The following is a 144,179-nucleotide window of genomic DNA, read 5'->3' as shown; positions in this document are numbered from 1 at the left end:
GCAAAAGAATGAAACTGGACCACTTTCCTACACCATATACAAAAATAAACTCAAAATGCATTAAAGACCTAAATGTGAGAACCTGAAACCATAAAACTCCTAGAAGAAAATATGGGCAGTAAGCCCTTTGACATTACCCTTAGCAATATTTTTCTACATATGTATCCTGGGCAAGGGAAACAAAGCAAAAATAAACTATTGGGACTAAACCAAAATAAAAAGGTTTTCCATAGTGAAGGAAAGCATCAATAAATGAAAAGGCTATCTACTGAACAGGAGAAGATATTTGCAAATGATATGTCTGATAAGGAGTTAATTTCTAAAATATATTAAAAACTTATATGACTCAACATCAGAAAACCTCAAACAATCCAATGAAACAATGGGTAGAGGACCTGAATAGACACTTTTCCAAGAAGGCGTACAGATGGCCCACAGACAAATGAAAAGATGCTCAACATCACTAATCATCAAGGAGATGCAAAACAAAACTGCAAGGAGATGTCACCTAACACCTGTCAGAATAGCTAGAATACAAGACAAGAAAAAAAAAAATAAATGTTGGCAAGAATGTGGAGAAAAAGGAATCCTTGTGCACTGTTGGTGAGAATCTAAGCTGGTGTGTCTACTGTAAAAAATGGTATGGAGGTTCCTCAAAAAATTAAAAATAGAATTAACATACGATCCAGTAATTTCATTGCTGGGTATTTACCCAGAGAACACAAAAGCACTAATTTGAAAAGGTATCTGCACCCCTGTGTTTATTGTGACATCATTTCCAAAAGCCAAGATATGGAAGCAACTCAAGCATCCATCATAGATAAATGGAAAAAGAGGTGGTATATACATAAAATGTAATACTACTTGGCCATAAAAAAGATCTTGCCATTTGCAACAACATGGATGGATCTAGAGCATATTATTCTTAGTGAAATAAGTCAGAGAAAGACAAATACCATATTATTTCACTTATATACGGAATCTAAAAAACAACAGAAGCCAACTCATAAATACAGAGAACAAAATAATGGCTCCCAGAAAGGAGAGGGTAAGGGGATGGGCAAAATGGGTGAAATGGGAGCAGGAAGTACAGGTTTCCACTTATGGAATGACCAAGTCACGGGTTGAAGGGTGCCGCACAGGGCATATAGTCAACGGTATTGTAATAGCATTGTATGGTGACAGATGGTGCTACCCCTGTGGAAAACATAGCATAATGCATACATTTGCTGAAATCAGTATGTTGTACACCTGAAGCTAATGTAATGTATATCAACTATACTTCAATTTAAAAAAATCTAAAATAATTTCTTATTCAAGAAATTCAGGCCCAACTAGCCTTTTTATCAGTTTGATACAATGCCTCATTTGATACAATTTTCTCAAATAAAGACGTACTTTGTAGCATCCTTGAAACAACTTTGAAAGAGCTAGAGAAGCTTAGACATTCACCTCTATTTTTTAAATAAAAACACGCTTATTGCATACTTACTAGAAAAAGACTAAGAAAAGATAATTCTGCTGCTAAAAACTGATAGTATATGGACCACCTGGCTGGCTCAGTCAGTGGAGCATACAACTCTTGATCTCAGGGCTGTGAGTTCAAACCCCACATTCTGTGTAGAGATTACTTAAAAATAAATTTTTTTTAAAAAAAGATTTATTTATTTATTTGACAGAGAGAGCGTGAGCAGGGTGAGAGTCAGAGGGAGAAACAGACTCCCTGCTGAGCAGGGAGCCTGATGCAGGGCTCAATCCTGGGACTCTGGGACTCTGGGATCATGACCTGAGCTGAAGCCAGATGCTTAACTGACTGAGACACCCAGCCACCCCAAAAATAAAATCTTTTAAAAAATTGATAGTATATCATTGAGGGATAATAATAACGGCCATTATTATTGAGCTATTGCAACCTCTTGCCTGGAACTCTTCACATTTCATTTAATCCCCACAATGTAACTAGGAGTTTGGTACTGTCATCATTACATTTTACATATTAGAAAATAAAGGCAGGGAGATTTTAAGTAATTAATGCAATTATTTAATAGCATAGCTGGGATTTGAACCCGGATATTTTATTTCAAAGCCTGTGCTTTTAATTACTATGTTTTGATAACCGGAACTTTTCAACTTTTTAAAAAAATCTTTCAAACAGAAAAAAATCTAATTGAAAACAGTAAACATTGGTAAAAGACACCTGTAAAAAAGAGCTAAAGAATCTGTCAACGTTTTCAGTTAATTCTAGTCCTTGGGTCCAGTAGACTTACATCCTAGAAAGCTCCAAATTCCTAAATGAATAAATTTACCAGAGAGATTGCTCAACATCATTGAAATTCTCTATGGTGAAGAACATGAAAGGTGCTGTAACGTAGCTCTGATTTCTTTTCCTACTTTGAAAATCAGGAGGTGGTACATTTCCCAAACGGGAAACCATTAACTTTGGGGTTAATTCAGGCAAAACGTTAATGCAGATATACTTAAAAAGACTGATTATATACACATAGAAAAACCATTATTACTCAGGCCAAACATGACTTTTCTAAGTTCTGGTAGATTCCATTTATTTCTTTGATATTCTCATGATACACTTTATACTTTCTGTATACCTGTATTCTCACGGTACTCCTTGTACGACATCTGCTCAAATGTCATTTTATTGGTGAGATTTCCTTGACTATTTACATATCAAATTAGCAACCTCTCCCCACTTCATATTTTTCTTATCCTTTTTTCTATTGCATGAATCACCAACTAAAACATTTTTTTTTCTTTGTAAACAATAAACTGGTCTCCATGGGAGCAGCGCACCTGTGTGCTTTGTACACTTTCACATACCATGCGCTACACACTATCTGGTGTTAAATGCATGCATGCATGAATATCTGGCCTTTCAATTTATCATGACACCCAGTCTCATAACCACTCCTTTTTCTCATTTTGATTTCACTTCCTTATCCACCTAGATGCATGGTAGACAATTTCACTACTGGTTCCACCAATACTGAAAAATCATTGCCAATAACATTGCCTCTCATGTTCCTGGGCCCTTTTGCTTCACCTACTCTGTAAAAATCTAACACTGGGTCAGTTGAAGCACCAACTTCCTCTGTCCCTACACCAGAAATGTGGAGACACTGGAGATGCAGAGAACTGCTGGAGAAAAATCACACAACTTTTCATATTGGTAGCATAGAAGACCATCTAACACTTAAGCTGGGCTTTCAATGTGGCCAAGACCCCTCTCTCTACATGTTGCTTGTCAGTTCTTTTTCCTGGTTCCCTCAGAATCTGGCTGATATTTCCCTAATATTAAGTCTACACCCCAACCACCTTCCCACAGTCTCTCAGTTTGTGTCATTTCTTTCTTCAGAGAAGACCTCTTAACTTGTTGTCTCCCTGAGTCCCCATCATAAGCTTCCTACATCTATCCTTACCTTCTTCCCATGAATCTCACTTATAAGGAGTTTCTCTTCTCATTTGAATTCTAATTCGTTAACATGCAGTGTAATATTAGTTTCAGGTGTACAATATAGTGATTCAATACTTCCATACATCACCCAGTGTTCATCATGACAAGTGCCCTCCTTAATCTCCATCACCTATTTCCCCCATCACCCCCCACCATCAGTTTGTTCTCTATAGTTAAGAGTCTTTCTTGCTTTGTTTTTCCCCCCCCCTTTGCTTATTTGTTTCTTAAATTCCATGTGTGTGAAATCATATGGCATTTGTTTTTCTCTGACTTATTTCACTTAGCATAATACTCTCTACCTCCATTCACATCATTGCAAATGGAAGAGTTTCTCCTCTTAATTCAGCAAAATCCTCTAGTTGGCCTCTGGATCCCATCCCCTTCTCCTGATTTAGTGTCTTGACACTATCGGTCCCCACTTTTCTGTATCTTTAACGACTTCCTCCTCTGACTCCCTCCCCACGGTAAATAACTATATTCAGGTCCCTTCACCTTACCTTATAAACAACACTATCAGCCCAAATGCCCAAACAACTAACCTCTCTGTCTTTTCACAGCCAAGCTTCTTGAATCCCTAGCCTACACTTGCTAATGCCACTTCTTCCTCATCAATGTTCTTGTGCTGGATGTCCTTAGACTCCATTTTAAGCATTATAATAGCTACCATTTATTCACTGTTTACTAGGTGGCAGGTGCTCTGCTATACATTCTAATACGTTTTATCTCACTTTAGTTTCATAACCATCTTATGAAGGAGGTAATTGCAATTCCCATTGTACAGATGGGAAAACAGACTTACAATGGTTATGTAACTCACCCAAATGGGTTAGTAATGGTCCTAGGATTTAAATTCAGAGTTAAATGCTAATTGTTCCACTATTACCCACTGCATAAGAATATACACACGTAGAGAAACACTGTTCTACAACATTTGTAAGTTTATTATGGTTTTTCAATTTTATTTCAAAATACTTTCTTATAGTAACTACTTTTTATCTTTTCAAAGTAGATATGTATAAATTTATGAAATCAATGTATCTATTTCAGTCTTGAGCTCCTTCATACCCCACTGATGTAACTGCCTTTTCTAGTCACCTGAAGGCCACTTCACTCTTTCTTTTTCAGTATTTCTTCATTGCACCTGGATTGCTGTTTTTGGAGTTTCCTTTACTGGCCTTTTCTTTCTTCATTTCAGATATTCTGTTATTTATCTGGCAAATCTGGCAGGATGGTTACTCTTTTATTTTCTCATAAGTGAAAAGCATTTGTTCTAAGAAATAGGGAATTTTGAAGGCTTTTATTTACTTTTAAAAGGATACTGAAAATTTCAATCTGAGTACTCTTTGCAGTAGAGTGCAATAAATCTAACAAAGATGTTTGAAAGTTAAAAAAAAAGACTATTTCTAAGTCAAGATGGTGGTTTAAACACCAGTGATGGATTGAAAAACCTCTGCCTCTATCTAAAACATAGAACCCAAAAATAAAAAGGCAAGGAAAACTCAGAGGATCAGAAATGAAGAAGGGAATCAGGTTGGTAAGTAGGAGTTGAAGTCAAGAAATCTCAAAAGAAACAATTATGGGGGGTGGTGGTGAAAGAATCCACGGAATGCAGAAAAGGAAATAAAAGCAAGCATGGAAAAATTGTTGTAAATATAAAATACATAATTGAATGCCATAAATAAGTCCAAATATGTCAGCAGTCACACATAATAAATACATTGAAAATGGAGCTACTGAGATTACATTTTCAATGATGCAGCTATATGCTGCTTCAAGAGACATATCTAAGCCAAAATGACATGGAGAGTTTGAATATAAAATGATGAAAAATTCATAACCCACTAAGATGATATAAAATCATGCATTTGCATGTACCTAACAATACACCATGAAATACAAAAAGCAAAAGTTGGTAGAATTAAAAGGAACCAGCATATTTAAAATCATGGGGGAAACTACTAATATACTTCTCTCAAATTCTGACATGAGAAAATAGCAAATAAAAAGATTTGAAAAATATAATTCACAGGCTGATTTCATGGATAGATAGATTTCCCTGCATCTGAAAATTAGAATATACATGTTCTAGGTATTAGATTTCTCATTATAGTTTCAAATGGATCATATATTACACCACAAAGTCTCAACAAATTCCAAAGACCCAATATTATTGTGCAGAAGTTAATAGAGCAGGCCTGTGACTGCCTTCTAGAGGCCTGTCTGGAAGTTTGGCCTTGGCCAGTATCTAGAAAATTGGATTTGGGGAGGATTCCCACACCATTACCTGATAAGACTGGCTCATTGAACCTAAAACTACACAAACAATATGGTTTTCCGTGGAACACCTGATTTCCTCCTGGGAACGTGGAATTTTAGTGCATCCTAGGCATAAGATGTCTACTAACCAACCTCCAATAAAAAACCTGGGCACGCAGTCTCTAAGGAGCTTCCCCATGTTGTCACAACTCACTGCTGAAGGAATTAATCACATCCTCTGTGACTCCACTGAAGATGACACTTGGAAGCTTCTGCCTGACTTCTTCTGGACTTTGCCCCATGTACCTTTTCCTTTTGCTGATTTCCCTTTGTATCTGTTTACTGTAAGAACTCTCAGCCATGAATAGGACTATATGCTGAGTCTTATGAGTCCTCTGGAGTATCACTGAATCTGGGACACAGTTGGTGGCAGAAGTGGGATTCACTAAAATGACTGGCTCACTGAAATATGGCAAAAGCATTGTCTGGGAAAAGGAAGGATGAAGGAATATGGGCATGACACATCTTTGGTGCTTGGGTGGTTATGGAGTAACCAGCAGCGTGAAACAGCAGCTCAGCTGCTGTTGTGAGAGGGAAAAGTCACCTATGGAATTAAAAACAAATAGATTCAACCATACATAAACCAGCTTGCTGGTTCCCCTGGCTGATTTTGGCCACACTGGCTAAAGTGAGAGAAAAGCGCAACGCAGATGATGCCCTTGGCTTCCCCCGCCCTCCTCTAAGTAAAAAGAGAAAGGGCCCAAACATTCCTAAAGGTGAGCTTGAAGGGAGTCAAAAATGTTAAAAGCTTGCATTGTTCTTTCCTCCATGTTGGAAGAAAAATGGTTAAATCAGCACCCAGGGGGAAGCAAAGCTTTAGATAAACCAGAGGGGAAAAAATAAAAGGGGAGAAACACTTTAAGCCAATACTGAGCAATCATCTAGACTGGTGCTTCTCAAACTTAGATGATGTATAGGTCATCTGAGGATCTTATTAAAGCATGGATTCTAATTTAGTAGGTCTAAGGTGGGTATGTAGATTTTTCTAGTCCCTGGACTACAATTTGATTCGAGATCACAATCTCTGAACAAATACAAAAATCAATAATAAAAACATAGCTAAAACTCCTAAACACTAGGGAATTAAAAATTAATAATTTTTAAATAATCCGGATGTTTAAAAACCACTTCTGTATTATCTCTGCATTTAAAAACCAGAAGATTTTTAGGAGAATTAATAGAATCAGGAATTATTCAAAACTAAAAAACAACAAAAGCAGTACTTATAAAACAAGTGGAAGTCAGCTAAAGCAGTATTAACAGGAAAATACACAGATTTTAAATGCATAGATCATACAGTTAAAAAGTCTAAAAAATTTTTTAGGGTTTTATTCATTAATTTGAGAGAGCATGAGGGGGGGAGGGGCAAAGGGAGAGGAAGAAGCAGGCTCCCTGCTGAGCAGGGATCCCAACTCAGGGCTCCATCCCCGGACCCCAAGATCATGATCTGAGCCAAAGGCAAATGCCTAGCCAAATGAGCTACCCAGGTGCCCCCCAAAATTAAAATTTAACCAGGTTTTCAACTCAAGAAAATAGTAAAAGAATATACTAAAATCAAGTCAGAAAAGTGAAATAAATATTAAAGCAGAAATGAAACAGAAAACAAAATAGACATGATTGATAACATTAAACACCAGGTTTTCCTCAAAACACTAAGATAAATCTCTTATAAAACTGATTTTTAAGGGTGCCTGGGTGCCTGGCTCAGTTGGTTAAGTGTCTGCCCTCAGCTCAGGTCATGATCTCAGCGTCTTGGGATCAAGCCCCCCATCAGGCTCCCTGCTCAGTGTGGAGACTGCATCTTCTTCTCCTTCTGCCTGCAGCTCCCCTTGCTTATACGACCTCTCTCTCTCTGGCAAATAAATAAAATCTTTAAAACAAAACAACCAAACCACAACAACAACAAAAAACTGATTTTTAGAAAAGGAGAGGAGGGATAAATAGAAATAAAACAGGGCTCAAAATTAGTGTATAGTAGAAATTCAAAAACACTGTAAGAATAACTTTAATAAGCCAATCACTTTAAAAACTTAAATGAAAATTGGGGTGCCTGGGTGGATCAGCCAGTGGACCATCTTACTCTTGATTTTGGCTCAGGTCATGATCTCAGGGTTATGAGATCAAGCCCCAGGTTGGGCTTCTTGCTCAGTGGGGAGTCTGCTGGAGATTCTCTCTCCTTCTCCTTCTGTCCCTCCACCCCACCCCTGTGCTCTCGCTCACTAAAATAAACCTTAAAAAAATTAAATGAAAATATCAATTTAAAAAATTGACTCAAAAAGGGAAAACCTGAATAAAACTTTGCATTAAAAATATTTACAGTCTTCCTCACCACCTCCTCCCAAAAGAACAAGATGACATTGTTACCAAATCTATAAGAAAGAAATAATTCCTGTCTTTTATAAATTCTTTTAGATAATGGCAAAAAAGAGAAAAATTTACAGCTCACTTACTAACACTAATATAATAGATGCCCAAATTGCAAAAATATAATAAAAGATAGCTTTATAACAATGTCATTTAGGAATATAGATGTTAAAACTTAATTTGCAAAGTGAACCCAGCAGTAGAGAAAATACATATCAACACCAAGTTCCACTTACCTCAGAAATGCAATAATACTCTTATATCAGAAATCTATATTAATGTAATGTATCATATTTACAGATTTAGAGAGACATACCTTGTAATCATCTTAAATGCAGGAAAAAGGTCACCAAAATTTAGTATTTATTCATAGTTTAAACAGCCAAAACTAGGAAGCTTTTTTTTTTTCTTTTTTGAGAAAGAGAAGGCACATGTGAGTGTGATGCAGGGGGCAGAGGGAGAGCGAGAGAATCTTAAGCAGACACCACGCCCAGCACAGAGCCTGACACAGGGGCTCAATCTCACAAACCTGAGATCATGACCTGAGCAGAAATCAAGAGTTGGACACTTAACTCACTGAGCCACCCAGGTGCCCTGGAAACCTCTTTAAGCTGATGAAGGGAATCTACCAAAATACCTACCAGGGGTAAGTATCCTCCATTTTTTGAAAGTTTGCATTATGCCACTTCACTTTTATGAAAAACCCATGTCAGCACCTGTTTTTGCTAAGTGCAAGCAATCTGAAAAGGAATTTCACTTTTATGAAAAAAAAGGAAAAAAGCAAAAATACTGTCCAGCATTTATTTTGCAGTGAGTACTTATGGAGGCAGCACACACTCCGAGCAGTGAGAGTGAAACTGCCAAGCTCCTTCCCTGGGAACTACACTCAGCATCTCAGCATCAAGCCACCATAGCTTTGAACTGTGTCTGTGAGCATCTGTGGTTTTTCTTGATTTATTTTGTGCATCTATTAGCAAGATGTGTCCTAAGATACCAGAAAAGGCTAAGATGGGTTATTTTTTCAGGTCTGGGAATGCTCTAAAAATTTTCCATATAAATTAATGGCAATTGCTTCTTTACTTCACACCATTCCTGCTTACAAAAGTTTTCACAGGAATGCTCTACTTTCAGATAGCAGGAAACCTGCACATGATATTAATGTTGAAATGTTGAAAGCACTCCCCTTAAAGCCAGGAACTAAATAAAATGTCCATTATTCACTGTTCCTATTTAACACTGTACTATAGGGCTTAGCCAGTGCAGTAAGAAAAAGAAACAAAATGTATAGGGATAAAAACAGAAGAAACAAACTTTTCTTGCTTGCAGATTAGAAATATCCAAGTAAATCTACAGGCTAACACCTAAAATTAATGAGAGTTGAGGTAGATGGCTAGAAACAAAGCCAACATAAAAAAAAATCAATAGCTAAATGGAGGATGCAAGGTGAGATCTTTAGCATAATTGCTACAGGAATATCAAAATAATATTTGACTTGGAAGCCAATGGTGAGGGCGGGGAAGGAAGGAATTATATTGTAAAATTTCAATCAAACCAAAATAAAATGTCAGTAAGGATACAGAAGATTTGAATAAAACAATTAACAAATAACTGAACAGATACAGAGCACTGTTCACAACAATACCTAATACACTTTCAAGTGCACAGAAAAGATTTGATGAAATTGACCAAATTGTGGACCATAAGGCAAGTATAAACAAGTTTTTTTTTTTTTAAGATTTTATGTATTTATTTGACAGAGAAACAGCCAGTGAGAGAGGGAACACAAGCAGGGGGAGTGGGAGAGGAAGAAGCAGGCTCATAGCAGAGGAGCCTGATGTGGGGCTCGATCCCATAACGCCGGGATCACGCCCTGAGCCGAAGGCAGACGCTCAACCGCTGTGCCACCCAGGCGCCCCTATAATTCTATATCTAATAAACTGAACCACAATTTAAAAACTTCCTCACAAAGAAAATGAGGCCAAATTCCCCCACTGAGGCCAATGTCACTCACTAGAGAATTCCACATTAAAGGAAAAACATGTCAGCTTATATAAGCTCATTGAGAGAATTTTTAAAGAGAGGAAACACAACCCAATTCTGGTTTATGAAGCCAAAATTTGAAAAGAATATTATGAGAAAAGAAAGTTATACCCAATCATACTTATGACATGGATATAAAAATTCTTAAGGTTAAATTTTAGTTAATTAAAATTAGATATCAAGCAATTTATGAAAAATAGAGCACAACAAAATTGTGTCTATTCGAGAAATATAAGGATAATCCACCAATGCAATCATATTAATAGAATAAAGGTAAAAATTATATCATTTTAAGAACTCAACCTTTTGATAAAATTTAACATCACTGATGATAAAAACTGGTAAATTAAAGGAATTTCCTAATCTGATAGAGAGCATCTAAAACACACACGGGTGACTGGGTGGTTCAGTCAGCTGAGTGTCCGACTCTTTCTGCTCAAGTCTTGATCTCAGGGTAGTGATTCTGAGCCCTGCATCAGGCTCTGCAGAGTCTGCTTGTCCCTATCCTTCCCCCTCTTGCCCCACCCCCACTTGTGTGCATGCTCTTTCTCAAACAAATTGAATAAATAAAACACAGACACACACGCACACACACCCTAAATTGGTGGAGACTTGAAAGCTTTTCTTTTTAGAGCAGGAACAGGACAAGGATGACTGCTATCACCATTTCTAATTCAACACTGGACCAAAGGTTTGAGTCAGTGCTAGACAAAAATTAAATTACAGAGGAAACAATACGATTATTTTCACATGATGTAAGCATGTACCATAAACTCCAAAAGAATTTACAGATAAATTAGAATAAGAAAGTTTGGTGAGGTTGTTAATTGCAAGATTAATAAAATGAATTGCATGCCAGAGAAACAATAAACAATTAGAAAATAAAAATTTTAAAGGGATATCATTTATCATAGTCTCAAAAATATCTTGTAATAAATCTAACCAAAAATATATAAGCTTCCTTTTTTTTTTTTTAAAGTAATCCGTTATATGCCCCAACATGGGGCTTGACAAGAACCCTACAAAATAGTGATTCAAAAGGGACACATGCACTCTAATGTCGATAGCAGCAATGTCACAATAGCCAAAATATGGAAAGAGCCCAGATGTCCATCAACAGATGAATGGATAAAGAAGATGTGGTATATATACACAATGGAATATTACTCAGCCATCAAAAAGAATTAAATCTTGCCATTGCAACAATGTGGATGGAACTAGAGGGTATCATGCTAAGTGAAATAAGTCAATCAGAGAAAGACAAATACCATATGATTTCACTCATATGTGGAATTTAAGAAACAAAGCAGATAAACATATGGAAAGGAAAAAAGAGAGAGGGAAGCAAACCATAAGAGACTCTTAAGAACAGAAAACAAACTGAGGGTTGATGGAGGGAGGTGGGTGGGGGATGGGCTAAATGGGTGTTGGGTATTAAGGAGGGCACTTGTTATGATGAACACTGGGAGTTATATGTAGGTGATGAGTCACAAAATTCTACTCCTAAAGGTAGTATTACAATCTATGTTAACTAACTAAAATTTAAATAAAAATTTGAAAAAAACAACCCAAACAATTGTGAAAAAGAACAAGACAAGAGGGCTCCTTTGACTGGAAATCAGGACTTATTAGAAAACTATGGTAAGTAAGATAGTTGTGTGACAGGCACACAGATAGATGAAAGATCAATGAACAGAACAGAAAGTTCAGAAACTGAACCATGCCCCTCAGGAGTAAGAAAGAAAACTCTTTCCAATCAGTGTGCTGAAACAATTAGATAACCATAGGGAAAGAAATGAAACTTGACCCTTGTCTCACAACACACACAAAAATCAATTCCAAATGGAATAAACTATCTAAAAGATATCATGGGAGAATGTTTTCTTAAACTCAGGGAAAGATTTCTTAATCAGGATACCAAAACACTAACCTTATAAAGAGAAAGAATGATACACACTATATTAGAACTAAATGTCTGTTAGCCAAAAGATACTCATAAAACACAGAAAAGGCAAAATACAGAGCAGAAAATGTTTCTTGCAATACCTATAACAAATACTAGAGTTGAAATCCTACATAATAAAGAACAAATAAAGAACTCCTACAACTCAACTGGGGAAAAAAAACCTAAAATTCAGGAGAAAAATGGGTCAGGAGAAAAATGGGCAAGGAAATTAAAGAGTTACTTCATAACAAAGGCTATCCAAGTGGCTAATAAACCTGTGAAAACTTTCCTGATGTTGTTAGAAATGCAAATTAAATCCATAATGAGATTCAACTACACACCTACACCCACCCAGTGGCTAAAAATAAAAAGACTAAGAATTCTAATTGTTGGTGAAGATAGGGAACACACACCATGCCAGTGGAGTGTAAATTAGTACAACTGTTTTGGACATCATCTATTCAAGTTTGAGATTCAATACCCGAAACACGAACATTATATTCCAAGGTACATATGCAACAGAAATGTGGGCACACGTGCAACAAGGAACATGTATTTATAATAGCAGCATTATCTGTCATAGTAAAAACTAGAAACAATCCAAACGTAATATTAAAAACTAGCTTCTGTTTGCAGCAGCAGGTCTAGGAATGAATTTAACAAAGATATGCAAGACCATAATGAAACATTGTGTGTCAACTATACTAAAAAATATATGCAAGACCATCATGAAGGAAAGTATAAATTCTTATTGAAAAACAACCAAACACTTCCAAGAAAGATGGCAGAGTAGGATGATCCTAGGTTCAATTTGTCCCACAGATTCACATCAGTGCAAACAGACCAGGAAATGACCTGAAGACTGGCAGAGCAGACCCTCCACAGATAAATGTAGAGAAGAGGCACATTGAAGAGGGTGGGAAGGGAAGAGATGCAGTTGGGAGGCAAACTGACCCTCAGGATTGTCTGAAGGAGGGAGGGACACCACTAGTGTGGAGACCCAACAGAGGAGCAGACCCCACAGCAGGCACCTCAAGGCATGGGGGATCTACACTGGGAAGACGAATCCCTGTAACATTTGGCTTTCAAAACCAGAGGAGCCTAACTTCACTTGTTCTTACAGTTATTGGGCTTAACACCTTGAACTGTAAAAATCAGCTGACCAGGCTCAGGGAAATCCTGAGGATGATAGGAAACGGAGTTCCTGCCCTTAAAGAGACAGCACAACAGCCCTGCTGAGATACAGCATAGAAGCAGAAATCTGAAAAACATTTGGGGTATATGGGGGGAAGATTTGTTTACCAATCTTAGAGCCTGTGCTGGAGGGTCAGGGATCTTCAGGAGACTTTTCCAAGAACAAAAGAGCTGGCAGGTACTATTTCACTCCCCAGCCCCCCAGTCTAGATATACAACGTCTGGGGGGAACCAGTGTAACACACACACTCTCCATTTTGCTTACTAACAGTGCACTTCCTCACCTCCCCCCCCCACACCAAGCTCTTCTGAAGACCCACCCCTCCAGCCTGCCTTAGAAGGAGGTTTTGGGAGGCTATAGGTCCCCTCTAGCAGAGTGCTGGCATGGACCTTGCTGGCACCACATGCCCCACCCTGCATTCTTCTGCAGACCCACCTCCTCCAACATGCCCTTGTTGGATGTCCATCCAAAGTGGTGTCACAGAGGTGCCTGGGTGGCTCAGTCAGTTAAGTGTCTGCCTTTGGCTCAGGTCATGATCCCAAGACCCTGGGATCGAGTCCTGCATTGGGCATCGGGTTCTCTGCTCAGCAGGGTGTCTGCTTCTCCCTCTCCCCCTCCCCTTGCTCATGCTTGAGCGTGCTCTCTCTCTCTCTCTGAAATAAATAAAATCTTAAAAAAAAAAAAACTAAACAAATTAAAAGCAAAGTGGTGCCATAGCCATGGCAGTAGGCAAGCAGCCCTGACAGGGGCCAGCACCACTCCAAAGTGACTCCTGCCCCAGAGAGAGGGAACATAAACCCCATACACCAGCAGTGGGCTGGGGGAAGACATGGGGTCTGACTTTTAGTACTGCCCACCAATAAAAGCTTCTCAGGGGAAAACCCAGGGAAAGTGCCTGAAGTTTGGTGCTACTGCATCTCTGGTATATACCTGGTCTGACTAAACTCAAGTCCAAGGAGGCTCCAGACAGGCCCACTGGCAACACGGGGACTAAAACCTGCCCACAACAGGCAAAGATGACTTGCAGATGACTGAACTGAAGGAAAAAGCGGCTGAGACACAACCACAGGGCACACACAACACGCACAGGAGACACCCTGGAAGCACCAGGTTGTGGTGAATGGGGGACATTGCACCTCAGGGCGCTACAGGACCTCTTCTTCATAAGGCCAGTACTTTCAAGAGCAAGAGACATAGCTGACTTTCCTAACACACAGAAACAGACAAGAAGAAGAGACAAGAATATGTCCCAAATGAAAGAACAGGACCAAATCACAGCAAGAGCTACATGAAACAGTGATAAGTAACATCCCAATAGAAAATTTAAAGTAATGGTCATGAAGATGCTCACTGGACTTGAGAAAAGGGTGTAGGAACTCAGTGAGACCCTCGACAAAGATATAGGAAACATAAAAAAGAACCAATCAGAGATGAAGACCTAAATAACTGAAATTAAATTACTCAGTCCTGGAGGACTAAGTAACAGAAAGCAATCAAGCTGAATAAAATAAAGAAAAGGACTAGTTAAAAAATGAGAATATATTGAGGGAACTCAGCAATGCCATCAAGCACAATAACATTCACATTATAGGGATCCCAAAAGGAGGAGCAAGAAAAGGAGGGAGAAAATGTATTTGGCAAAATAATAGCTGAAAAATTCCCAGATTCTGGAAAGGACACAGAAATCCAGGTCCAGGAGGCAGAGAGGACCCCCCAAAAATCAATCCAAGGATATCCATACCAAGATATACAGTAACTAAGATGGCAAAAATAGTGATAAAGAGAATTTTAAAAACAGCAAGAGAAAAGGAAACAGTTACATACAAGGGAACCTCTGCCAAAATATCAGTTTTTCACCAGAAACGTTGCAGGACAGAAGAGAGTGGCATGATATATTTAAAGTACTGGAAGGAAAAAAACCTGCAGCCAAAACTACTCTATCCAGCAAGGCTATCATTCAGACTAGAAGGAAAGATGAAGAGTTTTCCAGACAAATAAAAGATAAAAGAATTCATGACGAGTAAACCAGCCCTACAAGAAATGCTAAAGGGTATTCTTTGAGTGGAAAGGAAAGACCATAAGTAGGAGTTAGAAAAGTAGGAAGCACAAAAGCAGTAAAATAAGCATGTCTATAAAAATCATTCAAAGGATTCACAAAATAAAAGAATGTAGAGTATGATACACTGTACCTAAAACATGGGAGGGGAGAGGAATAAAAATTTAGTGCTTTTAGAATGACAAACTTAAGTGACCATAAACTTAATACAGACTGCTATACACATAAAATGTTATATATGAACCTAATGGTAACCACAAATCAAAAACCAATAACAGATATGCAAAAAATAAAGAGAGGGGTGAATGCAGGAGGAAAAAAGTTGGCGGAGGAGTAGGGGACCCCTTTCTCAGCTGGTCCCCTGAGTCGAGCTGGATATCTATCAGACCATCCTGAACATCCACAGAATCAGCCTGAGACGCAGGAAGATACATCTGGATCTCTACAAACGAACATCTCCAGCGCTGAATACTGAGGTATGAAGCGGGGAGCCGTGAATCTGCGCACAGATATCGGAAGATAAACAGAAGGGGGAGGGAGCCGCTGTGCTCGGGCGCCAGAAACAGTAGCCACTTGCACAGGGGAGTGTGGACTCGTGGACCGGCACCTGCAGGAGAGCAGACTGAGACTGTGAGCCCGCGAACACGCACGCGACCAGACTGAAAACCAGAGCTCTGGAGCCCTCACTGGAACCAGACTGAGACTGGGAGCTCGGGAGCACATGTGTGACCAGACTGAAAACCGAGGCCCTGGAGCGCGCGCCAACCACACTGAAACAGGGAGCTCGGGAGCACACGTGGGAACTGGGGGCGGCTGGCGGTGTTAAAAGCACAAAGGACAGAGACGCGTGGGGCCCGGGAGTGAGGGCTGGGAGAGTGGCTGTGGGGTGCACAACACGGGACGCTGCGGGGTTTTTAGCTGCACCGACAGAAACAGAGTTAAAGTGGCCAAGAAAGCTCAGTGGAGAGCAGACTGTGATCTCTCTGTTCTGAGACAGAGGCTACAATACGGCCACTGCTGCTCTGACTCTCAGAAGAGTCACAGAACACCGCCAGGGAAAGCCGCCAGAGAACAAAAGCCCAGAAATACCAGCTCACATTGTGCCCGTCCCCATTCCCCCTCGCAGGGGACAGGGCGACTCTACCCAAACAGGGTTGCCTGAGTATCAGCACAGCAGGCCCCTCCCCTAGAAGGCAGCCTGAAAAATCAAGAAGCCCACATCCCTAAAGTCCCTATAAAACAAGTGCACACTGCCTGGGTCCTGGTCAATAATTTGGGCTCTGTACATCCCCACAACCACACCTCATCAGAATGACAAGGAGGAGGAACCCCCAAAAAAGGAAAGAAAGAGAGACTATGGCCTCTGCCACAGAACTAATGGATATGGATATAACCAAATCGTCAGAAATGGATTTCATAGTAACAATGGTCAAGGTGATGTGTAGGCTTGAAAAAAAAAATTAACGAAAATGTTAACGAGAATGTAGAATCTCTAAGGGCGGAAATGAGAGCGAGTCTGATGGAAATTAAGAATGCTATGAATCAAATGCAGTCTAAACTGGATGCTCTGATGGCCAGGGTAAGTGAGGCAGAAGAACAAATTAGTGAGTTGGAGGATGAGATGATAGAAAAGAAGGAAAAAGGGGGAACAAGGCTTAAGAAACTCCACTTTCAAGAAATAAGATTACTGACTCAATGAAACGTTCCAATGTCAGAATCATCAGCATCCCCGAGGGGGTGGAGAAAGAGAGAGGTCTAGAAGAGATATTTGAACAAATTGTAGCTGAGAACTTACCTAATCTGACGAAGGAAACAAGCATTCGTGTCCAAGAGGCAGAGCGGACCTCTGCCAGGATCGATGAGAACAGACCAACACCACATCACATCATAGCGCAATCCGCAAATCTTAGATCCAAGGAAACAATCTTGAAAGCGGCCAGGGGGAAGAGAATCCTCACGTACAGAGGGAGGGACATCAGAATAACGTCAGACCTGTCTACAGAGACCTGGCAAGCCAGAAAAAGCTGGCAAGACATATTCAGAGCACTAAGTGAGAAGAACATGCAGCCAAGGATTCTTCATCCAGCAAGGCTGTCATTCAGAATGGATGGAGAGACAAGAACCTTCCAAGACTGGCAGAAACTGAAAGAATATGTGACCACCAAGCCAGCCGTACAAGAAATATCAAGGAGGGTTCTATAAAAGTAAAAAGACCCCAACAGTGATACAGAACAGAAATTTACAATCTATAGAAACAAAGACTTCACAGGCAGCATGACATCCTTAAAATCATCTCTCAATAATCACTCTCAATGTGAATGGCCTAAATACTCCCATAAAACATTACAGGGTTGCAGACTGGATAAAAAGACATGAGCCATCCATATGCTGTCTACAAGACACTCATTTTGAACCTAAAGATACATCCAGACTGAAAGTGAAGGGATGGAAAACCATTTTTTATGCCAACGGACCTCAAAAGAAAGCTGGGGTAGCAATTCTCATATCAGACAGATTAGATTTTAAGCTAAAGACTATAGTTACAGATACAGAAGGACACTATACTGTTCTTAAAGGGTGTATCCAACAAGTGGATATGACAATTATAAGTATCTATGCCCCTAACAGGGGAGCAGCTAGATACACAGGCCAACTCTTAACCAGAATAAAGAGACATATAGATAATAACACATTAATAGTAGGGGACCTCAACACTCCACTCTCAGCAACAGACAGACCATCTAAGCAGAAAATCAACAAAGAAACAAGAGCTTTGAATGACATACTGGACCAGATGGACCTCATAGATATATACAGAACACTACACCCCAGAACAACAGAATGCTCATTCTTTTCGAATGCATATGGAACTTCCTCCAGAAGAGACCACATACTGGGTCACAAAATAGGTCTCAACTGATACCAAAAGACTGAGATTATTCCCTGCATATTCTCAGACCACAATGCTTTGAAACTGGAACTCAATCACAAGGAAAAATTTGGAAGAAACTCAAACAGTAGGAAACAGAACCATCGTGCTTAAGAATGATTGGGTAAACCAGGGAATTAAAGAAGAGCTTAAGCAATTTATGGAAACCAATGAGAATGAAAACACATCGGTCCAAAACCTATGGGACACTGCAAAGGTAGTCGTAAGGGGAAAATACATAGCCATCCAAGCCTCACTCAAAGGAATAGAAAAATCTAAAATGCAGTCTTTATATTCTCACCTTAAGAAGCTGGAGATGGAACAGAAGAACAGGCCTAACCCACACACGAGAAGGGTGTTGATCAAGATTGGAGCAGAAATCGATGAATTAGAAACCAGGAGCACAGTAGAGCAGAGAAACAAAACTAGAAGATTGTTCTTTGAAAAACTAAATAAGATCGATAAGCCACTGGCCAGACTTATTCAAAAGAATAAAGGACCCAAATTAATAAAATTATGAATGAAAGGGGAGAGATCATGACCAACACCAAGAAAATAGAACCAATCATTAGAAACTATTATCAACAACTATATGCCAATCAATTAAACAACCTGGAAGAAATGGATGCCTTCCTGGAAACCTATGAACTACCAAGACTGAAACAGGAAGAAATTGATTATCTAAAGAGACCGATTAATCATGAAGAGATTGAATTAGTGATCAAAAACCTCCCCCAAAACAAGAGTCCAGGGCCTGATGGATTTCCTGGGGAATTCTACCAACCATTCAAAGAAGAAATAATACCTATTCTCCTGAAGCTGTTTCAAAAAAATAGAAACAGAAGGAAAATTACCAAATTCATTCTATGAGGCCAGTATTATCTTGATCCCCAAACCAGGCAAAGACCCCATCCAAAAGGAGAATTACAGACTGATATCCCTGTGAATATGGATGCCAAAATTCTCAACAGGATCCTAGCTAATAGGATCCAACAGTACATTAAAAGGATTATCCATCATGACCAAGTTGGATTCATCCCTCAGATGCAAGGTGGTTCAACATTTGCAAATCGATCAGTGTGATAGATTACATTAATAGGAGAAGAGACAAGAACCATATAATCCTCTCAACTGATGCAGAAAAAGCATTTGACAAAATACAGCATCCTTTCCTGATTAAAACCCTTCAGAGTGTAGGGAGAGAGGGTACATTCCTCAATTTCATAAAAACCACCTATGAAAAGTCTACAGCAAATATCATATTCAATGGGGAAGAGCTGAGAACCTTTCGCTTAAGATCAGGAACATGACAAGGATGCCCACTCTCACCATTATTGTTCAACATAGTACTAGAAGTCCTAGCAACAGCAATCAGACAAAACAAAAAAGAATAAAAGGTATTCAAATCGGCAAAGAAGTCAAACTCTCTCTCTTCGCAGATGACATCATACTTTATATGGAAAACCCAAAAGACTAGAACCCATACAACAATTCAGTAATGTGGCAGGATACAAAATCAATGCTCAGAAATCTGTTGCATTTCTATACACGAACAATGAGACTGAAGAAAGAGAAATTAGGGAATCGATTCCATTTACAATAGCACCAAAAACCATAAGATATCAGAATAAATTTAACCAGAGAGGTAAAGGATCTACACTCTAGAAACTACAGAACACTGATGAAAGACATTGAAGAAGACACAAAGAGATGGAAAAACATTCCATGCTCATGGATCGGAAGAATAAACATAGTTAAAATGTCTATGCTACCCAGAGCAATCTACACTTTCAATGCTGTCCCGATCAAAATACCAATGACATTTTTCGAAGAACTGGAACAAATAGTCCTTAAATTTGTATGGAACCAGAAAAGGCCCCGAATCTCCAAGGAACTCTTGAAAAGGAGAAACAAAGCTGGGGGCATCACAATGCCGGATTTTGAGCTGTACTACAAAGCTGTGATCACAAAGACAGCATGGTACTGGCACAAAAACAGACATATAGACCAATGGAACAGAATAGAGAACCCAGAAATGGACCCTCGGCTCTTTGGGCAACTAATATTTGATAAAGCAGGAAAAAACATCCGGTGGGAGAAAGACAGTCTCTTCAATAAATGGTGCTGGGAAAATTGGACAGCTACATGCAAAAGAATGAAACTTGACCACTCTCTCACACCACACACAAAAATAAACTCCAAATGGATGAAAGACCTCGGTGTGAGACAGGAATCCATCAAAATCCTAGAGGAGAACATAGGTAGCAACCTCTATGACATTGGCCAAAGCAACCTTTTTCATGATACATCCCCAAAGGCAAGAGAAACAAAAGATAAAATGAATTTATGGGACTTCATCAAGATAAAAAGCTTCTGCACAGCCAAGGAAACAGTCAGAAAAACTAAGAGGCAGCCCACGGAATGGGAGAATATATTTGCAAATGACACTACAGATAAAAGACTGGTATCCAAGATCTACAAAGAACTTCTCAAACTCAATACACGAGAAACAAATTAAAAAATGGGAAGATATGAACAGACACTTTTCCAACGAAGACATACAAATGGCTAACAGACACATGAAAAAATGTTCAAAATCATTAGCCATCAAGGAAATTCAAATCAAAACCACACTGAGATACCACCTTACGCCAGTTAGAATGGCAAAAATAGACAAGGCAAGAAACAACAATTGTTGGAGAGGATGTGGAGAAAGGGGATCCCTCCTACATTGTTGGTGGGGATGCAAGTTGGTACAGCCACTCTGGAAAAGAGTGTGGAGGTCCCTTAAAAAGTTAAAAATTGAGCTACCCTATGATCCAGCCATTGCACTACTGGGTGTTTACCCCAAAGATACAGACGTAGTAAAGAGAAGGGCCATATGCACCGCAATGTTCATAGCAGCAATGTCCACAATAGCTAAATTGTGGAAGAAGCCGAGATGCCCTTCAACAGATGACTGGATTAAGAAGCTGTGGTCCATATATACAATGGAATATTACTCAGCTATCAGAAAGAACGAGTTCTCAACATTTGCTGCAACATGGACGGCACTGGAGGAAATAATGCTAAATGAAATAAGTCAAGCAGAGAAAGACAGCTATCATATGATTTCTCTCATCTATGGAACATAAGAACTAGGAAGATCAGTAGGAGAAGAAAGGGATAAAGAAAGGGGGGTAATCAGAAGGGGGAATGAAACATGAGAGACTATGGACTATGAGAAACAAACTGAGGGCCTCAGAGGGGAGGGGGGTGGGGCAATGGGATAGACCGGTGATGGGTAGTAAGGAGGGCACGTATTGCATGGGGCACTGGGTGTTATACGCAACTAATGAATCATCGAGCCTTACATCGGAAACTGGGGATGTACTGTATGGTGACTAACATAATATAATAAAAAATCATTAAAAAAACAAAATTCAGTAATGTGGCAGGATACAAAATCAATGCTCAGAAATCTGTTGCATTTCTATACATGAACAATGAGACTGAAGAAAGAGAAATTAGGGAATCGATTCCATTTACAATAGCACCAAAAACCATAAGATATCAAAATAAATTTAACCAGAGAGGTAAAGGATCTACACTCTAGAAACTACAGAACACTGATGAAAGACATTGAAGAAGACACAAAGAGATGGAAAAACATTCCATGCTCATGGATCGGAAGAATAAACATAGTTAAAAATGTCTATGCTACCCAGAGCAATCTACGCTTTCAATGCTGTCCCGGTCAAAATACCAATGACATTTTTCAAAGAGCTGTAACAAACAATCCTAAAATTTGTATGGAACCAGAAAAGACCCCAAATCGCTAAGGAAATGTTGAAAAAGAAAAACAAAGCTGGAGGTATCACATTGCCTGAGTTCAAGCTATACTACAAAGCTGTGATCACCAAGACAGCATGGTACTGGCACAAAAACAGAGACATAGACCAGTGGAACAGAAAAGACACTTCAGAAATGGATCTTCGACTTTATGGTCAACTAATCTTTGACAAAGCAGGAAAAAACATCCAGTGGAAAAAAGACAGTCTCTTCAATAAATGGTGCTGGGAAAATTGGGCAGTACAGAAGAATGAAACTTGATCACTCTCTCACACCATACGTAAAGATAAACTCCAAATGGATGAAAGACCTCGATGTGAGACAGGAATCCATCAATATCATCGAGGAAAACATAGGCTGTAACCTCTTCAACATCGGCCACAGCAACTTCTTTCATGACACATCTCCAAAGGCAAGAGAAACAAAAGAAAAAATGAACTTGTGGGACTTCATCAAGATAAAAAGTCTGCACAGCAAAGGAAACAGTCATCAAAACAAAGAGGCAGACCATGGAATGGGAGAAGATATTTGCAAATGACACTACAGATAAAAGGCTGGTATCCAAGATCTATAAAGAACTTCTCAAACTCAATACACAAGAAACAAATAATCAAATCAAAATATGGGCAGAAGATATGAACAGACACTTTTCCAATGAAGACACACAAATGGCTGACAGACACATGAAAAAGTGTTCAAAATCATTAGCCATCAGGGAAATTCAAATCAAAACCACCTTGAGATACCAGCTTACACCAGTTAGAATGGCAAAAACGGACAAGGCAACAAACAACAAATGTTGGAGAGGGTGTGGAGAAAGGGGATCCCTCTTACACTGTTGGTGGGAATGCAAGTTGGTACAGCCACTTTGGAAAACAGTGTGAAGTTTCCTCAAAAAGTTAAAAATAGAGTTACCCTATGATGCAGCCATTGCACTACTGGGTATTTATCCCAAAGATACAGATGTAGTGAAGAGAAGGGCCATATGCACCCCAATGTTCATAGCAGCATTGTCCACAATAGCTAAATTTTGGAAGGAGCCGAGATGCCCTTCAACAGATGACTGGATTAAGAAGTTGTGGTCCATATATACAATGGAATATTACTCAGCTGTCAAAAAGAATGATTACCCAACATTTGCACCAACATGGACGGGACTGGAGGAGATTATGCTAAGTGAAATAAGTCAAGGAGAGAAAGACAATTATCATATGGTTTCACTCATTTGTGGAACATAATGAATAGCAGGGAGATCAGTAAGAGAAGGAAGGGAATAATGAAAGGGAGGGGGTAAACAGAAGGGGGAATGAACCACGAGAGACTATGGACTCTGGGAAATAAACTGAGGGCTTCAGAGGGGAGAGGGGTGGGGGATTGGGATAGGCCGGTGATGGGTATTAAGGAGGGCACATATTGCATGGAGCACTGGGTATTATACGCAAACAATGAATCATGGAACACTACATCAAAAACTAAGGATGTACTGTATGGTGATTAACATGATAAAAAATTTAAAAAATAAATAAAAAAAATAATAAAGAGAAAGGAATCCAAAGATATCACTAAAGAAAGCAAAGTAACCATGAGGGAAGAAAGTAAGAGAAGGGAAAAGAGAAGAAGTACAAAAACAACCAAAACAAACAAACAAACCTAAGTAACAAAATGGCAATAAATACACACCTATCAATAATTACTTTCAATTTAAGTGGATTAAATGCTCTAATCAAAAGACATAGGGTGACACAATGGATAAAAAAGCAAGGCCCATCTATATACCACTTACAAGAGACTCATGTCAGTCCTAAAAACATATGTACGATGAAAGTGAAGGGGCAAGGAGGTGTCCAAGATGGTGGAGGAATACAAGACTTTAGTCTGGTCTCAGGAATTCGGCTAGATAGCTATCAAATCATTCTGAACACCTGCGAAGTCAACAAGAGATCTAAGAAAAGAATAACTGCCACACTACAAATAGAAAAGCAACCACTTTCTGCAAGGTAGGAGGTGTGGAGAAGTGAATCGGAGGCGATATATGGAAAGATAAACCGTGCGTTGGGGGGGAGCCTCTGTGAGCCAGCTGCTGGAACGTGATATAGGGGTGGGGTGCAGAATCAGAACTTTTAGAAGTCTGCTCTGGTAAGGGACACCCTGGCCTGAAAGGGACTCAGGTGGCTAAGTGGGTGCAGAATCCTAGGTAGAACAGGCTCCTCAGGGTCACAGGAAGACCAGGGGTGCCTGAGTGCGGCAGAGCTCCCAGGCATCAGAGGGGGAAGCCAGCTGCAATCAGCAAGCCCAGGAGTGGGCTCTCAGCTCAGTGCTACCATGAACTGTGAACCTCAGCACAGTCCGGGGACTGCTCTCCTAGCAGGGGCCCAACAAGTGGCAGAACTGGTGAAGTCCTCCTTCCTTCCCTGGGAGGAGTGGCACAGGTATGAGCCACAGGAGTCTGCAGGGTTTGGAGACTCGAAACAGGGTCCGATGACTGAGATAGAAATGCTCGGTCACAGACAGGGTGAACATGGAATGCAGAGACAGAGACTGGGGAGATAGGAGTGACTGACTGCCTTTCCCTGAGGGCACACTGAGGAGTGGGGCCCTGAGCTCTCGGCTCCTGGCTGGAGATTAGGAGGACACCATTTTCATTCTCATTCTCTAAAGCTGTGCAGAGAGCCTTCGGGGAGCAAAAGTCATATACAGCAAATCAAAGCAGATTACTTAGCCTGGCCTCCTGGCAAGGGCGGTGCAATCCCGCCTGGGGCAAAGACACTTGAGAATCAGAGCAACAGGCCCCTCCCCTAGAAGATCAGCAAGAACAGCCAGCCAAGACCAAGTTTACCTATCAACGAGAACTGCAAAACTCCAGCACTAGGGGAATACAGCACAGAGAATTCATGGTGTTTTCCTCGTGATTCTTTAGTCTTTCAATTTTAATTTTTAAAATTCGTTTTCTCTTTCCCTTTTCAACCAATTTCTTATTCTATCAACTCTTTTTAAAAATCTTTTTTAATTTTCATTTTTTATAGTTACATTCTATCCCTTCATTGTATTTAATTTTATTTTTTTATATATATGTTTTTCTTTCTTCATAATTTTGGGATGCAGTTTCTTCTAACAGACCAAAACACATCCAAAATCTAGTGTATGGCTCTGTTCTATTCACCTGTCTGATCATATTCTCTTTTCTTCTTCTTTTTTGTTAAAGTCTTTTTTAATTTTCATCTTTACAGTCACATTCTATCCTTTCAATGTATTTAATTTTACTTTGGGATATATATACACAAGTTTTTCTTTTCTTTTTTTCTTTTTTTTTTTTTTTTACAATTTTGAGATGTAGTTTCTTTTAACAAACCGACCAAAATACACTCAGGATATAGTGTATTGCTCTGTCCTGTTAACCTGTCCATTTACATCCCTTCCTTTTTTGTTGTTGTTTTATCTCTTTTGTTTTTTCTTGTCTTTTCATTTTCATTTTCACAGTTACATTCTATCCTTTCATTGTATCTAATTTCATTTTTGTACATATATAAATTTTTCTTTCTTTACAATTTTGGGATCTAGCTTTCTAACAGACCAAAATACACACAAGGTCAAGTGTATTGCTCTATTCTGTTCACCTGTCTGATTATATTCTTTCTCTTTCCTCCCCCTCTCCTCCAGTTTCAGGTCTCTTCTGATCTGTTTAGTGTAAATTTCTCTGGGGTCATTGTTGCCATTTTAGTATTTTGTTCTCTCGTTCATCTGCTCTTCTCTGGACAGGATGACAGGATGGAAAAACTCACCTCAAAAAAAAGAGAACAAGAGGCAGTACCAACTGCCAGGGACCTAATCAATACAGACATAAGTAAGATGTCAGAACTAGAGTTCAGAATAATGATTATAAAGATACTAGCTGGGCTTAAAAAAAGCATAGAAGACACTAGAGAATCCCCTTCTGGAGAAATAAAAACTAAAATCTAACCAAATTGAAATAAAAAAGGCTATTAATGAGATGCAATAAAAAATGGAAGCTCTAACTGCTAGGATAAATGAGGCAGAAGAGAGAATTAATGATATAGAAGACAAAATGATGGAGAGTAAAGAAGCTGAGAAAAAGAGATAAACGACCACTGGATCACAAGGGGAGAATTCAAAACATAAGTGATACCACAAAGTGAAACAATATTAGGATAATAGTGATCCCAGATGAAGAGAAAAGAGAGAGAGGAGCAGAAGGTATACTGGAGCAAATTATAGCAGAAAACTTCCCTAAACTGGGGAAAGAAACAGGCATCCAAGTCCATGAGGCACAGACAAACCCCCTCAAAATCAATAAAAATAGGTCAACACCCCAACATATAACAGTGAAACTTGCAAATCCCAGAGACAAAGAGAAAATCCTGAAAGCAACTTAAGACAAGAGAGCTGTAAACTACAAGGGCAGAAACTAATGTTTCCAGCAGAAGACCTATCCACAGAGACCTGACAGGCCAGAAAGGACTGTCTGATATATTCAGGGTGCTAAGTGAGAAAAATATGAAGCCAAGAATACTTCATCCAGCTAGGATGTCATTCAAAATAGAAGGAGTGATAAAAAGCTTCCAGGACAAACAGAAACTAAAAGAATTTGTGATCATCACACCAGCCCTACAAGCAATATTAAAAGGGATCCTTTAACAAGGAGAGAGCCCAAAAGTAACACAGACCAGAAAGAAAAAGAGAAAATATAAAGTAACAGTCACTTTACTGGTAATAGAATGGCACTAAATTCATATCTTTCAACAGTCATTCTGAATGTAAATGGGCTAAATGCCCCAATCAAAAGACATAGGGTATCAGATTGGATTAAAAAAGCAAGACCCATCCATATGTTGTCTGCAAGAGACTCATTTTAGACCTCAAGACATCTCCAGATGAGGGGGTGGAAAAGCATTTATCATGCTAATGGACATCAAAAGAAAGCTGGGGTGGCAATCTTTATATCAGACAAATTAGATTTTAAACCAAAGACTATAATAAGAGATGAAGAGGGACACTATATCATAATTAAAGGGTCTATACAACAAGAAGATCTAACAATAATCAATAAAAAATTTAAAGAAACACATTCATAATAATACAATAATACTAGGGGACTTTAACACCCCACTCACTACAATGGACAGATCATCTAAGCAGAAGATCAAAAAGGAAACAAGGGCTTTGAAAGACACACTGGACCAGATGGACTTCACAGATATATTCAGAGCATTCCATCCTAAAGTAACAGAATACACATTCTTCTTGAGTGCACATGGAACATTCTCCAGAATAGATCACATACTGGGTCACAAATCAGGTCTCAACCAGTACCAAACATTGGGATCATTCCCTGCTTATTTTTGGACCACAGTGCTTTGAAACTGGAACTCAATCACAAGAGGAAATTTGGAAAGAACTCAAATACATGGAAGCTAAAGAGCATTCCACTAAAGAATGAATGGGTCAACCAGAAAATTAAAGAAGAATTTAAGAAATTCATGGAAACAAATTAAAATGAAAACGCAACTGTTCAAAACCTTTGGGAAGCAGCAAAGGCAGTCCTAAGAGGGAAGTACATAGCAATACAAGCCTTTCTCAAGAAACAAGAAAGGTCTCAAATACACAACCTAACTTTACACCTAAAGAAGCTGAAGAAAGAATAGCAAATACAGCCTAAGCCCAATGGGAGAGGGAAATAATAAAGGTTAGAGTAGAAATCAATGAAATAGAAACCAAAGGAACGCTACAACAGATCAACAAAACTAGGAGCTAGTTCTTTGCGAGAATTAGTAAGATTGCTAAACCCCTGACCAGACTTATCAAAAAGAAAAGAGAAAGAACCCAAATAAATAAAATCACGAATGAAAGAGGAGCAATTACAATCAACACTGAAGAAATACAAATAACTTTAAGAACATATTATGAGCAACTATATGCCAACAAATTAGGCAATCTGGAAGAAATGGATGCATCCCTAGAGATGCACAAACTACCAAAACTGAACCAGGAAGAAACAGAAAAGCTGAACAGACCCATAACCAGCAAGGAAATTGAATTAGTAATCAAAAATCTCCCAACAAACAAGAGCCCAGGGCCAGATGGCTCCCCAGGGGAATTCTACAAAATAAAGAAGAATTGATACCTATTCTTCTGAAGCTGTTTCAAAAAACAGAAATTGAAGGAAAACTTCCAAACTCTTTCTATGAGGCCAGCATTACTGCCTTGATCCCAAAACCAGACCAAGAGCCCACCAAAAAGGAGAATTATAGACCAATATCCTTGATGAACATGGATGCAAAAATTCTCACCAAAATACCAGCTAATAGGACCCAACAGGACATTAAAAGGATTATTCACCACAACCAAGTGGGATTTATTCCCGGGTTGCAAGGGTGGTTCAACATCTGCAAATCAATCAGTGTGATACACTACATTGATAAAAGAGAGGACAAGTACCTTATGATCCTCTCAATAGATGCAGAAAAAGCATCTGACAAAGTATAGCATCCTTTCTTGATTAAAACTCTTCACAGTTTAGGGATAGAGGGAAAATACCTCAATATAATAAGACATCTACAAAAAGCCCACAGTGAATGTCATTCTCCATGTGGAAAAACTGAGAGCTTTACCCCTAAGATCAGGAACACGGCAGGGATGTCCACTATCACCACTGCTGTTCAACATAGTACTAGAAGTCCTAGCCTCAGCAATCAGACAACAAAAAGAAATAAAAGGCATCTGAATTGGTGAAGAAGTCAAACTCTCACTCTTTGCAGATGACATGCTACTCTATGTGGAAAACCCAAAGACTCTATCCCAAAATTGCTAGAACTCATACAAGAATTCAGCAATGTGGTAGGATATAAAATCAACGCACAGAAATCAGTTGCATTTCTATAGACCAATGAGATAGAAGAAAGAGAAATTGAGGAGTTGATCCCATTTACAATGACCCCCCAAACCATCAGATACCTAGGAATAAAGCTCACCAAAGAGGCAAGGGATCTGTACTCAGAAAATTATAGAACACTCATGAAAGAAATTGAGGAAGACAGAAAGAAATGGAAAAACATTCCATACTAATGGATTGGAAGAAAAAATATTGTTAAAATGTCTATGCTACCTAGAGCAATCTACACATTCAACACAATCCCTATCAAAATACGATCAAGTTTTTTCACAGAGCTGGAACAAATAATCCTAAAATGTGTATGGAACCAGAAAAGAACCTGAATAGCCAAAGGAATGTTGAAAAAGAAAATCAAACCATCACAATTCCAGATTTCAAGATCTATTACAAAGCTGTAGTCATCAAGACAGTATGGTACTGACACAAAACAGACACATAGATCAATGGAACAAAATAGAGACCCCAGAAATGGACCCTCAACTCTATGGTTAACTAATCTTTGAGAAAGCAGGAAGGAACATCCAATGGAAAGAAGACAGTCTCTTTGACAAATGGTGTTGGGAAAATTGGACAGCCACAAGCAGGAGAATGAAACTGGATCATTTCCTTACACCATACACAAAAATAGACTCAAAATGGATGAAAGACCTAAATGTGAGACAGGAATCAATCAAAATCCTAGAGAACACAGGCAGCAGCCTCTTCGACCTCAGCCACAGCAACTTCTTGCCAGACACATTTCCAAAGGCAAGGGAAACAAAGGCAAAAATGAATTATTGGGACTTCATCAATTTAAAAAGCTTTTGCACAGCAAAGGATACAGTCAACAAAACCAAGAAAACCAACAGAATGGGAGAAGATACTTGCAAATGACGTATCAGATAACGGGCTGGTAACCAAAATCTATAAAGAACTTATCAAACTCAACAAATCCAATCAAGAAATGAGTAGAAGACATGAACAGACACTTCTCCAAAGACAACAAATGGTCAACCAACACATGAAAAAATGCTCAACATCCCTCTGTATCAGGGAAATACAAATCAAGATCAGAATGAGATACCACCTCACACCAGTCAGAATGGCTAAAATGAACAAGTCAGGAAATGACAGATGTTGGCAAGGATGTGGAGAAAGAGGAACACTCTTACACTGGTGGTGGGAATGCACTGGTACAACCACTCTGGGAAACAGTATTGAGGTTCCTCAAAAAGTTGAAAATAGAGCTACCCTACAACCCAGCAATTGCACTACTGGGTATTTACCCCAAAGACACAAATGTAGTGACCTGAAGGAGCACCTGCACCCCAATGTTTATAGCAGCAATGTCCATAATAGCCAAACTATGAATGGATAAAGAAGATGTGGCATACACACACACACACACACACACACACACACACACACACACTGGAATATTATGCAACCATCAAAAAATGAAATCTTGCCATTTGCAAGGACATGGCTGGAACTAGAGGGTATTATGCTGAGTGAAATAAGTCAATCAGAGAAAGACAATTATTACATGATCTCTCTCATATGTGGAATTTAAGAAATAAAACTGGGGATCATAGGAGAAGAGAGGAAAAAATAAAACAAGACTAAACCAGAGAGGGAGACAAACCATAAGAGACTCTAAATCATAGGAAACAAGCTGAAGATTGCTGGAGGGGAGGGGGGTGGGGGGATGGGGTAACTGGGTGATGGGTATTAAGGAGGGCACATGATGTAATGAGCACTGGGTATTATATAAGACTGATGAATCACTGACCTCTACCTCTGAAACTAATAATATATTATATGCTAATTAATTGAATTTAAATAAAAAAATGGAAAAAATATAGAAGTCACTAAAATTTTTCTGCATGAATATGAAAAAATATTATGGAAAGAAGATTCAGGTGGATAAGTGATTAAAAAACACACACAACTACAATATGTGAAGAACTTACTAAGTATATTACTATGCACTTTATGTACAATTATAAAATTTATTCCTCAAAACAAAAAAGAAAAAAGAAAGTGAAGGGTTGGAAAAACACTTATCATGCAAATGGAAGTGAAAAGAAAGCTGGGGTAGCAATACTGATAATGGACAAAATAGACTTTAAAACAAAAACTGTTATGAGACAAAGAAGAGCACTACATAATCATAAAAGCAAAAATCCAACACGAAGATAGAACAATTGTAAATATTCATGCATCCAACATGGGAGCACCCAAATACATAAAGCAGCTAATAACAAACAAAGAAAGTAATCAACAGTAATATAATAATAGTAGGGGACTTTACCACCCCACTTACACTGATGGACAGATCATCCAAACAGATAATCAGCAAGGGAAGAATGGCTTTGGACACATTGGACCAGATGGATCTAACAGATATATTTAGAACATTTTATGCTAAAACAGTGAAATACACATTCTTTTCAAGTGCACATGGAACATTCTCTGGATAGATCACACGTTAGGCCACAAAACAAGTCTCAATAAGTTTTAAAAGACTGAAGTCATAGCATTCATCTTTTCTGACCATATTATGAAACTAGAAATCAACTACAAGAAGAAATCTGGAAAGAGCATGGGAGTTACATTTAACATGCTACTAAACAATGAATAGGTCAACCAAAAATCAAAGAGAAAATCAAGGAATACATGGGGACAAACAAAAATGAAAACACACTGGTCCAACATCTTTGGGATATGGCAAAATCTGTACTAAGAGGCAAGTATATAGCAATAGAGGCCTACTTAAGAAGCGAGAAAAATCTCAAATGCACCACCTAACCGTACATGGTTAGGACCTAGAAATGGACCTAGAAAAAGAAGAACAGATCCCAAACCAGTAAAAGGAAGGATATAATAAATATTAGAGCAGAAATTAACAAAATAGAAAGTGAAAAGTAGAACAGACCAATGAAACCAAGAGCTGGTTCTTTGAAAAAAAATCAACAAAATTGATAAACCTTTAGCCAGACTCATCAAAAACAAAAAACAAAAAGAGAGAGAGGACTCAAACAAAATCACAAATGAAAGAGGAGAAATAACAACCAACACTACAAAAAGGCAAAGGATTATAAGAGGACACTATGAAAAATTGTATGTGAACAAACTGGACAACTTAGATAAAATTAATAAATTCTTAGAAACACATAAGTTCCGAAATCTGAATCAGGAAGAAAGAGAATATGTGAACAGAGTGATTACCAGCAATGATATTGAATCAGTAATAAAAAACCCCAACAAACTAAAGTCCAGGACCAGATGGCTTCACCAGCAAATTCTACCAAATATTGAAAGAAGAGTATATGCCTATTCTTCTCCAACTGTTCCAAAAATAACAAGAGGAAGGAAATTTATTCTATGAAACCAATATTTTTTATAATAATTCTTTATTATATTATGTTAGTCACCATACAGTACATCCCTAGTGTTTGATGTAAAGTTCCATGATTCATTACTTGCGTATAACACCCAGTGCATCATGCAACCAATATTATCCTGATACCAAAACCAGATAAACGCACTACAAAAAGAATCACAGGCCAATATCTCAATGAACATAGTTGCAAAAATCCTGAACAAAATATTAGGAAACCAGGGGCGCCTGGGTGGCACAGCGGTTAAGCGTCTGCCTTCGGCTCAGGGCGTGATCCCGGCGTTATGGGATCGAGCCCCACATCAGGCTCCTCTGCTATGAGCCTGCTTCTTCCTCTCCCACTCCCCCTGCTTGTGTTCCCTCTCTCACTGGCTGTCTCTATCTCTGTCGAATAAATAAATAAAATCTTAAAAAAAAAATATTAGGAAACCAAATCCAACAATACATTAAAGAAATCATTCACCATGAGCAAGTGAGATTTATACTTGGCATGCAAGTGTGGATCAATATTCACAAATCAGTTAATGTGATACCTGACATCAATAAAAGATAAAAATCGTATCATTTCAACAGATGGAAAAAAAAGCATTTGCCAAGTTACAACAACCATACATGATAAAAACTCTCAACAAAGTAGGTTTAGAGGGTACGTCTCAATATAATAAAGGCCATATATGAAAAACTCAGAGATAACATCATACTCAATGGTGAAAAACTAAGAGATTTCCCCCTAAGAGCAGGAACAAGACAAGGATGTCTACTTATCCCTCTTACTCAACATAGTACTGGAAGTCCTGTCCACAGTAGACAAGAAATAAAAGGCATCCAAATTGGTAAGGAAGAAGTAAAAGTCTATTTTCAGATGATTTTATATATATATATACACACACACACACATACATATATATACATACACATATACATACATATACATATACACATATACATATATATACACATATACATATATATACACATACATATATATACACATACATATATATACACATACATATATATACATATACATATATATACATATATATACATATACATACATATACATATATATACATATACATATATATACATATACATATATATATATATATCCCTAAACACTCCACCAAAAAACTACTAGAACTGGTAAATTCAATAAGGTTGCAGGATACAATATCAATATACAGAAATCCATTGCATTTCTATACACTAATAATGAAGTAGAAGAGAAATTAAGAAAACAGTCCCATTTACAATTGTACTAAAAATCATACAATACCTTGCAATAAATTTAACCAAGGAGATGAAAAATCTGTACTATGAAAACTATAAAACACTGATGAAAGAAACTGAAGATGACACAAATGGAAAGATATTCCATACTCATGGATTAGAAGAACAACTATTGTTAAAATATCTGTATTACCCAAAGATTTAATGTAATCCCTGTCAACATATGAACACCATTTTTCATACAACTAGAAAAATCAGTGCTAAAATTTGTGTGGAACCATGGAAGACCTCCAAATAGCCCAGCCTAAGCAATCTTGAGAAAGAACAACAAGACTAGAGGGTTGCAATTCCAGATCCACACTTATAGGGTCAATTAATCTAGGATGAAGGAAACAAGATTATGTAGTAGTGTAGCATAAAGAACTCAGAAACAGTCCCAAACTTCTCTTAAAACTTGGTACATGACTGAGAAGAGATTATAAATCAATGGGGAAAAAATGAGCATGTGATAGATGGTGTTAGGACAATTGCATATCCATATGGAAAAAAACCCCTCCCTCCTCAAATCCCAATTAAAAACCTAAATGTAAAAAGTAAAGCTTTAATATTTTATATTAAAATACCCCAGCATGTAGGCAAAAAGCACAAACCACACACACATGGAAAGACTGATAAATTTCACTCCATTCAAAACTATAAATACTTCTATATGACAAAATAGATCAAGTTAAAAGACAACACGTAGGAGACAGTTGTAATACAAACTACTAACAGACACAACAGCATCCATTTTTTATGGCTGAGTAATATTCCATCATGTGTGTATATATACACACACCCCACATCTCCTTCATCCATTCATCTATTGGTGGACATTTGGGTTGCTTCTATAACTTGGCTATTTTAAATAACACTGCAATAAACATAGGCGTGCATAGATCACAGATTAGTGTTTTCTTTTTGACTGGGATAGACCGGTGATGGGTATTAAGGAGGGCACGTATTGCATGGTGCACTGGGTGTTATACGCAAATAATGAATCATGGAACATTACATCAAAAACTAAGGATGTACTATATGGTGACTAACATAACATAATAAAAACACAAATTAGTGTTTTCATTTTAACATTCTTAACATTTTTAACATTCTTTTTTTTTTTTTTAACAGAGAACTCATTTTTGGTTTGTTAGTCAAAAACCTGATAAAGATAACATTGAACACAGAAAGTATTTTTTTAATAATATTTTTTATTATATGTTAGTCACCATACAGTACATCCCTGGTTTCTGATGTAAAGTTCCATGATTCATTAGTTGCGTATAACCCCCAGTGCACCATGCAATACGTGCCCTCCTTACTACCCATCACCAGCCTATCCCATTCCCCCACCCCCCTCCCCTCTGAAGCCCTCAGTTTGTTTCTTAACATCCTTTAGCATTTCTTTTAACATTGCATGTCAACTATACTAAAAAATCAACATCCAGTTTATTTAAAGTAGTCCCGTAAATCAACAATAAAATATTTTGACTGTCATGATGCTACTGGTAATGTGCAGGCACCAACCAGCAAGTGGAGAGCAAAACCAATATGAATGAAAACTTGAAAAAAGAGGCTACTCTGGGGCACACCAGCTGAATACCAGCCTGCCAAACGACCCTAAGGGAAAGTCAATGCAAGACATGGGGACACAGGATAATTGAAGTCCTTCCTCAGAAAAAATTTAAAAATGAAATTTGAAATGAAGGTTAACCTTCAAGCAGGGAATTAGCTTTAATTACAAGAAAACTGAAGTTAATTGCTTGGATTATAATATTTTAGGTTGAGCCCTGTGAAATGACCATATTTGTAAATAAAAGATAGTCCAAAACTGGCAATTCCTATGGTCCCACTTTTTTTTTTAATTTTTTTATTACATTACGTTAGTCACCATACAGTACATCCCTGGTTTCTGATGCAAGATTCAATGATTCGTTCGTTGAGTATAACACCCAGTGCACCATGCAATACATGCCCTCCTTACTACCCATCACCGGTCTATCCCATTCCCCCACTTCTATAGGCTTCATTTATGCATGGTATTGCAAATTGCACATCCAGAATATTTCAACCTATAGGGCTAAAGGCAGAACCTACCTACTAATTCATGGGCTTAAAACTAGTTTTCAGGTAAGACTAAAACTTGATTCTACTCAATTATATAAAGCAGTTTTAAAGTATTGTGTTTTCCTGGAATGCAATAAAAAACTGTTTTATAGCCCACCAAAAATGTAATTCTTGGTCAAAAATGGTGAAATATGCTTAGATGATTATTAAAAGCCTAAAGCTGAATGAGAGAAAATCTAACTCAATTTAAATTTTTTTCATTTTACCTCACAAAAATCAACTTCTTTGTATCTCTACACTACAAAAATTCCACTATAATTATTGGGTTTTGCAATAGCATCACTGTTGGCTCCTTAACTTTAAAAGGTTCTCACAAAGTTTAACAATAGTCTTAAATAGAAGTCCTCTGACAGTTTCTAAAATTAAATATTTTTATTTTCATAGATATTTTGGCAAATCAAAAATGAAGAAACTCAAGTAGTCAATAAACAAGAAAAAAATATGCTCAACCTTCCTTAGTTTTGTTATTCCTATTTACTTTCCTTTTTTTTAGTCTTTACCTTCCACCCTCCCTCCTTCCTCTTTCCTTTCCTTCCTTCAGGCTTGAAGTTAACATCCAAAAAAATTTATTTATTTGAGAGAGAGAGAGAGCGCAAGCGAGTGAGCGCGTGCAGGGTGGGGGGCAGGGGAAGAGACAAACTTAAGCCGACTGTGCGCTGAGCGCAGAGCCTGGAGAGGAACTTGATCTCACGACCCTGAGATCACCCCCTGAGCTGAAACCAGGAGTCAGATGGTTAACCACTGCGCCACCTAGGCGCACCCACCCCACTCACATTTTAACAACTATTAATACTAACAGCAGTATGTATCTTGTTCTTGCACTTTAATGTATTAATATTTATTTAGAAAAAGAAATTAAATAGGTTTACCTTTGCCTCCCTTGCAGTGTATCGCTACGATGTTTTCGTCATCTTGAGCCATCCACTTATCTACTTCCTTGGTGAATGCCACCATCTCACTGATTTCAAATGTAAAATTTTTAGTTGAATTAGACTGGGATAGGCTGGTGATGGGTAGTAAGGAGGGCACGTATTGCATGGTGCACTGGGTGTTATATGCAAATAATGAATCATGGAACTTTACATCAAAAACTAAGGATGTACTGTATGGAGACTAACATAACATAATAAATAATTATTATAAAAAAATTTTTAGTTGAATTAAAATTCATCCTAAAACTCAAGCCCAGTATATTTAGCTTTCTTTTGACAGCCACCTTGGCATAAAACTTACCTTAGAGTGGGGACATTGTGATCATCAATCATGATCCGCTGGACTCTGCAATGGAAGTACTTAGGATCATAAGCTCCTTCACCTAAAATGAATGATACATAGGTCATATATCTATGCCTAATAAACACAGTAAATGACAGAGTTATGAAGAAGTTATACTTTATTATAAATTCCTTATCCACCTTTAAAAGGAGCTTTCTGAGTGGCTCTTGCTGTTTTAATAGCATTAAGGGTCTGAAAAACAGAGATAGTAGTGGTTTGTCCATCTTGAGTAACCTAAACCCAACTTCTTTGGGTTTAACAGGCCTTACTTTTAATTTTCTAGCAGTCTACTCATCATATTATCATAGGGCAGACAAACACCGCAGAGCAGAAGTAAATGTGGCCAACCAGAAGGCTTGCCCCCTGAAAATGTCTGCTTAATATACAGGAAGAGGAAAAGACGAGACAGAGTAGTAAGTGGGGATATAATCTCTTATCTATAGGGTTTTGCTGTTTGAGCATATTTTCTCTTGTTTATTGACTACTTGGATTTTTTTCATTTGGGTTTTGCTCTCCTCACACCCCACTCCTAGTGAATTAGAAAATGTATTTGTTGAATTGTCTGTCTTCAAAACATAAGCCGGCAGGAAAAACAGAAGTATTTTCCTAAACCTAATACCACTAGAGAAGATTCTATCCAAAATGGCTCTGCCTCAACTTAAGCCTCCTCCCTCCCTCACAGGGCATTTATACTATGGAGATTTTTTTTTCCTACAAAATAGAACCAGTGCAAGATGGAGATTTTTAAACTCGCTTCCCATCACCCACCAAATACTTATGATTAAATGAAATGGAAGGACTGAATCATCTTCTTATATGCAGTGATCTGTTTTCTACCAGTAGTAACAAACTATCTGGCCATGTACATACTGCATAGATTGTAGACTTGATAGTGGTCTTGATGTTTGGTATCTAGGAACCGCACAACTTCCTAGAAAAAATAGACACATATCTTACATAAATCCACAGGGCACCAATATAAGCCATTCCTTAGGAGTAAGCCAAAATGGTCCTTACCTTTTATTTACTTGTCCCTCACTCGGCACCTTTTAGGGGAGATTTAGGGAAGAGAAGAGTATGTACATTCCAAGTCCTATCGCATCCACTGATGGTTTTCAAATAGCCCACAATGTTGTGCTTGGCTACTCTGATTAACCTCTACTATAAATACACATTGTTACCAGAGACAGGTAACTAGCCTAAAGTAAATTTGTGAAAATTATGATTTCACAATATATGATTCTTATCTAGATTTTCTGAATAGACAGATTTTTGTTTATATTTTTAAATTTTTTAAAAAAGATTTATTTACTTTAGAAAACGAGAGAGAGCCAGAGTAGGGGGAAGGGGAGAGGGAGAGAGATTCTTTGGCAGACTCCCTGCTGAGCATGGAGCCTGATGCAGGGCTCCATCTCACAACCCTGAGATCATGACCTGAGCCAAAATCAAGAATCAGAGGCTCAACCAACGGAGCCACCCAGGCACCCCAATAAATAGTTTTTTAAGATAATAATCTGGATATTACAGTCTACCTATGCACTATTTAAATGAATAAATAGTGCAAAAATGTGTAGTATGATTGTGTGTCTATATATGCATGATAGAAAAAGATAAGCACATGATATTACATTTTAAGTGGCAATATGGAGACTCTTTTCGATCATCTTTGCATTTTTAAAATGAATACATATGTGTGTATGTGCATATACATATATATACACACATATGCATATATGCATAACTTTTCAAAGAAAGTGATCTAAAATAGTTACTATCACCATACTAATACAACATTTCCAACAAATGTATCCATTTGAGACACACACACACACACACGTGCATGTGTCTCTGTACAACAAAATGACTGTAAAAAAGCTAAAAAATTGATGAGTATAGTACCCTGAGCAGTGTTTACTACCTTCATATTGAGAAAAAGAAAAGATATCCAAATAATCGATTGGTTAAATTGTCAGGAGGAAACAGTAAGTCAAAAAGATAAACACTCTGAGTCTGCATAATGCTGGAATGGGAGGATAAATAGACTCACATACATCAAGATTTCATGAGCTCCTTTACACTAAAATAAAATCCAGATGGATTGAGGAATCAGATATAAAAAACCCACAAATACCTCTAAGAAGTTAGTGAACATTAATCAATTCTTTGGATAAAGAAAAAGTGTTGAATCAATGGAAGATCAACAGATTTAGGTTTGACTTCATAAATATCTGAAATTTCCATTTAAAAAATGCCACAGTACAACGAATAACAGGAGAGAATAATCAGTAAAATTGAGTGAATGGGGACTATGGCTAGTATTATCTATAAACTAGTTATAATAGTATAAACTAGTAACTCATAACAATTTAAATAGTACTCCCTCAACCTATAGATAAATGGGCCTCACCAACACAGAAGTCTAAGCGACAATAAAATACCATTTTCACCCATGAAATTAGCCCTTTCCTTTTCAAACGAGAAAATCCAACACTCTCCAAGATAGCATGAAAATAAAACTTTTGATTTATTGTTAACATAGTCCCTTGGATTTGACAATATATACTGAGAACCCTAAAAATACTCATACTCCATAACCAGGTAATTTTATTCCTAGGAATCTATCCAGAAAAGGCTTTATGCTTTTGAGCCTTTGTGCCTCTGATGCTGCATTATTAATATTGATGACACCTAAATATCCAAAATTCAAGGTTGATTATAACACTAATGAAATATCACACAACCATTAGAATACTGTCCTGCCCTTCATTCTCTCAATAAGTAAACATTTCACAGTGGTTAATATATGTGCAGCCTTCTTTAGTATACCCACACTTAAGGATAGTCAGTATTTGCTTTTTTATGAAAAAAATATATCTGGATGTTTAAGTTCCAGGGATTTAAAAAATCACCTATTTCTCTATATGTCTAGAAAAATGATTTCAAGGATTTGAATTTTCTCCAAGAGTCCATCCTTGACTCAATACAAAGGTAACTTACTTCTGTGCTTTCTGATCTAAATAGCCTACCTGAAGACTACAAACACCTCTTAAACTAGCTGAATACAGACAAAAAGCATCTAAAAGAAAGTTCGGCTCTGCCAAGAAACTACATTTTTGGGGACCAGATGGACAGTTTTTGTCCACAATCAGAATAAAGAATATGCAATTGTACGAAGGTCAAAAACCAAAAGAAGACTAAGAAGATTTTTAGGACTGTAGGTAATGTAGAAATCCTTTTCCCCAATAGCCTTAAATTTACAATTCCTGAAACTCTTTCTTGGAATGTGAAAGTTAAAAATGCTGTCCGCTCTTTGAAAGCCTTTTCGCAACAACCTCCAACTTCGTCCTAAATATGTCAACCCCTTCTGTGTGTTCACAAAATATTAACTAAACAGAATAGTTTACACCAGAAGCAATTGTCCATCTTAGCACATTCCTTGATTTGGAGATGAACTTACATTCTCTTTGCTTGCATGTGGTGGCAGCACTGGCCACACTTGCTGACACTTCCACCATGGTGCTTGCTTCTTCATTCCCACAAATGTCCCATCTTCCTACTTCGAGGCAACACTTGACATTTATATTAGCAAATTTACCGCATATGAAATCCTACTGTTTGCTCTACACATTACTATCCATTGTTGTTCAAAATCTAATCCTGCAAACTTATTTCCTCTTAAGAGTGATGGGGAACCACATGACCACTTAGCATTCTCTCAGGAATTAATCATGCCCATGTATCTTGCACACCTCAGCCAAATGTAATTTAAATTAGTTTGTAGATGGCTTTCATCTTAAAAACAACAAAGGCATACTCTGTGCAGGATATGTTGTTATCATTGAAAATGCAAGCACCAACACAGCTCCATTGCCTAATTCTCAGTCTGCCCAGGTAGCTGAACTAATAGCTCAGACATGAGCCTACACTCTGGCAAAAGATGAAGGTAAATATTTATATGGATAGTAGATATGATTTTGGGGGTGGTTTATGATTCATGAATTTTATGAAAACTGATGATTTATCACTTCTTCTATATGTTTATTAAAAATGGTAAAAAGATCATGGCTTAGTAGAACTTTGTCAATATCCCAAGGAGATAAGTGTTAAGAACTGAAACAAAACAGAGTCCACAGTCTCTGGTGACTAATATATCAACATATTAAAAAAAAAAAAAGAACTGAAACAAAACAAAACACCTTAATGGTCTAGAGAACACTCTAGAAGCCAAGAGTAGTATCTTTGCTTTGGCTTGCATGCTAAATGAAGTTTGTGGCTTTTTAACACCCTAGCCAATATTAAGTGTTGCTAAATTTATATTTATCACCACCAAATCTACAAAGAAAAATGATTCAACTTAGACAAGTTGTATTTAACTCACATTTCTCAGCTCAACCTACTGAAAAGTAATATTGGCAAAGGATGCTCTATTCCTAGAGATGGATTCTGGCAATTTGATGATGGCTGTCCTGAAGTGCCATCATCCATCCAGTGGACCCTGGCCAAATTACTCCATGACTATTCCTATTATGGAATGAATAAAATAGTTTCCACATTAAATAGAGGCGTGGAAAATTTTTCAAAATTGGTCAAGGGAGAAGTAGAGTCATGTCTTATAATTAACATAACCTAGATAAGATATGGTTCACTCTTTCCTCAAGACCTTTTTGAACACTTACAAATTGATTTTGACTGCCCATCTCAAGATGATGAATATGTACTCGTAATTTTTTTACATGTATAGAAAAGTTTCCCTGCTTTAGAATAAGGTAGAATGATTTCATGAATGATCCAAATACTTTATCTTTCCCTATTGGGTTCTATCACATGAACTGATTTGGTCAACGGAATGACATAAAGCAGGCAATTGCAAAAACCCTTATAAGATTCCACTCTAGCTCTTGCCTTTTGCCGTCACATAAGAACACACCCAGGCTAGCCTAATAGAGGATGAAAACACGTGGAGCAGATAGGACTTACCCCAGATACCCCAGCTAAGGTCATTATAGAGCAGCTGATAAGGAAAACTGAGATTCCATTCCACAGTGGTGATGTAGGAAGACCCTGAACTCACCTCCTCCATGGCCACACCAAATCTACAAATATTAATAGAATAGTTCCTCCTGAAGAACTGAGGGATGACTGAACAGCTTCTGCATAACAAAAGATAAAGAAACTACATAGAGAACAGCAAGAGAGAGGCAGACACAGGAATGAAGGGAACCCCCACCTCTGACATGGTGAACTACAACGGGGAGGGATAGTACTGAGGGTCTAGGAAGAGATTCGTCTGCCTTGGGGCAAGAAAATAAGCCATGGTTTAAAAGGGCAACTATGATATAAAAAAAAAATCTAGCCCTAGAACTCCACCAAATGGTGGGGAAGCTCCTAGAAAGCTCTCCAGATTGGACAGGCTCTTGAGTGTCACAGTTTCTGCTCCCCCTCCACCTAGATAGTGTGACTAGGAGCAGGGTCTAGGCACCCAAGCTGGTATAGTGCCCCAGTGAGCCCTGGGCCCCTAGTCCACATGAGTCCCAACCATCCCACCAAAGTGGCCCCAATATGCCACACACTGGGACACTCCTGGTAGGCACCCACTACACCTCCAGCCATTGTATCAAAGTCACATTCATGCAAAGCACCCTGAAACACGGCAGGCCCACACCACATTGGCTTCAGATGGCTTGCTAGGGCACCTACAGCAGAGAGTGCACTGGGACCTCCTGGTTCACACCTGCTTTGGCTCCAGCTAACTTGCCAAGGCACCCTTTGCAGTAAGCACCTTGGGACACCCTGGCCTACACCCACCTCAGCTTCAGTACTTCTGCCAGGGCACCCACTGTATGAACCTGAGGCACCCTCACTGGCACCCGCTTCAACAGCTGTCCTGCTGGGGTGCCACTTGTGTGGAGTGCACCAGGACCTCCCAAACTTGTGCTCCACTGCAGCTCCAGCCACCCTACCAGGGCACTATCTGGATGGAGAGCCATGGGACACACTGGCTTTCACCCACTTCAGCTATTCTGTAGGAGCTTCTCAGTGTGCAGAGCCCTGGGACCCTCTGCTTACCCCCACTTTAGCTTTAGCTGTCCTACCAGAGTAATATCTATGTGGACAGCCCCAGGAATGACCTGACCCAGATGCACTTCAGCTGTGGCCATCCCACCAGGGCGGTCCCTGCATGGAGCCCCCAAGGACCCACAGATCCCACAAGCCACAATTCTAGCCAGCCCCTCAAAGTTACCAGGCACAAACAGTGTACACAGGCGATGATCATACACAAGACCATTCCCTCAAGTTTAGGATAAGTAGCTGTTCTAATTCATAGTAACAAATACAGAAAATCAAGCAAACTGGGGACACAGAGGAATATGCTTCAAAGAACAAGACAAAACCTCAGAAAAAGACTAAATGAAACAGAGAAGCAATATACCTGGTAAAGAGTTTAAAGTTATGATCATAAAGATGCTCATTGGACTAGAGATAAAAGTGGAAGACCTCAGGAATAACTTCAACAAAGAGATGGAAAAGAAAAAACAAAACAAATCAGAGTTGAAGAATGTAATAACTGAAATGAAAAATTAACTAGATGGCACCAACAGGTTAGCAAATGCAGAACCGATCAGTGATCTAGAAGACAGAGAAATGGAAAGCACCCAAGCTGAACAGCAAGAAGAAAAAAGGATTTTTAAAAACAAGTTTGGTTAAGGAATCTCTTGGACAACATTAAGCAAGTGAACATTTGCATTAAGGAGAAGAGAAAGGAGTAGAAAACATATTTGAAGAAATAGCTGAAAATTTCCCTAAGCTGGGGAGGGAAGTAACATCCAGGTTCAGGAAGCACAGACACTTCCAAGCAAGATGAACCCAAGGAGGGCCACACCATTACACAGAATAATTAAAGTGTCAAATGTTAAAGAGAATTTTAAAGGCAGCCAGAGAGAAGCAAAAAGTTACAGACAAGGGAAACCCCATAAGGCTATTAGCTGATTTTTCAGCAGAAACTTTCCAGCCCAGAAGAGAGTGGCAAGATATATTCAAAGTGCTGAAAGCATGAGAGACTATGGACTCTGAGAAACAAACTGAGGGCTTCAGAGGGGAGGGGGTGGGGGAATGGGATAGGCTGGTGATGGGTAGTAAGGAGGGCACGTATTGCATGGTGCACTGGGTGTTATATGCAACTAATGAATCATCGAACTTTACATTAAAAAAATTAAATTAAAAAAAATAAAAATAAATGACAAAAAAAGTGCTGAAAGGAAAAAACCTGCAACTCTACCCAGCAAGGTTTTTATTTAGAATTGAAGGAGAGATAGAGTTTCCTAGGCAACAAAAGCTAAAGGAGTTCATCACCACTAAACCAGCCTTACAAGAAATGTTAAAGGGACTTCTTAAAGTGGAAGAGAAAAGGCCTTAATTAGAAGAAAATTATAAACATACATAAAACATGGAGGAAGATTAAAAAAGTTCTTTTAGAATGTGTTCGAATTTAAATGACCATCAACTTAATATAGACTGATGTATACTTAAAATGTCATATATAAACCTCACGGTAAACACAAACCCAAAACTTATAATAGATACACAGAAGAGAAAGAAAGCCAAGCATAAGACTACAGAAAGTTATAATCACAAGGAAAAAGAACAAGGGAAGAAATAATGAAGAACCACAAAAACAACCAGAAAACAATTATACATAGTGAAAACAATAACTTAAATGTAAGTACTCTAAATGCTCCAATCAAAAGGCATAGGGTGGCCGAATTGATAAAAAAACAAAACCCATCTATATGTTGCCCGCAAGACACTCACTTCAGATATAAGGATACACTTAGACTGAAAGTGAATGGATGGAAAAGATATTTCATGCAAAAGGAAGTGGGGGGAAAAAAAAACCCAAGGTAACAATATTTATATCACACAAAGTAGACCTTAAAGACTTATAAGAGAAAGAGAAGGGCATTGCATAATGATAAAGGAATCAATTGAACAAGATGATGTAACAATTGTAAATATCTATGCACCCAACAATGGAGCACCTAAACACTCAAAGCATATATTAATAGCCATAAAGGAAGAAAGAGTAATACAATAACAATAGGGGACTTTAACACTTACATTAACAGATAGATCATACTGGCAGATGCAGAAAAAGATGTGACAAAATTCAACATCCATTCATGATAAAACTCTCCAAAAATCGGTTTAGAAAGAACATACCTCAACAAGGTCATATATGACAAACTCACAGCTAACCTCATATTCAATGGTAAAAAACTCATAACTTTCCCTCTAAGATCAGAAACAAGACAAGGATGTTCACTCTCATCACTTTTATTCAACATATTACTGGAAGCTCTAACTCCAGCAATCAGACAAGAAAAAAAAAAAGGCATCCAACTTGGTAAGGAAGAAGTTACTGTCACTATTTGCAGATTATGTGATTCTATACAGAGAAAACCCTAAAACCCCAATCAAAAAACTATTAGAATATACAAATTCAGTTAAGTTTCAGGATGCAAAAATATACAGAAATCAACTGTTTTTTGTAAACTAATAATGAAGTAGCAGAAAGAGAAAACAATTCTATTTATAATTTCATCAAAAAGAATAAAATACCTAGAAATAAACTTACAGGAGGTGAAAGATCTGTGCTCTGCAACCTATAAAATGCTGATGAAAGAAATTAAAGACAAACCAGATTACAAGACACACTACAAAGCTGTAGTCATCAAAATAGTATGGTACTGGCACAAAAATAGACACATAGAACAGATTAGAGAGCCCAGAAATAAACTCATAGGGAAAAATTAATCTAGGACAAAGGAGGCAAGACTATACCCTGGGGAAAAGACAGTCTCTTTAGTACTGAGAAAACTAGACAGCTACATGCAAAAGAATGAAATGACCAGTTTCTTACACCATACACAAAAATAAACACACTGGATTAAAGACTTAAATGTGAGACCTGAAACTATAAAACTTCTTGAAGAAAACATAGGCGGTAAGCTGTGTGACATCAGCAATAGCAACATCTTTCTAGATATGTGTCCTCAGGCAAGGGAAACAAAAGTAAATATAAATTATTGGGACTACTCCAAAATAAGAAGTTTTTGTATGGTGAAGGAAACCACCAACAAAACCAAAAAGCCACCTTGTGAATGGAAGAAGATATTTGCAAATGGTATATCTGATAAGGGGTTAATACTCAAAATATATAAAGAACTTATACAACTCAAAACCAAAAAAAATGATTCAACTAAAAATGGGCAAAAACCTCAATAGACATATTTTTCAAAGGAGACTTACAGATGGCTGACACATGAAAAGATGAAAAAGAAATGCTGATCAAAACCACAATGAGCTATCATTTCATACCTGTCAGAATGGCTAAAATCAAAGGCAAGAAATAAGTGTTGGTGAGGATGTGGAGAAAAAGAAACCCTTGTGCCCTGGTGGTAGGAATGTAAATTGGTGCAGCCACTGTGGAAAACACTAGAGAGGTCCCTCAAAAAAATTAAAAATAGAATTACCATATGATCCAGTAACTTCACTACTGGGTTACCTAAAGAAAATGGAAATATTCATTCACAAAGGTATCTGTACCTCTATGTTTATTGCAGCATTATTTACAATAGCCAAGATATGGAAACAACCCAAGTGTCCATCAGCAGATGAATGGCTAAAGAAGGGGTGGTATACACACACACACACACACACACACACACACACACAAAGAATGGTATTGAGCCATAAAAAAGAATGAGATCCTGCCATTTGCAACAACATGGATGAACCTAAAGGGTATTATGCTTAGTGAAGTAAGTCAGACCGAGAAAGACAAATACCATATGATTTTACTCATGCTTTGAATCTAAAAAACAAAATGAACAAAAAGCAGAGCCAGACCCATAAATACACAGAACTGATCTTTACCAAAGGAGAGAGTGATGCAGGGACAGACAAAATACATGAAGGGGAACGGGAGACACAGGCTTCCATTTATGGATTGAGTTAGTCACAGGGATAAAAGGTACAGCATAGGGAATATAGTCAATGGTATTATACTAGTGTTTTATGGTGACAGAAGGTAACTACATTAGTGTTGATCATAGTATGACATATAGATCTGTCAAATCACTATGTTGTATATCTGAAACTAAAGTAACATTGTGTGTGTCAACTACACTTCAGTAAAAAAAGGAACAATGAAGGTTAATATCTCCCATCAACATATACAAGAAGTTGTAAATAAAATATTAGCAAATAGAAAGTACTAATATATAAATAACACATTAAGACCAAAGGGCATTTATTTCAGGGATAAAAAAGTTTGGCTTCACATTTGAAAATAACAGAAAAACCTTTGATTATCTTCATACATGCAGAAAAAGTATCTGATAAATTCACCAACTCGTGATTCAACTCCTACTAAACTAGAAATAAAAGTTTCTTAATCTGGTAAAGAAAAGCTACAAAAAGCTTCTAGAAAACATCATTCTAATAGTGGAATTTCTAATTCTTTCCATCTAAGTTTGGGAACAAGCAGAGTGTCCATTCTTACTACTATTCAACTTTACAGTGGAGATCCTAGACAATTAAGAAAAAAAATAAAAAGCATACAAAGTTAAGAAAGTAGTAACTTTACATGATTATATACATAAAAAGCCCAAGGAATATACAACTTAATAAAATGAATGCATGAATTTTTTGTGATCATTTATTCATTCCAGTGTTTTATTTTTTTTAAATTCCAGTGTCATTAATGTAGTGTTATTTTCAGGTGTACAAAATAGTGATTCAACATTTCCATATATTAATCAGTGCTCATCAAGATAAGAGTACTCTTAATCTTCACCTATTTCACCCCTCGCCCCCCACTTACCTCCCCTCTGGTAGCAACTTGTGTATTCTCTGTAATTAAGAGTCTGGTTTTTTTACTTTTTTTCCTTTGTTCATTTGTTTTGTTCCTTAAATTCTACATGAGTAAAATCATATGGTAATGGTCTTTCTCTGACTGGCTTATTTTGCTTCACATTATACTCTCTAGATCCATTCATGTTGCAAATGTCAAGATTTCATTTTTTATGGTTGAATAATATTCCTTTGAATATATATATGACATCTTTTTTATCCATCTACTGATGGATGCTTGAATTGCTTCCATAGTTTGGCCATTGTAAATAGTCCTGCTAATAAACATAAAGGGTGAATATATCATTTTGAATTAGTGTCTTTGTTTTCTTTGGGTAAATACCCAGTAGTGTGATTCCTGGATCACAGAATATGTCTATTGTTTAATTTTGGGGGGAACTACCACACTGTTTTCCACAGTGGTTGCACTGAGTTTGCATTCCCACTAGCAGTGCGCAAGTGTTCCTTTTTGCTACATCCTCACCAACACCTGTTGTATCTTGTGTTATTGATTTTAGCCATTCCGACAGGTGTGAGGTGATACCTTATTGTTTTTGATTTGCATCTCCCTAATAAGTGATGTTGAGCATCTCCTCGTGTGTCTGTTGAATGTATGAATTTATGAAGTGTATTGGATATATATTCAAAAATCAATTATATTCCCATATATCAGCAGCCAATAGGAAAATAAAAATTTAAAATACCATTAAAATAATATCAAAGATACTTCTGGGGAAGATGGCAGATTAGGAGGACCTTAAGCTCATCTCCTTGTACAGATAAAATAAGCAATGCATCAGCGTAAATAACCCAAAAAAATGACATGGAGACTGGCAGAACAAACTCCACAATTAAATGTACAGAAGAGGCCACATCAAAGAGGGTAGTAAGGACAGAAACATGGTCTGGAGCTACAGAGACCTTTACAACTGTCTGCAGGAGGGAGGGGTGCTGCAGGCATGGAGAGGAGACAGAAACAAACCCTCACATCAGGGAGCCCATATAAGGAAGATGAATCCCGATAACACTTGGCTTTGAAAACCAGAGGGGCCGAATTTTGAGTTCTTACAACCAGTGAGACTTAAAACCTGGAATTTCAAAAATCAGCAGGTTCAGCTTTAGGAGAATCAACAGGATGAGAGGAATCTGGGTCCCTGCCCTGAAAGAGATAGCAAAAGACACAGTCCTGCTGAGATACAGCATAGGAGCAGCAGTTGTAAAATGTCCGGGGTATATGGTAGAAAACTCTATTTGTTTATTCATCTCAGAGCATGTCCCAGCAGGACAGAGATTGCTGGGAGACTCCTCCAGGAACAAAGGAGCTGACAGTTGTCATTTCCCGGCCCCCTCCCCCCATCATAAACAAATGGCCACCTGCACGACCAACACACCTCTGATACTTACTACCTAACTTGCTAACACCACTGTCCCCTCAGAACCCCAGGCACACTGTGGATCTGTCCCTCCAATAAGTTCTTTGTCAGAGTCCATCCAGATTGGTGCCACAAGCCTGGCAGTATTCAAACAACAGGGGCCAGCATCACTCCAAAGTAACTCCTACCCTGGGGAGAGGGAAAGAAAACCATAGACAAGAGTCAAACAGCAGACATAGCAGTTGGCTGGAGGCAGAGAGCTGGTCTGATTGCTGACCTGGCCCTCCAATGAAAGTATTTCAGGAAACAGACAACGAAAGCACCCTACAGTTTGGTGTCACTGCATCTCTGGCAAACGCCTGGTCTGACTTAACTCAAGCCCAAGGTAGCCCCAGACTGGTAACCAATACCACAGAGAACACACACTGTCCACAACAGGCAAAGAGAGCCACTGCAGATGACTGGACTGAAGGAAAAAAGTGGCCAAGACACATCAGTGGGGAGCATACAACACACATAGGAGACACCCCTGAAGTACCAAGTTCTGGTGAACAGGGGACACTAAACTGCAGGGCCCTAAAGAACCTCTTCTTCATAAGACCATTATTTTCAAGAGCAGGACACATAGCTGACTTTCTTAACATACAGAAACAGAGTAGGACAAAATGAGGAGACAGAGGAATATGTCCCAAATGAAAGAACAGGACAAAAATCACAGCAAAAAACCTAAGCAAAATGGAGAAAAGTAATATGCCCAATACAGAATTTAAAGTAATGGTCATAAAGATACTCAGTAAACTCGAGAAAAGAGTGGAGGACATCAGTGAGACTCTTAAAGAGGTAAAATAAAACCATCAGAGATGAAGAACACAATAAATGGAATTAAAAATACACTAGATGGAAAAAATAGTAGGCTAGAGGAAGGAGAAGAAGAAATCAGTGACCTGGAGAACATAGTAATGTAAAGTAATCAAGCTGAGCAGGTAAGAGAAAAAAAATTATGCAAAATGCGAATAAACTTAGGGAACTCAGTGATTCCATCAAGCTTAACAACATTCACATTACAGGGATCCCAGAAGGAGAAGAGAGGGGAAAGGGGGTAGAAAACTTATTTGAAGAAATTATAGCTGAAAACTTCTCAAATCTGCGGAGGAAACAGAAATCCAGATCCAGGAGGCACAGAGATTCCCCCAACAAAATCAACCCAAGGAGGTCCACACCAAGACACATAGTAATTAAAATGGCAAAAAGCAGTGAATAAGAGAGAATTTTAAAAGTAGCAAGAGAAAAGAAAACAGTTATATATAAGGGAAACCCCATTACGTTATGAGTTGACTTTTTAGCAGAAACTTTGCAGATCACAAGAGAATAGCATGATATATTCAAAGTGCTGGAAGGAAAAAAATCTGCAGCCAAGAATACTCTATCCAGCAAGGCTACCCAGCAAGGAGAGAGAGAGTTTCCAAGACAAACAAAAGTTAAAGAAATTCATGACCACTGAATGAACCCTACAGAAAAATGCAAAAGGGGACTCTTGTAGAAGGAAAGACCATAAGCAAGAGTAAGAAAAGTAGGAAGCACAAAAGCAGCTACAGTAAGTACATCTATAAAAATCAGTGGGGATACTCAGAAAATAAAAGGAAGTAAATTATGACACCATATACCTAAAATGTGGGAAGGAGTAAAGAATGCATTCAAACTTAAGTGACCACCAACTCAATATGGTCTGTTATATGCAGATGTTATATATAAACCTAATGGTAACCACAAATCAAAAACTGGCAATAGATATGCAAAGAATAAAGAGAAAGGAATCCAAATATATCACTAAAGAAAGCCAACTAATTGTGAGAGAAGAGAGCATGGGAAGAAAGGAACAGAGAACTACAAAAACAACCATGAAACAAGTAACAAAATAACAAATACATATCCATTGATAATTACTTTGAATGTAAATGGACTAAATGCTCCAATCAAAAGATATAAGGTGATGGAATGGAAAAAAAAAAAAAAAACCCAAGACCCATCCAGATGCTGCCTACAAGAGACTCTGCAAACCTAAAGATACATGCACATTGAAAGTGAAGGGATGGAGAATGCTTGCAAATGGATGTGAAAAGAAAGCTGGGGTAGCAATACTTATGTCAAACAAAATCGAGTTTAAAACAAAGGATGTAACAAGAGACAAAGAAGGACACTGTAGTCATAAATGGAACAATCCAACAAGAAGATATAACAAATGTAAATATTTATGCACCCAACATGGGAGCACCCAAGTACATAAAGCTGCTAATAACAAACACAAGGGAAGTAACTGATAGTAATACAATAGTAGTAGGGGACATTAAGGCCTCACTTACATCAATGGACAGGTCATCCAAACAGAAAATCATCAAGGAAACAATGGTTTTGAATAACACATGGGACCATATGAAATTAACAGATACATTCAGAACCTGAATTCCATCCTGAAACATCAAAATACACATTCTTTTCAAGTGCACATGGAACATTCTCCAGAACAGAGAGCAAATTAGGCCACAAAACAAGTCTCAATAAATTCACAAAGATCCAAGTCATACCATGCGTCTTTTCTGACAACAGTATGAAAGTAGAAATCAACAAGAAATCTTGAAAGATCACAAATACATGGAGGTTAAATAACATGCTACTAAACAATGAAATGGGTCAATCAAGAAATCAAAGAGGAAATCAAAAGATACATGGAGTCAAATGAAACACAATAGTCCAAAACCTTTGGGATGCTGCAAAAGCTATTCAAAGAGGGAAGGTTATAGCAATACAGGCCCACCTCAAGTAGCAAATTCTCAAATATACTACCTTTATACCTAACGGAGCTAGAAAAAGGAGATCAAACAAATAAAGGAAATAAAGATCATACTCAATGGTGAAAGACTGGGAGACTGTAACTATGAAGGAAGAGACTCCTGAGGAACATAATCAGATGGATGAACCGCATCTGTCTCAAGCTGAGAAAAATTTACATTCTGAAGACAGTGAAAATACAGGCCTTGGAAGAAGCAATTCTAATTGCCGGGAAACAAAAGAATGAGTAGAATCCAGTACCAGTAGAACTGGGGACATTCTGAGAATCATCTAAAGAAAAAGATGACAATGCTACAGAAGTTTGAGATGCAATATTTACATCCAGTTCTACTTTTACACTGCATGAGATTTTAATGTAATAAAGTGGACAAAATTAGTTCTACAAGATAAGCAGACTGTAAAATCAAGTACTTTATGGGATAAATCCTAAAAGAGTTGTTCATACAGAACTATGAATTATCAGCTGTTCTGGGTCTTGCTTTGTACTGATTTTTTTGGGGGGGCGGTTGGGGGCCCTGGTTAAATTAGTTTGTGTATAGTTTTTTTTAAATTTAGAATTAGAGTTTTTATTTTATTTTTAAAAAAGATTTTACTTATTTGAGAGAGGGAGGGGGAGAGAGAGAGAGAGCGAGCATGCACATGCATGAGTGGTGGGAGGGACAGAGGGAGAAGGAGAGAATCCCCAAGCCGATTCCTCAATGAGCCCAGAGTTTGACCCAGGGCTGAATCCCAGGACCCTGAGATCATGACCTGAGCCAAAACCAAGAGTCAGACACAACCGAGTCACCTAGGCGCCCCTAGAATTAGTTTTTAAATGAAAGTAACAATTACAATTTTTAAACCTTTGGAGAGTATCACATTTGGTTTATAGATATGCAAGAAAGCTTTTTGTCTTGTCTTTTGTTGACAGCTCTGGCAGTTTTCATATTTTGGTCAAAGCTTCAACATTTTACCATACGAATTATATGGTTTTGTGTTAGTTCCATATTACTTATAAATATATATTACCTATATTTATCTCTTACAAACAGGAAAATATAAAATTTGCCCCCTTAGAATAATATATGTCTACATGTAATATAGTATATACCATATAATATATATAATATAGCATGAAATACAATACATATTATATAAAATATATAACACATGTTATCTGATTCTATAGACACCATTATATGTAAAATACAACTCATATATAATTATGTATAAATTATAGAATTCATAATTTATATATAATTACATGATGTATAAACTAAAAATATACACTTACATAAACTATATACTATATATTAAACAAATTTGATTATAGGTACATATTAATATATACATGTATATTTATATGTTATATATATATAACCATATATATATTTATATATATGTATATATATGCATATATATTTATATGTTATATATAACCATATATATATATAACAAAAATATACATGTATTATTCTAAGGGGAAAAGGTCATATTTTTCTGTTTCTATAAAAGATGAATTTATATTGTATACGTCTATAAGTGAAATGTATATTTACATATAATATACAACATACTAAATGTATTACATATATAAATTATGGAGTTATAGTCAATTATATATCCTGTATTGTGTAGAATAATATATATGTAAATACATATATTATTTATAAGGGGAAAATGTTATATTTTTGTGTTTCTAAGAAATGAGTATATACATAAATATATATGCAATATGTATTTATAAATAGAAAATATACTATATATAATTTATATGTAATTATAATTGTTTATTATATAAAATTATATACTATGCAATATATATAATATATATTTAAACATGTACTATTCTAGGGGAAATATTCTAATTTAGTAATATCAATTATTATATAATATTTATAACTTATATGTAATATAAATTATAGTATATATATTATATATAATATATATTGTATATAATTGTATACGTATTATTCCAAGGGGGGAAATGTTTAATTTTTCTGTTTGTATGAGAGATGAATACAGTGGATACTTTTTTTCAATTGGTAATGATTGAGTTCATCTCTCTCAAGGCAGTTTCTTTCTGAGTATGTATATTCCTTGACTTATGATGGGGTTAGGTCCCAACAAACCCATTTTAGGTTGAAAATAATAAAAGTCAAAAATGCATTTAATACACCTAACTACCCAACATCATAGTTTAGCCTAACCTGCCTTAATTGTGCTCAAAACTTACATTAGCCTACAGTTGGACAAAATCATCAAATATGAAGCCTATTTTGTAATAAAGTGCTGAACGTCTCATGTAATGTATTGAATAGTGTACTGAATGGGAAGAACAAGAGTGGCTGTACAGACACACAGTGGTCGTCAGGGTATCAACTGTTTGCCCTCACGATCACGTGGTTGACTGGAAGCTGCCACTGATGAGAATATCACACCACCGATCACTAGCCTAGGAAAAGATCAAAATTCAAACTTCAAAATATGAGGTCTACTGAATGCTTATCACTTTCACACTGTTGTAAAGTTGAGCATTTTTTTAATTTTTATTTTTTATTTAAATTCAAGTTAGTTAACATGTAGTGTATGATCGGTTTCAAGAGAATCTAGTGATTCATCGCTTATATATAACACCCGGTGCTTATCCTAACAAGTGCCCTCTTTAATGCCCATCATCCATTTAGCCCATCCCCCACCCCACATACCCTCCAGTTTGTTCTTTTAACTATAGAGTCGCTTATGGTTTACCTCTGTTTTTATTTTTCCTTTCCTTCCATGTTTATCTTCTTTATCCATTCATCAGTCAATGGGCAATAGCCAAATCATGGAAAGAGCCCAAAAGCCAAAACTTTTAAATTGGAGACTGTAATTCAAAATCTGGTCCTGAAATCTTGGAAACTAACCTTAAATACCAGGTTAAGCACAGTCCAAGAGATCTGTTCAAACTAAAATTCTTGTACTTTTGTGGTGCTTGAGAAAAAGCCTTCATGATTTATGAGAAAATGTGTTTTACCTGGGAAATTATGTTCGAACATTAGCTTACTATTTTGTAGAATGAATACTTATTAAGTGGACATGAGACCATCTCAGAAGAACCAGGCAGGTTTACCAGTTGTCTTCTTGCTTTTCTGAATATTTATGAATATTACACATTTTTAATATATTCTCGAGTATGCAGTGGTCACCAGAATGAAATATACCATTGTACTGGAAGAATTAATATATCACTTTAGTGATATACTTGAACTAAATGACTTAAAGTTTAGGGGTGCACAGAAACCACAATAATTGGTGCAACATTTTGAAGTGCATTAAATATTTTTTAACGTGATTCTTCAACAGCCAGTGTTCTTTTTTTAGTTATCAACACAAAGCATAATGACTACTCAAAATGCACTATCTTAAATTCACATATTTAAAAGTCATGCAAGTTGTACAAGTTCCCTGTCAAAATGACTGGCTGCCAAAGTTATACCTGTTTCTTCAGCTGTATCTTTTGATTTTTTAAAAATTTATGTGAAGTAGATGTTATAGAATGTAACACCTTTGCTGTCTTTGCGAAGTGGTGCACAATTTATGATTCCTGTACGTAAACTGAATGCTTGGGATTTTTTTTTTAAATAAAGATTTTATTTACTTGAGAGAGAGAGAGTGCGCGCGTGCAAGCATGAGCAGGGGTAGAAGCAGACTCCCCACTGAACAGGGAGCCCAACACAGGGCTCGATCCCAGGACACTGAGATCATGACTTGAACTGATGGCAGCTGCTTAAACAACTGAACCACCCAGGTGCCCCTAAATGCTTGGGCTTTTAATACAGGATTTTAGATAGCAGTAATATTAAAGTCATAACAAATAAGTATAAGTAATATGTAAATGTTGTAAGAACTATACAATATTGGATGAATCTCAGATTTGGGGCATAAAACGCCAGTCAAAAAAGATGTATTATATGATTTCACTTATGTGAAATTCAAGAAAAAGTAAAACTAATCTGTGGTAAAACAGATATTAGAATAATAATTACATCCAGTGTATTGGGATATTGACTGAAAAAGAGCAAGAAATGTTCTATATATTGACAGGGGTGTTGGTTACATGCATATATACCTATATATAATTTCATCAAGATCCACTTAAGATTAGTGCAATTTATAGTATTTGTTATGCCTCAACAAAAGTATAATTATATATGAATATTTATATGTAGACTTATATATAGACATATACATAATCATACTGATATAATATAAATTGCACTAATACACAACCACACATATATGCAACTTTTTTCCTCTCCATTTGTTATTATTACTACTATTATTATTATGTTAGTCACCATACAGTACATCATTAGCTTTTGATGTAGTGTTCCATGATTCATTGTTTGAGTATAACACCCAGTGCTCCATGATATGCCAACTTCTTAAACAATGGTTTTTAACTGGAATTTCATATTAAATATTATTTTGTGTTTGAATTATTAATTCTGGTAAAAAAAAATCTAGATTTAGCCAGCTGGATTAGTTTAGATGATCCGAGTTTTGCTGGCAACATCCAAAGCATCATAGTCAGGAGCCAGTGAAACATAGGCCTTCTTCTATCAGGCCTGATTAGGGTGTTGACCTTGGCCACATCAATGTCATAGAGCTTCTTCACAGCCTGTTTGATCGGATACTTGTTGGCTTTGACATCCACAGTGAACACAAGTGTGTTATTGTTTTCTATTTTCTTCATGGCTGACTCAATAATCAGGGGGAATTGATGGATGATGGCATAGTGGTCAAGATTGTTTCTCCTGGGGGCGTTCTTTTGAGGACATCCGGGCTGCCTTCAGAGATACAGTGTCTTGGGCCGTCGAAATCTAGGTGACCTGTGGATTTTTTTTTTTTTTTTTTTTTTTGGTGACTGGATGCCTTTCAGCATCACTTTCTTGGTCTTCAAAGCCTTTGCCTTGGCTTCAGCTTTGGGAGGGGCAGGAGCCTCCTTCTTTGTCTTTGTTGTCATCTTCATGAAAGGGTGAAATAATTTAATCAACAGAATCTAAAGCAGTATGCCTCCACTATAACTTAGGACCTCAACTTAGTAACATATTTTATTTAAAGAATTCCCATCCTTCTCTCCTATGATAAGACTACAAAAATGGCCACGATTTGTTGCAATTCCTGCCATCAAGAGATGCAGTTTGTTCTACTCCTTGAATCTGGACTGAATTGTAATTTGCTTTGTACCAAGAATAAGGTAGAAGCCACATTATACTAGTTTTGAACCTGGGCCGTTAGGGGCTCTGTATTCTTTTGCTTGCTGTTTGTGGGATCTTTGGCACTGCCACCATGTGAACAAGCCTGAACTAGTCTGTTGGAGCATGAGACATCACATGGAGCCATCCAGCCATGCCATTTATTTTTTTAAATTTTTTTAAAAAGATTTTATTTAGAGCACGTCCATGTGAGTGAGCAGGAGGAGGGGCAAAGGAAGAGGGAGAAAAACCTCAAGCAGACTTTGTACTGAGTGTGTGGAGCCCAACAAAGGACTCAATCTCATGACGCTGAGATCACGACCTGAACCAAAACCAAAAGTTGGATGCTCAACCAACTGAGCCACCCAGGCACCCCTCCAGCCATACCACTTTAAACTAGCTGTCACTCAGATGCCAAGTAGCTGCCTACAGATGTATGCATTAGTCCAGCTCTGATTAGTCAGATCTGTCCCTGATCAGCAGAACCACCCAACTAAGCCCAACCCAAATTCATAAACCACATTATCATGAACTAATAAGTAAATGGTTGGTACTATAAGTCACTAAGTTTTTCAGTGATTCGTTACACAGCAAAAACTAATTGCTATCAATCCATTATAATTCTTTACCTGAGAGAACAAATTTTTGGAACACTGCCATCTCTGGGCCAATAAAACTTATGACTCCACAGTCTATGTTTACTGAGAATTATGAGCATTTGTTAAATACCCTTACCTTAATGGGATTCCTATAGAAAGACTCCTTTCCTGAAGATGGGAATGACATGGCAATAATACGCTCTGGAAGTCAAAATAGTCACTATTATGAATGTCATTATAAATGTGAAACAGTATACAAAAACATATATAATCAGACTCCTTTTTCATAGAAAAGAACTTTCTGGATTGAGAATGACAGGGAAAAAAAAGTTACCTCTCAGGATAATCAAGATAACCTATTCAATTATCCAATATAATGACCATCAAACTCACATAGTGCTCTTAAGACTCAAAGGGTTCCAGCCATTTGGGACAGATTTGTGTTGACCAGTGGTGAGAATTTAATTCCTATTTAAACACCAAAGAAAAATGAGAGATGTGGGTTCCAGCAATGGTGGAAACTCTCAGGGTGCCTTCCCGTGCTCCTGACTCAGAAAATTGAGACCCCTTATTCTCTAGGGTTTTAGGAAGAGAACAGTTCTGAAATTCTTGCAACCCAGAAAAACTACTAGACCTCAAATTCCAAACCAAACAAAGGGAGCCAACTGGAAATCCATTCAATTTCCTGTACAGTAACCAAGCAGCCCTTATTTGAGAGGACAATGCAGATTGTCCATTGTCAGGCATAAACCACGAATATGTTGTGCTACCACAGTGGCTCATGTCTTTATGGATAAAGAATGTTTTGAAAGAACATGGCTCAGAGAAAGCAAGAACAAAATGAACATAATTACTCACACACCAGAAAGATTTGAAGTTAATGTGAGTAAATCAACAGTTAAACTTTACAAACCAGTAACATAAGTGAGGTCTAAGTCAAATCCATCCTTCTTGTATCGCCGTTTGTTTCCCGAAACCTGAGAGTTTAAAACAATCATTAATTTGTAAGACGAAGAATTGACATAAAAATAAAGAATATTATATAGATATCTATAACTCTTGTCAGTATTTCCTGAAACAAACATTTTCTGAATCATAAACATATTTTGCCTGCTTACCATCCTTCTGGCCAGCTTCTCAAGGTGTCTCTTCTGGTGAGCCAGATGAAAAACTCTTATCAGAATGATAAGTCGTAGAGGTCGAAATAAAATTGTCAATCTAACAGTAAAAAGATTCATTTTTGCTTTAGAAATAGGATTTTGTCAATACGGACCAAGCCTAGAGCTGTAGTTCTTAACCAAGGGTGATTTTGCACACACACAACCCCCCACCAAGCCTCTTACCCACCCACCTATGGGATGCTTGGCAATGTCTGGGGATATTTTTGGTTGTCACACTGTGTACGAGGGCGTGCTACTTGTACCTAGTGGGTAGAAGCCAGGAATGCTACTAAACACCAATGCACAGGACAGCCCTTATAACAAAGAACTACCTGGTCCAAAGTACCAATAGTGCTGAGACTGAGAAACTCTGGTAGAGAGAAATAGTTATATGATAGAATTTGTGGGCTGAACTTTTGTGATCTAAGATAAGCATTTTTCAATCATTTTTCCCATCAAAAGTTTCTCCCACCAAAACGGTTCTTGTTCACCTTTGTTTTTCCCATTAGTAACAGAGGTTCACTACAGCTGCTAACACGTATGGGGCAGGCAGCAGAGTTTAATACTTTCCAAGTGTGCTAGCTGGTGTCTCTCCTACCATCAGAAAAAAAAAACAACATCGTGGCTTAGAACTGATGGTTTGATTATGTGCTTCTCTAACTTGAGTGTGCATATGATTCATTAGGTCTGGAGTGGGACCTGAGGTGTTTTTCCTCTTGCATTTCTAGCAAGTTCTTAGGTGATACTGAGGTTGCTAGTCAGAGAACCATACTAGATCCTGTTATTTTAAAACAACTAAAAAGCCTATCATACAACATCAAATTTTGTTGGGACCTGAACTGAAGTCCTAAGCTGTACAGAAAGGAGCAAGCTGTTGGACTAATGAGTGAGCCACCCAACGTCTATATTCCAATATACATCTGTTCCTTTTCTTCATTGCCAGAGTAGCAAGAGGAAGAGTGGGGTGGGGGATTATCAGTCTTTCATACACATTTTAGTTTCCTGATACCTAAATGGTTCTAACTTTGTCTCAGCTTTCCTCATTGCAGCTGTTCTGCAAAATTCCACTTCCATGGTGCTACCTATGTCACCTTGTTTTCTGTTCCATTTGCTCTTTCTTAGAGAATCATCATTAGAGTCACCCAAATTTTGCATATGCTCAAACCAATACTCTCTTGATTACAGGAAAAACCCAGGAATTTCATGTGTAAGGAACTTATGTTTGAACCTCAGTGGGAATTCAGTGGGAATTTATTTTTTTAATTTAAATTCAATTAGCCAACATATAGCACAATACTAGCTTTTGATGTAATGTTCAATGACTCATTAGTTGCGTATAACACCCAGTATCACATCACGTGCCCTCCTTAATGCGCATCAGGAGCATCACAATGCCTGACTTCAAGCTATACTACAAAGTTGTGATCATCAAGACAGCATGGTACTGGCACAAAAACAGACACAGAGATCAATGAAACAGACTAGAGAGCCCAGAAATGGACCCTCAGCTCTATGGTCAACTAATCTTTGACAAAGCAGGAAAGAATATTCAATGGGGGGAAAAACAGTCTCTTCAATAAATGGTGCTGGGAAAATTGGACAGCCACATGCAGAATGAAACGGGGCCATTTCCTTACACTATACACAAAGACAAACTCAAAATGGATGAAAGACCTAAATGTGAGATAGGAATCCATCAAAATCCTAGAGGAGAACAAATATTCAGCTAAAGGTACTTAATCTGTACACCTTTCACTCTTCCCAAAATACAAGTATGTAGTTTAGTTTCCAAGTATGTGGAAATTTGTCTAAATATTTCATTTTTGGCTATTTATTTGGCTCAGAATCAGCACATTCAGACTTAGATTATATAAAAGGAAAACTACAGAAAAGGCCCCCCAAAAAAACAAATGAAAAAAATTAAAACTTTAAGAGAAATAAACACATATTTCTTACCTGGGGATAGTTTGAAGAGACTTAAAGTCATAAAACATATAAATCATATCAACCAGTAGAGTCACTACAATAATGACAGCATCTAAGTAGTTAAGTAAATCAGAAAAATACTGTTGTATCCTGTAGTACAAGACAAAAAAATATTAGTGAATGCTCTCCCAAAGAAGAAATAGGGATATTTTAAGAGCGCAAATTGTTTGACTCATCCCATTAAGAATTCTACTTTAATGGATTCTTTAAAATGCATACTAGACTAGACTAAGGGGGAAAACATCCAAACTGTATCTTATTTTATACATACAAATAACAAAAGCATCAATATGGCAACTTAAGTATGGTAAGAGATATAACCAAACCACTGAACAAGAGGCAAGCAATGGCTTCATGTATTGGGTGAGAAAGGTGGGCTGTCTGGCAGTACTACTGAGCAATAGAAGTTAAGTGTGTCACAGCCTTAGAGTAACTGGGCTGTGAGGAGTGTACAAGAGGAGCACAAGGCCCAGTAATCTGGCTTGCAAACTCTGGCTTTGAGCCTACAGTAGAATCCCAATAGGCTGGAATTTCCCCTGTGAAAGCTGAACTTCCATCCACTTTGCCTTCCTCCCCAACACTGGCTCCTTCAGCCAGGAGCACTGGTGCCCCAAGGCACCTTTCTTCCAATTCTGGGGTAGCCCCTCTCAGGCTCTCAGGAACCTGGGGGGTAAAAACTGTCCTTGGTTCTGAAGTATGAGGATAGAAGTTCAGCAGGAGAGGAGAAAAGTAGCCTTCTGAAATGCTCTGGATGAAACGAGGCTGGGGAATTAGTCCCTGACTCCCACTGCTGACGTCTTTCAGGGCTTGGCTCACTTCATCCACATTTTCATAAAGCCAGCAAACAGAGAAAAATCAGCCGCTGCCTCACCACCAAGCTTCATCGATGGGATGAGCATGCCTCAGATCTCCTACGTACTTTCACATGAATTTTTATTTTAACTGAGGTAGAGGGTTGTTCATGATCTATTATGTAGTATTAATAAACTGTCAGCTTTTATTTAGATTCAACTCTTGGTGAAATTTATATTTATAGCTCACACACGTTCCTCTTAATAATGTGCATGCAGACATAATAGCTGCCTGGCCCCACTGTGCAAACCCTTGAAGCTTTACCTGTTGAAGGATCTATAATACATTGCTGGAAACTAGAGTGCCAGTTGCAACAATAATATTAAAGCCCAATCTACTAGAAATTGGAATTTGGATTGTTTCCTTGTTGACCATGCCTCGAGGAGAATTTTTTGATAAAGAGGGATGCATTTGTTGGGTTGACTTGGTAATTATTTTGGGATGTTTCTCATGGCAGTACAAAATAGCTTTACATGTTTTTAAAAAATTAATCAAACTTACCCTTCTACATATACTCGAAGAAGAACATCCACGAAAAAAAATAAAGCAATAGCTAAAGAAATTGAACGATATTCCAAAGGAATATACATTGAGCTCTCAGTGACAAGTAGGTCTGTAATGATGAGGGACATATCTACAAAGATCAGCGAAATTCCAAATATTCTACAATAACAAAAATAGAATAAAGATAAAGTGGCTTTCACTCCTAAAGTTAGACTACATTTAGGCCAATGATATGATACCCAAATGTCACTTAGGATTAAATTGTCCACTGGTAGGGAATACTGTGTTGCCTTAGAATCTTAAAACAATCACTAAGTTTTCACCCAATGGAAGCAGTTGTTAGAGAATTAAAATTCCCATGCCACCATTTCATGTTATCATGCCCTTTTATTAAAGACACATCAGATTAATACTCCAAGATAGCACAGGCAACCTGAATTAAAATTACATGTTTCCACTTGTAAACTCTTCTTAAATCTGAGAATTTTTTAAAGGGCTTCTACCAATTTCTCATAATAAATAAAACCTTATTCACATTGCTAACTTTTACAAAGTTAGCAATAAAAACCAAGTGAGAGCATGACTAACATAAGCCCTTCAAAGACTACTTTGACCAATAAGATGTTTTATCAGTGAGATTATATATTAATAGATGTTTCTAGCACAGTGCTGGGCACATGAGAAGGAATTAAATTCCATAAATATATACATTGTTGAACTTCAATGTACCTCCTGATCCTTTCTCTTATATATTCTAAACATGTTCTTCATAAACTGATTACACTACTTGTGTAATCTATGAAGATAAATTCATTAGTCTTCAAAATATTTTCTTATACTGGCAATGCAAATTAAAATATAAATTTATTTTACATTTCAAGTATTTTTGTATTATATGGTAGCTAACTGAACATAATAAAAATAAATTGAAATTTAAATTTTAAATAAATTTAAAAGGAAACAAGTATTTTGTGTGACTGTATCATAGCATGAAATCTTACTGTCATGTAGAGAAGAAGCCAAAGTAGAATGCTTCCAGAATTAAGGAGTACTTCTAGACAAATTAAGTGTTTAATAAAAACACTTACAGAATTTTAAAAAGCATGCTTCATTAATTTTACTTTTACAGGTAGAAAAAACATACTAATATGTTACTATCAGGCTTAGATACCATTTCTTTGCAATTCTTAACGTTCAGCTTAAACTAAAATTTCAAAACAAATTATGTTACATTAAATGGGGCACAAGGGCTATTTAGCAACATACTGACAGTGGAAATGTGCCCCTCCCCCTGCTGAGGTCCTTTATCGTTAAAAAATATTAAACGTTATGTGTAATTATCTCCTCTTCTAGGGTCTTACTTACATACCTGAACGTGAGTGATGATGCAAGTGAGTATACAATTCTCTTAATCGTGCTGCAGCAAAAATAAATAAAAATTAAATTCCAGAGTTTTCAAGTTTATCAGGTTTCTTCTAATATAGAATATGAATTTAGCTAATAAGGACTTTATAAATATAGTTTGAAAGAAAATTCTTCAGCAGTTGCACCACAAAATGCTTTTTACCAAGATTTTCACTGTCCTGCTTCATGCTTTTTTTTTTTTTTAACTTTCATATGTGGAATAAATGCAAATAAAACTCTAAACTATGTTTAGTAATATTTCCATTGCCTGTAAAGCCCCAGTCCCAAATTTATGGTATTATTAAGTTGGGATCATCAACTAAAGCAGGATAACACGGAGACAGAAAGGCATGGTAGACGAGATCAATGTTCCATCTCTCCCATTAATAAGCTGTGGTATCTTGTGTAAGTCATCAAACCTTGGCCAGACCTGTTTCCATAGCAGTAAAATAAAGTCCTTCAGGGATGGGTAGAGAGTAAATGATACTCTTGTCTTACAATATTCATCTCTTGAAAAAAAAAAAAAAAAGACATCCAGGAACACAACACTTAATTGTTAATGAGAGTCACATTGGGGTTGCAAGTGCACTTTGGAGATACAGAATTTTAGTAAGATACATTTCAAAGGAGAAACACCCTAGAGACTGGGCTCCTTCCATTAATAGGGGAAGGAGGAGCCTGTTTGATGGAGCCTCCAGCTATGCCTCCTTTTACTCTATGCCTGGAGTCAAGGTAGCTACTGGGGAGCAAATTATTGCCCTGCTGAAGCCTACAACATAGGTCCCAAATTCCACCCCAAGTGGCATTAATGCCAAAGCAGTGCCCAAGGATGGACTGGACAATGGAGTACACAGATGAATAGAACTGGGCCCTGCCAAAATCGGCTACTAATGAATGCTATTAGGCTAAACTGAGTCATAAGTACTCCCCACTCCCTGCAAATTCTCCCTCCCCCACCTGCAGTCACCATCTCTGCCCAAGCTTTAGGAAGCAGAGGCTAATGTGGACACATGACTAATTGGCCAAAAGAGGGGAATTGCCCTGAGGCTGCCATTTTCTTAAAACATGCCCTTCTGATCCCACACAGACTGGATTTCTGGGTAACAAAGAAATGTTATAATAAATCTGAATTTACTTGACAAAGTGACCATACAGAACCCATGCCTGACAGAATCACAAGACACAAAGGGGAGGCTTTAACTCCCCTATCTTTTTCAGTGTCTCCCAAAACTACTCCAAGTAAATATACAGTTGAGATTTCTAAAAAAAGTTTTGTGTTAAGAGTTCAGCTTCAAACAACATGTGTGGAGTTTGCAGGGAAAGAACGGTGACTCAGTAATTCCATATCCAGCAGAAGCATTGCTGACATTTGAAAGGAACAAACACCCTCCAACATGCCATGACTCAAAGCATAGCAGCCATGTGGCTCTCCTAAAAACAATTACTCAAAGAAGTACCAACCAAGCAATGAGTCAAAATGAAGAACTCAGGAATAAGGAAGATACCTTATAGAGACAAGGTGTTAAGAAATCATAAATATTCAGAACTAAGTCTAAATAATCATTGTTAATGTAGCATGTGGCAATGTGAACAAATGATTCCAAAACCAAGGATAAATAACATGAAATTCTCCATAATAGTATGACTTTCATATTGTAGGTTTTCAGGGGACTTCTGGGAAGATGGTGGAGTAGGAGGTTCCTAAGCTCACCCTGGGCACACCAAGGTAACAGCCGCATCAGCGTAACTAACCCAGAAAATGACCCAAAGACTGGCAGAAGAGACCTTCCACAGTTCATGGTGGAGAGGAGGCCACATTGCAAAGGGTAGGCCGGGTGGAGGTGCAGTGGGGAACAAAACTCCTGCTGAGACTAACCGCAAACAAGAAGACCCCACAAGCATGGAAAAGGGATAGGAGCAGACTCCACAGCAGGTACCCCAGCCATGGGGGACCTGCAATGCGAAGATGAGCCCCATAACATTTGGCTTTGAAAGCCAGTGGGGCTTAACTTTGTGAGTTTGTACAACCAGTAGGGCTTAACTCAGGGTACTTTAAAAATCAGACAGGCTTAGTTCTGGAGAAGCCAGAGGGCAATAGGGAACTGAGTCCTTGCCCTTAAAGGGCCAGAATAACAAACAATCCCACTGAGATAAGCATAGAAGCAGCAGTTTGAAAAGTATCTGAGGTGTAGTGAAGATTTATTTATTAATCTCAGAGTATATGCTGGAGAGCAGTGATCTTTAGAAGACTTCTCCAAGGGGCGCCTGGGTGGCACAGCGGTTAAGCATCTGCCTTCGGCTCAGGGCGTGATCCCGGCGTTATGGGATCGAGCCCCACATCAGGCTCCTCCACTATGAGCCTGCTTCTTCCTCTCCCACTCCCCCTGCTTGTGTTCTCTCTCTCGCTGGCTGTCTCTGTCTCTGTCAAATAAATAAATAAAATCTTAAAAAAAAAAAAAAGACTTCTCCAAAAACAAAAGAGCTGGTGGGACCATTTGCCCCCACCCCAGCCTAGTTAGCCTGGGAACCAGTGAGAACACTTTACACCTCCCTTGCTAACACCGTGTGCCCTGCCCCCATGTTCTCCTGTGGATCTGTCACATCCAACATGCCCCACTCAGAGGGGCTTTCTTCAAAGTGACACCTGCCCTGAGGAGAGGGGAAGATAACTACACATACAAGTTCTACTGCAGTCCCAGTAGCTGAACCTTAAAACTGGCAGTGCAGACTGCCCTATCAATGCATGTGCCACCTGAGCAGACAGACAGGGGGCAGGCATCTGATCTGATTGTCAGCCCCATCCACCAATAAAAACCTCCCAGGGGGCAGCACAGGGAGAGAGACCAACAGTTTCGGGTCACTGCAGTTCTGGCAGATGAATTGGGGGCAGGTATCTAGTTAGTCTGCAGGACCCATCCACCAACCAAAGCCTCTCAGGGTACAACACAGGGAGATGCCCTGAGATCGGTGTGACTGCAACCCCAGCAGATGAGTTAAGGGCAGGCACCTTGTCTGACTGCTGATACCACCCAACTGCAAGTCTACAGCGGCCCCAGACTGGCCCCTCAGTAGCAGAGGGACCAAAACCTGCCTATGACAGGCAAAGTAGATTGCTGCAGCCAACTGGATTGAAGGACAATGAGGCTCAGCAGTAGAGTACGTGGAATCCAAATACTGTTTCCAGTAAACAGGCACCACAGATCCTCTTCTTCATAAGGTCATTACTTTCAAAGTCAGGAGACATAATGACTTTCCTAATACATAGAAACAAACACGAGAGTTACTTAAAGTGAGGAAACAGAGAAATTTGTCTTAAATGAAAGGACAGGACAAAACCAGAGCAAAAGAGCTAAAATGAGACAGAGATAAGCAATATGCCTGACGAAAAACTCAAAATAATGTTCATAAAGATACTTACTGGATTTAAAAAAGAGTGGAGGACCTCAGTGAGACCTTCAATAAAGAGCTATAAAATGTAAAAAAGAACCAATCAAAAGGTGAAGAACTCAATAATTGAAATTAAAAATATGCTAGAGGGAATAAATAGTAGATTAGAGAAGACAGAAGAATCAATCAGCAAGCTGGAACATAGAGTAACAGAAAGCAACCAAGCTGAACAACAACACAAAAGAATAAAAATGTGAATAAGTTAGGGACTCAGCAAAATTATCAAGTATGATAACTTTCACATTATAGAGATCCCAAAAGGAGAAGAGAAAGAAAGGGGGACAGAGAATTTGAAAAAAATAGCAGCTGAAAACTTCCCAAATCTGGGGATGGAAACAGACATCCAGATCCAAGAGGCACCAAGAGCCCCCAATAAAATCAATACACAGAGGTCCACACCAAGACGCATAACAATTACAATGGCAAAAGGTAGTGATAAAGAGATTTTTTTAAAGCAGCAAGTGAAAATAAAGCAGTTACATTAAAGGGAAACCCCATAAGGTTACCAGCTGATTTTTTCAGCAGAAACTCTGCAGGCCAGAAAAAAGTGGTATAATATTTTCAAAGCGCTGAAAGGAAAAAACCTGCACTCAAGAACACTCTACTCAGCAAGGTGTAATTCAGAGTAGAAGAGATGAATATTTTCCAAAACCAAAGTGAAAGGAGTTCATTGCTACTAAACCAGTTTTACAAGAAACATTAAAGGAAATTCCTTCTGTGGAAAGAAAAGGCCATTATCAAGAATAAGAAAATTACGAAAGGAAAACATTTCACATGTAAATACAAACAGAGTAAGTAGTAAATTACTTATAAAGCCAGTATGGAGGTTAAAGCAAAAAGCAGTAAAATCAATTGTATCTATACAAATCAGTTAAGGGAGTCACAAAATAAAAGGATGTGAAGTATGACATCATATACATAAAATGTGAGGGGGTATATAAAAATATAGTGCTTTTAGAAAGAGTTCAAACTTAAGCAACTATCAATTTAATAGAGACTCCTATATGTATAAGATGTTATACATGAACCTAATGATAACCACAAATCAAAAATCTGTAATTATTCAAAAAATAATGGAATGGAATGGAATCCAAACATATCACTAAATGAACCATCGAACCACAAGGGAAGAGAGCAAGAGAAGAACTACAAAAACAACTATAAAACAAGTAACATAGGGGTGCCTGGGTGGCTCAGTCAGTTAAGCATCTGCCTTTGACTTGGGTCATGATCTCAGGATCCTGGGACCGAGCCCTGTGTCCAGCTCCCTGCTCAGCAGTGAGTCTGCTTCTCCCTCTCCCCTACCCATGCTCATGCACTCTCTTGCTACCTTTCGCGCTCTCTCTGAAATAAATAAAATCTTTAAAAAAACACAAGTAACAAAATGGGAGTAAGCACATAGCTATTAATAATTACTTAGAATGTAAATGGACTAACTGCTCCAATAAAGACACAGGGTGACTGAATGGATAAGAACAAGACCTATCTATAAATGCTGCCTACAAGAGACTCATTTCAGATCTAAAGACATGTAGACTGAAAGTGAGGGGATGGAAAAACATTTACCATGCAAATGGAAGCAAAAGGCTGAGATAGCAATACTTATATCAGGAAAACAGACTTTAAACAAAGACTGTTAACAAGAGACAGAGACATAAACATAAAGGGAACAAACCAACAAGAAGGTATAATTGTATGCACCCAAATATCACCAATTAGGTGCTCAACTTGGGAGCACACACATCCATAAAGCAACTATTAACAGACATAAAGGAAGACATTGAGAGTAATAACATAATAGTAGGGGGAATTTAACACCCCACTTACATCAATGGATAGATCATCCAGACAGAAAATTAACAAGGAAACAGTAGTTTTTGAATGACACATTGGACCAGATGGACTGAACACATATATTCAGAACATTCCATCCTAGAACAGCAGCATATTCTTTTTGAGTGCACATGGAACATTCTCCAGAATAGATCACGTTAGGCCAGAAATCAAGTCTCAACAGGTTCAAAAGGATTGAAATCATATCATGCATATTTTCCAACCACAATGGTACGAAACTGGAAATCAATCGCAAGAAAAAATCTAGAAAGAACACAAATAACTAAACGTGCTACAAACAATGAGTCAACCAAGAAATCAAAGAGGAATAAAAAAATACATGGAGACAAATGAAAATGAAAACAATGGTCCAAAATCTTTGGGATGCAGCAAAATCTGTTCTAAGAGGAAAGATTATATTAATACAGGCCTACCTCAATTAGCAAGAAATATCTCAGGTAAACAACATAACCTTACACCTAAAGAAACTGGTAAAAGGACAAAGCCCAAGGGCAGTAGAAGGAAGGAAATAATAAAGGTTAGAGCAGAAATAAGTGAAATGGAGATTTAAAAACAATAGAACAGACCAATGAAACCAGGAGCTGGTTCTTTGAAAGGCTCAATAAAATTGATAAACCTTTAGCCAAACTCAAAGAAAAAGAGCCAGAGTGAGAGCAAGAGAGAACGTGAGAGTGAGTGCACACAAATTCAGAAATGAAGGAGGGGAGAAAACAACCAACAGCACAAAAATACAAAGGATTATGAAAGAATATCATGAAAAATTATATGCAAAAAAATTGGACAACTTAGAAGAAATGGATAAATCCTAGAAGCACAGAACCTCCCAAAAGTGAATCAGGAAGACACAGAAAATTTGAACAGACCCATTTCTAACATGAAATTAAGTAATTAAAAATACTCCTGAAAAACAAAAGTCCAGGACCAGATGGATTCACAGGTGAATTCTATTAAACCTTTAAAGAAGAGTTAATACCTATTCTTCTCAAATTATTCCAAAAATAGAAGACGAAATAAAGCTTCCAAATTCATTCTATGAGGCCAGCATTACCCTGATACCAAAACCAGATAGACACTACAAAAAAAAAGAATACAGGTCAATATCACTGGTGAACATAGATGCAAAAATCCTCAACAAAAGGCTAACAAACCATAGGCAATGATACATTAAAAAAAAACTTTTCACTAGGGATGCAAAAGTGGTTCAATATTTGCAATTCAATCAGTGTGATACAGCACATCAACCAGAGAAAGGATAAAATATATATGATGATTCAATTGATGCAGAAAAGGCACTTGACAAAGTACAGCATCCATTCATGATAAAAAAAAAAAAAACCAAACACCTTGGGTTAGAGGGAACATACTTCAATATAATAGAAGCCATATATGACAAACCCACAACTAATATCATACTCAATGGTGAAAGACTGGGAGACTTTCCCCTAAGGTCAGGAACAAGATCTCTAGTCTCACCACTTTTATTCAACATAGTACTGGAAGTCCTAGCCACAGCAATAAGACAAGAAAATACACAAAAGTCATCTAAATTGGTAAGGAGAAAGTTAGAGTCTCTATTTGCAGATGATCTAATACTACATGTAGAAAACCCTAAAGACTACACCAAAAAAACTCCTAGAACTGATAAATGAAGTCAGTAAAGTCCCAGAAACTAAATTAACATACAGAAATCTGTTACACTTCTAAACACTAATAAAGTAGCAGGAAAATTAAGAAAACAATTCCATTTACAACTTCATATAAAGGAATAAAATACCTAGGAATAAACTTAACCAAGGAGATTGAAGAAATGTACCCGGAAAACAATAAAATACTGATGAAAGATGTTGGAGATGACACAAACAAATGGAAAGATATTCCATGCTTGTGGATTGGGAAGACAAATATTGTTAAAATAGCCATACTATCCACAGCAATCTATACACTTAATGCAATCCCTATCAAAATATCAAAAGCATTTTTCATAGAACGAAAACAAGGAATCCTAAACATTTGTACAGAACCACAAGAGAACTCAAATAGCCTAAGCGGTCTTGACAAAGAATAGCAAATCTGGAAGTATTACAATCCCAGATTTCAAGATCTACTACAAAGTTATTGTAATCACAACAGTATAGTACTGGCACAAAAACAGACACACAGACAAATGGAACAGAATAGAGAGCCCAGAAATAAACCCAGGCTTTTGTGGTCAATTAATCTATAGCAAAGGAGGCCAGAATATACAATGGGGAAAGGATTGTCTTTTTAACAAATGGTGTTGGGAAAACTGGACAGCTACATGCAAAGGAGTGAAACTTTCTTACACCATATACACAAATAAACTCACAATAGATTAAAGACGTAAATGTAAGACCTCAACCATAAAATTTGTAGAAGAAAACATAGGCAGTAATTTCTTTGCCATCAACCATAGCAAAATTTTTCTAGATATATTTCCTAAGGTGAAGGAAACAAAAGCAAAATTAAATGATTGGGACATCAGAATAAAAAAGCTTTTGCACAATGAAGGAAACAATCAACCAAATGAAAAGACAACCTACTGAATGTGAGAGGATATTTGCAAATGACATATCTGATAAAGGATTATCCAAAATATGTAAAGAACTTATACAGCTCAACACTAAAACCCCCAAATAATCCAATTTAAAAATGAGCAGATGAACAGACATTCCTCCAAAAGAGACATACAGATGGCCAACAGACACGTGAAAAGATCCTCAACATCAGTCATTATTAGGGAAATGCAAATCAAAACTACAATGAGATATCTCCTCACATCTGTCAGAATTGCTAAAATCAACAACATAAGAAATGACAGGTGTTGGTGAGGATGGGGAGAAAAAGGAACCCTGAAGCACTATAGGTGACAAGACCAACTGGTGCAATCACTGTGGAAAACAGATGGAAGTTCTTCAAAAAATTAAAAGTAGAATTACCATAGGAACTAGTAATTCCACAACTGGATGTTTACCCCAAAACAGGAAAACATGAATTCTAAGGATATATGCACCCCTACATTTATTACAGCATTATTTGCAATAGCCAAATTATGAAAGCAGCCCAGGTGTCCACTGATAAACGAATGGCTAAAGAAGAGGTGGTACACACACACACACACACACACACACACACACACACACACACTGGAATATTATTCAGCCATAAAAAATGAAAATTTGCCATTTGCAACAAAATGGACAGATTTAGAGAATATAATGCTAAGTAAAATAAGTCAGAGAAAGACAAATACTATAGGAATTCACTCATATGTGGAATTTAAGAAGCAAAACAAACAGATAAAGAAATGAAGAGACAAAAAACCAGACTCTTAAATATAGAGAACCGATAGTTACCATATGAGCAGGTGGGGATGGGTAAAATAGGTGAAGGGGATTAAAGAGTACATTTATCATAATGAGCACTGAGTAATGTATAAAATTGTTGAATCACTATATCGTACATGAAACTAATAAACACCGTATATTAATTATACTGGAATTTAAAAAGTTGTTCCTGCAGCAGTTATTGGTAAGATACAAGCATATCCACGGCCCACCACACCATAGCAGTTGCAAACATTCCTAGGTTTCTGAGAGTATTGGTATCCATTTATCCCTCACGTGGCTCAAGTTCTTCAGCCCATTTATAGATTGGTAAGAACAGGAGTCCAATGGGACTGGTCCTCAAAGGAAATAGAAGCATTTGAACAAGCCAAGGTAGCTGTTAAACAGATCCAAGCCTTAGGTGTTCGTGTACAGGGCCAGCCACTTGAATGGATGAAACCAGTTACCCAAAAGGGTTTAGATGGAACTTATGGCAATGGCAAGGGCACAAATGCATACTGTTAGGCTTCTGGTCATGGTTATAGAAAGGAGTTGAAACATGATATTGCATTTTAGAACAAATGTGGGCTACTTACCATGCCTTATGGCAAGTAGAAGACATGACTAAAAGGATCCCAGTGACCTTTCACACTTAGTATCCTATAGCAGGATGGCTAAAGGATACATTCCAAGAGCCCAAGTCAGACATTGGCCAAATCCAGACTGTAGCCAAATGGCATGCCTATTTGCAACAACATAGTAACTTGGTGAACAGCCCTCTTAGTGTGAAGCTGCACTCATTCTTGGCCTGGTGACTCATGTCACCTCTGAAGGACAGCCATTAACTGAGGCTGCAGAGCCACCACAGCTGCCATTCTTTATGTAGGAAGGACATGGACCAATCCCAGAGCATGCCTGTATACTGAAGGGTCAGCAAGGGGTCACCCTGCACCTGGACAGCCATTGCCATCCAACCCTCAACTGGAAGTATCTGATGGACTCTGGCACTGGACATAGGAGTCAACAGGCCAAACTGCAAGCATCATAGATGCTATTGCTTCATGAGCCTGATTCCATTGTTCTATGCACAGATAGCTGGGAAATCTATAAGGGACCAACCACATGTAAAGAATGTACAGGCCATTCAGGGTGTGCTGAGATGGAGTGTATGGTACATGCTGGATAGCTAGTTTGTGCAAGCATATCCCAAATGCCCCTATTAGTCACTTCTGGAGAATACAGAGATCCTGTTCTTCCTTTATATTCCCATCAAGCAGAATATGCAGAAAAACATACTGTTCAGTGTTCAAGATCAAGGGCTCTGGGCGTGCTTCCAGGGTGTGCTCCCAGTACACCCTGAATGGCCTGTATATTCTTTACATGCCCCTCTTCCATGACTACCTGGAGCCAGGTATGCCAAGGTGCACTGCAACCAAATCCCACAGCAACAGTATAAGCCACAACATGCAAATGATAGGAGAACACAAATAACTAAGAAACTACAAAAAAAATTCTCCCAGGAAGGGTGTCCAGGTGGCAGGCCTTGATCTCCTTGGAAATGCTGGCCATGCAAGGAGAAGCAGGGCCACTGATAGTTGGTAGAGTAAGTTACTATGATGTAAAAACTTGCCGTACATAGCTCCTAGCAGTAGATGCTTTGTCCAGTTGGCTACTCCTGGACTCCCTGTACTTAAGTTCCCCCAATAAACCTTTGTCTCAACCATGGTCTCTGGGTCTTTTCTTTGGCTTCACTAAGCCATCACCCACCCTGGACTAAGAGTCTGTGGGGGTGTGGCTGCACACCAGCTAGTTTCATCCAGTGTTTGGCCTAGCCCTCACCAACAAGCATGTGGACTAATTGAAATAAACCTGAGAAACCAGGCTAAGTTCGAATAATTATACTAAATTCTTCAGCAAACTTATGGAGGTCTTCAGTCACTTTAAGAAACTTTAACTATGGTTCTCAATTTGGCCTTAGTCCAGGGAATGTGGGAAACTCGGGGTTTATTTAGGTACTCACAAGACTTAACTTTAAAGAGGCAGGTTTTAATAGTTTCAGGAGAGGAGGAATAGGGCTAGATGAGGAGGAAAAGGCAAGTTCTGTAGAGAGAAGAGAGGAAAGTGGCACCAGAGGTGGGGCCTGAGCACAAGATGGCTTCTACCTGTATCTGCAGCAAGGGGGTTGGGCGGGGGGAGGCCTCAGAAGCCATTTTGACTCCTTTCAATTGTTTAGAAATAGTTGCCTCAATTAATTTAGAAATAGTATCATATGCAACTAACGAATCGCTGAACAGTACAACAAAAACTTATGATGTACTATATGTTGGCTAACATAAAAAAAATTAAAAACAAAACAAAAAACCCCAAAGAAATAGTATTTTACAAAGGGACAAACAGAAGCCTGAAAATATCTGGAAGCCTCAAGGTACCATTTAAAAGAGGTATCCCATTCAGTTTGTTTGTTTTGGAGCCATAGCTTTCTGACTTCATCATGAGTGAGACAAGTTTGGGGAGATTGAAATTTCTTATAAGGCCACTGAAGTTATAAATTATTTTTGGTTACATCAGTCCACTTAGTTGTAAATACACATGTGAAGGGACCATAGTTTTAAAACATAAAACCAGCAGAGTCCCAATAGTGGTGGAGGAAGGGGGCAGGAGGCAGCCCTCAGAGCATTTTGATGACTGAGATCCGATTTCTTAGAGGTTTTTCTTCTAGAGCAAAGAGAAAAATTCCTAAACGGCAGTTTCAGAAGCAGTGTGGTTCCAGAAAGAATCAGACCAAAAGCCAGCAAGTTCCAGTAGGAAAAATGTGGTTCCAAAAAGGAGTCAGACCAAAGGCTAGCACAGTTCAGTAGGAACAGTCTGATCCCAAACAGGAATCAGGCTAAAGGCTAGTGTAGTTCCAGCAGGCACCATTCCAGATGGAATGGTCCAATCCCCAAAGGGGGTCAGACCAAAGGCCAATACAGTTCAAACTGGCACAGTTCCAACAGGAACGGTCTGGTTCTGAAAAAGAGTTGGACCAAAGGCCAAATGAGTACTCTCAAATAAAAACAAAAAAACCCACAAGACCTTAAAACAGATCCTGAATAAAGTCTGAAGAGCTTGAACACAAAGTGTAGAGCTCAAACTCCAGGAGAAAACTTACCCTCGAACCCCAGGGTGGGCGAGAAAGCAGTGAGCACAATTGGCTCTGTGGGTACCGGCACCTGTTTGCTCACCAGCCTCAGAGCTGTTGGGGGGTCTTCTCTGGATCCCACTTCTGATCACCAAGTAATGTTAACCTTAAAAATAAAACTGCCATCAGGGAAATACAAATCAAAACCCCAATGAGATACCACCTCACACCAGTCAGAATGACTAAAATTAACAAGTCAGGAAACAACAAATGTTGGCAAGGATGTGAAGAAAGGACAACACTCTTACACTGGTGGTGGGAATGCAAACTGGTGCAGACACTCTGGAAAACAGTATGGAGGTTCCTCAAAAAGTTAAAAATGGAACTACCATACAACCCAGTAATTGCACTATTAGGTATTTATCCAAAGGATACAAATATAGTGATTCAAAGGAGCACCTGCCCCTCAATGTTTATAGCAGCAATGTCCACAATAGCCAAACTGTGGAAAGAGCCCAGATGTCCATTGACAGATGAATGGATAAAGAAGATGTGGTATAGATATACAATGGAATAATACTCAGCCACCAAAAAGAATGAAATCTTGCCATTGCAGTGGCATAGATAGAACTAGAGGGTTTTATGCTAAGTGAAATAAGTCAGAGAAAGACAAATACCATATGATTTCACTCATATGTGGAATTTAAGAAACAAAAGAGATGAACATAGGGAAAGGGAAGGAAAAATCAGATGAAAACAGAGGGAGACAAACCATAAGAGACTCTTAACTAGGGTTGCTGGAGGGGAGGTGGGTGGGGTGATGGGGTAACTGGGTGATGGGCATTAAGGAGGGCACTTGATGTAATGAGCTCTGGGTGTTACATGCAACTGATGAATCACTGAACACTATCTCTGAAGCGAATAATATACTATATGTTAATTAAATTGAATTTAAATTAAAAAATATTTAAAAGAAAAACAATAAAACTACTAGTTATTTTTACCGGCAAAAATGAGCTTATTCAGGAATTGGCTCTGTGGGTACTGGCATATGTTTGCTCACCAGCCTCAGAGCTATTGGGGTTCTTCTCTGGATCCCATTTTTGATCACCAAGTAACGTTACCCTTAAAAAAAAAAAAAAAACCTGCCAATTATTTTACCAGCAAAAATGGGTTCATTTGGGAAGAGCAGAGAATTGCAATCTGGGACAAGCAAGCTATGGCAAAACCACAAAGGAGAGAAACACTCTTTTATAGAGGAAAGGGGGAAGTTGGAAGGGGCTGTTATAAACTAAAAGTAAACTGTAAACTGGGAGGCTGTAAACAGTACAAATAAAACAGTAAACTGGGAGGTTGAAGTATACGGCTTTTCATTGGTTGAGTTGTGACTATTTCTCATTGGCTGGGCTGTAGCATTATTGATTTGCAAAGTCTCTTTCTGTTGGATTTGGAATTGACAGTGAGTGTTAAGGTATGAGAGCTCTCCCTGCCAAACCTCCCAAGTTCATTTTAGTGAACTTTTCACTAAATGCAAAAAAATATTTTTTAAACAAAATTTAACACCCATTCATAATAAAAACTTCCAGTGAACTGCAAATAGAAGAAACTTCCTTAACCTCACAAGTGCCATTTACAAAAAGAACCTATGGCTAATAGGAATCTTAATGATGAAAGACTGGATTTTTTCTCCACTGATTAGGAATTTAGGATGTCAGTTCACACTTCCTTCTATTCAAAATTGTACTGGAGGCCCTAGTCAGTGCAATAAGGCAAGGAAGGGAAATAACAGAAATACGGATTAGAAAGGAAGAAATAACATATTTGCAGATGATATGCTTGTTCTGCCAAGAAAATCCCAAGGAATCTACATAAAAGCTAATGGAACTAATATGTGAATTTAATAAAGTTACCAAATAAAGGCTGATATACAAAATTCAATTGTATTTCTGTAGATGAGCAATGAACAACTGAAAAATAAAAATGTAAGCAACTGTACCATTTATATTAGCATCAAAACCCATGAAATACTTTGGTATAAATTGACAAAATGTGTGGAGGATTTGCATGCTGAAAATTATAAAACATGATGGAAAAAAACATGGTCCCAGTAAGAAATGTATCATGTTCATAGATTACAAGAGTCAATATTGATGTCAATTCTGCTCAAACCAATTTACAGATTCAATACAATCTTAATAAAATGAATCACAACATTATTTTTTGCAGAAATTGACAACCTGATTCTAAAATTTATATGGAAAGGTAGAGTGATACCACTACCTGATTTAAACACTTACTCTAAGGTTAAATAAGACAATGTGGTATAAAGGAAAGACTAGACACACAGAACAGAACAAAATAGAGTCCAGAAATAGACCCTTGTATATGGTCAACTGATTTTCAACAAAGATGCAAAGGCAATTCTATGGAGAAAAGGGAATCTTACGAGAAGCCATAGTGGAGTTACTGGACATACATTTGCAAAAAAGAATGCTCTTCAACCCGTATCACACAACATACACAAAAATTAACTCAAAATGGATTCATATACCTAATGTAAAACCTAAAACTATGAAACTTCTAGAAGAAAACAAAATATTTGTGACCTTGGATTAGGAAAAGATTTCTTAGAACACCAAAACCCTAATCATGAAAAAAAAATTAGATTTCCTCAAAATTTAAAATTTCCACTGTGCAAAAGACACGACTAAAAGAATGAAAAAACAAGCTACAGATTGGGAGAAAATACTTGTAAAACATTCATCTGATAAAAAACTTGTATCCAGCATATATCAAGAACTCTCAAAACTAAACAATAAGGAAAAAATTTAAAAACAGGCAAGATGAGATAGGGCACGTTCAGGGTGGTACTACTTAAAAAGAAAACCTAGAAAAGAAAAAACATTTAAAATTTTAAAACTAAGAACCATCCTGCTCAGGAAACTCGATAAACCAGGAAATCAAAAACCAATTTAAACAATTTACGGAGACCAACGAGAATGAAAACACAACAGTCCAAAACCTATGGGATACTGCAAAGGCAGTCCTAAGGGGGAAAGACATAGCCATCCAAGCCTCACTCAAAAGAATAGAAAAATCTAAAATGCAATTTTTATATTCTCACCTCAAGAAGCTGGAACAGCAACAGAGGGACAGGCCTAATCCACGCACAAGGAAGCAGCTGACCAAGATTAGAGCAGAAATCAATGAATTAGAAACCAGGAATACAGCAGAGCAGATTAATAGAACTAGAAGCTGGTTCTTTGAGAGAATCAATAAAATTGACAGACCACTAGCAAGACTTATCCAAAAGAATAGAGAAAGGACCCAAATTAATAAAAATATGAATGAAAAAGGAGAGGTCACAACCAACACCAATGAAATTGGAAGGATTATTAGAAACTTTTATCAACAGCTATATGCCAATAAATTAAGCAATCTGGAAGAGATGGAGGCCTTCCTGGAAACCTATAAACTACCAAGACAGAAACAGGAAGAAATTGATTTTTTAAACAGGCCAATTAATTATGAAGAAATTGAGTCAGTGATAAACAACCTTCCACATAACAAAACTCCAGGCCTGGACGGTTTTCCTGGGGAATTCTACCAAACATTCAAAGAAGAAATAATACCTATTCTCCTAAAGCTATTTCAAAAAATAGAAACAGAAGGAAAGCTACCAAACTCATTCTATGAGGCCAATATTACCTTGATCCCCAAACCAGGCAAAGACCCCATCAAAAAGGAGAATTACAGACCGATTTCCCTAATGAATATGGACGCCAAAATCCTCAACAAGATCCTGGCTAATAGAATCCAACAGTACATTAAAAGGATTATCCATCATGATCAAGTGGGATTCATCCCTGGGATGCAAGCGTGGTTCAACATTTGCAAATCTATCAGCGTGATCCATCATACCAACAAGAAAAGACTCAGGAACCATATGATCCTCTCAATTGATGCAGAAAAAGCATTTGACAAAATACAGCATCCTTTCCTGATTAAAACCCTTCAGAGTGTAGGGATGGAGGGTACATTCCTCAATCTCATAAAGACCATCTATGAAAAGCCTACAGCAAATATCATTCTCAATGGGGAAAAGCTGGAAGCCTTTCCCTTAAGATCAGGAACACGGCAAGGATGCCCACTCTCGCCATTATTATTCAACATAGTACTAGAAGTCCTTGCAACAGCAATCAGACAAAAAATAGAAATAAAATGTATTTAAATTGGCAAAGAAGAAGTCAAAATGTCTCTCTTTGCAGATGACATGATACTCTATAAGGAAAACCCAAAAGAATCCACTCCCAAACTATCAGAAGTTATAGAGCAATTCAGTAATGTGGCGGGATACAAAATCAATGCTCAGAAATCAGTTGCAATTCTATACACGAATAATGAGACTGAAGAAAGAGAAATTAGGGAATCCATCCCATTTACAATAGCACCAAAAACCATACGTTACCTTGGAATTAACTTAACCAGAGACGTAAAGGACCTTTATTCTAGAAACTATAAATCACTCTTGAAAGACACTGAAGAAGACACAAAAAGATGGAAAAATATTCCATGCTCATGGATCGGAAGAATTAACATAGTTAAAATGTCCATGCTACCCAGAGCAATCTACACTTTCAATGCTATCCCGATCAAAAGACCGATGACATTTTTCAAAGAACTGGAACAAACAGTCCTTAAATTTGTATGGAACCAGAAAAGGCCCCGAATCGCCAAGGAACTGTTGAAAAGGAAAAACAAAGCTGGCGGCATCACAATGCCAGATTTCAAGCTGTACTACAAAGCTGTGATCACAAAGACAGCATGGTACTGGCACAAAAAGAGACACATAGACCAATGGAACAGAATAGAGAACCCAGAAATGGACCCTCGGCTCTTTGGGCAACTAATCTTTGATAAAGCAGGAAAAAACATCCGGTGGAAAAAAAGACAGTCTCTTCAATAAACGGTGTTGGGAAAATTGGACAGCTACATGCAAAAGAATGAAACTTGACCACTCTCTCACACCATACACAAAGATAAACTCCAAATGGACGAAAGACCTCGGTGTGAGACAGGAATCCATCAAAATCCTAGAGGAGAACATAGGCAGCAACCGCTACACATCGGCCAAAGCAACCTTTTTCATGACACATCCCCAAAGGCAAGAGAAACAAAAGATAAAATGAACTTGTGGAACTTCATCAAGATAAAAAGCTTCTGCACAGCCAAAGAAACAATCAAAAACACTAAGAGGCAGCCCACGGAATGGGAGAATATATTTGCAAATGATGCTACAGATAAAAGACTGGTATCCAAGATCTACAAAGAACTTCTCAAACTCAACACACAAGAAACAAACAAATCATAAATGGGCAGAAGATATGAACAGACACTTTTCCAATGATGACATACAAATGGCTAACAGACACATGAAAAAAAAAATGTTCAAAATCATTAGCCATCAGGGAAATTCAAATCAAAACCACACTAAGATACCACCTTACGCCAGTTAGAATGGCAAAAATTGACAAGGCAAGAAACAACAATTGCTGGAGAGGATGTGGAGAAAGGGGATCTCTCCTACATTGTTGGTGGGAATGCAAGTTGGTACAGCCACTCTGGAAAACAGTGTGGAGGTCCCTTAAAAAGTTAAAAATTGAGCTACCCTATGACCCAGCCATTGCACTACCGGGTATTTACCCCAAAGATACAGACGTAGTGAAGAGAAGGGCCATATGCACCCCAATGTTCATAGCAGCATTGTCCACAATAGCTAAATCGTGGAAGGAGCCGAGATGCCCTTCAACAGATGACTGGATTAAGAAGTTGTGGTCCTCACTGGCAAGACTTATCCAAAAGAAAAGAGAAAGGACCCAGATTATTAAAATTATGAATGAAAAAGGAGAGGTCACGACGAACACCATTGAAATTGGAAGGATTATTAGAAATTTTTATCAACAGCTATATGCCAATAAACTAAGCAATCTGGAAGAGATGGAATCCTTCCTGGAAACCTATAAACTACCAAGATTGAAACCGGAAGAAATTGATTCCTTAAACAGGCCAATTAATTATGAAGAAATTGAGTCAGTGATAAACAACCTTCCAAATAACAAAACTCCAGGCCCGGACGGTTTTCCTGGGGAATTCTACCAAACATTCAAAGAAGAAATAATACCTATTCTCCTAAAGCTATTTCAAAAAATAGAAACAGAAGGAAAGCTACCAAACTCATTCTATGAGGCCAATATTACCTTGATCCCCAAACCAGGCAAAGACCCCATCAAAAAGGAGAATTACAGACCGATTTCCCTAATGAATATGGACGCCAAAATCCTCAACAAGATACTTGCTAATAGAATCCAACAGTACATTAAAAGGATTATCCATCACAATCAAGTGGGATTCATACCTGGGATGCAAGCGTGGTTCAATATTCGCAAATCAATCAGCGTGATACATCATATCAACAAGAAAAGACTCAGGAACCATATGATCCTCTCAATTGATGCCGAAAAAGCATTTGACAAAATACAGCATCCTTTCCTGATTAAAACCCTTCAGAGTGTAGGAATAGAAGATACATTTCTCAATCTCATAAAAGCCATCTATGAAAAGCCTACTGCAAATATTATTCTCAATGGGGAAAAGCTGGAAGCCTTTCCCTTAAGATCAGGAACTCGACAAGGATGCCCACTCTCGCCACTATTATTCAACATAGTACTAGAAGTCCTTGCAACAGCAATCAGACGACAAAAAGGGATCAAAGGTATTCAAATTGGCAAAGAAGAAGTCAAAATGTCTCTCTTTGCAGATGACATGATACTCTATATGGAAAACCCAAAAGAAGCCACTCCCAAACTATTAGAAGTTATAGAGCAATTCAGTAACGTGGCAGGATACAAAATCAATGCTCAGAAATCAGTTGCATTTCTATACACGAATAACGAGACCGAAGAAAGAGAAATTAGGGAATCCATCCCATTTACAATAGCACCAAAAACCATACGTTGCCTTGCAATTAACTTAACCAGAGACGTAAAGGACCTATATTCTAGAAACTATAAATCACTCTTGAAAGACACTGAGGAAGACACAAAAAGATGGAAAGATATTCCATGCTCATGGATCGGAAGAATTAACATAGTTAAAATGTCCATGCTACCCAGAGCAATCTACACTTTCAATGCTATCCCGATCAAAATACCAAGGACATTTTTCAAAGAACTGGAACAAACAGTCCTTAAATTTGTATGGAAACAGAAAAGGCCCCGAATCTCCAAGGAACTGTTGAAAAGGAAAAAGAAAGCTGGGGGCATCAGAATGCCGGATTTCGAGCTGTACTACAAAGCTGTTATCACAAAGACAGCATGGTACTGGCACAAAAAGAGACACATAGATCAATGGAACAGAATAGAGAACCCAGAAATGGACCCTCGGCTCTTTGGGCAACTAATATTTGATAAAGCAGGAAAAAACATCCGGTGGGAAAAAGACAGTCTCTTCAATAAATGGTGCTGGGAAAATTGGACAGCTACATGCAAAAGAATAAAACTTGACCACTATCTCACACCATACACAAAAATAAACTCCAAATGGATGAAAGACCTCGATGTGAGACAGGAATCCATCAAAATTCTAGAGGAGAACATAGGCAACAACCTCTACGACATCGGCCAAAGCAACCTTTTTCATGACACATCCCCAAAGGCAAGAGAAACAAAAGATAAAATGAATTTATGGGACTTCATCAAGATTAAAAGTTTCTGCACATCCAAGGAAACAGTCAGAAAAACTAAGAGGCAGCCCACGGAATGGGAGAATATATTTGCAAATGACACTACAGATAAAGGACTGGTATCCAAGATCTACAAAGAACTTCTCAAACTCAACACGAGAAACAAATAAACAAATCAAAAAATGGGCAGAAGATATGAACAGACACTTTTCCAATGAAGACATACAAATGGCTAACAGACACATGAAAAAATGTTCAAAATCATTAGCCATCAAGGAAATTCAAATCAAAACCACACTGAGATACCACCTTACGCCAGTTAGAATGGCAAAAATTGACAAGGCAAGAAACAACAATTGTTGGAGAGGATGTGGAGAAAGGGGATCCCTCCTACATTGTTGGTGGGAATGCAAGTTGGTACAGCCACTCTGGAAAACAGTGTGGAGGTCCCTTAAAAAGTTAAAAATTGAGCTACCCTATGATCCAGCCATTGCACTACTGGGTATTTACCCCAAAGATACAGACGTAGTGAAGAGAAGGGCCATATGCACCCCAATGTTCATAGCAGCAATGTCCACAATAGCTAAATCGTGGAAGGAGCCGAGATGCCCTTCAACAGATGACTGGATTGAGAAGTTGTGGTCCATATATACAATGGAATATTACTCAGCTATCAGAAAGAACGAGTTCTCAACATTTGCTACAACATGGACAGCACTGGAGGAGATAATGCTAAGTGAAATAAGTCAAGCAGAGAAAGACAGCTATCATATGATTTCTCTCATCTATGGAACATAAGAACTAGGATGATGGGTAGGGGAAGAAAGGGATAAAGAAAGGGGGGGTAATCAGAAGGGGGAATGAAACATGAGAGACTATGGACTATGAGAAACAAACTGAGGACTTCAGAGGGGAGGGGGGTGGGGGAATGGGATAGACTGGTGATGGGTAGTAAGGAGGGCACGTATTGCATGGTGCACTGGGTGTTATACACAACTAATGAATCATCGAGCCTTACATCGGAAACCGGGGATGTACTGTATGGTGACTAACATAATATAATAAAAAATCATTAAAAAAATAAAATAAAATAAAATAAAAAGAAGTTGTGGTCCATATATACAATGGAATATTACTCAGCTATCAGAAAGAACGAGTTCTCAACATTTGCTGCAACATGGACGGCACTGGAGGAGATAATACTAAGTGAAATAAGTCAAGCAGAGAAAGACAATTATCATAGGATTTCTCTCATCTATGGAACATAAGAACTAGGAAGATCAGTAGGGGAAGAAAGGGATGAAGATGGGGGCGTAATCAGAAGGGGGAATGAAACATGAGAGACTATGGACTCTGAGAAACAAACTGAGGGCTTCAGAGGGGAGGGGGTGGGGGAATGGGATAGACTGGTGATGGGTAGTAAGGAGGGCACGTATTGCATGGTGCACTGGGTGTTATACGCAACTAATGAATCATCGAACTTTACATCAGAAACCAGGGATCTACTGTATGGTGACTAACATAATAAAAAAAAACATTAAAAAAAAAACTTACCCCAAATGCTAGAAAATATTAGCAATATAACAACTTACAGAATAATAGATTTGGGGGACCAGAGGGAAAATTGGTTAAAACTATTAAACTAATTTTTGACTTAATGATGCCATATAGTTATATGAATTTATTCTGTTAATATATCACATTAATAAAGTGTAACCTATCCTTTCTTTAAAAAAATTAAAAATTAAAAACAGGCAAGGGATTTGGACAGACTTTTCATCAAAATAATCTATAGACTGTAAATAAGCATAAGAAAAGATGCTCAACATCATTGGTCAGTATGAAAATGCAATTTCAAGTCTCAATGAGATATCTCTACTCACCTATTGTCTCAAAAAACTAAACAAAATGGATAGACAAACCAAGTACAAGTGAGTATACAGAGCAAACAGAACCGTCATACATGTGAAATGGAAGCCTTTTGGGAAACTATTTCTATTATAATTAAACACACCCTTTAACATAAGATTCAGCAATTCTATTGCTAAGCATTAACCAAAGATAAAATGAAATTTATGTCCACACAAAGACTTGCTTGTAAATGTTCATAGCCACGTTAGTCATAATAGGCCAAAAATGGAAATAACCCAAATGTCCATCAGTGAATGGATAAGAAAATATGGGATATTCAAATAATGGAATACAAGTCAGGAATAAAAAGAAATGCAATACTGATACATGTATTAATATGGATAAATCTTCAATGCATTATGCTACATGTAAGAAGACAATTTTGATTGGCTATAATTCCACTCAAATCTATTAAACGACATTCTGAAAAAAGATTAAACTATAAGGAGAAAATGGATCAGTGATTGCCACGGGCTGAGGTTGTGAGAGGGGCTGAACACAAAGGGACTTGAGAAATTTTAAGGGGATGATACGATTGTTCTTATTATGATTATGGTGGTGGTTACATGAATGTATTAGTCAAAACTCACAGAACTGCCACACAATGTGCAAAATTCTTTATATATAAATTTTACCTTGAGTTAAAACATGTTTTAGTGTGCTGTAAATTATACCCTAATGTGTGAAAAGTGTGCTATAACTAAAAGGCCAGTAAAATGATGGAATAAAAGAGACTTTGGAAGCAGTCAGTATGTAAAGATTCATAATATAATAGATAGGGATTCAAATACCATTGAAAAATTTTTTTTCAATAATGGGTTAGGTCAACCAAACTCATTGAATGTCTACTATGTGCCATGTTACTGCTTTGGGCAGTGGAGAGACAGCAGTTAAAATAGACAAATTTTATTCCTTTATGGTGCTTGTATTCTTATTGTAAAGATAACCATAAATACTATAAATAAGTAAGCAGCAAAGTTATAAGGTGGTAAGTGCAATAAAGATCATTAAAATAAGCAAAGACAATGGAGGGTGATGCAGTTTTGATGTTGAAAACCTAGTCACTCCGGAGAAAAATAGATTCCTATACTTCACACCTTAATACAAAATAAATTCTGGAAGATGTTCTTTTTAAATGTGGAAAATAAATTCAAAACGTAGAGGAAATTTTGGTATATATTAAAATCTTGGGTAGAGGTTTTCTAAGCTCTAAAGGCATGAATCATAAAGATGAGTACAGATATATTCTACCGCATAAACATTAGAAACTTCTGTATAGTGAAAAGCTAGATAAATGGGAAAATAACTTGCCCTATATAGGATACAAAAAAGAATGATATATTTAAGTTTTCAAACAGAGATAAAACCCACAATTTTAAATGGGCAAGGGTATTTTACAAAGAAATACAAGTTCTATGAAAAAAGTATGTCAAAAGAGATGTGCATTAAAACATATTTACTAATATTGATAAGATCAGTGATGGCTAGTGTGGGTAGGAAGTGCACACTTCTTTATCTTGATGAGGGAGGGCTTATCAGTATCAGTAGTCTTGGGGTAGTGGGTGGCTCAGTCGGTTAGGCATCTGGCTTCAGACTAGGTCATAACCTCAGAGTCCTGGGATAGATCCCCGTGTCTGGCTCTCTGATCAGCTCAGCAAGGAGTCTGCTTCTCCCTCTCCCGCCCCTCCCCTTGCTCATGCTCTCTCTCTCAAATAAATAAAATCTTTTAATATATATATATATGGATGTCTGGGTGGCTCAGTCAGTTAAGCATCTGCCTTTGGCTCAGGTCATAATTCCAGAGTCCTGGGATCAAGTCCCACATCGGGCTCCCTGCTCAATGGGGAACCTCTTTCTCCCTCTGCCTGCCACTCTCCTGGCAATGTGCTTTTTTCTCTCTCTGACAAATAACATCTTTTAAAAATGTATATGTATAATAAAAAATATCGGGAGCTTCAAACATCTCTGTTGACACAGAATTCTACTTCTGAGAATTTATAAGGAAATAATAACATACAGAGATTTGGTCTTAAAAGTATTCATTTTTTGCAACAGTAAAAAGTTGTAAACAATAGCCAGCAATATCCGACTATTTAAATACATTAGATCAACAAAATTAAAGGCAGCCTATGGGATAGAAGATATTTGCAAATGACATATCTGATAAAGGGTTAGTATCCAAAATCTAATAAAGAACTTACCAAACTTACACCCAAAAAAACAATCCAATTAAGAAATGGACAGAAGACATGAATAGACACTTTTCCAAAGACATCCAGATAGCCACCAGACACATGAAAAGATGCTCAACATCACTCATCATCAGGGAAACACAAATCAAAACCAAAATGAGATACCACCTCACACCAGTCACAATGGTTAAAATTAAAACTCAAGAAATAACAGATGTTGCCAAGGATGCGGAGAAAAGGGAACCCTCTTGCATGGTTAGTGGGAATGCAAACTGGTGCAACCACTCTGGAAAACCGATTGGAGGTTCCTCAAAAAGTTAAAAATAAAGCTACCCTAGTATCCAGCAATTGTACTACCAGGTATTTACCCAAAGGATAAAAAATATAGATTCCAAGGGGTACATGAACCCTGATGTTTATAGCAGCACCATCAACACACATATCTGTGACATGACATATTATATAGCTTTAAAAATTGAAAAATAAACTCAGCTATTGGCAGAACCTCAGGCAACAGTAAAAAATTTAAAATTTTAAAAATACATAATGTTGTAAATGTGTATGTATATTTTGTTAACCTGGAAATATTTTCATGATACAGCACTAAGAAATACATTTTAAAAAGAATGCAAGCATGGCAAAAATAAACTACTGGAACTATATCAAAATAAAAAGCTTCTGCATAGCAAAGGAAACAATCAATAAAACCAAAAAGCAACTATGGAATGGGAGAAGATATTTACAAATGACATATCCAATAAAGGGTTAATATCCAAAATATGTAAAGAATTTATAACTGAACACCAAAAAAACAAAAAATCCAATTTAAAAATGGGCAGGATTTGGCTCAGGTCATGATCCCAGAGTCCTGGAATCAAGTCCCAGGTTGGGCTCCCTGCTCAGCGGGGAGCCTGCTTCTCCCTCTGCCTGTTGCTCTCCCTGCTTGTGCTCTCTGTCAAATAATAAATAAATCTTTTTAATAAATAAATAAATAAATAGATAATAAATTTTTAAAAATGGGCAAGAGACATGAACATTCTCCAAAAAAGATATACAAATGACCAACAGACTCATGAAAAGATACTCAACATCACTAACCATCAGGGAAATGCAAATCAAAACTACAATGAGATATCACCTCACACCTGTCAGAATGGCTAAAATCAACAATCCAAGAAACACCACCATGGAAAACAATATGGAGATTTCTCAAAAAATTAAAAAAGGAACTACCCTATGATCCAGTAATCCCACAATTTGGTATTTACCCAAAAATATGGAACACTAATTTGAAAGGATATGACAGCTACATATAGAAGAATGAAACTCGACCATTCTCTTACACCATACACAAAGATAAACCCTAAATGGATCAAAGACCTCAATGTGAGACAGGAATCCATCAAAACTCAAAAGGAGAACATAGGCAGTAACCTCTTTGACATCAGCCACTGCAACTCCTTTCAAGACGCGTCTCCAAAGGCAAGGGAAACAAAAGCAAAAATGAACTTTTGGGACTTCATCAAGATTAAAAGTTTCTGCACAGCAAAGGAAACAGTCAACAAAACAAAGAGGCAACCCATGGAATGGGAGAAGATATTTGCAAATGACATTACAGATAAAGGGCTGGTATCCAAGATCTATAAAGCACTTCTCAAACTCAACATCCAAAAAACAATCAAGTCAAAAAATGGGCAGAAGACATGAACAGACACTTCCGCAAAGACAACATATGAATGGCTAACAGACACACACAAACATGTTCAACATCATTAGCCATCAGGGAAATTCAAATCAAAACCACATTGAGATACCTTACGCCTGTTAGAATGGCAAAAATTAACAAGGCAAGAAACACAAATGTTGGAGAGGATGTGGAGAAAGGGGATCCCTCTTACACTGTTGGTGGGAATGCAAGTTGGTACAGCCACTTTGGAAAACAGTGTGAAGGCTCCTCAAAAAGTTAAAACTAGAGCTACTCTATGACCCAGCAATTGCACTACTGGGTATTTACCCCAAAGATAGAGATGTAGTGAAAAGAAGGGCCACATGCACCCCAATGTTTATAGCAGCAATCTCCACAATAGCCAAACTCTGGAAGGAGCTGAGATGCCCTTCAACAGATGAATGGATAAGGAAGATGTGGCCCATATATACAATGGAATCTTACTCAGCCATCAGAAAGGATGAATACCCACCATTTGCATCGACCTGGATGGAACTGGAGGGGATTATGCTAAGTGAAATAAGTCAAGCAGAGAAGACAATTATCATATGGTTTCACTTATATGTGGAACATAAGGAATAGCATGGAGGACACTAGGAAAAGGAAGGGAAAAATGAAGGGGGGAAAATCAGAGGGGGAGATGAACCATTAGAGACTGTGGACTCTGGGAAACAAAGTGAGGGTTTCAAAGGGGAGGGGGGTGGGGGATGGGTTAGCCCAGTGATGGGTATTAAGGAGGGCACGTATTGCAAGGAGCATTGGGTGTTGTGAACAAATGATGAATCATGGAACACTATGTCAGGAACTAATGAAGTACTGTGTGGTGATTAACATAATAAAAAAAGAAAGGATATATGTACCCCTATGTTTATTACAGTATTAATTATAATAGCCAAGATATGGAAGCAGCCCAAGTGTCCATTGATAGATGAATGGCTAAAGATGTGCGTACACACATGTGCGCTCACACACACAGGAATATTATTCAGCCATAAAAAAGAATGAAATCTTGCCATTTGAACAACATGGATGGAGCTAGAGTATAATGCTAAGCCATGTAAGTCCCACATCTTCCTTATCCATTCATCAATACATGGACACTTGGGCTGCTTCCAGAATTTGACTATAGTAAATAATGCTGCTATAAACATAAGGGTGCATGTATCCCTTTGAGTTAGTGTTTTTGTATTCTTTTGGTAAATACCCAGTAGTGCAATTGCTGGATCATAGGATAGGTCTGGATAGGTCTATTTTTAACTTTCTGAGAAAACTCCATATGGTTTTCCCCACTGGCTATAAACAGATATATAATAGGTTATATATATATATATATATATATATATATATATATATATATATATGTAACTAATATAACACTGTATATTAACTATACTGGAATTAAAAACTAAAAACACACAAAAACAAAAACAAGAAGTTTGCTCCAGTCCTGGGCAGTCTCATTGCAGAAAATATATAGCTAATATGCAGACCTATAATTTAAGTAGCAGAGTGAACTCTTCATTGATGGCCCATGATGAAAAGTCTTAGAAAATGGAAATTAATTCATGGATAATCTGGAGAACTATTTGGATTCATTAGTCTCCACTTTATTTTCCATATAATCTTTTTCTAGACAGCAAAAAAAAATTCCAAGAGTGACCAGTTAATTTCCTCTTCAACACTACTCACTCTCCAACATTGGCACAAGCTGCTGAATGGTTAAGCGGCAAAGAGAAAAGCAGAAGAAAAATCTCACGAATATTTCTGCGGTTCACAGACATGTGATTTTAATAATGTATTGTTTCCTTGGCATGAGTACATGGTAAAAATGCCTTTAGGTCACTTCAATAGGAAGTATCCTCAGGGAGATTACTCAGAAACAAGTCAAAATTAATAAAATCCCAATGAGCATGAAGAGGCCCTTAATCAGAAAAATGTGTTCGCTTTTGCTCTCAGTCCCATTTCCTCATAGACAAAATCTACAAAACTGGGAACCATAATATATCCAGAAGAAACGTGAGGAAGGAATACAACTAAGGAATAAGTAGCATTCTGTAATACTCTGTTAAGAAGAAAACTTTGCTCTAAAATTATCATCTATTAAGAATATTTTCACATTTTTAAACTAGAAGAACATTTATTTGTGAAAGTGTAGAGATACTTTTTAAGCATGGTACTTATCAGTAAATTCAATCTGAGTTATTATTGTGTACTCTCCCTTTCAAACATTTTGATATCTTTCCACAGTTTTTCTTTTTGCCTCAGCACAAGCTCTACCTTTGCAAAGATAAGAGATCCACTGATGGCTCCCTTCCTCCAAACTACAAACTGACTTACTCATATGAATTGAGAAAGCGAATGTCTTCATCCTCCTCCTCATGGAACCTGGAGAGTCGTTCCATTATACTTAAACCACCAACGAATGCAAAAACATGTCGTTAGAGATTTGCTACATGTAAGAGCAATGTAAAAATTTTATTTGAACAAAAAGAATTCCTTGAATCTAAAGGATATAGTAAACATGACTTAGTTCACTGGACGACCTAAATATTTAGAAAGAGTTTCAGACTTATTGTCCAGAAAACTCTGTATTCTCAAGGGTACTTATGAGATTAAATTGTGCAAATTTCTCTAGCTTCCTCTCCCCCACCTCCCTCCTTCCCCAACTCCGTCCTCCCACCCCTCCCCCTTCTCTGTCTCTCCTTCCCCCACCTGCCCCCCCCCCCAGTCTATCTCCTCTCTCTCTCTCTCTCGGCCTCCGTCTTCTTCTGAGTCCCTCTCTCTTTCTTGGGCTATATAGAGAGATCAATGCATATATAGCACTGACCCAAATAAATGACATCAGTAGTCTTTAATACACCATAACTGAAAGCTGAAATATATTAAAGTAGTCAAATATTTCTGACGTCAGTTTATTTGGGTCAGTGTGAAGGATTAAAGATGTACATGGAACCAAGTGACTTCAAAGACTTTTTTTGTTGTTGAAATTAGATACATTTGCTCTACAATATATAAACTGATTGAACTCTTAAAAATATGTCAATTGGTTATTTAGAAACTCAGTCCCTCCACCACCTTCTACTCTTCACATATCATGGATATCTTTTCCTTGGATAGGATTTAAAAAATTTTTTGGAGACAAGGACTTCATAACTAATTGGATCTCACAAACTTTAGTATCCCCCTTCCTCTCCCTCTATATATGTACATCTCACCTTTCCTTGGTGGTTGTAACACAGGTTACCTTTTTCAACACATTTGAATCATAGCTACAGGATTAAAAATGCACATAGTAAGACTCCTTGTCTTTCTACATTGATTTTAAATGCAAATTAGCTACAATTATTCTACAATTTATAATGTAGTTGACCTGAAAAAATTACATCTTAATCAGCTTATTGAAGCCTAGTATTTAATTTTTCCCTAGAAATGAACGTTGTTTGTAATGAAAATCTTAGTCCTATGGAAAAAAAAAATCAATAAATCAGATTTATATACACTTCCTTTAATTACCAAGTGTAATACCATTTTGTAGTTAGATATACTTCAAATTCAACTGAGTTTATAGATACCCATCTTGCTTGCCCTTGTAATTTTCTCTTGTCAAGTCCCTACACCACCTATTAGCCCCTCATAGAAGTCTTTCCTGCACCTCAGTGTGTGTCAGGTAACTGCCAACCTGAGGCAGGGGCTGCCTCCAGTGTGATGGTGAGTTTGGGGCACCAGGCTCACATGGGGACAGCACTCGGGGAGGTGAGAGACCTATCCAGGGTCTACTAGCTTCGTTTTTTTCTGCTGAGGCTTCCTCTGCTCCCTATCCACCACTGATTCTTCCTTGCTCCAAATTCAATTCTGTCTTCTCTTGGCCCACATACTTAGGGAGTACCTAGAGTCTCGTACTTGGACAATCTGGTAGTTTCTTAAGTGTTTTGGATGCTATTAAAGGTAACAGACTGTTTCCTTTTATGATCTGTTCTTTTTCCCCAAAAAATAGATCAAAAAGAGAAAGTTACATACTGAAGCTTGCAAAGACTTTAGAGAAAGTGCCAAAGAAACTCTACTGCCATGAATACGTCCCTGAATGAATTTCACAAATCTCAGTATCTCCCTTCCTCTATCTCCGTACGTTTATATCTCACCTCCCATCAAACGGTCAACACAAGTTACTTTTTTCACCAACTTGGGTCATTGCTAAAGGATTAAAAATGCACATTTTAAGAGTTTACATTCTCTCTAGACTTGTTTTTAGATGAAAATTAGCTATAACTATGCTACAATTTTCAATCTACTTGACCTAAAAAATAACCAGTCATTTGAAACCTGGCATTTAGTTTTTCCCTACAAATGAGGCTTTCTACGCTTGTAATGAGAATTCCACTCCTGTGGAAAAAAACTTAATTGAATTTGTGTACATTTCTTCACTCCTGAACCTTCTCCCTGCTCCAAGATAGGTTTATCTCCTCTCTTGTTCCATTTTAGTAGAGTCTCATACATGGAACATTATGATAGTTTCTTAGGGGTTTTGGCAGCCACTAACTCAGGGTGACAGACAAGGAATAAGATGCATCCGTCTCATGACCTGTTCCTCTTTTATCCAACTCCATCCAAACCACACAGAAAGTTACATATGCCACAGTAAGTTAGAAACGGTATCCGAGACACTAAAGGTCATGAATGCTCCTGAAAATGAAATCTCCCAAATCTCAATCTTTCTCCCTCCCTCCCTGTACATGTCTTATATGTGTATAGTTTTGTTTATATCTCACATTTCCTTGGTGACTCCATCAGAAGTTCCTGTTGTTAATTCACTCAAGGCAGTACTATGGGATTGCAAAGGGACATAGTCAGACTACACGATTTTCTAGACTAAATGTTTTGGTTCAAATTAGTCAACATTAACTTGCAAAATAGTTGACTCTTTAAAAATTTACACATAAATCAGTTATTTGAAACATGGTATGTCATCCCCCAGAAATGAGGCTTTATACGTTTGTAATGAATACCTTACACCTGTCAAAAAAACCTAAAGACTCAAGGTTTAAACATAGCTCTTTACTACTGAATCTGACCCAGGGTGTAACATCCTCTTATGGGGGGATTTATTTATTTAAATACCTCAGTGTAGGTATACATTTCTATTGACCAACCTAAATTCCTGAAGTCCCTCTAACCCATCTTTGCTCTTTAGGAATCATGGATGTCTTTCCTAACCTTCAGATGGTATCAAGTCACCACAGATCTGAGTCAATGACTCTATTCAATGTGATGGTAGGTCCAGGCTTGGGGGACCAGCTGCTCAGGGTGGCAAAACAGACAGATCTGGGTCTATTAGCTCCACTCTTTTCTGCTGAGGCATCCTCTGCATCCTGTCCACTCAACCATTTACTGTTTACAATTTACTATTACTCTCCTTTCTCCAAAAAGGTTTTTCTCCTACCTTGGCCCACTCCAGTAGAGTCACAGACACTGGCAATCTGACTTTCCTATCAGTTTGGCTGCTAGTATTAAGGGTGAAGACTAGGGGAAAGAGTACTCCTTCTAGGACCCATTCATCTTTTTTCTACCTCCATTCAAAAGACAAAGAATATTATATATAGAAGCTTACCATGAGGAAGCTTTACAAACAGTATCAAGGGAACTGTGTATTACCCATGGGTGCTCCTGAGAGTGAACATCCCAAATCTCAATGTATGCGTGTATTTGTGTGTGTGTGTGTGTGTGTATACAGACACATATTTATGTAATGTATTCATCATAGCTCACTTTGCACTGGAGAGTCCTTCAGAGGATACTGCTGTCAATTCACTCCGGGAAGGGCTAAAGGATTAAAAACAGACACAGTAAGATGTCACATGACTTCCAGACTTACGCTTTTTGTTAAAATTGGTTATAATTATCCTTGAACTTATAAACTCACTGACATTTAGAAAATTCACATGCAGATCAGTTATTTGAAGCCTAATATTTCATTTTCCCTAGAAATGAAGATTTATATGTTTGTAATAAGTATCATGGACCTAGCAAAAAAACACGACTCATTCAAGAATTAAGTACAGATCTTTAGTACTGAACCTGGCCTATGTGTAACAGCCTTTTATGGTGGAATTGACCTCAAATTCAACCTCAATTTGCAGGTATACATCCTTCTTTCCCACCTAATTTCCTGCTTCTCCAGTCTCTCCTTCACCCCATTTCACCTCTCATGCTTGCCTTCCCTGCCCTCAGATAGTGTCAAGTAACTGGCAGGCCTGAGGCAGGGGCTCCCTCCACGTGACTGTGGGTTTGGGGCAGTAGCCTCACATGCTGGCAAAGCTCTGGAGGGCTCCTCTGTCCCCTGTCTACTGCTACCTCCACCTTGTCTTAAATAGCATTCTGTTCCTTCTTCGTGCAATCTAGTAAGTCTCATATACAGGCATTCTAGAAATCTCCAAAATGTTTTGGCTGGTGGTCACTAGGAGGAAGAAGGATTCCTCTTATGACCTGTTCCTTTTTAATCCACCTAGATCCAAAAAAGACAGAAACTTACCCACAGGAGCTACAGTGAGAAGATTCAGAAACAGTCAAAGACATTGTATTATCATGGATGCTCCTAAGAATTATTCGGAAACTTCATCTTCTTAAAAGTTTTTATTTAAATTCAACTTAATTAACATATACTGTATTTTTAGTTTCAGAGGTAGAATTCAGTGATTCATCAGTTGCATACAACACCCAGTGCTCATTACTTCAAGTGCCTTTCTTAATGCCCATCACCCAATTACCCCATCCCCCCACCCACCTCCCCTCTGGCAACCCTCAGTTTGTTCCCTATAGTTAAGAGTCTCATATGGTTTGTCTCCCTGTTTTCCTCTTATTTTTCCTTCCCTTCCCCCCTGTTCATCTATTTTGTTTCTTAAATTCCACGAGTGAAATCATATGATATTTGTCTTTCTCTGACTTATTTTGCTTAGCAAAATATCCTTTAGCTCCATCCACATCGTTGCAAATGGCAAGATTACATTCTTTTTGATGGTTGAGTATACATATATATACCACATCTTCTTTATCCATTCATCTGTTGATGGACATTGGGCTCTTTCCATAGTTTGGCTATTGTGGACATTGCTGCTATAAGCATTGGGGTGCATGTGCCCCTTCAAATCACTGTTTGTATTCTTTGGATAAAAACCTACTAGTGCCATCGCTGGACTATAGGGTAGCTCTATTTTTTTAACTTTTTGAGGAACCTCTGTACTGTTTTCCAGAGTGGCTGCACCAGTTTGCGTTCCCACTAACCATGCAAGAGGGTTCCCTTTTCTCCACATCCTCACCAACATTTGTTTCCTGAGTTGTTAATTTTTAGCCATTGTGACTGGTCTGAAGTGGTATCTCATGGTGGTTTTGATTTATATTTCCCTGATGCTGAGTGACGTTGAGCATTTTTTCATGTCTCTGGTGGCCAGTTGTAGGTCTTCTTTAGATAAATGTCTGCTCATGTCTCCTGTCTGTTTATTTGTTTCTTGGGTGTTGAGTTTGAGAAGTTCTTTATAGATCTTGGATATCAGCCCTTTATCTGTAGCGTCATTTGCAAATATCTTCTCCCATTCAGTGGGTTGCCTCTTTGTTTTGTTGACTGTTTCCTTTGATGTGCAGAAGATTTTATCTTGATGAAGTCCCACTAGTTCATTTTTGTCTTTGTTTCCCTTGCCTTTGGAGATGCTGTAGCCAAGGTCAAAGAGGTTGCTGCGTGTGTTCTCTAGGATTTTGCTGGATTCCCGTTGTTTGTATATGTGTCTTTGTGTGTCTGTGTCAATACAAGTATATAAATACATATGTGCATATATGTTCATATAAATATTTATCTTTATTCATTTATATCTCACATTTTACTGGTGACTTCCTCACAGCCATCTGATTTCAACTCAGTGAGGGCAGTGCTAAAGGATTAAAGAGGCACATAGTCAGCACGTGTAATGCTAGACTGACTTCTTTCCATTTAAATAGCTACAACTGCTCTATTCGTATGAACGGGCCAATCTTTAAAAATTCATGTATATACCACCTAATTTAACCCGGTGGGTCATTTTTTATAAGAGGCTTTAAGATGCTAATGACTACAAATAAATAATGCATCAACCTATAAGAAGTTCTAGACGGTCACCCTAATCCCAGTGTGTAATAGCCTTTTGTGGTAGAATTTATTTCAGATTCAGCTTCAATTTATAGGTACATATCCCTCTGACTCCAACTGATTTCATGATTCTCAATTCCCTTCATCACCTGCTTACTCTTCATGCTTGTCTTTCCTGCCCCTCGGACAGGGTCAAGTAACTAAAGACCTGAGGCAGAGGCTCCTTCCAGTATGGTGGTAGGTTTGGAGCACGAGCTTCCCATGGGGGCAGAGCTCTGGAGGGTGAGGGACAGATTCAGGGTCTATTAACTCCATTCTTTCTGCTGATTCCTCCTTGCTCCAAATAAATTTTCCTCCTCCCTTGCCCATTCTCATAGAATCTCATCCACAATAATCAAGGGTAGACAAATACACGGATTAAGAAGACTCCTTCTAGGGGCGCCTGGGTGGCACAGCGGTTAAGTGTCTGCCTTCGGCTCAGGGCGTGATCCCAGCATTATGGGATCGAGCCCCACATCAGGCTCCTCCGCTATGAGCCTGCTTCTTCCTCTCCCACTCCCCCTGCTTGTGTTCCCTCTCTCGCTGGCTGTCTCTATCTCTGTCGAATAAATAAATAAAATCTTTAAAAAAAAAAAAAAAGAAGACTCCTTCTAAGAACCTGTTCGTCTTTTTTCCACCGATATTCAAAAGACAAAGAATATTACATGTAGAAGCTTACCGTGAGAAGACTTTAGAAACAGCATCAGGGGAACTCTGTATTCCCATGCATGATCCTGAGAGTGAACATCCCAAATCTCAATGTATGTGTGTATTTGTGTGTGAGTGTGTGTGTGTGTGTGTATACAGACACATATTTATATAATGTATTCATCATAGCTCACTTTGCGCTGGAGAGTCCTTCAGAGGATACTGCTGTCAATTTACTCCGGGAAGGGCTAAAGGATTAAAAACAGACACAGTAAGATGTCACACGACTTCCAGACTTACTTTTTTAGTTGAACTTATAGACTGACATTTAGAAAATTCACATGCAGATCAGTTATTTGAAACCTAATATTTCATTTTCTCTAGAAATGAAGATTTATATGTTTGTTATAAGTATTATGGACCCAGCAAAAACACAAATGATTCAAGAATTAAGTACAGATCTTTAGAACCTGGCCTGTAACAGCCTTTTATGGTGGAATTGACCTCAAATTCAACCTCAATTTGCAGGTATACATCCTTCTTTCCCACCTAATTTCCTGCTTCTCCAGTCTCTCCTTCACCCCATTTCACCTCTCATGCTTGCCTTCCCTGCCCTCAGACAGTGTCAAGTAACTGGCAGGCCTGAGGCAGGGGCTCCCTCCACGTGACTGTGGGTTTGGGGCAGTAGCCTCACATGCTGGCAAAGCTCTGGAGGGTGAAAGATCCAGGTTGGATTAGCTCCTCTCTTTCCGCTGAGGGCTCCTCTGTCCCCTGTCTACTGCTACCTCCACCTTGTCTTAAATAGCATTCTGTCCCTTCTTCGTGCAATCTAGTAAGTCTCATACACAGGCATTCTGGAAATCTCCAAAATGTTTTGGCTGGTGGTCACTAGGAGGAAGAAGGATTCCTCTTATGACCTGTTCCTTTTTAATCCAACTAGATCCAAAAAAGACAGTTACCCACAGGTGTTACAGTGAGAAGATTCAGAAACAGTCAAAGACATTGTATTATCATGGATGCTCCTATGAATGCATTTGGAAACCCCATCCCTTTCATTCACTGTATTTTTGTGTGTCTTTGTGTGTGTCAATATATAAATACATATGTTCATATATGTTCATATATATTTATTCATTTATACCTTAGATTTTACTGGTGACTTCATAGCTGTCTGATTTCAATTCAGTCAGGGCAATTTCACTCATTTATGGAACATAAGAAGTAGGAAGATCGGTAGGAGAAGAAAGGGAAGAAGAAGGGGGGGTAAACAGAAGGGGGAATGAAGCATGAGAGACTATGGACTCTGGGAAACAAACTGAGGGCTTCAGAGGGGAGGGGGGTAGGGGAATGGGATAGGCTGGTGATGGGTAGTAAGGAGGGCATGTATTGCATGGTGCACTGGGTGTTGTATGCAAGTAATGAATCATGGAACTTTACATCAAAAACTAGGAATATACTGGATGGTGACAAACATAATAAAAAATATAAAAATAAAAAAAAAGTATAAAGAGGCACATGGTCAGACTGACTTTTTTCCATTTAAATAGCCTACAACTGCTCTATATTTATGACCTGGTCAACCTTAAAAAATTCACGTACATATCATCTAAGTGAACCAGGTAAGTCATTTTTTTTATTAGAAATGAGGCTTTATATCAGATGTAATGACTTAGGCCTACAAATAATTAATGTATCCATCTATAAGAAGTTCCATACTGTCACCCTGATCCCAGTGTGTAACAACCTTTTGTGGTAGAATTTATTTCAAATTCAATTTCAGTTTGGAGGCATCCAACCCTCTTATTCATTTAAATTCCTGGTTCTCAGGGCCTTCTCTCTTCTCCTTACGTTCATCTAAGGGTTTGGCTGCTACTAAAGGAGACAAACCTACTTAGGGGAAAAGCATGCCTCTTAGGACTTTTTATTCAACCAAATCTTAAAAAAAAAAAAAAAAAAAAAAGACAGTTACCTACATCTACTACAGTGAGGACTTAGAAGCAGTATTGAAGATTCTATTGCCATGGATACTCCTGAGAATGACTATTACAAATCTCAATCTATTGTTTTATGTGTATGTATTGAGATTATACATATAATTTTAAGTTTATGCATTCATAGCTCACATTTCATTGGTGAATTCTTCATAGGTTTCCAATGTCCCATTCTGGGCAGGGCTAAAGAATCAAAAGGGTACATTGTCAGACACCATGTGTAATTCTAGATATATTTTTCCATTCAAATAGCTACAATTAATCTAGGATATGAACTGGTTGATTTTTTAAAATCCAAGTGCAAATCAAGAACCTGGAACTTGGTGTGTCAGCTTATTAGAAATGAGGTTTATATGATAGTAATGAATATCTCATGCCCATGAGTAGTTAATACACCAAGATTTGGTAAAGTGTTCTTTATTATTACCCTAACCCAATCTGTAACTACCTTTAGTGGTGGAATTTATTTCAATTCCACTTTAGTTTTTAGGTTTATAAGTACATATCCCTTTGACCTCAACTAATTTTGTGATTGGTGATTCCCTCCATCACCTGCTTATTCTTCATGCTTCATGGAGGTCTTTCCTGCTCCTCCGACAAGGTCAAGTAACTAATGACCTGAGACAGAGGCTCCCTCCAGCATGGTGGTAGGTGGAGGATCAGCCTAATACAGTAGCAGAACTCCGGAGGGTCATGGACATGTCCAGTGTATTACCTCCACTCTTTTCTGCTGAGGGCTCCATTGCTCTGTCCACTGCTGATTCCTCCTTGTTTCAAATACCATTCTTTCTTGGCCCACCCTAGTAGAGTCTCATAGAGGCAATCTGATAATTTCCTAAGTGTTTGGCTGCAACTAAGGGTAACAAATATACTTAGAGGAAGAAGCATCCCTTTCATGACTTACTCCTCTTTTATTTAAATGAATCTGAAAAAGATAGTTACCTACAGATGTTTTCACGAGAAGACTTAGAAACAGTGTCAGACACTATCACTTTGTGAAATTAACTCTCAGGAGCATCCAAATTTCAATCTTCATTTCTTTATGTTGTATTTCTCTGTGTGTGCCAGTATATGAGTGTATATATGTTTATGTTGATAGGAGTATATATATGTATATGTACATACTTATATACATCTGTACATTTTTTTATGCTTTTCAATCTCACATTTCATTGCTGCCTTCCTCATAGGGTTCTGATGTCAATCCATAATGGTTTGGGCTAAAGGATTAAAAAGTTACATCGTCAGATACCACATATAATTCCTGATTTACTTTTTTTTGTCTAAACAATTGTAATTACTCTATGCTTATGAACTGGTTGATATTTAAAAATTCATGTATCAGTATATTGAACCTAGTATATTATTTTTTTTAATTAGAAATAAGGCTTTAGTCTTCTGAGCAAGACGGTGGAATGTGAGGATCCTATGCTCACCTCATTCCCTGGATACACTTAGATAACACCTACATCAGTATAACCCCCAAAACAACCCAAGAGTGGCAGAGCAGACTCTTCACTCCTAAATGTAGAGAAGAGACTACATCAAAGAGGGTAGGAAGGGTGGAGACACAGTCAGGATTTAAATGGACCCACAGGACTCCCCACAGGGGTGAGGGATGTGGTGGGCACAGAGAGGATGGAGGAGAAGAACTCACACCAGGCACACCAGGCATGGGAAACATGCTCAAGGAAGACAGATTGCCATAATATTAGGCTTTGAAAACCAGAGGGGATCAACTTCACTAGTTCTTACAATCAGTGAGACTTAATGCCTTGAACTTTAAAAATCAGTGGGCTCAGCTCTGGGAGAGCTGGAGGACAATATGAAACTAAGTACCTATCCTTAAAGAGACAGCACAACAAACAGCTCCCTGAGATAGAGCACTGACACAGCAGTTTGAAAAAACACTTGGGGTACACAGGAAGGAGATTTATTTACTAATCTGAGAGCATGTGTTGGAAGGGGAGGGAAACTTTGGGAAACATCTCCAAGAACAAAAGTGCTGGCCGGTACCATTTCCCTCCCCAACCTCCCAGTCAAGTTACATGGACACTTGTGGGAACCAGGTCAGCACATTCTCCACCTAGCTTACTAACAGTGTGCCCTGCATCCCTGTTCTTCTGCTGACGTGCCCCCACAATCCTTGACTGGGCAGGAGTTTTCCATGAGTGGCTGCAGGTCTCCTCCCATAGTGGACCACTACAGACCAAGCACCCTTCTCTCCCATTCTCCTGCAGACCTACCCATACCATGAATCCCTCCAAAGCTATGTCACAAGCAGTATGCAAGCAGCCCTGACAGGGGCCAGTGCCACTCCAAACTGACTCCTGCTGTGAGAAGAGGGAAAGATAACCACACAGACCAGTTCAACTGTAGCCCCAGCAGTGGGCAGGGGCAGATATCTGGTTTGACTGCAGGCCCTGCCCACCAACAAAAGCTTCTCAGGGGACAACAAAGAAGAGTGCCCTGAAGTGGCAAATGGTCTGACTCAACTCAAGCCCAAGGTGGCCTCAGACTGGCCCACTAACACAGGGAATAAACCCTGCCCAGAACAGGCAAAGAAAGTCATTGCAAATGACTGGACTGAAGGCAAACAAAACTCAGCCGCAACAGCAGGGCACACACAACACACATAAGACACTCCTGAAGTACCAGGTTCTGGTGAACAGGGGACACTGCATGCAGCACACACCAGACTTCTTTCAAGAGGAGATGTAGCTACTTTCCCAACACATAGAAACAGACACAGACAAATAAGACAGAAGAATATGTTCCAAATGAAAAAAACAGGACAAAAATCACAGCAAGACAGCTAAACAAAATGGAGGTAAGTCATATGCCTGATAGAGAATTTAAAGTAATGGTCATAAAGATACTCATTGGACTTGAGAAAAGAGTACAGGACTTCAGTGGGATCTTCAACAGAGAGAAAGAAATCATAAAAAAGAACCAATCAGAATGAAAAACTCAGTAACTGAGATGAAAAATACATTAGAAGTAATAAGTACTAGAGGAAGAAAATGAATCAGCAACCTAGAGGACAGAGTAATGCAAAGCAATCAAGCTGAATATGAGAAAGGAAAAAAAATTAAAATGAGAATATATTAAGGGAACTCAGTGCCATCATCAAGCATAATAAGATTCACACTATAGGAATTCCAAAAGGAAAAGAGAGATCTAAGTTGTAAGAAAATTTATTTGAAGAAATAAAGTGGAAAATTTCCCAAACCTGGGGGAGGAAACATAAATCCAGATCCAGGAGGCAGAGAGAGCCCCCAACAGTATCAACCCAAGGAGGTCCACACCAAGACACAAAGTAATTAAAATGGCAAAAAAATTGTGATAGAATTTAAGATAATTTACTTTTTTGAGAGCGAGCGAGCACACAAGCAAGTGGAGCTGCAGGCAGGGGGAGGGAGAAGCAGGCTCCCTGCTGAGCAGAGAGCCCTATGTGGGGCTCAATCCCAGGACCCTGGGATCATGACCCGAGACAAAGGCAGACACTTAACTGACTGAGCCACCCAGGTGCCCCAAAGATAGAATTTTTAAAGCAGAAAGAGAAAAGTAAGGTTACATACAAAAGAAACCCCATAAGTCTATTAACTGATTTTTCAGCAGAAATTTTGCAGGCTGAAGGGAGTGTTTGATCTATTCAAAGTGCTAAAAGAAAAAAAAAAAAAAACTGGCAACCAAGAGTACTCTATCCAGCAAGGCTATCATTCAGAAAAGGAGAAATCAAGAGTTTCCCAAACAAAACTTAAACCAATTTGTCATCATTAAACCAACCTTACAAGAAATTTGAAGGTGACTCTAAGTGAAAAGAAATCATAAGCAGGAGTAAGAAAATAGGAAGCACAGAAGCAGTAACACAAGTGTATCTATAAAAATCACTCAAGAGATTCACAAAATAAAAGATGTTAAGTATGACACCACCTAAATGTGGGGGGAGGAGTAAAAATTTAGTGCTTTTAGAATGGGTTCAAATTTAAGCAACCATCAACTTAATATAGGCTGCTATATGCATAAGATGTTACATATAAACCAAATGGAGCCACAAATCAAAAATCGGTGATATGTAAAAAAAATAAAAATAAAAAGAGGAATACAAGTATATTACTAAAGAAAGCCAACTAACCATGAGAGAAAAGAGGAAGGAACAGAAGAACTACAAAAACCATAAAATAAGTAACAAAATGGCAGTAAGTACATAACTATCAATAATTACTTTGAATGTAAACAGACTAAATGCTCCAGTCAAAAGACATAGGGTGATGGAATGGATAAAAAGAGCAAGACTCATTTATTTGCTGCCTATAAGAGACACATGTCAGAAAGACACATGCAGATTCAAAGTGAAGGGATGGAAAAGCATTTATCATACAAATGGAAGTGGAAAGAAAGCTGGGATAGCAATACTTATATCAGACAAAATAGATGTTAAAACAAGGAGTGTAACAAGAGACGAAGAAGGACACTATATAATAATCATAAAGGGAACATTTCAACAAGAAGATATAACAATTGCAAATATGTATGCATCCATCCTGGGAGCACCCAAATACACAAAGCATTTCATAACAAAATAATTAATAATAATTGATAGTAATACAATAGTAAGGGACTTTACCACCCCACTTACATCCATGGACAGATCATCCAAACAGATCAATCAACAAGGAAACAGTGGCTTTTTTTTTTTAAGTTATTTATTTATTTAGCACAAGAAGAGGTAGAGACAAAGGGAGTGAGAGAATCTCAAGCAGACTCTGTGCTGAGCATGGAGCCCAATGTAGGGCTCAATCTCAACCTGAGCTGAAATCAAGTTGGATATTTAACTGATTCCAGACCACCTGGGTGGCTCAAACAGCTTTAAATCACACATTGGATCAGATGGATCTAACAGATATATTCAGAACATTTCATCTAAAACAGCAGAATACACTTTCTTCTCGATTGCACATACAACACTCTCCAGAATCAATCACAGTGTAGGCCATAAAACAAGTCTCAACAAATTAAAGAGGACTGAATGCATACCATGCATCCTTTCTGACCATAACACTATGAAACTAGAAGTCAACTACAAGAAGAAATCTGGAATGAACACAAATACATGGAGATTAAATAATGTACTACTAAACCATGAATGGGTCAACCAAAAAAAAAAAAAAATCAAAAAGGAAATAAAGAAAACATGGAGACAAATGAAAACATGAATACAATGATCCAAAATCTTTGGGATGCAACAAAAACAGTTCTAAGAGAGAAGTTTATAGCAATACAGGCCTACCTCAAGAAGCAAGAAAAATCTCAAACAACCTAACCTGACACCTAAAGGAGCTAGAAAAAGAACACAACCCCAAACTAGTAGAAGGAAGAAAATAAAGATTAGAACAGAAATAAACAAAACAAACTAAAAAACAATGAAACAGATCAATGAAACCTGGAGCTGTTTTGTTTTGTTTTAAAGATCAACAAAATTGATAAACCTTTAGCCCAACTCAAGAAAGGAAAGAAAGGCAGAAAGACAAAGACAGAACTCAAAATCAGAAATAAAGTATGAAATAACAACCAACACCACAAAATACAAAGGATTATAAGAGATTATTAAAAATTATATGCCAACAAATTGGACAACCCAGAAGAATTGGATATATTCTTAAAACATATAATCTTTGAAAACTGAATCGGAAAGAAATAGAAAATTTGAGTAGACTAATTACCAGCAATGAAATTGACTCAGTAATCGAAATCTTTTAACAAAGGTCCAGGACCATATATCTTCACAGTTGACTCCAATCAAACATTAAAAGAATTAATAACTATTCTCCTCAAACTATTCCAAATAAAAAAATAGAGGAAGAAAAGCTTTCAAATTCATTTTAGGAGGCCAAACTTATCCTGATACCAAAACCAGATAAAGACACTACAAAAAAAGAACTACAGGCCAATATCTCTGATGAACACAGATGCAAAAATCCTCAACAAAATATTAGCAAACTGAATGCAACAATACATTCATCCTGAGCAACTTTTATTCTAGGTCTGCAAAAAAGTTCAATATTTGCAAATCAATGTGTTATATAAGAGAATAAAAACCGTATGATTATTTCCACAGATACAGAAAAAGCATTTGACAAAGTAAAACATCCATTCGTGATAAAAACATTCAACAAAGTTGGTTTAGAGGGAACATACTTCAATATAATAGAGACCATCTATGAAAAACCCACAGCCAACATCATACTCAACGGTAAAAAACTAAGAGCTTTTCCCCTAAGATCAAGAACAAGACAATGAAGTCCACTCTCACCACTTTTATTCAACATAGTACTGGAAGTCCTAGTCACTGCAATTAGACAAGAAAAAAAAGCATCCAAGTTCATAAGAAGTTAAACTGTCACTATTTGCAGCTGACATGACATATATAGAAGCCCTGAAATTTTCCAACAAGAAACTAAAAAAATTGATAAATGAATTCAGTAAGGTTGCAGGACACAAAATCAATATACCAAACTCCATTGCGTTTGTGTACACGAATAACGAAGAGGCAAAAAAGTTAAGAAAACAGCAATAGCACCAAAAAAAAATACCGAGAAGTAAACTTAACTAAGGAGACAGAAGACCTATATTCTGAAAACTATAAAACGCTGATAAAAGAAATGGAAGAGGACACAAACAAAATGGAAAAATCCCCAGCAGGGATTGGGAGAATATTGTTAAAATGTCTATACTACCCAAAGCAACCTACAGATTCAATGCAATTCCTATGAAGTTATCAGTATTTTTCACAGAACTAGAACAAAGAATCCTAAAATTCATGTGAAACCACAAAATACCCCCAAATAGCCAAAGCAATCTTGAAAAAGAATAAAACTAGAGGTATCACAATCCCAGATTTCAAGATATACTACAAAGTTATAGTAATCAAGACAGTAAGTACTGGCATAAAAACAGATATATAGATCAGTGGAACAAAACAGGCCAGAAATAAGCCCATGATTATATAGTCAAATTAATCTTCAACAAGGAGGCAAGAATACGGAATGAGAAGAAGACCATCTCTTCAAAGAGATGGTGTTTGGAAAACTTGACGGTTACCTGCAAAAAAATGAAACTGGATCACTTTCTTACTCCATACACACAAAAAAACTCAAACGGATAAAGGACCTAAAGGTGAGACCTGAAACCATAAAAAGAGCACAGGCAGTAATTTTTGACATTGTTTATAGTAAAATCTTTCTAGATAGGTCTCCTGAGGCAAGGGAAACAAAAGCAAAAATAAACTTTTGGGACTACATCAAAATAAAAAGCTTCTGCACAGCAAAGGGAACAACCAACAAAACTAAGACAACCTACTGAACAGGAGAAGATATTTGCAAGTGACATACCGATAAAGGGTTAATATCCAAAATATGTAAAGAACTTATACAACTCAACACCAAAAAACCAAACAATCTAACTTAAAAATGGGCAGACGCCATGAACAGACATTTCTCCAAAGAAGACATCCAGATGGCCAAGAGGCACATGAAAAGATGCTCAACATCACTCATCATCAGGGAAAAGCAAACCAAAACTACAATGAGATATCACCTCATACCTCTCAGAATGGCCAAAACCAAGTGTCCATTGGGAGATGAATGGATAAAGATGTGGTATGTATGCATATATGTATACACACATACACACACGCTCACACAAATGTATGTTACTCAGTTATAGAAAATAGTGAAATCTTGCCATTTTCGACAACATGGATGGATCTAGAGAGTATAATGCTAAGTGAAATAAGTCAGAGAAAGACAAATACCATATGATTTCACTCATATGTAGAATTTAAGAAAAAAAAACCAGACCAAAAAAACCCCAAACTTAAAAATTTTATTTAAATTCAGTTAATATTAGGTCGATTTCAGTGATTCATCAGTTGCATATAACACCCAGTGCTCATTATATCATGTTTCCTCCTTAATGCCCATCACCCAGTTACCCCATCCCCCCACCCACCTCCCCTCAAGCAACCTTCAGTTTCTTCCCTACAGTTAAGAGTCTCTTATGATTTGTCTCCCTCTCTGATTTCATCTTATTTTTCCCCCTCCCTTCTCCTAGATCCTCCGTTTTGTTTCTTAAATTCCACATGAATGAAATCATAATCGTCTTTCTCTGATTGACTTATTTCACTTAGCATACTACCCTCTAGTTCCATCAATGTCATTGTAAATAGTAAGATTTCATTTTTTGATGGCTGAGTAATATTCCATTATATATACACTACATCTTCTTTATCCATTCGTTTGTCGATGGACATGAAAAAAAAAAAAACACTCAACGTCACTTGCCATCAGGGGAATACAAATCAAAACCAAAATGAGATACCACCTCATACCAGTCACAACAGTTAAAGTTAACAATTCAGAAAATAACAAATGTTGGTGAAGATGTGGAGAAAGGTGACCCTCTTGCATGGTTGGTGGAAATGCAAACTGGTGCAACCACAGTGGAAAACAGTATGGAGGTTCCCCAAAAAGTTAAACAACAAAAAAACCCCCAGACTCTTAACTAGGTTACCAGAGGGGAGGTGGGGGGGAGGGGAATGGGTGAAAGAGATGAAAAGAGTACATTTATCAGGATGAGCACTGAGTAATGTATAGAATTGTTGAATCACTATTGTACACTTGAAACTAATATGTTGTATGTTGATTATACAGGGATTAAAAATTCTTTAAAAGGAATAAGATTTCATATGGTGGTAATTAATATCTTAGGACTGTGCAAATAGTAAGCATCCAGGTTTAAATAATGTTCTTTACCTGTCCCTAATCCCAATATTTAAGAGCTTTTTGTGGTGGCATTTATTTCACTTTCATTTCAGTGTATAATCACATCTCTTACCCATCTAAATTCCTGATTCTCAAGTCCTTCCATCACCTCCTTACTTTCCCCCATCGTGGTCATCTTTCCTGCCCCTCAGACAGGGTCAAGCCCTGCAGGTCTGAAGCAGTGGCTCTATCCACTATGATAGTGGGTTTGAGTTTGAAGGCTGTCTCACATGGTGGCAGAGCTCTGGAGGGTATGGGGCAGACTCAGTGTCTATTAGCGCCATTATTTCCTACTAAGGCCTTTCCTACTAAGGCCATTATTCTCCTGGCTCCAAATAGGAATCTCATCTCACTTGTCACATATTATAAGTTGAATATTATCCCACCAAAATGGATATGTTAAAATCCTATCCCCTATAACTCAGAATGTGACCTTACTGGAAATAGGGGTGCTGTACGTGTAATTAAGACATAGTCCTACTGGTTTAGAGTGGGCTCCTAATCCGGTAGGACTGGTGTCCTTTTACAAAGGAAAAAATTTAGACACAGACACACATACTTCACCCATGTAAAGATTAAGGTAGAGATTGGAGCGATGATTCTACATACCATGGAACAGCAAAGATTGACAGCAATCACCAGAAGCTAGGAGAGAGGCATGGAATAGATTCTTGCTCACAGCCCTCAGAAGGAAACAACCCTACTGACACCCTGTTATCAACTTCCAGCCTCTAAGAGTGAGACAATAAATTTGTTGTTTAAGCCACTGTTGTGATATTTAGTTAGAGCCGCCCCAGTAAACTAATACAGCCCATTCTAACAGAATCTCCTGCAACAATCTGATAGTTTTCTGAGAGTTTTGGCTACTGGTGACTGAAATAGGAAGACCTCTTCCTCTTCTATCCAACTAGATAAAAAATATGTTACGTAGATGACACTGCCAACACTTCAGCATGTCCAAGAAACTCTGCATTGACTATCTCTGGTGTATCTTTACATTTGTTTATCTCACCTTTCATTGGTGACTTCCTTATCAGCTACTGATGTCAATTCATTCCGATGATCAGAACTAAAGGGTAAGATGTATCTGATCAAACACCATGTGACGTCTTACATACTTTTTTCATTCAAATTTATCTACAACTGATAATGTGGTTGAACGCTAAAAAAATTCTCATGTAATTTGGCTTTTTGGAAAGAAGTATTTCCTTTTCCCCTAGAAATGCAGCTTTATATGGCAGAAATAAAATTCTTAGACCTGTAAAAGAATCCTTAATGGATCAAGATTTTAAAACATTTCCTGACTACTGAACCCAACCCCAATGTGTATCTGCTTTTGCACTTGCATTTATTTCAAATTCAACTACAGTTTGTAGGTTCCTGTCCTTCTTACCCCACCTAAATTTTCTGATTCCAAGTCCCTCTACCACCTCTTTACTCTTCCTGCTTCATGGATGTTTTCCTTGCTCCTCATATATGGGCAACTAACTTCAGCCCTGGGGATGGGACTCCATCCAATATAATGGTGGGTTTGGGTTTATGGCAACTAGCCTCACATGGTGGCAGAGGTCTGGAGGGTCATGGAAAGATCTTGGGTCTATTAGCTCCTTTATTTTCTGCCGAGGGCTCCTCTGCTTCCTGTCCGCCACTACTGCCTTTTTGCTTCCAAGTAGTATTTTCTCCTCCCTTGGGCCACATTCTCTTCTCCCTTGGGCCACGCAAGTAGAATGTCATACACAGACACTCCGATAGTTTCCCAAGCATTTTGACTGGCAGTCCCTAAATCTCATGAACAGACCCATAGTAAATGTTCTCCCTCTTTGATCTGTTCCTTCTTTTTCCATCTAGATCCAAAACAGAAAAAAAGTTACATATAGAAGCTGACAGGCTATCTGAACAAGCTGTATTGCCACTGATGTTCCCAAGTGGTTTTCCCACTCAGATGACAGAAAAATCAACTCACCTATTGATATTGTGGCCAGAGGACACCGAAGAGGGCATTGGAGCATTGTTATTTCTGCCAAGGGAAAAAATATATGAAAAATAAAGTCAGGCAACATGAAATCATGCTCTTTCCTGAGGAGAGGTGACAGAACCTGAAGCAACAGCTTTGAGTTACCACAGTGTAAGCCAGCCTCTGGGCAGGGGCGGGGGGGGGTAGGTGTGTGTGTGTGTGTGTGTGTGTGTGTGTGTGTGTGTGTGCATATGCATGTGCATATTTACTGGAAATAGGAAGAAGAGAGAAGTTGCAATGATGACTAAATTAGCCTTGCTTCTTTCCCAATTTTTCTACCATTCTGGTAACTGTTGAATAAATTTGCAAAGAGAAAGAGAGAGACATGAGAGTGTAGAGATCGGGGGGGGGGGGGAGATCCAGGTAACATTTAATGAAAGGATATAGAGAAAATGGAAAGAAAATGCCAGAACAATGAGAATTTCAATGGAAAGGCCAGTTACTAGTCACTATTTGGTAGGGCAGAAAGAAGTAGCTAAATTAGAATCTGCCTAAATTTTGTTTACAAGAGTTTCTAAATTGAAAGTAGAGCACATCATCAGAATGACTTCTCTCCCTGTTAATCCTTTAAAAATTTTATTAAGATAGAATTGACATACATTAGTTTCAAGTGTATAACATAATGATTTGATATTTGCATATATTACAAAATGATCACCACAGTAAGTCTAATTAACATCTGTCACCATACTTAGAGTTTTTTCTTGTGATAAGGACTTTTTCTAGCAACTTCTGTAAATGCAATACTGTATTATTAACTGTAGTCACCATGTTGTATATTACAACCCATAAACTATTTTATAACTAGAAATTTGTACCTTTGGAACCCCATCACCCAAGTGGAAGAAACATTCAGTGAACTCAAATACAGGACAGTGAAATTCATCTAATCAGAGAGCAAAAAGAGAAAGGAATAAAAACGAGTGAGGATAAAACAACAATCAAGAATCTTAGGGGCACAGCAAAAGCAGTACTAAGAGGAAAATAAATAGCAATAGAAATCAACCTCAAGAAATAAGAAAAGCTCAGGGGCGCCTGGGTGGCACAGCGGTTAAGCGTCTGCCTTCGGCTCAGGGCGTGATCCCAGCGTTATGGGATCGAGCCCCACATCAGGATCCTCCGCTATGAGCCTGCTTCTTCCTCTCCCACTCCCCCTGCTCGTGTTCCCTCTCTTGATGGCTATCTCTATCTCTGTCGAATAAATAAAATCTTAAAAAAAAAAAAAAGAAAGAAAGAAGAAAAGCTCAAATACAAAAGATAACCTAAAGAAACTAGAAAAAGAATAAACAAAGCCAACATGAGTAGAAAGGAAATAAAAAAGATCAGAGCAGAAATAAATGATATAGAGACTAATATATATATGTGTATATGTGTGTGTATACGTGTGTGTGTATACGTGTATGTGTGTGTATACGTGTATGTGTGTGTATACGTGTATGTGTGTGTATACGTGTATGTGTGTGTATACGTGTATGTGTGTGTATACGTGTGTATATATGTGTATGAGTGTATCGATGAAACCAAAAATTGTTTTTAAAAGAACAAAATTGGGGCGCCTGGGTGACACAGCGGTTAAGCGCCTGCCTTCGGCTCAGGGCGCGATCCCGGCGTTCTGGGATCGAGCCCCACATCAGGCTCCTCCGCTATGAGCCTGCTTCTTCCTCTCCCACTCCCCCTGCTTGTGTTCCCTCTCTCACTGGCTGTCTCTGTCACATAAATAAATAAAATCTTTAAAAAAAATAAAAATAAATAAATGAACAAAATTGACAAACTTTAGCCAGCCTCATTAAGAAAAAAAAAAGAGAGCGCCGGAGTTAAGATGGCGGAGGAGTAGGGGACCCCTTTTTCAGCCGGTCCCCTGAGTCGAGCTGGATAGGTACCAGACCAGCCTAAACAACCATGGAAGCAGCCTGAGACACAGGAAGATACATCTGGATCTCTACAAATGAACATCTCCAGCGCTGAGTATTGAGGTACGAAGCGGGGAGCCATGAAACCGCGCACAGATATTGGAAGATAAACGGAAGGGGGAGGGAGCCACAGCGTTCAGGAGCCGGGAAGCGGCAGCCACCTGCACGGGGAAGCGGGCGGACTCAGACGGCACCCTCGAGAGAACAGACTGAGACCGTGCGCCGGGAGCGCGCGCCACCAGGCATCTCGCGGAACCCCGGAATCCCGGTGCGCTCACTGGATCCAGACTGAGACCGGGAGCTTCCGGAGCGCACGCGGGGCGGCTGGCGGCTGGCGGCATTAGAAACACAAAGGACAGAGACGCCGGCCCTGGAAGTGAGGGCTGGGACGCCGGGTGTGGGGCGCACATCCCGGGACGCTGCAGGGTTGAGCAGCACCAACAGTAACAGAGTTAAAGTGGCCAGAACATCAGTGGAGAACGGGCCGCAATCCCTCTGTTCTATGACAGAGGCTGAAATTCGGCCGCTGCTGCTCTCTCAGAAGAGGCACAGCAAACCGCCAGGGAAAGCCGCCAGAGAACAAAAGCCTGGAAATACCGGCTCACAGCGTGCCCATCCCCATCCCCCCTCGCAGGGGACACCGAGACTCTACCCAAACAGGGTTGCCTGAGTATCGGCGCGGCAGGCCCCTCCCCCAGAACACAGAAGGCAGGCTGAAAAATCAAGAAGCCAACAACCCGGGGCACCTGGGTGGCACAGTCATTGAGCGCCTGTCTTCGGCTTAGGGCGTGATCCCGGCGTTCCGGAAAGGAGTCCCTCATCGGGCTCCTCCGCTGGGAGCCTGCTTCCTCCTCTCCCACTCCCCTGCTTGTGTTCCCTCTTTCGCTGGTTGGCTGCCACATAAATAAATAAATAAAATCTTTAAAGAAGAAGCCCACATCCCCAAGATCCCTACAAAACAAGGGGCACGGCCTGGGACCCAGTCAATAATTTGGGCTCTGGACAACCCTGCAACCTCTCCTCATCAGAATGACAAGATGGAGAAGCCTCCCCGCCCCCAGCAAAGAAAAGACAGTGAGTCTGTGGCCTCTGCCACAGAAATAATGGATATCGATGTAACAAAATTATCAGAAATGGAATTCAGAGTAACGATGGTCAAAATGATGAGTAGAATTGAAAAAAGTATTAACGAAAAGGTTACTGAGAATATAGAATCCCTAAGGTCAGAAATGAGAGCGACTCTGACAGAAATTAAAAATTCTATGAGCCAAATGCAGGCAAAACTAGAGGCTCTGACAAAAACAGAGGAGCGTATTAGTGAATTGGAGGATGGGTTAATAGAGAAAAAAACGAAAATAGAAGCTGGTCTTAAAAAAATCCACGTCCAGGAATGTAGGTTACGGGAGATTACTGACTCAATGAAACGATCCAATGTCAGAATCATCGGCATCCCCGAGGGGGTGGAGAAAAACAGAGGTCTAGAAGAGATATTTGAACAAATTGTAGCTGAAAACTTCCCTAATCTAGCAAGGGAAACAAACATCCGTGTCCAAGAGGCAGAGAGGACCCCTCCCAGGCTCAACCACGACAAACCTATGCCACGTCACGTCATAGTGCATTTCACAAATATTAGATCCAAGGATACAGTATTGAAGGCGGCCAGGGCAAAGAAATTTCTCACGCACCAAGGCAAAGGCATCAGAATTATGTCAGACCTGTCTACATAGACCTGGAATGAGAGAAAGGGTTGGGGGGGGGCATTTTTAAAGCTCTTTCAGAGAAAAACATGCAGCCAAGGATCCTTTATCCAGCAAGGCTGTCATTCAGAATTGATGGAGAAATAAAGACATTTCAGAATCGCCAGTCATTAACCAATTTCGTAACCATGAAACCAGCCCTACAGGAGATATTAAGGGGGGTTCTATAAAGGTAAAAAGGTCCCAAGAGTGATACAGAACAGAAAGTCACAACCAATACAAACAAAGACTTTACTGGCAACATGGCATCATTAAAATCATATCTCTCAGTTCTTAGTGCCAATATAAATGGTTTGAACACTCCCATAAAATGCCACAGGGTTGCAGATTGGATAAAAAGAAATGACCCATCCATTTGCTGTCTACAAGAGACTCATTTCGAACCCAAAGATGCATTCAGACCGAGAGTAAGGGGATGGAGTACCATCTTTCACGCAAATCGACCTCAAAAGAAAGCTGGGGTAGCAATTCTCATATCAGATAGATTGGATTTTAAACTAGAGACTATAGTTAGAGACGCAGAAAGGCACTATATTATTCTTAAAGGAAGTATTCAACAAGTGGATATGACAATTATAAATATATATGCCCCCAACAGGGGAGCAGCAAGATACACAAGCCAACTCTTAACCAGAATAAAGAGACATATAGATAAAAATACATTATAGTAGGGGACCTCAACACTCCACTATCAGAAATAGACAGAACACCCTGGCAAAAACTAACCAAAGAAACAAGAGCTTTGAATGCCATACTCGACGAGTTGGACCTCATAGATATATATAGAACACTACACCCCAGAACCAAAGAATACTCATTCTATTCTGATGCCCATGGAACATTCTCAAGAATAGACCATGTTCTGGGACACAAAACAGGTCTCAACTGATACCAAAAGATTGAAATTCTCCCCTGCATATTCTCAGACCACAACGCTCTGAAATTGGAACTCAACCACAAGGAAAAATTTGGAAGAAACTCAAACACTTGGAGACTAAGAACCATCCTGCTCAGGAATGACTCGATAAACCAGGAAATCAAAAATCAATTTAAACAATTTATGGAGATCAATGAGCATGAAAATACAACAGTCCAAAACCTATGGGATACTGGAAAGGCAGTCCTAAGGGGGAAATACATAGCCATCCAAGCCTCACTCAAAAGAATAGAAAAATCTAAAATGCAGTTTTTATATTCTCACCTCAAGAAGCTGGAACAGCAACAGAGGGATAGGCCTAATCTACGCACAAAGAAGCAGTTGACCAAAATTAGAGCAGAAATCAATCAATCAGAAACCAGAAGTACAGTAGAGCAGATTAACAGGACTAGAAGCTGGTTCTTTGAGAGAATCAATAAAATTGACAGACCACTGGCAAGACTTACCCAAAAGAAAAGAGAAAGGACCCAAATTAATAAAATTATGAATGAAAAAGGAGAGGTCACGACAAACACCATTGAAATTAGAAGGATTATTAGAAATTTTTATCAGCAGCTATATGCCAATAAACTAAGCAATCTGGAAGAGATGGAATCCTTCCTGGAAACCTATAAACTACCAAGATTGAAACAGGAAGAAATTGATTTCTTAAACAGGCCAATTAATTATGAAGAAATTGAGTCAGTGATAAACAACCTTCCAAAGAACAAAACTCCAGGCCCGGATGGTTTTCCTGGGGAATTCTACCAAACATTCAAAGAAGAAATAATACCTATTCTCCTAAAGCTATTTCAAAAACTAGAAACAGAAAGAAAGCTACCAAACTCATTCTATGAGGCCAATATTACTTTGATCCCCAAACCAGGCAAAGACCCCCTCAAAAAGGAAAATTATAGACCGATTTCCCTAATGAATATGGACGCCAAAATCCTCAACAAGATACTTGCTAATAGAATCCAACAGTACATTAAAAGGATTATCCATCACGATCAAGTGGGATTCATACCTGGGATGCAAGCGTGGTTCAATATTCACAAATCAATCAGCGTGATACATCATATCAACAAGAAAAGACTCAGGAACCATATGATCCTCTCAATTGATGCCGAAAAAGCATTTGACAAAATATAGCATCCTTTCCTGATTAAAACCCTTCAGAGTGTAGGGATAGAGGGTACATTTCTCAATCTCATAAAAGCCATCTATGAAAAGCCTACTGCAAATATTCTTCTCAATGGGGAAAAGCTGGAAGCCTTTCCCTTAAGATCAGGAACACGACAAGGATGCCCACTCTCGCCACTATTATTCAACATAGTACTAGAAGTCCTTGCAACAGCAATCAGACGACAAAAAGGGATCAAAGGTATTCAAATCGGCAAAGAAGTCAAAATGTCTCTCTTTGCAGATGACATGACACTCTATATGGAAAACCCAAAAGAAGCCACTCCCAAACTATTAGAAGTTATAGAGCAATTCAGTAACGTGGCAGGATACAAAATCAATGCTCAGAAATCTGTTGCATTTCTATACACGAATAACGAGACCGAAGAAAGAGAAGTTAGGGAATCCATCCCATTTACAATAGCACCAAAAACCATACGTTACCTTGCAATTAACTTAACCAGAGACGTAAAGGACCTTTATTCTAGAAACTATAAATCACTCTTGAAAGACTTTGGGGAAGACATCAAAAGATGGAAAGATATTCCATGCTCATGGATCGGAAGAATTAGCATAGTTAAAATGTCCATGCTACCCAGAGCAATCTACACTTTCAATGCTATCCCGATCAAAATACCGAGGACATTTTTCAAAGAACTGGAACAAATGATCCTTAAATTTGTATGGAAACAAAAAAGGCCCCGAATCTCCAAGGAACTGTTGAGAAGGAAAAACAAAGCTGGGGGCATCACAATGCCAGATTTAGAGCTATACTACAAAGCTGTGATCACAAAGACAGCATGGTACGGGCACAAAAACAGACACATAGACTAATGGAACAGAATAGAGAACCCAGAAATGGACCCTCGGCTCTTTGGGCAACTAATCTTTGATAAAGCAGGAAAAAACATCCGGTGGGAAAAAGTCTCTTCAAAAAATGGTGCTGGGAAAATTGGACAGCTACATGCAAAAGAATGAAACTTGACCACTATCTCACACCATACACAAAAATAAACTCCAAATGGATGAAAGACCTCGATGTGAGACAGGAATCCATCAAAATTCTAGAGGAGAACATAGGCAGCAACCTCTACGACATCGGCCAAAGCAACCTTTTTCATGACACATCCCCAAAGGCAAGAGAAACAAAAGATAAAATGAACTTGTGGGACTTCATCAAGATAAAAAGCTTCTGCACAGCCAAGGAAACAGTCAAAAAAACTAAGAGGCAGCCCACGGAATGGGAGAATATATTTGCAAATGACACTACAGATAAAGGACTGGTATCCAAGATCTACAAAGAACTTCTCAAACTCAATACACGAGAAACAAATAAATCAAAAAATGGGCAGAAGATATGAATAGATACTTTTCCAATGAAGACATACAAATGGCTAACAGACACATGAAAAAATGTTCAAAATCATTAGCCATCAGGGAAATTCAAATCAAAACCAAACTGAGATACCATCTTACGCCAGTTAGAATGGCAAAAATAGACAAGGCAAGAAAGAACAATTGTTGGAGAGGATGTGGAGAAAGGGGATCCCTCCTACATTGTTGGTGGGGATGCAAGTTGGTACAGCCACTCTGGAAAACAGTGTGGAGGTCCCTTAAAAAGTTAAAAATTGAGCTACCCTATGATCCAGCCATTGCACTACTGGGTATTTACCCCAACGATACAGACGTAGTGAAGAGAAGGGCCATATGCACCCCAATGTTCATAGCAGCAATGTCCACAATAGCTAAATCGTGGAAGGAGCCGAGATGCCCTTCAACAGATGACTGGATTAAGAAGCTGTGGTCCATATATACAATGGAATATTACTCGGCTATCAGAAAGAATGAATTCTCAACATTTGCTGCAACATGGACGGCACTGGAGGAGATAATGCTAAATGAAATAAGTCAAGCAGAGAAAGACAACTATCACATGATTTCTCTCATCTATGGAACATAAGAAGTAGGATGATCAGTAGGGGAAGAAAGGGATAAAGAAAGGGGGGGTAATGAGAAGGGGGAATGAAGCATGAGAGACTATGGACTATGAGAAACAAACTTGAGGCCTCAGAGGGGAGGGAGGTGGGGGAATGGGATAGACCGGTGATGGGTAGTAAGGAGGGCACGTATTGCATGGTGCACTGAGTGTTATACGCAACTAATGAATCATCGAGCCTTACATCGGAAACCAGGGATGTACTGTATGGTGACTAACATAATATAATAAAAAATCATTTAAAAAAAAAAAGAACCCAAATAAATAAAATCAAACAAAAGAAAACGGACACCACTGAAAAATGAAGAATTATAACACTATGAGAAATTATATGCCAACAAATTAGGCAACCCAGAGGAAATGGATAAATTCCCAGAAACATACAATTTTCCAAAACTGAATTGGAAAGAAATCTGAATAGGCAATTGCTAGGAACGAAATTGAATTGGTAATCAAAAAATTCCCCCTAAATTAAAGTCCAGGCCCACATGGATTCACAGGTGTATTCTACCAAACATTTGAAGGAGAATGAATACCTATTTTCAAATCATTCCAAAAATAGAAGGGGAAGGAAAGTTTCAAAATTCATAGGAGGCGAACATCCTGATACTAAAATCAGACAAAGCCACCACAAACAAAGAAAACTACAGGCCAATGTCACTGATGAATATAGATGCAAAAATCCTAAATAAAATATTAGAAAAATCACATTCAACAATACATTAAAAGGATCACTCGCCACTATCAAGTGACATTTGTTGCAGGGATGCAAGGGTAATTCAATATTCACAAATCAATGCGATACACCAAGTCAACAAAATGCAGGATAAGAACTATATCTCATTAGGTGCAGAAAAAGCATTTGTCAAAATTCAACATCCATTCCTGATAAAAACTCTCAACAAAGTTGGTTTAGAGGGAGTATACCTTAACACAATAAAGGCCACATACGAAAAACCCACAGTTGACATTATACTCAATGGTGAAAAAAACAGCATTTCCTCTAAAATCAGGAACAAGTCAAGCACTCCCACTCTCACCACTTTTATTCTATGAACATAGTAGTGGAAGTCCTAGCCACGGCAATCAGATGAAAGAAAAGAAAGCAAAGAAGAAAGAAAACAAATAAGAGGCATCCATACTGGTAATGAAGAATTTAAACTCACTATTTACAGATGACATAATACTATTCATAGAACCCTTAGAACTCCACCAAAAAAACCCTATTAGAAGTAATAAATGAACGAACCATAAGAGACTATGGACTCTGGGAAACAAACTGAGGGCTTCAGAGGGGAAGGGGGTGGGGGAATGGGATAGACTGGTGATGGGTAGTAAGGAGGGCACGTATTGCATGGTGCACTGGGTGTTATACGCAACTAATGAATCATGGAACTTTACATCAAAAACTAGGAATGTACTGTATGGTGACTAACATAAAAAAATATTTAAAAAAAGTAATAAATGAAGCCAGTAAAGATGCAGGTACAAATGAAAACCCAGAAATCGGTAGATTTTCTACAGACTAATAAAGAAGTAGCAGGAAAAGAAATTTAGAAAACAGTCCCATTTATAATTGCACCAAAAATAGAAAGATGGAAGGCCTGTACTCTGAAACGATAAAACGTTGATAAGAGAAATTGAAGGCAACACAAACAAATGGAAAGGTATCCTGTATTCATGGATTAGCAGAATTAATCTTCTTAAGATGTCCATAATTACCCAAAGCATTCAATAGATTCAATATAATCCCTATCAAAATACAAACTACATTTTTTCAGAACTAGAACAATCCTAAAACTTGCATGGAACTACAAAAGATACTAAATAGCCAAAGCAATCTTGAGAAAGAGCAACAAAACTGGAAGAATCACACTCCAAGATCTCAAGATATACTACCTAGCTGTAGTAATCAAGACAGTGTGGTGCTGGCACAAAAACAGACACATAAATCAATGTAACAGAATAAAAAGCCCAGAAGTAAACACACACTTATGGGGTCAATTAAACTACAACTAAGGAAGCAAGAATATACAATGAGAAAAAGACAGTTTCTTCATACGGTGCTGGGGAAACTGGACAGCAACATGCGAAAAATGAAACTGGACCACTTTCATACAATTCACAAAAAAAAAAAAAAACTCACAAGGGATTAAAGATCTAAATGTGAGACCGAGCAGCAGGTGTTATACACAACTAATGAACACTGAACATTACATCAGAAACTAATGATGTACTATATGTTGGCTAATTGAATTTAATTAAAAAAATAAATACAATGTAAATAAATAAAATGTGAGACCTGAAACTACAAAAATCCTAGAAGAGAATAAAGATGGTAATTTCTGTTGACCCTGGCCATAGCAATATTTTTCTAAATACCTGTCCTCAACAAGAGAAATAAAAGCAAAAATAAACTATTGGAACTACACAAAAGAAGCAGCTTTTGCACAGCAAAGGAAACTATCAATAAATCAAAAAGGCAACCTACTGCATGAGAGAAGATATTTGCAAATGATACGTCCAATAATGGGTTAATATCCAAAATGTATAACTTATACAACTCCTCAAAACAAATAAATCCAATTTAAAAAGGGCAGAAAACCTGAATAGACATTTTTCTGAAGACAGATGGCCAACAGACACATGAAAAGATGCTCAACATCACTCATCATCAGGGAAATGCAAATCAAAACTACAATGTTTTTCCCTTAAGGTTGGGAACATGACAGGGATGCCCACTCTCACCATTATTGTTCAACATAGTACCAGGAGTCCTAGCCTCAGCAATCAGACAACAAAAAGAAATAAAAGGCATTTAAATGGGCAAAGAAGTAGTCAAACTCGATGTGGAAAACCCAAAAGACTCCAGCCCCAAATTACTAGAACTCATATAGGAATTCAGCAACATGGCAGGATACAAAAATCAATGCACAGAAATCAGCTGCATTTCTATATACTAACAATGCAATTGAAGAAAGAAAATGAAGGAATTGATTCCATTTACAATAGCACCAAAAACCATAAGATACCTAGGAATAAATCTAACCAAAGAGGTAAAGGATCTATGCTCTAGAAACTATAGAACACTTATGAAAGAAATTGAAGACGACACAAAGAGATGGAAAAACATTCCATGCTCATGGTTTGGAAGAATAAACATTGTGAAAATGTCTATGCTGCCAAGAGCAATCTACACTTTCAATGCTATCCCTGTCAAAATACATGGGTATTTTTCACGGAGCTGGAACAATCTTAAAATTTGTATGGAACCAGAAAAGACCCCAACTTGCCAGGGAAATGTTGAAAAAGAAAAACAAAGCTGGGGGGCATCATGTTGCCTGACTTCAAGCTATATTACAAAGCTGTGATCATCAAGATAGCATGGTATTGGCAAACACACACACACACACACACACACACACAGATCAGTGGAACAGAATAGAGAGCCCAGAAATGGACCCTCAACTTTATGGTCAACTAATCTTTGATAAATCAGGAAAAAACATACAATGGAAAAGAAACAGTCTCTTCAATAAATGGTGCTGGGAAAACTGGACAGCTATATACAGAAGAATGAAACTTGACTACTCTCTCTCACACCATACACAAAGATAAACTCCAAATGGATGAAAGACTTCAATATGAGACAGGAATCCATCAAAATCATAGAGAACATAGGCTGAACCTCTTCGACATCAGCCACAGCAACTTCTTTCATAACACGTCTCCAAAGGCAAGAGAAAAAAAGAAAAAAATGAACTTTGAGACTTCATCAAAATAAAAAGCTTCTGCACAGCAAAGGAAGCAGTCAACAAAACAAAGAGGCAACCCACGGAGTGGGAGAAGATATTTGCAAATGACATTACAGGTAAAAGGCTGGTATCCAATATCTATAAAGAACTTCTCAAACTCAATACACTAGAAACAAATAATCAAATCAAAAAATGGGCAGAAGATATGAACAGACACTTTTCCAGTGAAGACATACAAATGGCTAACAGACACATGAAAAAGTGTTCAACATCATTAGCCATCAGGGAAATTCAAATCAAAACTACATTGAGATATCACCTTACGCCAGTTAGACTGGCAAAAATTGCCAAGGCAACAAACAACAAATGTTGGAGAGGATGTGGAGAAAGGGGAACCCTCTTACACTATTGGTGAGAATGCAAGTTGGTACAGCCACTCTGGAAAACAGTGTGGAGGTCCCTCAAAAAGTTAAAAATAGAGCTACCCTATGATCCAGCCATTGCACTACTGGGTATTTACCCCAAAGATACAGACGTAGTGAAGAGAAGGACCATATGCACCCCAACGTTCATAGCAGCATTGTCCACAAACAACTAAATTATGGAAGGAGCTGAGATGCCCCTCAACAGACGAATGGATAAAGAAGATGTGGTCCATATATACAATGGAATATTACTCAGCCTTCAGAAAGAATGGGCATTCAGAAAGAATGATTACCCAACATTTGCATCAACATGGATGGGACTGGAGGACATCATGCTAAGTGAAATAAGTCAAGCAGAGAAAGACAATTATCATATGGTTTCACTCATTTGTGGAACATAAGGAGTAGCAGGGAGATTGGTAGGAGAAGGAAAGGAATAATGAAGGTGGGGGGGGGTAAACAGAAGGAGAAATGAACCATGAGAGACTATGGACTCTGGGAAACAAACAGGGTTTAGAGGAGAGGGGGGTAGGGGGGTGGGTTAGCCCGGTGATGGGTATTAAGGAGGGCACATACTGCATGGAACACTGGGTGTTATACACAAACAATGAATCATGGAACACTACATCAAAAACAAAGAATGTACTGTATGGTGACTAACATCATAATTTTAAAAAGGGGAGGCACATGCACCCCAATGTTTATAGCAGCAATATCCACAATAGCCAAATTGTGGAAGGAGCCGAGATGCCTTTCAACAGATGAATGGATAAAGATGTGGTCCATATATACAATGGAATTTTACTCAGCCATCAGAAAGAATACCCACCATTTTCTTCCACATGGATGGAACTGGAGATTATGCTAAGTGAAATAAATCAAGCAGAGAAAGACAACTATCACGTGGTTTCACTCATATGTGGAACATAAACAATAGCACGGAGGACCATAGGGGAATGGAGGGAAATCTGAAGGGGGAGAAATCAGAGAGGGAGATGAACCATGAGAGACTATGGACCCAGGAAACAAACTGAGGGTTTCAGAGGGGAGTGGGTAACAGGGTGATGGGCATTAAGGAGGGCACGTGTTGTGATGAGCACTGGGTGTTATACGTAACTAATGAATCATTGAACACTACATCAAAAACTAATGATATATTATACAGTGACTAATTGAACATAAAAAATAAAAATAAAAAATAAATAAAAGACTAATGAGATTACCTCACCCCTATCAAAATGGCTAAAATCAAGACACAAGAAATGCTGACATGGAGAAAAAGGGTATCCTCATGCACTATTGGTGGGAATGTAAACTGGTACAGCCATTGTGGAAAATGGTATGGAGGTTCCTCAAAAAATTAATAGAATTGCCATATGATCCAATAATTCCACTACTGGGTATCTACCCAAAGAATATGAAAATACTAATTCGAAAAGATACACAACCCCTATGTTTTTTGCAGCATTATTTACAATAACCGAAACAACCCAGGTATCCATAGATAGATGAAGGGATAAAGAGGGGAGATATAAACACACACACACACACACACCACAAAATGGAATGTTACTTAGTAATATAAAAGAATGAAATCTTGCCATTTGCAACAACATGGATGGATCTAGAGTGTATAATGCTAAGTGAAGTAAATCATTCAGAAGATAAATACCCTATGATTTCACTCATATGTGGAAGATGCAAAACAAATGAACAAAGTAAAAAAGAGACAAAGCAAAAAAAGAGAACTTTAAATAGAGAATAAACTGTTGGTTACCTGAGGGCAGGTGGGAGAGGGTCAGGTGAAATAGGTGAAGGGGATTAAAGAGTACATTTATCATGATGAACACTGACTAATGTATAGAATTGTTGAATCACTATATTGTGCACCTGAAAACTATTAACACTGTATGTTAATTATACTGGAATTTTTAAAAAAATTTTAAGGGAAAATTATGGGTAATTTGTATTCATTAGTTAGCCCTTTATCTTCCACGTAATCTTTGTCTAGACAGGAAAAAAAAAAATTCCCCAACAGTGACCAGTTAATTTCCTCTTCAACACTGCTCATCCTCCAACGTTGACATTAAATGGTTGCATAACTGGCCAGGAGAGAAGCAGAAAAATCTCATGACTATTTCTGTTCAGGCATGTGATTTTTAAAATGTATTCTTTCTTTAGCTTGAGTACACAGTAAAAAGGCCTTCAGATCAGAGCAATAACAAGCATTCTCAGTCAGATTACTTAGAAAGAAGTCAACATGAATGCCGATGAGTAAAAATTTAATCAGCAAAACATGTTCACATTCTATTAGTCTCATTACTCAGACAAAAAACAAAATGGGGAATCAGAATACATCCAGCAAAAAAATAAGGAACACAATTGAAGTATTCTACATTTCTCTATTTTAAAAGACTATAAAATTACTCTCAAAGATATAATCACATTTTCAACCTAGATCATTTAAGTGTGATAAACAAAAAAATTTTAAAACATGGTATCCCACACACTATCTTTCCATAGTTTTCCATTTTCTTCCTGTCTCAGAATAAGCTATCTCCCCCCAAATAAGAGATCCATCTATAGCTCCCTCCCCGCCAGACTTTAACCTGACTTACTCATGTGAATTAGGAATATCAAGGTCTTCATCACCATCATTGTGGCTAGAGAGTTCGTCTAGCTTATTTTAAACACCAACAAATGGAAAAGCATCATTAGAGATTTCCTACATGGAGCTGTGATGTGATCAATTTATCAGATCAACAAGAATTTATCGAATCTAAAAGTTATAGTAAACACGACCTAGCTCACAGCAAATCCTAACTTTTTAGAATAAATTTTAGATCCTTGTCCAGAAAATTCTGTACTGTCATGGGTACTCCAGACTGAATTTCTCCACCCCTCCAATATATACCTTACCTTTCATTGGTGGCTTCATTAGAGATTCCAGATAGGAATTCATTTGGATTTCTAAAGAATTAAAAACATCTATGATCAGACCCCAGTGACTTCACAGCCAAACTTATTTGAACTTAGTTAGAAGTAGTCTTCAATTTGTAAACTGGTTAAATTAAAAAAAAAAAAAACTTTGTAAGTTAATTATTTGGAAACCAGTATTTCAATTTTCCTCAGAAATAGGGTTTTATATAGTTGTACTGAAAAATTTCAAGTCTGTCAAAAAAGCCTAACAAATCAAGACAAGTGCAATTCTTTACTGATAAACTCAACTCTCCTAAGGAACTGCTCTGATGTTGAATTTACTTCAAAATACAACGTTGTTTTATAGCTACACAGCCTTTCAGCTTATTTCCTGATTATCAAGTTCATTCATCATATCCTTATTTTTCATGTGTCATGTAAGTCTTTTCTGTTCCTCAGTTTGGTTCAAAAAACTGCACACTTGAGGCAGGGGCTTCCTCCAACATGATGGTGGGTTTACGTTTGGGACACCAGCTTTAGATGGTTGCAAATCTCTGGAGGGTAAAGGGACAGACTGAGGTCCATTAGCTCCATTCTTTTTCTTTTTTTTCTTTTCTTTAAGATTTTATTTGTCAGAGAGAGAGCACAAGCAGGGTGGTGGGGAAGGGGGATAGGCAGAGGGGCAGAGGGAGAAGCAGACTCCCCGTGGAGCAAGGAGCCCAATGCGGGACTTGATCCCAGGCCCCTGAGATCATGACGTGAGCTGAATGCAGACGCTTACCCAATTAAGCCACCCAGGGGTCCCAGGTCCATTCTCTTCTGTTGAGAACTCCACTGCTCCCTGTCCACTGCCACCTCTCCTTGCTCAAATAATAGGATCCTCTCTTCATCTGGCCCACTTTAGCAGCATTTCACCACAGACATTATGAGAGTTTCCTAAGAGCTCTGGTTACTGGTTACTAAGGGTCCCAAACAAACTTTAAGTAGAAAGTCTTGCTCTTATAACTTTTTTTCCTACCTAGACCCCAGAAGAAAGACAGTTACCTACAGAAGCTTACAATCTCTTACGGAAGCCTCTCATTGCCACCAATGTTCTCTATTACCTTTTGGTACGCAGATCAGTCAAGTCAACTTACCCCTTGTCATCACTGTTGTCAGAGGATCCTAAAAAGGAATCCATAACTCTGCTAAAGAGTAAAAAAAACATACAAAAAATGAAGTCAGACATTTTGGAAAGCAATCAGGTTCTTTTTCCTGACAGAATTTTAGGACATGACAAAATCATGAGGAAACATGACAGAAACAAGAGAAACAGTTTCAGGGTACAGCAACGGACCTCTGGGACAGCCTCTTGGCTGTGTGTTTATCCACTGGAAAGAGAAGGAAAGAATTAAGGGAGGTATGGTTTTCATGATTAAGCCTCCTTTCTTCTACATTTTGTCAACCATTCATACATTCTGTAATCATTGTGGGGAAATGTGAATGATCTGACCATAAGGACAGGGAAGTGGATCCAGGTAATAGGTAGGACACAAAAAGAAAATGCCAGAACAATAAATACTGCAGAGTCAAGAGTTAGTCCCTGGTCACCATTTGGTAGAGAAGAAATAAGTAGGTAGGCCAAGAACAGCCTAAATAATGTTGAAAAGATTTTTCTAAACTGAAAGTAGAACAAGTGTTCAGAATGATTTTTCTCTCAGATCATCACAAAGAGGTATCTGGTTAAATTATCCAAAGTCAAGACATCCTGCCACCAAACCACTGGGTTGGATAATTTAATCTCTCTACAATTTAGTTTCCTCACCTGTAAAATAAGACATTGAAAATGCACTTTGCATTTGTCTACTTCATAAAATCATGCTGAATGTTCATCATTTCACAAACATTACTGGTTTTTAGGCAGCCTGCCCTCTTCACCTAATGTTATACCAAAGATACCAATATGACCATTATGAAAAAAAAAAAATCAGTAACGATATAAACAGATACATATTTAAATTTTCAAAAACACTTCAAGACTCCCAAAGTACTACATTCCCATAATTTCCTGGGAAATTTTGAATTCCTATCCATAGGATAGTCTTTTTCCCAAAAACTACAGAAATTAAACTGAAGTATGGATTTTAAAAACTAACAGTAGCAAATCCTGGAAATCTCCAGAGAAGTGAGAGCTGTCCCTTAACCTGCAGACAGGAAAAGGCTGCTATGGGTAGTCTTGAGGGGCTGAGCGGGAGGGAAAATTTTAAGTTCAGGTTCTTGCCTTTCCCGAGTTGCTTGTAGACAGTCATTGCCGTTCTTGGTAGCAACTCCCCAGAAGTGGTTAGGATAAAATTTGGGTAGCATTAGGTTAGTTGATGAAAACAGGGAAGGGCTGAAAAGCAATCCTTGGGCCTTTACCTCTCCCCTATCTCCAAAGCCTAGGTGAACAACCTAGAAGGCAACCTTCTCCAATGCTGATTTTGCTTAAAGGGGACATACCCTGGCCAGAGAAATTACCTGGGTCACAGTGTTTCACTGTTCTGCAGATTCTCTATCCCCAAGGTATCACCACCCCTTCATGTTAAATTTACTGAGAAAAACATACCTCAGGTCCAAGCTTTCAACAAGGGTGACCTATATCACCTCACCCAACCCAGGATTCTTTTGAAAGTGGAAAGGACATGCTATTAATAATTATGCTTTGAGAACAGCTACAGATTGAAATTGTCCCAAGCAAATCTTCAGCTCTTTCCTAATACAAGTTACCAGACAGGGGGGCTAATGGCCACAAGGAATGTGAGCTGACAAATCAAAATAATTAGATACCTGAGGAATACAATCCCTGAAAAAGAAATACAACAAACCAAACATAAACCATCTGAAACAGAACCATTGGATCATACTGACCAAGATTTTTAAGTAAGCATTAGAAATACCCTTAAAGATACAAATGAAAAGGTTAGTGTGTAAAATGAGAATAAGAAATCCTAAGGGAAAACCCAAGCAAAATAAGTCAGTCAGAGAAAGACAAATACCATATGACTTCACTTGCAAGTGGACTTTAAGAAACAAAGGGGAAGGGAAGGAAAAATAAGATGAAAATTGAGAGGGAGGCAAACCTTAAGAGACACAGAACTCCAGTAAACAAACTGAGGGTCCCTGGAGGGGAGGTGGGTGGAGGGAAGGGATAATTGGGTGATGGGCATTAAGGAAGGAACTTGATGTAATGAGCACTGGGTGTTACAACTGATGAATCACTAAATTCTATCTCTGAAACAAACAAACAAACAAACAAACAAAACAAAAAGACTGAGACCAGGAAAGGTCTAGTAAAACACCTAAAGGCATCTGGTGAATAAGGGTCTTCAATGTGGGTCTTTTTACTGTAAGGCCAGGATTCTACCCTCTGCTTATACATTCATTAAAGGGAACTTCTAAACACACACACAAAAGAGGATATCTTAAATATAAAAGTGTAATTGTTAAAATAAAGAATCATTTCATGGGATAAATAGTTTGGGTACATGTGGAAAGCAAATTAGTCTGGAGTTGAAAGACAAGGTTGAAAAACTCAGAAAATAGAACATACAAAAGAAAAGCCAATTGATATAAAGGATAAAAACAGATCTCTAACACCTGGATTATAGACAGATAAGAATAAAAAGAAAATATTTGAAAAATAAATTTCCCAAAATTAAGGAAAGAATATCACAAAAGTGATGTTTTATCTAACAAACATTTAAATGGTATTTACTAAGTGCCAAGGCATTGTGCTGATGCTTCACAAATATTTCAATTGGTCCTCATTACAACTCTTGCAAGAGTAACTATTGTTTATTTTAACAGATTCACAGATCTTGAATAGTCATAGGTCTCTAACATCCATCATGCTGATTTGTAAGCCACTCACCACTAATAAAAATCTGTGACCTTCCCTGTGGTAATTAACAGTGTTTCACATTGATTGAGATGGGACAACTAAAGCCCTTGTAGTGGCCATCTCAAAATGGTCACACACACACCACCATCAACACCAACACCCCCTTCCCAAGGACAGAGCAGCCCCATAAGGGTATCCAGCTGCCCCAGAGGAGAAGCTTAAAGTAACTGTGACTCAGCAAAGGAAACAGTCAACAAAACTAAAAGGCAACCCACAGAGTGGGAGAAGAGATTTGCAAATGTCTTATCAGATAAAGGGCTAGTATCCAAAATCTATAAAGAACTTATCAAACTCAACACCAGAAAACAAAAAATCCAGTCAAGAAGTGGACAGAAGACATGAGCAGACATTTCTACAAAGACGACATACAAATGGCCACCAGACACATGAAAAAATGCTCCACATCACTCAGCATTAGGGAAATACAAATCAAAATCACAAGATACCACCTCACACCAGTTAGAATGGCTAGAATTAGTAACTCAGGAAACAACAGATGTTGGCAAGGATGTGGAGAAAGGGGAACCCTCTTACACTGGTGGTGGGAATGCAAACTGGTGCAGCCACTCTGGAAAACAGAATGGAGGTTCCTCAAAAAGTTACAAATAGAACTATCCTATGACCCAGCAATTGCACTTAGGTATTTATCCAAAGGATACAAACATAGTGATTCAAAGGAGCACCTGCACCCCAATGTTTATAGCAGCAACATCCACAATAGCCAAAATATGGAAAGAGCCCAGATGTCCACTGACAGATGAATGGATAAAGAGATGGTGTACATACATATACAATGGAATATTACTCAGCCATCAAAAAGAATGAAATCTTGTTTGCAATGACATGGATGGAACTAGAGGATATTATGCTAAGTGAAATAAGTCAGTCAGAAAAAGCCGATTATCATTATTTCACTTATGTGGAACTTAAGAAACAAAACAGATGAACATAGGGAAAGGGAAGGAAAAATAAGATGAAATCCTGAGAGGGAGACAAACCATAAGAGACTCTTAACCCTAGGAAACAAACTGAGGGTTGCTGGAGGGGAGGCAGGTCACGGGATAAGGTAAGGGGTAACTGGGCGGTGGACATTAAGGAGGGCACTTGATGGAATGAACACTAGATAGTTATATGCAACTGATGAATCACTAAATCCTACCTCTGAAACTAATAATACACTATATGTTAAGTAAATTGAATTTAAATTTTTTAAAAAGTGACTGACTGGCACATGCATGTTATTACTGGCATACTGCCTAAGCTGTAGTATTTTAAGGAAATTGTAAGCATAAAACAAGGTCTTTAAATTGTCCGTTTGCCAAATTTCATTTGCATATAGTTTACATTAAGAAGGTATATATATATTCCCTATTGTATAAACCAAGGCAGAGAATTATACTTAAAATTTAGTAAATTCGAGTCTTATCACTTACTTATTTTTTCGATGCATGAACCAGAGATATAAAGTGTTCCTCTTTAATCTCTGCATGGTATATTCTTGTAGTTGTATTTAATCTACAGTTAATCTAAAAAAAAGGCACATATGAATTTTATATTCAGTATTTTTAAAACACACAGGATATTTTCCCAATTAGAAAGTCACACACAGAACTTATTAGGTATGGATCAGCATTTCTAAAGTCTTGAATCCACAAACTTATAAAATCTACAGTACTGTAAAATTTTATCAATCCTGTGAAATGTGCATTTTGTATTTTCCCCTCAGTATTTTATTTTGGGTCGAGAAATAGAAAAGTTTTTTGAATGTTCAATGAAAGTTTAGTTCAAAGACAGGACACTTTAAAGATTGCTCTCGCGCTACATTGGACCCAGAAGGTGACACAAAATTCATTTCAAGCCAATTTTACGTCATCATTGTGTCATACAAGAAAACTGGAAGTCATTGGAGAATAAGATATTGCCAAGTACATTACCAAGTTATCAAGGAGGCAGCCTGAAAGGTGCCAAAAGGTCTAAATTCTGGGTGAGGAGAGAAAAATGAAGAATTGAAAAATATTTTCATAAATAGATCAATCTGGGCATAAATGCTGATTTTGAGTTTTGGGTTTGAAGGCCAACCACCTGTAAATTCCATACCTTCAAGAGATACCAACTCACGGGCAGTGGGAGTAGGAATCCCAAAGTTCTAAGGTTGCTACTTTCCGTTCCAGACGTGGCCAGGAAAACCAGGGTGGACCAAGGCAGAGCCGCACATTTACGGATACCCCTTCCCTGCAAACCTCACATCTGCTTACCTGCAGGCAAGGCTGCTTTCAAGGGTCTGCAACAGGAGGGAGGTGGACGCAGAAGGACTAGGATCTTGTTACTTGAATACAAGTTTTCCTAAGTGGGAGCAAACATCACTAGAGATACTAATAGCAGGGTTCTTTCCTGCTGCCTTCCAGGACAATGCCTTTAACTTCTTTTCCTTCTTATTTTAATTTCCCCAAACCAAGCCCGTTAAGTCAAATCTTGCCCCAATTCCTGGCCAGCAACAAGGTTACTGCTATTTGGTTCTATATTGGCCTAATGCACCCCTATCCCCCACCCACACATCCTCACCCCATACCCCCTCCACCTCTGGTTCCCTGAGGGTGAGGAGGTTCTGGGAGGTCCCGGGGAAGAAACATTTTTCACGCTCCCCACAGCTGAGCACAAGGCAAAACTTTCTGTCTGTGGCCACAAAGACCCCTATCCTTCTCCCTCCCCTCCACCCTCCAGCCCTCCCTCTAAAACATTATATTCTTCTCGCTCTCAGTGAGGATGAAGGGCAACGTTAGCCAATATAGAGGGCAGAGTATAGGATGCCCCTGTCCAGAGACCTCTCCACCCCTAGCTCTTTACCTGGTGCTGGTAACAAGCCAGTACTAGAATAAGAACTCCGTGTCCATGGCAACCCCAAACAACAGATTCCAGGTGGTCCTAAGATAGTAGCAGAGTGGGGAATACAATGAACTTGGTTCCACACTGATTCCAGTTGGTCCTGAGATTGTAGTAGTGGAGTGGGGAATGCAGTGAACTTGGTTCCAGGCTATAGGGTCTTAAAAACAGATGTAGTTCTTCTTAATGGTGGGGGATGGGGGAGTACCAAGACCAAAGATCCCAGGATAATAATCTCAGAGCAGACTGCCTCACCTTATGCCTTTTATTTTGCAAGAAAGAATGATCAGAGGGCTGAATGTTTTCTGGCTAATACTAAATTTGACTAAAATAGGCAAGATTGATACAGGACTCAGGACAAAAATTATTTATGCAAGCTATCATTTCATTGAGAGGGAGCAATCAATTATTAGTTCTAAATTTAAAATACACTCATTTTCCTGGTAGAGTAAACCTGAGAAGAAATATGGAAAGTTTTAAAATGTAGATGAAACATCAGAAATTTCTGCATGAAAATTACAATATAAGAATTACCACAAAAGAAACAAGAATCACCTGTTTGACAGTCTGTTGGTACATGTTCTGATGCTGAATAAATGGTCACAGTTGAAGTCATGGAAAAGAAAGTAAGCTCATATTTATTTAATATTTCCGCAAGTACTTCGCAAGATACAAAAATAAAACATGGTCACTGACTTCAGTATTACGTTGATGACCTCAAGGCCAGACCATTTTGAAATATGCCCACAGCATTCTGTTCTCTGTGAGAAAGACCTTCCCTAAAGAGAAACGACTTTACCAGAGCCTTGTCTGACCTGAGGGAAGTCCCTTCGAGCCTTCCTGTCTCCCATAACAGGACGAAAAAGAGACTAGGAAAGCCTTTTGAAGGTCACAGTACTTGCTTCTTTTCATGTCTTAATATTTTGTAGAAAAGTGGACTTTTAATAAAACTGCAAATCACTGATTTTTCCCTTTCCCCAGGGTTTATTGTTTGTTTAGTGACTTTTCTGAATTCTGATTAGAAATTTCTAATTCAAAATTCAGTAAAGTCTTTATTCTTTGTAAAGCGTGGCCGTTGAAGTCAGCTTGATTAGCATAATGGTCAGCTAACAAATGTATAGATTCCCTCAGATTCCTGGAACCGGTAAGTCTCTCAGTAGATACAAAGAAGCTTCATGCACTGTTTGAGCATGCCTTCTGCACAGCCAGGCAGGTTACAACTCTACCATAACCTACATTTCCTTTTTGTGGAGAACCTCAAGATTGGCCAGAGATAAGACCTGAAAAGACCTAAAGTTTTCAAGTACGCAAAATCTTGGACATGTGAACAGCCCTAGATGTGCGGGTGGCCTTCTAGAGTCCCAGGAATATGTTGCAGCTTTTCAAACTCCCTATGCATATTTCATTACACAGCTTTTTTTTTTCTTTTGTCCCAACTATTATCTATACCTCAGGCAGCCATGATACTCAACAGTTGTCTCTGATTCACCGATTTCAACAAATGTTCCCAGGGCAAAGGCTGGGTAAGCTCCAAGTCAGGCCACATAAAGACAGTCTTGTGAGTGGGGTCTTGCAGGACCCACTAGATAGGTCAAATTACGACATTTCTCTGGGAATAGACCTCTGAATAGCTCTAATCCCCTTCTGTCTCCTCCATTGGCACCCAGGAGACCGGTTTTCACCATGATTGCAGGATGTTGGTCTTCAAGGCTACCATGAAACTAGGGAGAGTGTGACACGAATGGCGCAAGTTAGAACACCACAAAGTTCTCTGTTCTCACCACACTCCAGCCTATGTTCTTAAATAAATGTCCCCCAGACTGCTGCGAGCCCTTGGTTAATTTCCAGTTCTGCAGAAGATGATTCTGACCATTTTTGCCAACGTTCTTGCTATTTTTATAAAGGGAAGAATTTTTGGAGATCCCAATTTTGCCATTTTAATTGGCATTACTTCTACAAATACTTTTAAATACATGGCTAAATTAAAAAAAAAAAAGGAAGGGAAGTACTAAATAATCACAGGCACACAAACACATACATACATACATGCATACATATACACTCTGGTACTGAAACTAAAGTGGTGACACAGAAGCCTGGAATGCCTTGGAAGTGTGCCAAGCCAGAAAATCTAGAGTTTTGTTGGTTAACATTGTGGCTGCCTGAAGTGCTAAATAGGAAGTGGGGCAAACAATAGGTTAACCAAGATGCTAGGGTGGGAGGGAGCGAGGGAGGGAGGAAAAAGAAAAGCTGTGAAATGAGAGGTCAAGAAAGGACTTCGAGAAGCTCTAACATATTCCTGGGAATCTAGAGTTTTGTTGGTCACCTAAGTAATAGGATTTGAATTTGACAAAGTGGTGAGCTGAATCTGAGACCTACTTGTAAACCCAGGCACCCAGACTGGCTATAAACAGGAACAACAACAACAACAACAACAACAACTTGAAAAAAACACATATGCTGACAGAGTGACCAAGAAGCAAATCAGTGTCTCTGTTGGCACTGGGTTTAAAAATCTTAATTGTAATAGTTTCCCTAATGTTTTGTAACCAGCTTTAGGCTCTTCCTGGGATTGGAATTGATGCCACACTCACAGTCCAAGAAACCTCTAATCAATCAATTAAATTGAAATGATTCTTGATTGGTAGTGACCCTAGCACCCAGCAGAAACCAAGGCAAATCATCTCAATTTAGATCCCTCGGGATTCCCAAAACTAAAGTTCAACCAAATATGAGCTCTTAACACAATCTAGCTAACACACGAGGAATCATACCCTCATGAACAGAAGTCAACAGAAATTATAAAAAGAAAAAAACATGGAAAGACTACAGATATTAAAGAAACTTTATGTTCAGGAAATACATTTAAAAGTATGTTATATACACTAATGAATCATTGAATGAATCACTGAGCATTATATCAAAAACTAATGATGTACTATACATTGGCTAATTGAATTTAAACTAAAAAAATAAAAGAATGTTTGAAGAGATCAACACTACCTGGAACAGAAAGAAGGGCCATTGGCCTGCTTTGGAACTTCAAAATTGATTTTTTGGAGATGATGCTAGAGCTTGGACTTGAATGACAGTAGATAATAAGCCAGGAGGGGAAAAGTGGTGAGGAAATCCCAGACAGAAAAATCATAAAAAATAATTACATGGAATTCCTGAACAACATGGGGACTTTTGGGGAAACTAAACATTATCTATTACTCCCATAAATAACATGCAGAGCAGGGAGTAGCAGAAGCTGCAAAAATAGTCCTGAACATAATATAGACTTTATATGCCAGCACATTGGACAACCTAGAAGAACTGGATAAATTCCTAGACACATACAATCTTCCAAAACTTAATCAGGAAGTAATTGGTCTGTTCAGTGTTTGTACTTCTAACAATGAAATTGAATTGGTAATTCAAAAATTCCCAAACAAAAGTCCAGGACCAGATGAATTCATAGGTGAATTCTACCAAATATTTTAAAAAGAGTTAATACCTATTCCCTTCAATATATTTTAAAAAATAGAGGAAGGAAAGCTTCCAAATATAGTCTATGAGGTCAGCATCACCCTGATATCAAAATCAGACAAAGACACTACAAAAAAAAAAAAAGAAAAGAAAAAAAAAGGAAAAAAAAAAGAAGAAAATTAAAGGCCAATATGTACGATGAACAGAGATACAAAAATCCTCAACAAAATATTAGCAAACTGCATTCAGCAATACATTAAAAAGATCATTCACCATCAAGTGGGATTTATTCTGGGGACACAAGGATGGTTCAGTATTCACAAATCAATATGATACACATCAATAAAGGATTAAAAAAACTGTCATCTCAAGAGGATTTTGTCAAATGTTTCTTCTGTACCAACATCTGTTCATGATATAATCTCAACAAAGTGGGTTTAGAGGAAACACACCTCAATGTTATAAAGGCCAGATATGAAAACCCACAGCTAACATGATACTCAATAGTGAAAAACAGAGCTTTCCCTCTAATATCAGGAACAAGATAAAGGATGTCCATTCTTACCACTTTTATTTAACATAGTACTGGAAGTCCTAGCCACAGCAATCAGACAAGAAATACAAGGCATCCAAATAGGTAAGGAAGAAGTCAAACTATCACTTTTTGCAAATGACATATAACTATACACAGAATACACTAGACGCCACTAAAAAAACTATTCGAATAAATACAGTAAAGTATCAGGACATGAAATAAATGCACAGAAATTAGTTGTGCTTCTATACACTAATAATGAAGTACCAGAAAAATTAACAATGCCATTTACAATTGCACCAAAAAGAATAAAATAGCTAAGAATAAACTTAACCAAGTAGATGGAAGACCTATACCCTGAAAACTATAAAACATTGATTAAAAAAGAAAAACACTGAAGAGGACACAAACAAATGGAAAGATATTCCATGCTCATTGATTTAAAAAAAATTAACTTTTCCAAAGATTTTTTAAAGTAATCTCTACACCCAACATGGGGCTTGAACTCACAAGCCCAAGATCAAGAGTTGCATGCTCTACGAACCAGCCAGGTGCCCCAGAAAAATTTAATCTTGTTAAAATGGCCATACTACCCAAAGCAGTCTACAGATTCAGTGGAATCCCTCTTAAAATACCAACAGCACATTTCACAGAACTAGAACAAAGAATCCTAAAATGTGTATAGAACCCAAAAGACCCAAATAGCAAAGGAATCTTGAGAAAGAAGAACAAGGCTGGAGTTATCACAATCCCAGATTTTGAGATATACTATAAAGCTGTAATAATCAAAACGTTATGGTACTGGCACAAAAACAGACACAGATCAATGAAACAGGGAGCCCAGAAATAAACCCACACTTTTAGGGTCAACTAATCTAGGACAAAGGAAGCAAGAATATACAATGGGGAAAAGATAGTCTCTTCAAGAAATGGTGTTAAGACCATTGCACTACTGGGTGTTTACCCCAAAGATACAGACGCAGCAAAGAGAAGGGCCATATGCACCCCAATGTTCATAGCAGCATTGTCCACAATAGCTAAATTGTGGAAGGAGCCAAGATGCCCTTCAACAGATGACTGGATTAAGAAGATGTGGTCCAGGGGCGCCTGGGTGGCACAGCAGTTAAGCGTCTGCCTTTGGCTCAGGGCGTGATCCTGGCGTTCTGGGATCGAGCCCCACATCAGGCTCTTCCGCTATGAGCCTGCTTCTTCCTCTCCCACTCCCCCTGCTTGTGTTCCCTCTCTCGCTGGCCGTCTCTATCTCTGTCAAATAAATAAAATCTTAAAAAAAAAAAAAAAAAAAGAAGATGTGGTCCATATATACAATGGAATATTACTCAGCTATCAAAAAGAACGATTTCTCAACATTTGCTGCAACATGGACGGCACTGAAGGAGATAATGCTAAGTGAAGTAAGTCAAGCAGAGAAAGACAATTATATGGTTTCTCTCATCTATGGAACATAAGAACTAGGAAGATCGGTAGGAGAAGAAAGGGATAAAGAAAGGGGGGTAATCAGAAGGGGGAATGAAGCATGAGAGACTATGGGCTCTGAGAAACAAACTGAGGGCTTCAGAGGGGAGGGGGTGGGGGAATGGGATAGGCTGGTGATGGGTAGTAAGGAGGGCACATATTGCATGGTGTACTGGGTGTCATACGCAACTAATGAATCATCGAACTTTACATCAAAAAAAAAAAAAAAAGGAAATGGTGTTAACTGGACAGCTACATGCAAAAGAATGAAACTGAACCATTTTATTACCCCATACACAAAATAAACTCAAAATGGACTAAGGACCTGTGAGACCTGAAACCATAAAACTCCTAGAAGAGAGCACAGGCAGTAATTTCTTTGATTACCAGCTGTAACAACATTTTTCTAGGTAAGTCTCCTCAGGCTAGGGAAATAAAAGCAAAATCAAACTATTGGGACTACACTAAAACAAAAAGCACAGCAAAAGAAACCAACAAATTGAAAAGGCAACCTACTGAATGGGAGAAGATATTTGCAAATGATATAATAAGGGGTTAACAAATGTATATAAAACTTCTACAACTCAACACCAAAAAAATATCCAATTTTTAAAATGGGCAAAGGACTTGAATAGACATTTTTCCGAAGAAGACATACACATGGCCAACAGACACATGAAAAGATGTTCAGCATCAATTATCATCAAGGAAATGAAAATCAAAACCACAATGAGGTACCACCTTACACTTGTCAGAATGACTAAAATCAAAAACACAAGAAACAAGTATTGGTGAAGATGTAGAGTAAAAGGAACTCTTGTGCACTTCTGGTGGGAATGTAAGTCAGTGCAGTCACTCTGGAAAATAGTATGGGGGTTCCTCAAAAAAATAGAAAATGCAAATACCATATGATCCAGTAATTCCACTATTGGATATTTACCCAATGAAAACAAAAACAAATTCAAGGAGATACTGCCCCCCCCATGTTTACTGCAACATTAACATTGTTTATCGTGGCCAAAATATGGAAGCAATCCAACTATCCATCAATAGATGAATGGATAAAGAGGAGGAGGAATATTACTAACCCATAAAAGGATGAAATCTTGTCATCTGCAACAACATGGATGGACCCAGAGAGTATTACGCTAAGTGAAACAAGTGAGACACAAATAGACACTATATGACTTCACTTATACGTAGAATCTAAAAAAACAAAACAAATTACAAAAAGCAGAATCGGACCCATAAATACAGAGCACAAGTTGATGGTTACCAGAGAGGGGAGTGGGGAGGATGGGCAAATTGACTGAAGGGGAGTGGGAGATAGAGGCTTCTAGCTATAGACTGAATAAGTCATGAGGATAAAAGGTACAGCATAGGGACTATAGACAATGGTATTGTAATAATGTTGTATGGGGACAGATGGGAGCTATACTTGTGAGAAAAGCATAAGGTATAGACTTCTCCAATCACTATGTTGTATATCTGAAACTAATGTAACATTTTATGTCAACTATACTTCAATGTAAAAAAAGAAGTACATTTTCTGACATGGGCCATAGCAACTTCTTTCTAGATGGGTCTCCCAAGGCAAGGGAAACAAAAGCAAAAATTAACTCTTGGGACTATATCAAAATAAAAAGCTTCTACACACCAAAGGAAACAAAATCAGCAAAACTAAAAGGCAACCTACGGAATGGGAGAAGATATTTGCAAACGACGTATGTGATAAAGAGTTAGTACCCAGGGGCGCCTGGGTGGCGCAGTCGTTAAGCGTCTGCCTTCGGCTCAGGGCGTGGTCCCGGCGTTCGGGGATCGAGCGCCACATCAGGCTCCTCTGCTCTGAGCCCGCTTCTTCCTCTCCCACTCCCCCTACTTGTGTTTCCTCTCTCGCTGGCTGTCTCTATCAAATAAATAAATAAAATCTTAAAAAAAAAGAATACCCAAAAGATATAAATAACTAATACACAACACCCCCAAAAATGAATAATCCAGTTAAAAAATAGGCAGAAGACCTGAATAGACATTTTTCCAAAGACGACCTACAGATGGCCAACAGACACATGAAAAGATGCTCAGCGTCACTTACCAGGAAAATGCAAATCAAAGCTACAATATCACCTCACACCTATCAGAAATGGCTCAAATCAACACCACAAGAAACAACAGGTGTTGGCAAGGATATGGAAAAAAGGGAACCCTCTTACATTGTTGGTAGGAATGCAAACTGGTGCAACTACCACAGTATGGAGGTTCCTCAAAAAGTTAAAAATAGAACTACCTTATGATCCAGCAATTGCACTACTAGGTATTTACTCAATATAAACCTACCAATTCAAAGGGATACATGCACCCTCATGTTTATAGATTTATAGCAGCATTATCTACTATAGCCAAATTGTGGAAACAGCTGAAGTGCCCATCGATTGATGAATGGATAAAGATGTGATTGAGATAGATAGATATATCTATCTCAATCATATATATCTCTCAATCAATCATATATATCTCTCAATCATATATATCTCTCAATCAATCATATATATCTCTCAATCATATATATATATCTCTCAATCATATATATATATCTCTCAATCATATATATATCTCTCAATCATATATATATCTCTCAATCATATATATCTCTCAATCATATATATCTCTCAATCATATATATCTCTCAATCATATATATCTCTCAATCATATATATCTCTCAATCATATATATCTCTCATATATATATATATATAAGATATATCAGATATATATCAGATATATATATATCTCTATATGAGAGAGAGAGAGATTATATCTCCATAATGGACTATTACTTGGCCATAAAAATAAGGCAATCTTGCCATTTGCAATGACATGGATGGAGCTACAGAGTATTATGCTAAGTGAAATAAGTCAGACAAATACCATATGATTTCACTCATATCTGGAATTTAAGAAACAAAGCAAATGAACAAAAGGGAAAGAGAGAGAAAGCAAAGAGAACAAATATGGCTACCAGAGGGAAAGTGGGTGGGGGATGGGTGAAAGAGGTGATTAAGGAGGGCACTTGTTGTGATGAGTACTGGGTGATGTATGGAAGTGAATTACTATATGGCACACCTGGAACCAATATAACCCTGCATGTTAACTAGAATTTAAATAAAAACTTAAAAGAGGTACAGCTGTAGTAGGCAATACAGGATCAGCTGAAGGATTTTAAGCAGGGGCATTTCATGGTCATTTTGTTTTCTGTAGGCTGTCTAGCAGTCGTGAGGGAAAGAATTTAAGAGGGACAACCCTGGAGGATTAGAGCTCTAATAGGCTCTACGCAGCTCAGGTGAGAGACACTGAGCTGAAAAACCTGGGTTGTAGTCAGAATTGAAAAGAAACACAGACTTGAGAAATAGCAGACAAAAAACATCTGTAAAACTTGTGAATGACTAGTTATGTGGAAGATGAAGGGGGAAATGGCTCCCTTGTTTCTTCCCTAGGTGCTCCTTCTTGATACTAGAAATGAGGAAGAACAGGTTAGTGGCAGAGAAAGACAATGGGTTCAGTTTTGAAGGTTTCAGGTTTGGGGTACTTGTGGAACACCAAGACTGGGAATGTTTCACAAGCAATTAAAGCGTGAAGCTCAGAGCAGTCAGAGCTGACAACTAACTGCTCGAGTGGATAACTCGCCTAAGGAGATTGTGGGGGGAAACAAGAAACAACAGCCATGGGTAGTACTTCGGGTTTTCCTGAAATTCAGGAAAAGCTTGATGCTTTTTCGGATAAAACCGTTTTTAAGCAAAAACAATTATGCAGAAAGATGTAAAGCAATTCCCATAATATCAAAATACTGAAAACCACCTTAATGTCAAAGAAAAATAGAATGGTTAATATGTTCTATTCACCTCAGAGAATATCAGTTCTTTTAAGTAATGTGTAGGAAGGGTTTACATAAACATAACATTTATGATTAAATGTTAAGGTTTTGTGTTTTGGGGTTTTTTTTTGTTTTTTGTTTGTTTTGTTTTGGTTTTGTTTTACCTTTACTTAAAATGGTATGTATTGTGTAAATAATGTAACAATATGTATAGCTAAGCCTGGAAAGACCTATATTAGAAGTAATTTTTCAAAAAAAGTAATTTTTTCTAAATTATTCAAAGTTCTCCCTATAATGTTTGTATAATGGGAAAACAACTATTAAAAACACATTTTTCCACAATGAGATAACACCTCACACAGTAGGCTGGCTATAATAAAGACAAAGAGAGGATATCAAGTGTTGACAAGGAGAGGAGAAACTGGAACCCTCATACATTGCTAGTGGGGTTGTAAAATGGTACAGCCACTTTGGAAAACGTTTGGCAGTTCCTCAAAAGGTTAAACAGGGAACTACCACATGACTCAGCAATTCCTAGGTATATACCCCAAAGAAATGAAAACATGGATCCACACACAGACTTGTATATGAATGTTCACAGCAAAATCTTAATAGCCAAAAAGTAGAAACAACCCAAATGTTGATCGACTGATGATTATTTAAAATGTGGGCTATCCATACAATGCGATATTATTCAGCATAGAAGGGAATGAAATACTAACATGTGCTACAAGTTGGATGAACTTTGAAGAGAACATGCTACGTGAAGGAAACCAGGCACAATAGACCACAGACTGTAGGATTCCATTCATACGAAATGCCCAGAATAGGCATACCTAGAGAGACAGAAAGATTAGAGGTTGCCCAGGTCTTGGGTGGAGGGTGGGGAGAAGAACAACAGGTATGGGGTTTCTTTTGGGAGTGAAGAAATCCTTAAATTAGATTGTGATGGTGACCACACAACTCTGTAAATATACTAAAATCCATTGAACTGCATACTTTAAAAGGGTGAGTCATAGGGTATAGGAGTTATACCTCAGTAAAAGCTATTTTTATTTTTTTAAGTTTTAAATTTAATTAACATAGTGTATTAGTTTCAGACAGTTTAGTGATTCATCAGCTGCACATAACACTCAGTGCTCATTCCCTCAAGTGCCCTCCTTAATGGCCATCACCTAGTTACCCCATCCCCCCCACCCACCTCCCCTCCAGCAACCCTGTTTCCTAAAGTTTTCTATGGTTTAGTCAATAAAAACTTTTTTAAAAAATCCCTCCTCTCCATCCACGCCCAGAGGAGACACAGAGACACATCCTTTTCCATACCATGTCCGAAGCACGGTAGGCCCTCCACGAGCGCAGAAACTATCAAATGAAAAATGAAGGCAGTGGCCTCTCATTTTCTGCCTCGGTACAGTCTGCGCCGCCCCCCGTCCCCCAGGGCCCATCTGCTGCAGGTGTTTCCTCACCTCAGGTGGTCCTGAGGTCTGTAGGGCATGTAGCTTTGTCTCTGGCCTTAACCCTGGGGTTCCTACACACCTTTTCTGCTGGCCTCACTGGGCACCAGGGAGATTCATGGGAGATCAGCTTTTTCGGAAGCAAGCCCCAGCAGGGCGGTGTCCTAATACAGATCCTCCACATTCTGGACATGGGTCCTGCAAGGAGAGTTTGGGATACTCACCTCTCAATGGGGGGGGGGGGGGGGGGCGGAGAGGGGGGCGGAGGCTGAGCGAGGTCTCAGTGTTCTTCTGACCAGGTCGGACATCTCTCAGGATGGGGGAAAGCTGTTCCCCAAGCCCTTACGGCAACTGCAGCAAGCCCAAAGGCCAAGCCCACTCCTCTGGCACTGTCTAAAGCACCTTTCACGTTTGTTCCCTGTCTTACCACAACTCCTTGACCCGCATTAGCAGACTGATGAAATCTGGGCCTTAGATTCCCAGGTCACCCAAGCCCCAACAGCCCGTACCCAGTGGGGGCTCAACACAGTAGTCAATATTATTACTACCTTATTTCACTATGTCCCTGGAGTTCCAGCGCAGAGGGGGTCCACACCCCAGGGGTCCAGTCCCTGGGCAGGCTTCGGAGCAAGGTCTGAGGCCCGGGAGAGCAAGAGCTCCAGTTATGACGGAGCAATGGGAAAAGCCCCCAGAAGTTGCAGGCCGAAGGGACCCTCAAGACATCCAGAAAGCCTGCCTGACCCTGATCTAGGAGGTTATCTGCCCAAGTCTTGTCTCGTGGAAGCGATGGTGG

At 38.2% G+C, this 144,179-nt stretch overlaps 1 protein-coding gene and 1 pseudogene across 1 annotated transcript; both read right to left on the bottom strand.

Annotated features, from left to right (window-relative positions):
• Positions 1 to 37,035: 37,035 nt before the first annotated feature.
• LOC113251010 (uncharacterized) lies at positions 37,036 to 126,970 on the bottom strand. Its single transcript, XM_048215543.2, has 17 exons — positions 126,923 to 126,970; positions 125,787 to 125,837; positions 110,876 to 110,929; positions 109,925 to 109,981; positions 101,254 to 101,307; positions 100,220 to 100,270; positions 98,291 to 98,344; positions 97,162 to 97,215; positions 95,063 to 95,116; positions 94,066 to 94,119; positions 92,515 to 92,568; positions 91,637 to 91,705; positions 59,176 to 59,275; positions 58,971 to 59,034; positions 58,194 to 58,258; positions 37,979 to 38,039; positions 37,036 to 37,148 (listed from the first exon to the last, which is right to left on the bottom strand). The coding sequence occupies exons 1-17, from the start codon at positions 126,964 to 126,966 to the stop codon at positions 37,063 to 37,065; spliced, it is 1,026 nt and encodes a 341-aa protein (XP_048071500.1). The 5' UTR covers positions 126,967 to 126,970; the 3' UTR covers positions 37,036 to 37,062.
• On the bottom strand, positions 56,554 to 57,251 carry LOC125281792 (60S ribosomal protein L23a-like; annotated as a pseudogene).
• Positions 126,971 to 144,179: the final 17,209 nt, after the last annotated feature.

Source organism: Ursus arctos, unplaced genomic scaffold, assembly GCF_023065955.2.
Source record: "Ursus arctos isolate Adak ecotype North America unplaced genomic scaffold, UrsArc2.0 scaffold_10, whole genome shotgun sequence".
NCBI lineage: Eukaryota > Metazoa > Chordata > Mammalia > Carnivora > Ursidae > Ursus > Ursus arctos.
Note: the sequence above shows the minus strand (reverse complement) of the source record. Positions and strands in the feature narration are given on the sequence as shown.

Bases quoted from the DNA above. Each gene is read 5' to 3' on its own strand.
- LOC113251010 (XM_048215543.2), bottom strand. From the start codon at position 126,966: ATGGATTCCTTTTTAGGATCCTCTGACAACAGTGATGACAAGGG. The intron at 125,838-126,922 runs GTAAGTTGACTT...TTAATTCTTTAG, and splicing joins GACAACAGTGATGACAAGGG to AAATCCAAATGAATTCCTAT. The intron at 110,930-125,786 runs GTAAGGTATATA...TTCCCTTGGCAG, and splicing joins AATGAAGCCACCAATGAAAG to AAATAACAATGCTCCAATGC.